Source organism: Arachis hypogaea, chromosome 5 (genome assembly GCF_003086295.3).
Source record: "Arachis hypogaea cultivar Tifrunner chromosome 5, arahy.Tifrunner.gnm2.J5K5, whole genome shotgun sequence".
NCBI lineage: Eukaryota > Viridiplantae > Streptophyta > Magnoliopsida > Fabales > Fabaceae > Arachis > Arachis hypogaea.
In genome coordinates, this window is record NC_092040.1 from 112221643 (window position 1) to 112359968 (window position 138326).

Consider the following 138326-nt stretch of genomic DNA (forward strand, 5'->3'; position numbering starts at 1 on the left):
GAACTATAACACAAGCTCTTAAGTCTTCAGATTGAAAGGCAGTTATGGATGCAGAATATGTTGCCTTGGTCAAGAATAGAACATGGGAATTAATGAGTCTTCCACTAAATAGAGAAGCACTTGGTAGCAGGTGGGTATTCAAACTAAAGTACAATGTAGATGGAACTTTGCAAAAATATAAGGCGAGGTTGTTTGCTCAAGGGTATGCTCAGAAGCCTGGTTCTGATTTTATAGAAACTTATAGCCCTGTGGTGAATCCTATTTCTATTAGACTCATACTATCTATTGCTGTATCCAAGTCTTGGACAATTAGGCAACTAGATGTCAACAATGCTTTCCTTCATAGTGACTTAACAGAGGAAGTCTACATGAAGTAGCCTCCTGGTTAAGAGCAAAGAGATCCTTCATTGGTGTGTAAACTTCCCAAAGCTCTCTATGGGTTGAAGCAAACACCAAGAGAGTGGAACGATAAGCTGGCTGGTGGTTTAAGAGAGATTGAATTTGAGACTACAAAGTATGATATCTCAATCTTCATTAAAGAAATCAGTAGACTAAAGACCTATATGCTTATATATGTTGATGACATCATAGTAACTGGGGAGTCTCCAAAGCTTGTGAAGGATGTCATAGCAAAACTGAATGATAAGTTTGCCTTAAAAGACATGAGAGACCTTCACTATTATTTTAGAATTCAAGTAAATAAAATCTGTGATAGAGGGCTAGTGCTTACTCAACAAAAGTACATTAGTGAGGTCCTAAAAAGAGCTGGCATGGTGGATTGTGCACCCTATCACACTCTCTTGCCCTCCACAGTAAAGATCACAGCTCTTGGAGGATCAAGCTTCTGTGATCCACAGCTATATAGGTCAATCATTGGCAGCTTGCAATACTTAACAATAACCAGGCCTGAAATATGCTATAGTGTTAACAAATTGTCACAATATGTTCAAGCTCCCCTAGAGTCTCATTGGAAATTAGTCAAACGAGTGCTGAGGTATCTTAGTGGAACAGCCAGCTATGGTCTGCATAAAAATGGGAAACTTCCTTGGGAATAACTACTTCCAGTGATTCGGATTGGGCTGGAGATTCGGATGATAGAAAATCTACCAGTGGCTACTATATTTTTTTGGGACAAATCTAATCTCCTAGACATCAAAGAAGTATACAGTGGTGGCTAGATCCAGCACTGAAGCTGAGTACATGAGTATAGCAAAGGCAGTAGCAGAGCTAACTTGGATAAAGACTATGATGAAAGAGCTGCTGCATCCTCCACCAGAGGCACCATTGTTATATTGTGATAATTTGAGTGTTGTTCTACTTGCTGCTAATCCCATTCTTCACTCCAAATCTAAGCACTTTGAAATAGACTTGCATTTTGTTCGTGACTATGTTAATAGTAAGGCAATTTAGGTCAACCACATTCCAGACTCAGTTCAAATAGCAGACATCCTTACAAAGGTAGTGCCCTCTGAGAGCTTTTTTCACTTTCGGGCCAAGCTGGGTGTTCAAAATCAGCAACAAATCACTGGTCAAAATGAAAACAACTAAAGATGATGATATTAAGAATTATGGTGTCAACGAATGTTTAGCAACCAACAAAAGCAGATAACTAGAGATGATGATAGGAGTTATGGCATGTTTAGAATGTGTAAAACTCTTCCTCACACTTTTTGTACTTTCTGTTAATTCTATTAAGCTCCACTTTTCCCTTTTAGTTAGTTAGTCAGTTGGAAACTGTTAGAAAGTGTTGGAAGCTTCTCTGCTCATTCCAGCTCATTGCTCAGTTTCATTTCATATAAGTAAACCCTCCTAATCACTTGTAAAAGTAGCTTTGTAATTCAACTCTCCATTAAATCAATGTAAATCCTTTCTCTTCTTTATTTTCTTTGCCCTCTCTCTTAATCCACTTTTTTTCTGGTTCTTTTCCTTTAAGATCATCCTCTGTTGTCTGGTACCTTTCAATCTCCAGCCTCATTACTCAAAGTCCAATCATCTACAGCTTGTTTCAGGTATGCCTTGATATAATATGTATAATATGATGTGTTTGTAGTATCTATTGATAAATATTGACTATAAATTTTTTTTTGAGCACAAATTTTATAATAATATGATTCTTAATAGTTTATGTAAACTTAAGCACTATTTTTTGATACATTTTAAAAGTTTATAAATTTGCAAAGAGTTATATTATATTCCTAACTTTATACAAATAACTTAAATATTAAAAATCTTCATATTAGAAAAACCTAAAAATATTTTAAAAATGTAAGACTTCAAATTAAAGTGTAATTAATTAAAGTTTAATTAGGTTAAAGTGAAATAAGAAAAGTTACAATTTTTTTAAACTAATATCAATCAATTGATGAATAAAGTGAAATAAAAAAGGTTGGATATTATTTATATTTTAATTTAAATATTATATTTTTTAAATCTAAATAGATTTTTTTAATATATACATTTTAATATTTAAATTATTTATCTAATTTATGTATATATTTAATATATCTTAGTGTTTTGTCGATTTTTAATAAATCGATGGTGGTTCGATTTTAATGGTTTGGGAGCGAAACCTACTCCTCGTTTGTAGGTACCATTTTTCTATAAGTGCATCAAAGGCCCTCGAATTAGACGAGCATTAAAATAGGAAATGAGTTCAAAAAGTGCAAAAGACTAATAGAAGTGTAAAATAAAGGATTCGAAAAGTAAAATTGACTGAAATTGAAATGGTTTGCATGAATTTTAAAGAAAGCGATTAAAATGCCTTCGATTGAATCAAAAGACTTTAGACATGGAAATTAAAGGTGCTGAAATATAAATTCAACATGAAAATTAAACAATGCTTGAAAGATAAATTTGCTTGAAGAATAAAGTTTTGCAAGAACTATAAATGAAAGGTAAAGACAATGGAAGAAACCCTACAAAAATCGAACTCGAATGCAGACTCAGAAATTTGCTAGGGATGTGAGTGTGCTTGAGTGTATTTTTCCAACCTCTATTTCCTAAAACTTACTAATATTTATAACTCACTTTCAAAACTGACCATTAATTACACGATACTGCCTTGTATGCGAATTCCTAAATAACTGTTCCCGCTCTTTTGCTCTGAGAGTTACCAATAAATTCCTAACTCATCAGAGAAAGCCTGGGACTTCCCTATTTTTGTAACTGCTCGATTCTCCATTTAAAAAACTATTCGATTCTTCATTCGAGTAATTGTTCGATTTGTCAAGGTATTGAAATCGAGTTTGTGTCAAATAATTTCCACTTAACGCTTATACGTGCGTCTTTTCAGTCTTTTCTTCTTTCCTGATCCTTCACCAGCATTTCGAATCAGTTTAATCTTTCGAAAGTAATTATTTTGGCTAACACTTAGATATAAAATTTAAAATTTTTATAAATGACTGCACTTTATCGCGGTTTGCATGTTAAAGTTGTTTATTTATCTAATGCCTTGCTTTATATTCAAAAGAAATGGACTATATAAAGTTACAATCCCACAAAAAATATTTTAAAAGAAAATGTAGAACATCCATGGAATATATAGACCAATGATCAGAAGTAAAATAAGCCTAAAAGGACTCTATATATGCGGTGGTCAAATGAAATTTATGTGTGAAATATCTCACACGGACCTAATACATGATAGGTCTAATAATAGTGTTGATTAATTAATATAATCGATCCTTCTCAGTGAGATGATAATCAAGCTTTTGTTGTTTGTTGTAAAGACTAGGAAAACCAAGAATATTCACATCTACCTGCGTTTAAGAAATAAAGTTGGTTATACATAGATCTAGAGTTGTTAGATATATAATTATTTATATATTGTTATTTAATATAAATTTTTAGAATAAGTAATTTAAGATATATATATTATTAGAACTTTTATAATAAAAAATTTAGAACTACTCCATCTTTGTTGATCATTCAATAATTTTAATATATATCAAAACAAAACAAATAAAAAAAATCATATGCTAAATTACAAAAAAAAAAGTTTTTGTATGATAAAACATGAAAGATATATAACCATCTATATACTTCTATTTGATAGTTTAAATTTTTAGAATAAATAATTTTATAACTTAAATATCCTGTTCATCATGTATTTCTTTTTATTAATTTAAAATTTTTAGAACAAATTACTCATTATATAATATCAGAATTTCTATAACCAGTAAAATTTGATTCTTGCACTATTAAAAAAAAAAAGAAAGAAATTTATTATGAGACAAACTAAAAGAAAGAAAACACTACTATAGAAAACAAACATATTACAAATGGAATTTAGCAATCTGTTGAAACTATTAATGGAATTTACATCAAATTTTTCGTTGATAATGAGTGAATGAATTATTTGAAAAATTTTTTTACAGACGCAATAATTCGTCGTAAACTTGGTGCCTTTTTGTTGTGCAAATAATTACCACCAAATAATTGTCCTTGATTTGAAAACTTTATCAAATTTTGGATCCAAATTTTTGAGAGATTTTTTTGTCAAAAACAAGGTGAAATCTGTCAAAAAAAATTCATTGCTAAATTATTATCGATGGAGTTTTTACCAATGGACTAAAAGGTAAAAAGTTTGTCAGTAAATCTATCGTGATAAATTATCTTTTGTTAGTAAAATGATATATACACAATTATTATGTTTTAAGACCAAAATGAGACGTTTATATGTATAGAACGTATTAGGAAGGTAATAATTTACATATGAATCTTTCTATTCATTTAAACATTTAAAATAAATAGTTTTATGATATACTTTAATAAGAGAAGGTTTAAGAGAGTAACATTTTTACTAAAATTTAGTCAATACTTAACCATAAAAAAAAAGAGAAAAATCTTACACCATTTAATATCATCTTATACTATTAAAAATATTAATCATAACTAATTGATAGCTACACATAACAAATTTCGCTGCCTCTAGTACTCCTCCTTTAATAATATTAATGAACCCAGACGATATTCTACTTAACTAACCAGTTTTGCATTGATTGCATGGCAAATTATAAAGAACTAAGCAATCATATCTAGAAACATAAAAGAATTATATGGTTGGAGTAATTTATAGCTTAATTGGAAGTTGATGTTTCGTGACTCGTGCTACATCACATGTCTCTTACGTGTACGTAGGTGTACATGGTTGGCTATACGGATGTTAATATGTTATTCTTCTTAACATTGCCCGAAAGCTTTGAAATTAAGGCTTAAAAAACAAATCAACTTTTGATAGATTTTGCTTGATATGTATTATATTGCTATTATTAGCTCGGTTTTATCGTGATCTCAACTCTAATATTGAACTATTTTAAGGTAAGTTGCAGAATTAAAATGATTGGAAATATTTTTTTTATCAGGTTACAACATTTTAAAACGTCATATTTATATAAAACTTTTATAAAATTATATAAACCGCTACTGACAATCATAGATTGCAACTACTGGTAGTTACTGTTTACGTTTAGGGGTGTCAAAAATCCCCAGGAGACGGGGATCCCCGCGGGGAACGCCCTGAATGGGGCCCCGATGATGGGGAGTTTTTCCCGTGGGGATGGGGATGGGGAGCAAAATTCCCCCGAGACAGGCGCGGGGATCCGAGCGGGGATCCCCGCCCCCATCCCCGAAATTCCCCGAATTTTTAAAGTTACTTAAATACCCTTACTTTATTATTAATACAGGGGTATTTTAGTAATTTTACCCATTAAAAACCCTAAGTCCTGTAACCCTATTATCAGTCTCTCATATTCTCATTCTTCCCTTCTCACTTTGCGCCGTCTACTACACTACTACTATTCCATTCAGCCATTCTTCCCTTCTCACCTTGCTGCGCCATCTACTCTACTCTACTATATTTACCGTCATCGGTCGCCACTCCTGCGCCACTCACCACCACATCGTTCTCTCTCTTCAGGCGCGGTGTCTTTTTTCTCTCCATTCTTGCATCTGCGTGTTTGCTTCCGCCTCTTCACTGCTCGCCGCATTACATCCGACTGCTCCACCATCTCTTCGCTACTCGCATCTACTGGAGAGCATAGTTGCTGATGCTGAAACAGCCACCGGTTGTCCCTCTTCTAGTCCTCTTCCTTCTTCCCATCAACTTGACTTTAGGTTAGATTTTCTCTCCTTCTATGTATCTGAAGCAATTAGACATATAGGGTTTATAATTATGAAATAGTTAGGGTTTAATTTTGTTAATTATAATTTCTGTGATTCTGAGTTGTTGGATTTGGTTAGGGTTTTGTAAATTTCTGATTTTCTGCCTGTAGTTTCTGTGATGGATATGGGGATTTAAGAGTTTAGGTAATTATTTTTTATTATGTGAAATTCATATTAAATATATGATATTTTTGTTTATGATGTATGTTAACATATTCATATTTGTGTTGTATTTTAACAGAGAACATGGAGTTGCTTGTTGGAAGTTGAAGACTTTATTTTATGACTTTTTTAAGAATGAAAGTTGTATTTTAAAATTTCGTTTTATGAATTATAATTTTTTATTTTATATTTCTTGACTTGTAAGTTGTAATCTTGGATAAGATATGTATGTTTGTGTGTTGTAATAATGTTTTGTGGTTTATTTTTAAATTTTTTACTGTAATTTTCATATAAATGTTCAACATAAAGAGATGGGGAATGGGGACCCGCGGGGAACACGGGGAACGCGGGGAATGGGGATGGGGCCAATTATCTCCCCGTGGCGGGGATCGGGGCGGGGACGGGGACAAAATCTGAGGGCGGGGACGGGGAGCAGGGAGGCATCCCCCGCCCCCGCCCTGCCCCATTGACATCCCTATTTACGTTGACATAGAGCTGATTCAATTTTTGTAAAATTATATAAACTGCTACTGGTAGTCGCAGATTGTAAACTAAACGTAAATTATTACTAGTGGTAGTTACTATTTATGTTGACATGGAACTGGCCAGAAATCACTATAGGCTGTAGCAGTTTTTGAAGAACTTTCAACATACATAAATCGCTGTAAGTAGTAGCGGTTTATATACAAATAAGGGGTAGGTAAATCTGTGGCTACCAGTAGCGGTTTATGCATATATACCCGTCCAAGGCAATTAGGTAGTAGTAGAATATCATTTTCACATATGGATGGTGAAGAAAGTTTTCTAACTCTAGTACATTGCTCTGGTAAAATTTAGAAAAGCAAAAGACACGCTGTTAACTTTACGGATAGGGAACTACTGAGAGTTTTTATCTGGTCGTCGAATACGTTGTCAGAGCTAAAATCAGCATATTACACAAGTTGGGGGTATGTAGGACAAAGTGGGTAAAAAAATTATTTTACAAGATCCCTATTATGTGTCAACCAGTGTGAAGTATGATACATTTGTAGTAGAGTCCAATGAAGATATGCAGGTCTTGTTTTATTGTAGGCGAAATTTTTTGAAAGTTAAAATACACGAGTTGTTTGCCAAATTGAAAGATAGTGTCACAGCTATGGGGCATCAATGCTGAATCCTCAGTTGACTACGCTGGGGTGCCTCAACCTCGATGCTTGTGGTTGCACTTGCTTATCTGTTGGTTGATCTTCCATCTATTGCTGTTAGGATAACTAGTTCACCTCGTCTGAATCCTGATTTTGCAGTTGAGTCTGGACCGAATTGAGTTGAAAATGCGATGCGAGAGGATGATTCGGACGAAAAGCCCATTGACATTGTCAGGGACAATGATGAGGATATTCGGAGCAATCCACCTACATACCATGGCCCATCGAATTCCGATACAGTAACATCCTCCACATTTCTCAACCTTGAATTTGGAAGCCATTGGCCAACGCCAGACATCGATGCTACCTTTGGGAGTCAAGGACTGCATGATGCAACTACTCTTACGGAATTTCATATTGGCCAATCTTTCCAAAGTAAGGAGAAAATTCTGCTAAACGTAAATGATTACAATATCTGGTGTGGAGTTGAATACAGGGTGACAGAGTCAGACCACCTTAAATACCATGAGAGATGCAAGTAGTTCGGTAAAGGTTGCACATAGTTGATTCGTATCAAACTCCAGCATCGAAGGAGCACTTGGGAGATTTGAGATGATTCACAGTCATTTTATTTGACAGGCATCAGTCTGAACATACCGTGACCGAGATTATTCCTACCGATAACTTCTCGTTAAATACGTATCGAGTTTTTCTTAGAAATTGTACTTGCGATTGTGGCTACTTTCTGGTTCTGCACTACCCATGTTGTCATGCAATCGCCTGCTGTATTTAGTTGCGACTGAATTGGGCAATATATGTTGATGATATTAAATTCTACTTCGTACAAGTCTTAACCCTGAATAATTACTACAAATATCCTAATCCAATTCAATATATACATTAATTAAATATTTAATATATACGATTGTCTAAATAAAAAAATAGAACAAATACTAACGTACTTTAGAACAAATAACAAATGGATCATTTTTTTAAGTTTATATTTTGAATTTAAATCTTAAATTATATATTTTAATTTCTCTATCTTACATACTAGATTCTATATTCTAAAATCCAAACTCTAATACTGAAAAGAAAAAACAAACTAACCTCCTTAACAATGACTCCAACAATGTGGGCAAGGTCATTGAGTCGGTACAAGCTGTTTATACTCGAGAAAACCCAAATTCTCTCCCTGCCACCTCTTTTCTCCCTCAAAAATTTTCTCTCTCTAACCAAAATGCCTCTCCAAACCAAATGAAGGATCCACTACTGAATATTAGGTTGTTACGAGTTAAGTCGAATTGGTCCGCTCTTCCGTTTGAATATTTTAAAGAATTTGATGATGCGAAAACAATTCATTATGAAAACTTTTTAGATATCAGTAATTTTTTAGTATTTTTTGTTTATAAATATTAAATTATCTTTAAAGAGTAAATTTTATTAATTTATATGTGTAAATTCTAAAAAATATGAGTATAAATTCTATTAATTTATGTGTATAAATTATATATTTTTTGTACATAAAATTCTTGTAAATTTAAGTATAAACTATTGTTAGTCAAATACTAATAAAAAATAATAATATTATTGATTATATAGCCTTATTAATGTGTAGTAAATATGTAATTTATCGGTTCTGCTAGAAAACTAATTATGGACAAAGTCAATTTCAATCAGCTAATTAAAAAATAGATCTGTTATAAAATAAAACAAAAAAATTCCTCCATTACCTTAATTTTTCAAATTTTAAAATAAAAAAAAATTGACTTGATTGATTTATACTATAGTTGCCTCCTTAAATTTTTTCACTATTTATATATAAAATATAGGTAGACAGAGTATATAATGCAAATATAGATTATCCCCTGTAAGGAGACACAAGACACTTTACGGAACAAAATATTGTACGTATGCTGGCGCTTAAGACATAGAGAATGAAACTACGTAACTATAGACAAGGGCCTCGGGTATACCCTCCAAACTTCAAGTCAAAACGTAATCTTTTGACCACTTTTTGTGAACTTGAATAGCCGCATGCATGACGTGTAAGCTAAGCTTGGATTATTGGGTCTCTTGATGCTCATGAGAAGCCTAAAAAATAAAAAATAATAATGGTAGTAATAATAATTGCACGTTTCTTAATAATAATCCCTTCATATCTCATTTCATAATCTAAATCATCTTATCACATGGAAACTTATAGAATTCTATGGGCCAGTCTTGGATCCTTTATTGATTCTTGAGGTCGCTTACTTTAACAATTTATTAAACCATCCAAAAGCAGCCATGCTATATATATATTTTTTTACAACAGAAGATAATATATAGAGAAAAAGTCTAGCAAGTGAATAGCTAATTAATTTAAAAATCAGTCGATAATAAAAAAAATAAACATAAAAAAATATTTGAAATTAAAAACAATAAAAATATCTAAAGTTTATATATAAAAAATATTTTAAAATAAAACAAAATAAAATCAATTTAAAATACAAAATTTAAAATTTAAAAATCAAAATTTAATATTTAAAAATAAAAATTTAAAATTTAAAATTTAGTATATAAAATTTAGAATTTGGAATGATCGGGGAGAAGGCAGCAAGACTGCAGGATGCAGCCAATGGTGACTTGCCGGTGGTAGGTGTTCAATTGTAATGGTCGAAATCGGTGAAATAGTAATTTTTGTTAAAAAAAAATTGTGTAAATGAACGGATTTGTTTGTTTGTTGGCCGAAATTGGTTGATACCATGTCAATTCTTTAATTGGCTTTTATATATGAATTTAATTTTGATTTATTGTTAGCGTAAAATAGTTTTATATGTGTATTTAATAATGGAATATTATATTAGTAAAAATAACTATTTTTTATATCGATTGTGTGAATAATTATCCAAAAAATAGATATAATTAAAATTATTAATAATTTTTTTTAAAATTATAAGAAGTGAATCTTTTTTGTTGTTAATGACAATATCAAAGATAACAATGAAATAAATTTTTTTTTGTTATGTCATTTTTGTTCTTTTGTTCCTTTGGTTCTTGTATCTTTTGCTTCACTTATTGTGTTGAACTCTTTTGTTTAAAAAAAAAAAATTTGTATAATTGTATAAAATATTTTATACTCTCAATACATCAAAATTAAAATATATATATATATATATATAATTAGTTATTTAAACATTAATGCAGTGCATAGGATCTAAGGAATTCTATTCTAACTATAAATACAGGCAAGACTTCAACTCCTAATGCATTATTACAACTTAGAAAGTCAAAAGCAAAGGGTTATACAATCTTTGAAAAGTAAAAGGGGTATCAGATCTAATGAGAAAGAGTCTTTTTATAGGTGCAAATACTAATTAGATAATCGCAATGATTAAGGATGATCCGGGATTTCTTTCATTAGTTCTTGATCATTGATATTGATGATCATTTTTAATTAAGTTGGAATCTTTATATATACTCGCTAGTAAAAGATTTTGTTGAGGTCGTAGCTGAAATCAATTCTAAGTGGCGTCTCTTGAACGATTGGTAAAGTCACAAATAATAGCTAGATGCATCACAGGGTGTAGTACTTAATTTGTTTAACAAAACAAAACTTGAAAACCAAACTGTAAAACTATTAATCTCTTATTAACGAGGGAAAAAAAAAAAACAAAACTGTCACTTTGACTAGTTTATTTATTATTTTGTTTCATATAATATATGTCATTTTCTTTTTTTTATGTAAATTTATAATTGAATTGCTAGACTATTATTGTAAATATAAGAAGTAATAATGTAAAAGATATAATTATTTATATATCTCTTTTTATCAGCTTAAATTTTTAAGAGAAATAATTTTATGGTATAATATCAGCGAGTCAGAGACTTCATGACAAAAAAGATTTAGGGCCCGTTTGGGAAGCTTTAAAAGTAATTTTTTGAGCTTTTGACTTATGAAAAGTAATAGTATTAATGTCTGGTGCAATTTTCAAAACCAAATTGCAGCTTTTTAAGAAGATATTTAGGAGTTTATAAAGAAGTTAAAAAAATGACTTCTCTCATAATGCTACTACTTTTTATCACATTTCTATAAAATAAGTATTTTTAGAACTAAAAACCTAAATACAAAATAACTTATTTATAAGCTACTTTTAATATAATAATTTATTGTTTAAGTTATTTTTTCAAAAGTAGCTTAATTAAGTTCTTTATCCAAACTGGTCCTTAGAGTTTGATTCTTGTTATCTTTCAAATATATAAATATATATAAAAGATAAATAAAAATAGAAAAAAAGACCTATGCAAATATTCAAATAAATCTAAAAAAAATTTATTTGAAAAACATGTTAGATATATAATCATTTATATAATCTTTCATATGTTTTTTTTATTAACTTAAATTTTTTGAAAAATAGCTTCATGATAGTTGAAAAATGATTAATTTAATAGAAATTAAATATGATTTATACTTTTTCAAATAAGAATAGTATAATTTAATATTAAAAATTTATTTATATACTAAAATTAGTTACTAAAATAAACTATTATATATTTTTGTACATATATGTGCAATTTAATTTATTTTTAATATATATTTTATATTAATAATTAATTTTGATGGTTAATTTTAGTGTACACTGATTGATTATTTAGGATGGATGAAGTATATATATATATATATATATATATATATATATATATATATATATATTATATTAATAATTATTTTGATGGTTAATTTTAGTGTACACTGATTGATTATTTAGGATGGATGAAGTATATATATATTTAGGGCTTTGGCAAGTTTTTCAAAGTAGATTTAAAAAGAAAACTACAATTTTTTAAAAAATAAACAATTATTGCAATCTATCAAACACAAAATTTTTTAATGTTATTATATATGTATATATAATATTTTATATTAGATTATTATTTTTGTTAATATTGCTAAAATATAATTATTTATGTGTCTTTTTTTATCAATTTAAATCTTTAAAAGAAATAGTTTCGTAATATGATATTAAAATTTTTATAATAAAAAAGTTTAGAATTCAATCCTTGTTGATTCTAAAAAATTTAAACAATAATAAAAAAAGCTTATACAAATTTCATATAAATTTAAGACATCTTAAAAATTAATTATTCATATATTTTTTTTATCAACTTAAAGTTTTTAGTATATTATATGCAATCTTTTCATATATCTTAAGGTGATCGATGAAAATGACCGTAAATATATGTATTACCCTAAGTAAATGTGAGAATGACAAGCATATTAAATCAATAAAATTTCTTTGTGTTATAATTGAGAAATAATATTGACTATTAAAATTAAAGTACTGTGTGGAGCTATCAATAAAGTACTACAGTCAACCTTTTAATACACATTAATCTAAATCGTATTATCTTATTTGATATAATTATATATATAATAATAATAACTTTGTAATTACTCCATCCCCTACATATTTAATTATCGTAAGATTATATGTCTGCGAGTATCAACATCCGAAGTTTAATTACTAGTACTATATTATTATTAATGGTTAATTACAAGTTGGAGCGAGGTTCAAGTGTACAATCACATATTTAATTAGTCATGATAATAATAATAACAATAACTAGTACTAGGATATGAATGTTCCAGGGTTCAAAAACCACGTAAACAGTAGCAGTTCTGAAAGCATCCAAAGAATATTATGAGATACATATGTGCACGTGCAAATTAAAATGCACCATGAAACAGAGACGCACGCACGTTAGTGTGTGTGAATGCCAATGAGATTGGAGAAAAGAAAAGCATATCATATACATAGTAATTAGTAAGAGACTTGTGTGGTTATATTTGTTAGGTGCCGACGTTCCAACTCCCTCATCTCATCTTCATGCAAGCATGCATCTGTCCTCTTTCAATTCTTTTCATCTTACCAAAACCAAAGGGCGATGACGCAATATTATTAAATATATAATTATTTATATATCTATTTTTATTAATTGAGTTTTTTTTTTTAATAATAATATGATATAGTATCATTTTTTATAATCTAAAAATTTAGTTTATTCTTTGTTGAACAATAAAAAAAAGAATTTAAACACAAGACAAATAAAAAGAAAAAGAATACTTGTGTATGTTGCAACAAATTCGGTAGATAGTGGTAGTTGGTTGTTTAGATAGCGACAATTTTTTTACCACATATAGTAGCAATTGGTAGACCATTCGAAGATAGCGCACAGCTAAATCTTTAGTGATAATTTTCTACAACCACTGGAACAATTGTTGCTAAATGGCATTTTACCGCCAAAGAATTTTATAGCGGTTAACGACCACTGTTATCTTCAAAAACCATGATTCTCGTGTCACAAACCGTCGCTATATCAATAATACAACTAGTTATTTCTTTTTGCATCGGTTAATAAAAACTGCCGCTAAGTTTCTTATTTTCGTTTGTCATTTCTCTAATTTATTTGAACTTTTTATTTCAAATCACAATAACCATTTTACTATCTAGCTTTTAATTTGAGATATTAGATATTATTTTAATTGATTTACTTCCAATTATAATAAAATACCAATTCAATTTTAATTATCTTTCTGGAATCCTTCAATCAATATTAAATGTACCATTTTTACTGTTGTGCATTTATTCCTGATGATTTACGCTTAGCATTTTCTTCTAAATTCTTTCTCTCGTCGTACAACTTATGAAATAAGTTATTTTTTGTTTTCTTCTAGATTTTTCCTATCTTTTGAATAATTATCCACTTTATTTTTTCGTTGTCATATTTCTCATATTAAAATATCCACTACAAATTTGAGATATAATGCAATGAATATGAAAATAAGAAAAAACAAGGACATATAGATCATATTTTAAATAACATAAAAAGCTATCAAAACTAAAATCATATCTTAACTATGTCATATGTATCTTCCTTTTGAACAATTTTTATTTTCTTCCAACTATCTTCATTAATGGAAAAATGTTAAAAGTCAGCATCCAAAATTCTTAAAAATTTAGTTAATAAGCCAGCTGTTTGGTCGATCAATTGTAATTCTGTATTAAATTCCATTATGATCTCTCTACCAGGAGGAAGTGTTATAGCCTCTTTGATACTCAAATTCATCCTTTTAGTGACGCCATCCTCTAAGAAAGAAATAACAAGATTTTGTGTCATATTCGTTACCCAAAAATTAAATAGAATACTAAAGTGATCCAATTATAATAAAATATTCAAGATAGGAGGAAAAAATTTTACCAACAATATCAACATTCCAATAATTTATATCCTTTTGACCGTTTGGATTGTTATGGCCTACAACTTCTACTTCGGCAAATAAGTCATCAACGTGATCATTCTATGATTCAACCTCATCGGCCTCGGGATCATATAATCTTCATCCTCCAAAAATATTTGGAAAATCTCGACAATATGTTCAGTCTCTGTACGACGTGCGGGAGCTTCATCGACATCATTCGAAGTTAATGGAACTAGCTGTATTTCAATACGTAATAGATAGAATGATATATTTTTTTCAAACGACTGAGTATTGATATGCTGAGTTTTGGCATCAGTGTCGGTATCGAAAATACATATATACTGAGATTTCTTAGACATATTTTCAAACCTTTAACCAAACTAAAGTGGTTATATACTTATTAGAGAAATGAATTTACAGAAATATTAAAAATGAAAAATATCTTACATTTAAAGCTTCAATATAACTAAAAGAATGATTAAACTAAACTAAAATCACATCCAATACGAAAAGAATGCATTCAAATTATTAATTTAAAATAGTAAAGACAATGAATACAAACAAGTAAATAGACAGAACCAATTAATATTTCAATGCAGCTTTTTTTCATAACAAAGTAGAGAATGTCTTTTAAATTGGGTTATAACTAATATTTGTAACATATTAAAAAAAAAAAAAAGATTAAAACAACTTGGTGCTATAAATAATAGGTTTTGTGAATGTTACTCCCAATTATAACAATTAACAAGTTTTCTAATTACTCAATACAATATAATTAAATTCTATCAAATTTGATTAAAGTTTTAATAAAATATTAAGGATAAAAAACCTTAATAAAAAAGGTTAAACTACTGCTAAATAAAAACCTTAAACTACTACTAAATAAAATAAAAACCTACTGTTAAATCAATGTGGTTTTGTACTCCTGCCACATCAACGGTGGTTACACTTCTATGTAGTGGCGGTTGATACAAAATCGCTACTAAATAAAGTGGACTTGGTAGTATATGTTATTTTTCATCTCAGTAAATAAAGCTTAAACAGGATTTAATAGCCGTTATAAAAAATCATCGCTCTCTAGCAAAATTGATAGCATCAAAAGATTAAGCTGTTAGGTAGATGTTGAATTTAAAGCCAGGATTTTGTATGGCTATCCAGCAATTTGTGAAAACTGCTGCTAATAATTCTGCGCCACGCTTTATTGAAGTGGTTGATATTCTGTCACCAAATATTTTGTGACGGATGAAAACTGCCACTATCTATCGGTAATCTTGTAGTATATTTACATTTGTTTTATGCTAAAATTCTTAGGCCGTGTAAATTATAATACCATAACATGATATTATTTATTTCAAAAATTTAAATTAAGTTGAGTTACATAACTAAAATCAAAATAATAAAAGTAAAAGCATCAACACTTTCACTAAATATATGGCGCACTAGCTAAAATCCTCAAAGAAAAAAAAATTGACTCAAAATGTCAAATAAAGCAGCCATAATGCTTGAATAAGTTATAATTAAAATTATGACTTGACGACCTCCGTTCAACCAAAACCTAATCAACCATAAAATCTAGTTTATTATTTCATCGATATAGTTCAATACGTAGTTCTTTTAGCCTTTTATATATATAGGAAGTGTTTTGTAGTTTTGTTCCATGAAGGTGCAAAGTATATAAAACAAAAATACGACAATCACGCAATGCAATGCAAGCTAATAGACTTACCGACGAAATTATATTATCTAAGCATATCATAAATTCATCGTAGAAAAAACAATCTTGCTCCGTGGAATTAAGAGTTTGAATTTCTTAAGAACTATGGCACATGCATGCTAGTGCTATAGGCACCTAAAACTAAAAGCCTAAGAGAGATATGGGGATATTATTATTATTGAGGTTGAAATTTCTCATCATGCATTATTGTAAAAGGTTATAGTGACAAATCAAAGGTTAAAAGATGCATGGAACCGCGCCACCCTAAACCCTAATAAGTTACTTAATTAGTTCACTCTTAACAAAACAAGCATGAACATAATCTAAATTATCTTTAAACACCAATCCCTATTTGTGCCACAAAGCATATTCCTACAAACCTGTAATATGGTCGCTCTCAGTGGGGGTTGGACCACTAATAATACCCCCAATGCATTCTGCCTCAAAAAGTATCTAATCCTTCATCATGTATGGTTAAATTTATCAACCCTCTCATCATTTCATAGGAGAAATGTTTCTTTATACTTTAAGCACATAATTTAATTTGCACTATTTAAAAAATAGAACTTTGTGCAAGACTGACTTATATGTAGATGTCTATGTCTCGTTTGTACATATATATATATATATATATATATATATATATATATATATATACACACATTAGAATTATCAACATGGGTTGGGAAATATTTTTTTACGTTATCTTCTTAGATACTCTACAAATTTGAGTACAAAAAAATATATCAAATACAATAAAAATTTTGCGAAAAGAAGGGTGCATTTATTTTAACATATCTATTAATATATAATAGACATATTAAACAAGGGAAAGCTAACCTAAACAAATATAATAAATTATGTAGTTTTTTATTAATATATAATTAAATAAAAATTTCACATGTAAAATTGATAGTTGAGAATTACTCTAATAATTTTAACTATTAACTTTACATAAAAATAACACATTTGATATTTGAGTTTTCATTGTATAATTAATAAGAGATATGCCAATTTTTATTAATAAAATATTTATTTATTAAAATTAATATTATTTTAATTACTTTAAATTTGATATTATTAAAAATATAACCATTCATCGTATTTTTTTATCAACTTAAATTTTAAAAAAAAAATTTTATGACCTAAAATTCTAAAATTTAATCTTTATTAAACTAAAAAAAATAAATACAAGACAAATTAAATAAAAAAAATTAATCACGAATATACAACTAAAAGAATGGCAGAAGATACATACAACAAAGGAAAATTGAAATGAATATAAGCCTTTGAAATAGAATAATATATCTGTATGAATAAGGATCACTATTATCTTCGTTGGCGTCTCACTATATATATATCTAGTAGATAAAGTTATGATGCATGAACTATATATACATCATTGTCATGATTTTCGTAATCATGTAACTATTAATCTTGAGGAAAAGTGACCCCATTACGGGGTTAGTGGCAACAACATAGGTAGTGGCTCCCCCCTTGCAGACAAATTTTGCCTACGCAAATTTATACACTTTGAATTAACCAAACTTATTATTATTTGGTCAACAATCAATGGCTCCTCGAGAACGAAAAAGGTTCAAGATCTAGTTTGCTTTTTTCTTTCATTACTTCTTCGTTCGTACATTTATACCTACTTTAATATAGTATAAAAAACAATAGTAAAATGAATCATGATATAATACAAAAATAAAAATTGAACATCCAAAGAAAATTCTTTGTTTTTCTTTATTTTTGGTAATAATCCATGATTCCGTGTCAACTTGGTTATGTGTTACTACTGAAAGTGACACACACAAATGGAGTTCGTGAATGGCTTACATGTGAAACCTTTGCTGCTAGTGCAGTGCACCTTTGAAATTTGTGACCAGCTATTTTATTTTATTTTATTTTATTTACATAATTAGCTATCTATAACACACGGCTTTATACTTTCTTTACGACATGATTGAAACTTTTAATTTGGTGTTTCGGCTAGGAGTTTTTATATAGGTGAAAATTCAGGTGAAGTCGACTTCACGTAAGTTGATATCTGAGAATCGTTAGATGAAAATTTAGTCAAATTAGTTAAATCAGTTAAATTATCTAACAGTTTTCAGGTATCAACTTCACGTGAAATCGACTGCACCTGAGTTTTCACCTTTTATATATATTATAAATTTCATTTTGATGCACGGATAATATAAATTAATTTTTACATATATTGAAATACATAATATTATATTAAAACAAAAATAATTATATTTTAGAATTACTGCTTAAGTGATAATTCAAAAAAATAAATATGATTCCACAATTGTATTAATATATCAAAATTAAACTCGTACGTTGTTGTTGTTGTTGTTGTTGTTGTTGTTGTTGTTGTTGTTGTTGTTATTATGGGATACAAATTTGAATCCACTAGTTAGTCATGATCAGCCCAGTTAGTACCATGATTGGGGGGTGGCATAATAATAAGATTTAATATTAAGAATTCTGTTTTTATGTGCAATTTGTTTATAGCATTGGATAGGAATTGATATCAATAGTGGAATCTTATGCACTAATAATAATAATATCTTATCCTATCTGTGGATATAAACTTAAATTTCATTCTAATTTGCTCTACACATGGGATGGTTATCTTTTTGTTGTTGTTATTTATTTAAAAGAATTTAACATTGTTTCATAAATACTATGAAAAACCATTGAACCATGCATTGAAAAACTTCATCTGTAAAGTGAGACCTAGTAATAAGTTTATTTTGACCTCTCCATTCATTTGGTTCAAAACCACCATTAAATAAAGAAAACATCATTACCAGTTACTTCATATCCAAGAAAAAAAATAGCTATAATGATTCAATTAGGACTTAGGAGTATTCTAATATTGAAGAAGTTTCAAATTCAAAATGTTGGGAAGCAAGCTCTTTTAAATAAATTAATGTATTAATAATAAGTACCGGTTGTGAAGTTAGTTATCAAGATAATAAACTTTGTTTTTTTAATATATATGATAAAGAGTATTTTAGGAATAATTATTTGTGCAATAAAACCTTTTTAATCCTCGTTATATTAATAGATAATATATAGCTGAAAAAAAAAAACTAATTATCTCAAATTTTTTATAATTTCTCATTCACTAAATATTTAAAATCCAAAATTTTTGGACTTATTTAATTTGACATAAAACTAACAGATATATACACTAAAAATTAAAATGCATTTGTATATGTCTGAATTAAAATAATGAAAAGGGTCCATGCCACTTGCACAACTATAGCAGCCGCAGATATAGTATGGCAGTCTCCATCAATATATCACTAGTTAGGATCAAATAATTCTATTATATCAAAGTGACCAGCACCAAATATATCTCTAATCCTACTATAGTGTAGGGTTAGTATTATTCCAAATCCCAAATAGTGTTTACCTAAACTATGATCTGCTGGAACTTTAATTTGTAACGGCTAAACTAAACACACTACTATCACTACAAGATTTTTGATAGATTGCGGCGGTTCGGAATCAAATAGCGATAGTTCAAATAGCGACGGTTGGGTAATTATTCTAAAATAAAATACGATTAAATTTTTAGCGACGATTTTTTACACCGCTGAAATGATATGATATTTGTATTTATTAAAATGTTAACGCTTAACATCTTTTTAAATAAATAAGAGTAAATTAAATTAACCTGAGATTTTCTGAGATTAATTAGATTGTATATAATATATAATTTATTTTAATTACAATACAAGAGTTTTGAAAATGATGATGGATTTGGTAGTGATATTGGTTTTGGATAAGGACTTTGCACAGTAGATTGTGATATTTCATTTTCGGAGAATTGCAAATCAGTAGTATATATGATGTTGTAGTAGAATAGTTGTGCAAATTATTGTGAAGCCTAAGTATTCATTAGAAAATAGGGCATCACACAGATTGTGACGAGTGATGAAAAGAAAATAGGAATATTATTGCTGACTCTTCCCACAAATGGAAAGTTAACTTCACCAATTTTACTGCCTCGTAGACACCAAGCAATGCATGCACCCTTTCCACTACACATATATATCTTATCATTTTCTTTCATCATCTACCTAAATCAATAGATAGTGAAGTTATTGTTTTGAACATAGAAGAATATTCGTAGAAATATAATTATTTATATATTTTTTTTTTAGGAATGTTAGAGTCAGCAATTTTTGTTCGGGGTTCGAATCTCGCCTTGTGCATGCAGCAACTCATTGGCTAGCGACAGATCCTTAAATGGAGCTCAAATTCACGACGGATTACTCTTTGACCTATCAAGTTGGGGGATACCGTGGGCAACAAAAAAAACTTTTGTATTTTGTAACCATCAATAGTATTTTTAATGGTGTGAGATTAAATCCAATGGTGTAAAATCATTCAATTTTCTTTTGATGGTTAAATGTTGGCCAACTTTTTAAAAAATTGCTGTCCCAACACTTTCCCATTTTTTTTATCAGTTTGAATTCTAGAAATAATTACTTTTATGACGTGGTATTAAAATTTTTATAATCATAAAATGTAAAATTTTATATTTGTTAATTCTAAAAAAAATTAGTGTAACATAAAAAGAGAGAAAAAGAGAATTCATCATCATACCAAAAAAGAGATTCTTGCTTAGACATTTAGAAATATAATAATTCATACTTTTTTTCAGTTCGAGTTTTTGGACAAATTATTTTATGAGTTCATGACAATATATTTACTTCTTTTCTAATTTTAGATTATATATAATAAATATGTGGTGAATTTATTTATTTATTTATTTTTGTCATTTGTTGCAAGTATCTAACCTTTATTACCGGGTTTTTCTACTTATGTATCACTTAACTGAAATTTTTTTAGTATAAATAAATAAATAAAATTACAATATGATAATTGGAAATGAAAACAACATTGGTAAGCAGTTTGTTTAGCCACCAGATTGAGCATAATAATATAATTGGGGACTTTAGAATAATCAAATAAATGCAAGTGGATATATGTATGTCAGAAATAGCAGCGGCAAAATGCATATGTAGACTTTTTAAGAGGGAATGCACATGTTTGATCCTTTCACTTTCGGAAATGCCAAGTGCTATTTGTTGGCAATTAATGATCAAGCAAGCAATATCCTACTACTTCTCTTTTTCTAATAAACTTAAATTCCTTATACATTTTACACAAATATATCACCATTATAATTATTAATTTGGTACCCAAAAGATTCATGTGTTGACAAAAAAATTCTTAAAAAATATTATCAATAAAAAAGGCTTTAAATAATTTTAAAATATGATAAAAATAATCAACGGATATAATATTTTTTATAAGTGATAAAAAATTTTGTATTTAGCAATTCTAAATTTTTGTGACAATATTTGAATAAATATTTATAATGTGCACACAAAAATTCAAAATAAAGTTTGATCTCTAAATTTTTTTTATTTTTAAAAATATATAATCATTCACAATAATTTTTTTAATAATAATTATAAAAATTTATATCAAAATCTTGTCTCTAAAATTTGTTTCTAATATATATATATATATATATATATATATTTAATATTTAATATTTATTTTTTTTTGCATTTTTTAATCAAAGTTAACGTTTTTAGAGTTTTTTTTGTCAACTATGTGAATTTTTAAATATCATTTTCATATTTTATTCTCTCTCTCTCTCTCTCTATATATATATATACTACTCAAATAGCTTTGTTTATATATAATATACGGTTTCAGGAAATTTGAACTTAGACATTAAAACATGAAACCTCTTGGTAGAAGCTTAAGTAATCCAAGTAATTAATGGTTTTTTTTTTTTTTTGGGGCATAGATTGGTTTATAGTTTATTCATTTATTTTATTTTTGGGGGGTGGGTTAATTCACAATCATTTGTTGTGTGATATTTTTTATGGGCTAAAATGGGAATGAGAATCAGAATAAACTGAAGTCATCCTTTCATAATGCTTTTTGGGCCTAATCAGATTTTGGTCATGCTCCTTCTATTCAGAGTTTCAGACTCAATTGGGTTTAATCTCATCATTATTCGTTGTTCATTTTCTAAACATATTTATTTTGCAAACAAAAGCCTCTTTTCAGGTGAGGTTAATTTTTTGGACAGATCTTTTAAGGTGAGATTAATGGGTATTATCCAAAACTAAAAGTTGGGTGGGTAATATTTAGGGTTAAATCTATGGACCATTTGCATAAAACAATACATATTGTTCTTGATAATATTAACGGGCTTTTATTTGGGCCGAGATAGTCCATTTCTCTCATGATTGATTACCCAAAACAAGGCTTGGGTCTCAGGCCCAAATAAAATGCTACAGACATCTATGCTTGGTTCCATCTCTTTTTGTTAAATTATGATTTTTATGTGACAAAAAATGAAAAATAGATTTAAAAAATAAAAATCAATAATGAATATATACAAAATTATAAATCAGTAAGTATTATTGTCTCTTGAATTATGAATCTCATGATGATAGCAACATAAAAATATTTAATATAGTTGAAATTATTCTCCCATTGAATAAAGAATAAAATGTAGAGAAGTGAGTGGATACATGTATCTATGCCCCTAATAAGAATTGTCTTTAGCTACTTGGTTCAGATTCATCCAACTCAACAATTAATAACATTTTCAGAAATTAACGGAACTTGCTCCTAATTTTTTTGTGGATTTTTCATAACTTTGAAAATAACATAACATTACCGCAACTTGTAGCTGAAACGAATTGAAATGGCTTCAATATATTTGGTTGATTCTGTTCATTTTGCACGCTTTCCATTATTGATGGTTTCACACTCATCACTGCTCTTCTGTCATATGATCAAACAAATTAAATTATATGTCAGGTTTTTTTTTTTTCATTTCAAGAATTTTGCTAGAAACTAGTTAAGAAGAATAAATTGAGAAGTTATGATTCTTTAAATATATATAATATTAAGAACAAAGAAAGTAAATAGGACAAGTATGTTATCATGTAATATAAAAACAAATTTCAATACATTCATTTCTTTTGGTATTTTTCATAATCAAAACTTTTTGAGTATTTAGATGAGATACCGATATTAATCTGAAAGCGACATGTTAGCGACAATTGTTTACAAAACCATGCACTTCATCATCATTATTCATTAGTATTTAGTAGAAGTTCATGAAAGAAATAATTGAACCTCCTTTAGAAATAATCATAATTATTATTATGCTTCCTCTTTTTTATTTCTAAAATATACCCTATATTATTCTATTATAAATTTGGAATAAAAAGTTCCACTTTAAATTAATTTTTAATCAAAATAACATTTATGAAAAGTACATTTTTTTGCATATATTTGAATTACAAATTATGTGTTTGTGTATTACTATATATAAGGTTAACCTCATTAATCCTATTTATGTATCACGAAAACAAATTTGCATTCAGAAAATAAAAATTTAACACTTTAATATATTGAATATGTATTTAAATTTTTAATAGTGCACTAATTAGTGAAAATTTTATTAATATAGCAATATGATATTATTTCATTCAATTAAACGAATTGAAACCATAAAAAGTCTCAAAAAAGCTACCAGAATAAGTAATAGTTAAAACCTTCCTACCATTGATGGAAAAGAAAATAAACAAATAAATAAAAAGAACTAAAGACTTTCACTACAATGAAGGGTGAAAACAGGTCAGGTCAGGCCAATTTTTGCTCTTAACAGGCCTGACTTATTATGTAATTAATTAACTTGAGTTTGGTCTACAGTCTGCTATAGACTTTTTTTAAAGTACTAAGTCTGGTCTAGCTTAAAACTTATTAAAAGCCTGCTAATTTTTTTTTATAAAATAAAAATATTATTAAAAAATATATATTTATATGTAAAATGTCATATTTAATATTTATAAAAAATTTTAAATTTTAAAATATTTAAAATATATAAAACTATTTATAATTAAATATAATAAATTTAAAATATCTCATAATTTTGTTAATAATAAAAAAATTATTTATATATACAATTATGTATTAAAAGTCTCAAGTAGATCTGACAGGTCAATAAGACTAATTAGTGAACCTGGACCTAACCTATTAACATAACAAGACTTTTATAAGAGTTTGAGTATCTATTTTATAACAGGCCAGACACAGACCAAACTGTAGACCCTTAATAGGTCGTCCGATCTTTTTCCACCCCTAACTACAATGTTAACAAAACTAGTAGTAATGACTCAACCCTCCTCCGTGGGAAACTTTGTTGCATAAATTATTGTGCAAGTTTCACTGATTCAATCACCAAACTCAACTTTACATACCAAAATAAACAAACATACCCAACCTCAATGGCAAGGCACATTGATGCCCTCAAAAAGTTATGAGCCCTATGAATGAATGAATGTACTTTATTACAAAAAATATATGATCATATGTAACAGATGGCATACCCTTGGTGGATTGCTTTCTCCAACATTATGTATGTTACCATCATTGCTCTCTGATTTATAGTATACATGTTTTCTAGTACCAATCTTACTATATCTTCTACTACCTTATGCTTATCATTATAGGCATTATATAATCATAACCACATAGCATTCCATAACAGAAAACTTAGCAGAATATGACAATCTTATTGTTCACTCATACCCTTTGCTTGAGGCCAAAGAAGGAAGGTTTCTAAATCAGGAATGTCTTGTGCTAATATAGCATGATTTAAAAATTTAATTGGATTACTAATTTATTATTATATGCAGTATGGTTTTAATTTTCTACTACAAAGTTATGATTTCATCTTCCATGCTTTTTGTACTTGGCTTCTTATCATTGGAGGGGTTAGTTATTTTATTATAGATGAAATAATGCTAACAATTTCTTATTATTATTATTTGGCATAACTTTTTGTAGCCCCCACAAGAAGCAAGGTACTGAAAATTTTGTTATTATTTCATTTGCTAATAAATGCTGCTTGCTTCAGCAAGAAATAGAGCATAGCCCCAGAAGAATGATGGACATGCTTCAACCAATTGAGATGGAGATGAATGGAAAGAAAGCAAAAGCACAACTTAGGATGTTGATGGTTGAATAATCCTAAATTTGTCCAATGCCATAAAGTTACAAATACACATATTGATAATATTTATATATATCCATCAAAAATAGACCAATACATTTGGTGAATGAATTAGGTGATGAACACCAAAATCACAGAGTGGGAACAATTTTTTTTCCTTATGGTAATTAATTAATCACTATCAATAGCAACCCCATTTTATTTTCTGAAGTAAATGACATGATTATAGAGAGGGGTTGCTAAACAAATCTAAATACAGAAAAGAATGTAAGTAGGTAACAATATAACAATACTCCAATAGTGGAAGAGGCAAACCCAAATCACATGCACACAATTTTGCAAACTAGTGGTGCTATGGTAACTTTTCTTTTTTGAATTTTTACTTTTTTAGTTGAAGATATCCCAATTGAACTTTTGGTGACCTGAATTATTGTTATTGGTCACTGAGGTTGATGATGGCACAGGGATCAATGGAGGGGCAGAATCAAATGTCTCCCATTGAGTGGTGACTACTACTCCTGAGGTAGAAGAATGCCTTGTTGATTGGTTTTCATGTTGTTGCTTCTGAAAGTGGCCATTTGTGTTCCTTGGTGTTGCTTCTTGTTCCTCCTCATCAATTGGTATTAACATATGATTCCCATTTGAATGTGTTTGTTGCTGTGGTTGCTCTTGAATTGGTGCAAGTCTTTGACCATTTGAATGCTTAGGAGGAGGACCATAATCTCCATTGCTGTTTGGCACTGAATTCTTAACTTTGAGCATGTCCAAAGTCTCAACATACTTTTGAACTCTTTTCACCTACAAAATGAAAAATGTTTAAGGCACTTGATAACTGATTTTGGTGTCCACGTAGCATAGCATCGTTGATATATATATGATATCAAAGGCGTACCTGCATTTTTCTTTGCAATTTGACATCCCCATCAGCTGTAATACCATCCAATTTGAGCAATTGATTCATCAATAACTCAATAAGACCACTAACATCTGTTTCAGCAACTTTCCCACCTTTGTTGATTATTGTTTCAAAAGCAGACACCTAATCAATTCCAAAACACTAATAATAATCAGTTTCACAACTACTCAAAGCATTTAATACATTTCCAATCCAACACATCACAATAAGAATAAGAATAACGAAAGAAAAGCACATACCCTTCCTGCAAGCCTATCTACATCCAAGCTGATTTCAGAGATAGATTTTGCAGCTTTCTCCATCTTAGCATTCTTCCTCAGCTCCAAGAACCTCTTCTCTTGGCTAATAGGGTCCTCCTTCAACACCATTTTTGACTTGTCCTTCACCCCAACCATGTCAAGGAAAGCCTTTGAATCCCTCTCCTTGTCCTTATAAAACAGCTTCTGATCTTGGTGATGTAAACCAGTTGACCCTGAAAGCATTTTCTTCAATTCCCCTGCCACCACCACCAACAAAAAACACACAATGAATTTTCAAAACTAGTTTATAGATCAATGTATTTGGTAACAATTGTACTATCAAAATTCAAAATAACAGATACTTATTGAAGGAAATAGAGAATGATAAAGAGAGTTACCAAATGTAGCTTGAGAATTAATGTTGACTTCATGGTAAATTGAATTGTACTTGACTCTAACTCTAATTGTCGGTGGAGGAACTGAGTTCCGATCCGAGTCAGCAGTTCGCATCTGAACAAGCATTCCACCTGGCCTCATCTCCCACTCCTTAGAACCAGCCTCACCACCATTGCTCACCATTAATCCATTTGTCTTGTTGCTGTTACTCTCACCATTCCTCATCCTCATCATCTTTCTCACTATTCTCTCTTTTTTTGTGTCTGCTTAATCAGTGAATCCAAACAAAACAAGAAACAAAGCAAGATAAGGTTATTGCTGCTGTTCTTTTTAGATCTCAGAGAAGAAGAAGTGAGATTCTTCTTCAGTTCACAGTTCAGAACCCGTGACACAAATTATATAACTCAGCGACACAATTCACAGCAAAGAGATGATAGAACATGTCTCAGAACCCAACTTTGACCCCAGCATTCCACCAAAGTCCAACTCCGACAAACACGCCTACAGCGAAAGAGAGAGATAAAGACACAAAAAAACAACAAAAAGTTTCAACTTCAATATATAGAGAGAGAACAAAGATAAAGTTGCAGATTTTTTATTCTTTTTTCAGTTATGAATGGCTTATAAGGAAGAACAGCACCAACCCATTAATCACTGAAGCTCAAAGCAAAGATCTTTACACACAAAAATGTGGTTCATCAAACTTCAGAGTCATAGGAATTTTCCACCATAATATGAACTAAGAACATAAGAGAGAGAGAGAGGGAGAGAGAGAACAAGCTGTGATTTTTTTTTTCCCTCCTCCTTATGAAGGAGCAAAATCAATGGCAAGTTGAAAACAATTGCAATGAGAAGGAATTGATTCTTTCTGGAGAAATTGAAGGGAGAGAGAGAGAGAGGAAAGAAAAAAATTGAAGAAAAAAAAAGAAAGAAAAATGTTGTTGAATAAAAAAACGAGTGGCCAGCTAAGTATGCTGGCACCTTGTGACCTTCTTATATATACTAACATTCAATTATTTAATTCATATAATTTTACTTTTTTTTTTAAATGATTGCACTTGGAATATCGTGTAATTTAACGGGATCAATTATTCTTTTTGTTTTTGTTATTCTTATGGAACATCTAATGAAAGTAATGGTTGGTTCGGTCAATTTTTTTTCAAAGCTGTTTGTAATTCTAAAAAATACAAATTATTTTGTATTTGATATATTAAAAAAGATTATCTATTTGTGTTTAATATGAGTATTTTTAGAATTATTTGTAAAGATATTTTAAAATTAGTTTATTGATTAATAAATGTATCTATTTACTTGTACTCTTTTACAGATTCTATAACTTATTGTAAGTCATTTTTATTTTAATTTACTAAATATAACTATCATAATTTTAAAAAGTAAAAAATTTATAAGACCAAACCTAAACAGTAAACATGTCAACTGGCCAAATTGAAATTAAAAGTAAGTTTTCTTCCAAGTTTTTAACTTTTTTTATCCGAGACTTAAATTTATTATCTTATTACATTATTAACATACAAATTTTTTTTTTAATTTAGAAAAATATCTATATATAGTTCATGTTTTTCCCTTTTCTAAGCTTAAATTTTATAATATTTTTTATGAAAATAAAAAATAAGCTTATTATTAGTTCCTTTTCTATTTTAACACTACTGCCTAATAAATTGATGATAGACACAGTAAAATTCTACATCTCTGATCTCTTTACTATTTATAATTTTCTCCTAATCCTCATAATTAAAAGTTAACTAGCATGTACTTCAATTGACATGGAGTTGGATTAACTTAATTATAGGTGTTATTCAAATATTATATATAATATATTATTTTTGTCGTCCAAATAAAATTCGAAAAAATAATCGAAATAGTCTATCATAAATTCCTTCTTGATTTGAATAGAATTACATCTAAAAAAAAGATAAAAAAAAGAAAGCAGTAATTCTTGCACAAAATAATGAATAGAAAATAAGAGTTTGATAATAATGAAAAAGATCATTAAAAAAAAAACAAAAAATTACGTAAAGAAATATGAATATTTAATAATTAATTAAGATATTAAAATATTTTATTTTGAGAATTTAGTTCATAATTTCATAATCAACGTGAACGCTTTGAAGAGAAAAAAAATAAATGAAAGAAAAAATGTTGGGTCGCCAAGAGTAAAGAGAATCAAAGGAGAAAGCCGCCAATTCCAAAGCTTCAGAAAATTGTTAAAAATCCGACAGAGTAAACTGAAGCATGTTTGAGAGTTTTTGAGCTTTTGATTCATCATAACAATGGGCACGTGCCACTGTAGGGGCAGTTAGGGTATTTAGAGTAGGCTAATCATATCTAATTATAGGTACCATGGACACGTGTCGTCTTATAATAGGGTTGTCTTTGGTGGTTATTTTGATGAGGGAGTAGTTGAACAGTGAAGTGTTAAACCGCCAAAGTTTCTTATTGGTCACACGTGTGCTTCTAAAATCACCAACTGAGGTTAATTTTTCAAAACCTTTTTTTTTTACCCCTTTTATTGCTTGCTTATGACTTATGAGTAAAGTTGAACATTCAATTGAACATTGAACCCTTGCAGGATTTTTATTATTAATTTATTACATTTCTTTTGGTATTTCTTTTTTATTAATTAGAACATATACACGTGCTGGTTTCTTTCTTTTCTATTTTTTGATGTATGCAATATAAAATGTATAAATTAAGAATAAAAACTTTGCTTTTTCATCCATTTATGTGCAACCAGTGCATGCACTATATCCCATCTGAAACTAAACAATTTACTGTAAGATTATAGTCAACCTATATATTATCAATTAAAGAAATCCTAAGTTAAAACTCAAATATAATTTATATATGTTCGTTTATGTTTTTTCTATATATGAATCATATTAAAATGAATAAATTAGTTAGGTTAAAACGTGCATGGTTGAGTCTAAGTAATATTATAACACTTTAAATTATTTTTATTAATTTATATATTTATATCTAATATTTCAATTAGTTTGTAATTTTTTTAGTATTTTTAAAATTTATTAGATATAAGACTATTTATTATATTTAAAAACAAAGTATTTACTATCTTGATTAACTTCACATATATATATGATATATATTACTATAATACTATTAGACACATGAATAAATTAATTTAATAATGATGTTAACTAGACAACAAATAGATCAGATATATAGAAATAGATGTCAGATATTTTATTTGGTTTCTATCATTTGGGTAAAATTTTAATTTTTTTATTTTTTATTTGTTTTATATTATTTTTTATTTTTTAAATTTGTCAATGATCGAATTTTAAATTTTTTAAACATAAAATTTTAATATTATATTATAATATTATTTTTTTTAAATTAAGATAACAAAAAAAATAATATAAATAATTATATCTCTAATAATTTATTTTCACGAATTATGACAATTCATGGCAATAGTCCCATTTGGTTGGCTAGTTTATTATTATTTAATTCCACTAAGAGACAGATAATTAAGATATCCATTTATCCTTCACAAAAATTTTGGTTGTTTTTAGTACTTTCATTATCTCAACTACTAATAGAATTTGTCTTCATTTTCATCCATCTTATTATGATATAATTGATGTATGGACTAATAATAATAACTAGCTAGCTTCGTCATGAAGTGCAATAGTAGTACTCCACTTTAATTTCTTTTAATGCAAATAAAATTGGTGTAAAGAATAGGAACAAGAAGCATATAATCTTGCGTGTGACCAATTGACATTACATCGAAGAGATTCTATATGCTTTTCCCTTTCTACTCTCTTTCTCTTCAAAAATTATATTAGGGTTTCACATGTTGTTGTATACTGTATAGTTTGATATAAAAATGTTAATCCAAAGCTTTTGGACAACTTAATTGATTCCTTAATATTAATTATTAAATAATAAACTGGCTAGATTAATAACTTTGGGTTGTGAAAAAAGTTCAAAATAGACTCAAACTTGCAAGTAATTAAGCCATTAATTAAGTACGTACATAGCTTTATATATATAATACACATTATACAAGTTCAAAATCTACTTAAATTAGTTGGTTAGAGAGTTATGATCATAGGAACTCCTCTTTCGTTTTCTAATTAATTAACTTAGGAGTTTATTTGACTTACGCACGTTGTTTAGTCCTGTATGCTAATAACTAACCAGCATTGGTCATTAGGGTATGTATCTCTCTCTAATTTCGTGTATTGACGTAGAAACGAGGGTTTTATATAATAATAAAAGTTTGATTTTGATGGATTTATAATATAAATTATTTTACATAGTTATTTAATTATATTTTTTAAAAATTATTTACATATTAATTGTAAAAAATAATTAATTTTATTAATACGACAATATATAATTAAATATATATAAAATTATTTTATATTATCTGTATATTAAAATTAAAATATTATAATAATAAATAAAAAATTAAATTCTTATATACAAACAACACAAAATATTTATATATTTAATTGTGTGTATCGTCATATTATTAAAAATAATTATTTTTTAAATTTATTATTTAAAAAATTATTTAAAAATAAATTTAAACTGAAAAGTCACCAAAATTAAATTAAAATAAAATGTAATTTTATCTAATCATCAATTTAAAATTAGTTGAATTATGATTGAATTACACCAACGCATATAATTGGTATCACAGTGAAGTAGAAGAAGAAAAGGAAGATCAAAATATACGAAGGCATCCATGAATTAGAGAACACGTGGCATGCATCGGAAGCATGTGTACGATGAGAATAAGATCCAGATCAAAGGATATATATAGCACCGACAGTTTTGGGACGCACGTGCCATGGCGCACGTGAGAAACTTCGTTAGGGTTGTGTTTTCGAGTGCCTACGTACTCTGAAGGAGACTCTTCTACCTACGGTGGTTGCCGCATTTTTTGTTTGATACTCTATCAATATTAATTTTAATTTGGAGATTAGATATAATAATTAATGATATTTGCCTTTTATTAAGAGTTCATTGGATGTGTGTTGGGGATTGAGCGGTTGGAAGTGTGGATATTGATCGCAGACAATGTACCGACCAATTCGAATTAAATAAAGATTCTTATATAAGAAAATATATAGAGTAAAAATTATTGTTTTTCTTCAAAGTTAAACGAACTACGACTAACCAATACCTAATAATTAACAATAAGGTCTTAATGAACTTCTCTGGACCATTCTGTAATAAAATTTATTTACACTTATTTTTATGTAAAATTAATTATTAAAAATTATTAAATAATAATTTAATTAAATTATTAAATTATATATAATAATTTTTAATTATTAATTTTATATAAAAATAATTATATATGAATTTTTATTAAAATTAAATAATAAATAATAGTGGTTTAATTTGTATGAGGTTTTAAATTTATTATTATTAATTTATCAAAGAAAAATAATAACGTTAGAACTTATATAATATTTACTAATTAATGTGCAACTATTTGAACATTATTTTTATAAAAAAAAAAGTCTTGATACTAATAAAATTAATTATTTATATCATTCTATCCATATTTGTAAGAAAAATTAATACCATAATGCCATACATATACATGTGAATATTATATTATTGTGAAATTAATTCATATTTGACCGTATTCCAACATTTTCAGTTATTTTATGTTTTTCCGGCCTCATGACCTTTCTTTTGCCATCGCTATTTTTTTTTAGATATTAAGAATTTTTTTGACAAGGAGTGAAGATGTTATATTTTTAAAAAATATATTATTTAAATATTAAAATTAGGTATTAAAATCAGTTATTATATATATTGTGTTTAATTTATTTTTAATATATATTTTATATTTTAATATATCTAATTTAGTGATTGATTTTGAATTTTTGATAATTAATTTTAATGTGTATCTATATCTAGCTAGCATGATTGTATATTTTTTGCCAACAGCTAAACCCGGTTTCAATTATTATTGATACAGTTATTTTGGTTATTGGGTTAAGTGTCTAAAAATTCTGTCTCAAATTTATTTATAATATGCTTCAAAGCAAAAAAAAATGGGAGACCAGACAGATCAATCTGACATCAATGCCATAGTTAATTAGTTAAAAACTTAAAATGAGTTATATATAGATATAAAATAAACGAACATAAATGCTATATTATTTTATTTTATTTTTTTATTTCTTAAAAAGGTTAAGCAGACTAGACGACAAAAAGGACGGTTCATTGAATTACGAGTTCCGACGGCAATAGTTTTATGTTAAACAAATTTTCAACATGCAAAATTATTATTTGTATAGTTCTCATAAATCTTAAGAAAAAGGTAGTAAAGGAAAAAAGTGAGGGAGCAAATGAGAACAGAAAAATAAAGAAAAAAAAATCACAAGTTTAAAAAGAAATAGGTATATAGATGGATGATAATAATAAAGTTAGGTGGAATATTTGTTTTTGGTTTTTGCTACAATGTGGAGTGTGGTGAAAGGGAAAAACATCCAATCTTATAACCTAAGGGAGTTATATATATATGAAGAAATTAAATAGATGTGAGTGTATGCATGTTGCAAGGTATAAGAATTAAACTCACTTAGCTTAATCTCAACTGTAATATAATATATAAGAATTTCATGTTACATAGTGATATGAACTGATGATGACCCTATAAAAAAATTATATTATTATCCAATCAAATAATATTTTTAATCATAAAATTTTTAAAATAGTGAGTAATCAAATCATTTTTTACTAATATGACTGTATATATAATTAAATATCAATATAAATTAAATTATTATGGTATATAAATATAATGTTGCATATACTTTAATTACTAATTAGTTTCCCAAGCCAAGAGAAAGAACGCTTTTTTTTTCTTTTCCTCTTTTTTCATGGCTGGTTATTTGCTCTAGATTTAATTAAATTAAATATAGAATTAAACTTAAAGAATAATAATAATAAAAAATTTTCAAGTGTACCGTCGTATTGGTGTATCAGTAATTTTTAATTGTTGATCTTAATTATATATATTATATATTTTTTTATAATTAAGATCAACAGTTAAAAATTACTGAAACACTTATTCGACGGTATACTTGAAATTTTTCTAATAATAATAATCATAATAAAATCAAAGCATTCTAATTTGTAAATCTAAAGGCCACGGAATGGTGGAGGGTCTTTGTACTTGCAGGCAGTACACTATCACGTTTGAAAGGAAGAATCCAACGACTTTTTTTTGACGAAGGTATTTATATATAAATATAAATAATAAATACATAAAGTAAAAAAAAAGCTTTATTAAAGAACTACCCTCAAATAACAACAACATAATATAATAATAGGGAAAAGAAATAGTGTATGTGTATTTTCCATGCCCAAGGAAACTTTGATAAATTAGGAACTGTCGGTAGAACAAAAAAAGAGGGGGGGGGGGGAGGGGGCTTCACTTTCCCAAAAAAAAGAGAGATGAAATGTGTACACATAATAATGTACAAATATTATTCAAGAAATTTAATAATTTAATTTTTCTATATAAATCTCAATAATTAACATGATAATAATGATATTGAAAGGACATTTTTTGAAAAAAAGAATAGAATTATTCAATAATTAATAGAATTAATTGGGTGGCTAATTGCTAATGGTATAACCAAAATCCCAGCTGCTATGAAAATGATAGAGCACCATGAAATTGCAAGGTTGAGATAGATGCTTCCTTCCTATAAAGCCAAATTAAAAGGGTCTATAAAGGAGGCCAATGCCATTGTGAGTACGCAATTATATATATATATATATATATATATATATATATATATATATATATATATATATATATATATATATAAGTCAAACATCAATGGGATTTGCTACACACTTAGCTTCATTATTTCATTATTTAGCATTAACATTGACATTTCTTCAGCTAAGATATTGACATTCAAGGAGCTCTTTCAGCTTCCATTGCCATAAAAAAAAAAAACAATTAATCCGGATGGACCACACTTTTGCATCCTTAGCTTCATGCTTCTTTAGCTTAAATATAGGTGCAATTTCTTTGTACAAGTTCCTACTACAATCTTAGGTGCTACAAATATGGATTCATATGTTGCTTATTATATGACTAAGCCAATAGGAAAGTTAATTTGCTTTCTCCTTCTTGGTAATATGAACAAATATCTCCTTTATTTTATTTTATCTTATTTGTTCAGTGAACAAATCTCTTATGATGTAGATTCTTTGATTTTTACCAATTTGGTTGTGTAGACCCAATTGACACTCTCATAAGAGACCAATGACTAAGTCAACTTCATAAGTTTGTTTGATATAGCTGGCTGTCAGATTTAAGTACACTCTGAAGTTTTTCATATTCTCATCAGCTTTGAGATGCTTTAAATCTATTATTCAATATTTTTGTCCTAAAAGAATTGAAAAAAGTTAGGAAATTAACTTGAGCCATTTTATTAACACACATACCAATAATATAGGTTCACGAGGGTAAGATATATATATAATAATTACATATAAATACTATTGTATTTATATTTTTAAGTAAGAGAAATTAAGTTTGTTTAATTTAGAAAGTGAAATTTGACAATAATTTGGATTTGTGTGTAGTGTAAGAGTGAATCAGCAATAATTTTTAACGTTGCACTTATATTATATTAAAAAGTAAATGGACCTAATTTATTCTCAAAAGTTAATTTGAGATATAAAAATTATCTCACATTTATAAAAACTATCATACTTTGATTTTTAGATAATATAAAATTTTATATTCAGTAATATAAAATTTTAATGTCTTTTTCATGTTAGAGAATACTATACTTAAATATTTAGAAGTGAAATTTATAGATCTAAATTTAAAAGTGACTCAACTAATGAAACTAAATAAATTTTTAAAATCAATTATAAAAGTCAGCTAGTGATAGCGTTATAGAGTGATGCTAATTAATATACAACTTCTTGGTTGTTTAATTTACTATAAATTCTAGTTGTATAATTAGTATTACTACTCTTGATTTATTTAAAATATTTTCCTTGGTTAGCTAAGAACATATTGATATATTAATTAGGTATAACTAATTAACAGAAGGCTTAATAGATGGAATTTAAATTTATTAGAAATTATATCACAAATTTATATTGCATGTTATATCATCACATCATAAACATTTCAGCATTATATATATATATATATATATATATGTGTGTGTTTTTTTTAATGGTGTAATGATACGTAGGTAGATACTATTCATATTAAATTATTTTTCTTCTTTAACCAAAATTAAAAATTTGGACTTGACTTTAAAGGGGAAAAAATTTTAAAATTTTGGATTAACTGTTTTATTTCTCGAGGTATCTACAAAGAATTATGAAGCTAAAATAAAAATATAATAAGATGGTGTAATCATGTGGGTATAATGTAATATGGAGGAAGCTAATAGGGACATTATGATTGGACAAGGATTGGTGTGTGTCACTTTTGGATTAGTTGCCCTTTTGTAATCTTCTTATTCTTTTATTTTATTTTATTTTTAAATTTTTTCCTTTATGTAATGTAAGATGACGATAACATTGCTGGTCTCCAAAGTATATAATTATGTATCACTAAGGACATTATGCACGTTGTCAACCAACTCATCATCTTCAACCGTGACAACTCCTATTCCCCCTTTAATAATTAATTAATATATACCATTTAGTAATTATTCTTTGTTAGTTATTATTCCCTCCTGTATCCTTTCATTTGTTGCCAATTAGGTTTTAATAATTCATAGTTTTACTTTTAATTTCTAATAATGACTCAGTTAATTGTAATAATTAATAAATATTAAATAAGATACATTATGACTATTTTATTAATTTTTTAGAAAAAATAACAAATCGATGTCTGATTTTTTAGTCTGCAGACATTTAAATTCTTGAGAATTTCAAAATACATTTAAGTCACTAACCTCTTCAAAATCTAGATATATCGATCTCTGAGTCTAATTTGTCAAATTTTAAAAACTCTCTCATGTATGCATCCGTATCAATTAGGTCACTACAATGGGAGTTACGTTTGATTTTTCCGTTAAATTTGAGAGACCCAAGTGAACATGAGGAATCGATATGTCCAGGTTTTGAAAAAGTCAGAGACTTAAATGTATTTTCAAATCTTCGAAAACTTAAATGTTTGCAAATCAAAAGGTTAAGGATCTATTTGTCTTTTTTTTATTATTATCAAATATTTCTGTTGTTTATATATATAGTCATATAGACCTGTTTAACTTTAAAGTCTAGGTTGGTTGCCTTAATTTTCCAGTTTAATTTATGCATGAAGTTTATAGAATATATATTTTAGGGTTGGTTGCTTTACTCTAATTTAAAATTTATAGAAAATATATTTTTCAGATGACAAAAAATAAATATCAAGTTTCCAAGTAATTTAGTGAAGTGTGAGTTGAGACAAAAATATAATAGTGTGTCATCAGAGGACGTTTTTTTTTTAGAACCGGAATCTCTACTTAACCAAAAAAAAAAAGTAGTTAAAGGGCATTGATGAGCCCACCAATGTGCTTTGTTTGGTATTGATTACCGAATTGGGAAATGGTGTTTCTCTCAACACCCAACATATATTTATACATGATAAGTAACTTGTAAGAACCTTCCCTCAAGAGAAGAACACCACAGGGACAAAAGGGGAAAATGTTGTGTCCAATCTTGTAATATCTCTAAAAAAACTAAACCAAGTAAATTAATAGTATATCATTAGTCATTTAATAATGAATTATGTTTTCACGTTACATAAATTTTTCACTTATCTTTGAGTCAAGAATCAAGACATGCAGCTCAACCCTAACTCTTTGAATAAAAATAAAATACTTTGGAGTTTGGAGGTTGGATAACACTTGTATAAATATATTCTAGTGTGAGATAAATCTAGTCTTAATTTCAGCAAAAATATTGAGTTTTTGTTTTCCTTAAATGCCCCTGCTTATTGTATGACACTATTCTTTTGTCCCCTGGGTATATATAGTAAGATATATGGAGATTTGATTAGTCATAAGGTGTCACATGTTATTCCATAAGAGGAGGAGGGGCACATGTTTGATGCCTCATTGGTTTGTTGGACATTTGGTCACACATGGACCACTTGGCATCTGCTTCAAGGTAACTCTGCCAAACATGTTGTCTGAATCACCATCACAGAATCCCCACTCAGTTAATTAAAGCTTAATGAAATCCTGAACTAGCCCTGATTAGATATGTGAATTTAGTTTAAACTCAATGTTTTGCTTCAATTCTCTGTACTAATTATTTGCATTGGATTCATCTCATGCATGAAGAGGATATTTGTATGATTATTGCTTGTAGAATTGACAATTCATCAGATTATCTTGTTACATATGTAGCATATTAAACTTGGTGAGTTTGAATCATTCCTAAAGGCAATATGGGAAAGTATTGTTACTCATTTTATTTATTTATTTAAATTTTGTACAAACTCAAAATATTTTTTATTGTTTTTCCATTTTTAGGCCCATACATGATCCATTGGGCTACGTTAAATTGTGCACACAAATATACCTACACAACACACGAGTTCGGAAAGAAAAAAAACACACACACACACCCCAATGGAAATTTGCAATAAATCATATTTTTTCCAAGTTCGTAAATATGTTTTTACAAAAAAAAGAACAAGTTTGTAAAGACGTAAACCAATATTGTAAATGTAGATTGTAGAGATTATTAATACTGTTTGAAGGTGTATCTAAAACGAATTATGAGTAATTGGACTTTGTAAAACAAGATTAGAAATGGTGGTGAAGGTGTTTGAGATGGCTTCCCGTCAACTTTGATGTGTAAGGAACTCTAATACCTATGTCAACAAGAGTTTAAGCAGATTATGTGTAAAATAAATTAAGAAATTTATGAAATACTTATAGACAAAGGTGATGACTTGGTCATCATTGAGAGTGTTGAGATGTAACTTGATATGTAAGTTGGATCGAACATGAGTGGCCATACCCGTGTCCTAAGTAAATTGGGCATTTTGACTCATGTAGCTTTTGGACATGTGTCTTCTATTGGGCTCACAAAATTCTCCTTGGGTAATGACTCTAATTATTTTATCTTTTCTTATTTTTATCTTCTTATTTGACTATGATATTCCCTATACTTATGAGTTATTTAAAAAAAAAATGAATTTCGTAATGAATTTGGACCCTCTAAAGTTTGAATTTCACTTTAAAGAGTAAAATGTAATCTTCTACCCTTGAATAGTTTCTCTTTCATATTTATTCTTGATCCCACCTATGAAATCAATGGTGAGAAATCACACTTTACTCTATAAAAGGAAAATTCAAATTTTAGAAGATCCAAATCCTTGGTAATTAATTTTGGTGGTCCCAAAATTATAATAAAACTTTATTTGAACAAATTGGCACATACAAATAGCTGGTGGCATATCATGCAACATATGAGGCCAACTAGAAGAGATTAGCAGATGGCAGAAAGATACAAATACCTATTAACATGTTTTACTATTAATGATGCTTCCTAGGACAACCACATGCATACATTTGTTCAAGGCATGTGATCAAATCCAAAACATGCTACTCCCTTCCTTTCCCTTTATCTATCACTCTGAAAATTTAGTTGTTCTCAGATCAATCTATCGACATACTAAATTATATTCAAATACATTAATCAAAGAACATTCTTAAATTCTCACAAGAAAATATAAAAGGGAATATAAGGAGTGTTTATTTGCAGAGCTTGGTCCTTCCAGCACTTCCCTCATAGCAAAAAGTTTGATTCTGCATAGGAAGGTTTGTAACTGTATATTCTGAATTAGATCAACTGGCTGCAAATTTACTCATGCATATGATATTGTGGATAATGGAAATTTAGTGCTAAAGCAATGCTCACCCCTAGCAAATTGAAAAACTTCGCACCTAAGATAAGCAACTGTGTTAAGTGGCAGCTTTTAGTTTCTTGCATCCTCCTGCTTCAAAATTTCGCTGCAACTTCATCATCTTTAAAGAAAATATTGTACCTCTTTCAGTTCACATGTTGAGAACTTTACTGTGGTTTAAACTCATCGGATGCTCTACACCAGCCTGTAAATAAATACATGAAAGGGACGGGAAATGGAGCCTTGAATTACGTTCCATAGTGGCCAACATTGTCAAAGTATATCATTGAAATATCAACAAAAGAAAACCCAAATTAACCAAATACCAATTCCAACAATAAATCCTCTGGTTAGACTCATAAAAATGATGTGGAAATTCACTAGAACACCATACACATGACACTTACCACCGAGTTTGTTGGCCACAGCTGCAATCCAGGCTCTGTCCTTAGTACTAAATGCATACCTTGCAGCTGAGGCCAGCAGAATAAACCCCACTGGTTTTCGCAAGTTAGCTGCACTCTGATTATTAACTAGCACTGGTTGCACCAGGAGGGAGCTAGTCCCTTTAGACACTAGTTCCGGAAATTCAGAATCTGAGACATCAGTCAAACGTTCAGGTTATATGAGCAAAAGTCCAAAACTATAAAATGTTCAAAGTGAAGTGCAAGTCATGCTTAGGAGTGGATTATTTTTTATAAAGTTAATTAGTAAGTAGACGAAAAATGGAAGGTCAAGAAAAAAGCACTAGTAGGGAAAGGAGATTCGTTACCTGCATCTTGAGGAAAATATAGGGTATCCTTCAAATCAACTAGATCAGCCTTTTCAATTTTTTTCGCAAACCAATCAAGAAGAATTTCTTTAGATGAACCATCAGGTATGTTCCAATAGCCCCTTGCACATATATCTCTTTGAATAAAAATTAGCTGAACAAATTGAAATAGTTCAAGAATAAGGTAGAAGAAAAACTAAAGATCATAGAGAAAGAAAGTGAGATTGAGACTGAATTGTAATACTGAATTGAACTGATGAATGTAAATAGATTTTGCTGGTTAGATTTTACATGCTAAATAATAGCATAGTATCCTTTAAGAGCAAATTCATTATATTTGTATTGATAACTAGCTACTAGCATCACTAACTACTCTAACCAACGCTGACAAACCTGTCTCATCACAGCGGAGCTATGTAATATTACAGATACTCCAAGAGAAACCTATTACATTTTTTACATCAATGACTTGACAACTCTGAAATACTAATTTAAAAATTTAATCATAAACAAACATAATGCCTATCAACAAAGGATCGTTTTTCTCTGTTCTTTCTTCCCTTGCTGCCTGGGCCAACCCACCTTTTTTTTTTTTTCGTATAATTTGATACTTAACAGTAAGCTACCAATGAAGGACCCTAGCATGCACGAATCAATCTATCATAGTATCATGTGTTCATTTAAACTATTGTCTTACCGCAGCTATGGCATTTGAATTACGCAGCAGAACGTATGATGCCCAAGCTAGATCCTCCTTCAGACCATCAGCTATATCTTGTGACATGACAAATATTTGCTGTGTACCATCAGGTAGAGTTGCTTGATCCACTGGTTGAGCACCCTACGAATTTCCAAGACTTGGCTGAGAATCAATATATTGCATAGATGAAACTTTACAAATACATGTATTATGCATATAAAATAGGAGGTGTGAGGTATCAGAAACTGAGATGATGAAGAAATGATGAACAAGAAAAGAGAGAAAGAGAGAGAGAGAAGTCAGGAAGAGAGAGAGCTATTGCATTGAGTGGTTTTGGATCTGTATTTTCTGAACTGAATTTTAGTTTACAAGTTTGTACTATATATCCAGGTAGGGGTGGAAGTGGGCGGGGCTACTCGACTGGGGCTCGTGACTCGGCTCATTTTATTAAATAGGTCAGGTTTGGGCTTTTTGAAAAGCCTATTAGTTAAAAAGGTCAGGCCATAGGCTTTAAAAAAAGCCTACGAAGCTCGTTGGGCCGGCTAGTCAAAATATTTTTTTAAAAATAAATTATTCTTAGTTTCACTTATGTTAAACACAACAAGACAAAAACAAATCAATAATCAATACTAGTTAATATTGTAGCTTTTTTGTTAACAGAAAAAATTTATGGATTATAAATATGGTTATGATATGACTAATGATTAATATATAAATGAATTATTCTTTACAAACTATGAATTATAAATTTTAAAATGCATTTGACGTCAATTTAGATTTTTTTTTAAAGTGTATTATTTTGAGTTTTAATTCATGAAATAGGCTTTTCAAATAGGCTCGTGGGCTTGTCGGGCTTTAAACAGGCCAGGCTCGAGCCTGAAAAAAGCCTATGAAAAGTAATAGGGCTAGGTTTGGGCTATCTATTTATAAGATGGACCAAGCTCGTTAAAGCCAAAGCTCAGCTCGGCCTATTTCCACCCCCTATATACAGAGTTGCTTAACAGATTCTAAATAATTGTGCTGAATTGGACACAATAACAAACTCACTAACTAACTTTCTAGTTGCTGCACATATCTAACTGCAGATGCTTCTCACTCTCACTGCTTCTATCACCAACAGGAGGAATAACCTAAAATGGATATACTAATGTAAACAATGATAGATTTGACTATAACAATGAGTGTATCTTTCTTTTGAAACATAACAATCTCATGCCAGTGAAAAACATGATAGGATCACGATGCTGCGTTCAATTGTTTAAAACTTGATTCTTTTTTGAAAAACCAACAAATAAATAAATACCTTGAGGAATTTACCAAGGTAAGGTAGAGCGACAGAGAAGGAAGCCAAAGACAGACCCAAAACCTCTGTAGTCTAGATAGCAAAAATAAACACAGCAAATGAAACTCATTTCAGACAAAAAATAACCAATGAACTGAATTGAAAATGGAAAAAATAAATAAAAAGAAAAAGGAAATTTTGATAAGTTTTTACAAGCTGGGCAGGTGTCATAGTAGCTGAATCTGTGCCAAGGAAGTGATTCAAGAAGAGAAGGGAACCAAAGCCATAACCAATCCATCTGGGCAAATAGGATTCATCCAAGCCAGGTATCCCTGAAACACCCCAAAAACAAGAACAATGTCATACAAGCATAAACACAAACACATGATAGGCACAGATAGGAGACTCAACCTAAGGTGAAGCGAAGAACGGAGAGGTTGAGCTGTTGTTGTTGGGTTGTGTTGGGTGGCTTAGAATCTTGAAAGGTGGCACGAACTCTGAGTGTTGTTGTTGGTGAAGATGATAATGTTGATGTTGTGAAGGTGGGTTTGTGGGAAGGAAGACATGGTCTTAAGTTAGAGATTATGGTACTCATTGGAAATGAGATACTGTTGGGGAGATAGCCTTTCTGGTTAGTTAGTTTTTAGTTTTGCCACTTATTATTTTGTTTTGGTTTTTGGTGTTTCCATTGTGAAAAAAGGATTTTTATCACAATATTATTAGGGTAATAATAAAATCATTTTTAATCATTTGGTTTTTGAAATATGACCTCTTTTCATCTAATATGACTAATAATAAGTAATTAAAAACTTTTTATCAATTAATTTTTTAATAAATAGGTAAAGGTACATAAAAAAATATAGAAAGAACAAAAATATAACTAAATGATTATTAAATAGTATAATATATTTCAAAAATTAACTTTACAAATCAAAACTGATTCTTCATTATCTAACATTTTCCTAATCTAATCTAATTCTAACATAACATTATAGGCAGAAAAATTTTAATACGAAAGAATTATATATATATATAAGTAAATTGTTAAATTTATCGATAAAAGATTATTCATTCTTTAAACTAGTTTTTAAAATATTTTTTAATCAAATTTATTTTTAAAAAATTTAAAATCATATTAGTCATTTTGCAGTTTTGTTACTAATAATGTTAAATTTGTTGATATTGCATGTTAAGTAGTTAGGATTAGACTACAAAAAATAAAAAATAATATATATATATATATATATATATAATTAATGTGGTTGAAATCAGAGAGAAAGAATAATTAATATTCTTAAAATTAAAAGAAAAGATAATAATCAATTTTAAAGTATATTTATAATTTTAAATATTTTTAATGATATTATTTAAAATATAATTCAAAAACTAATTTCATTAGTAAGAGTGTCTTAGACATACTCCAATTCCTTATTAACGCATATTCTATACTTTTTTATATAAATACCATTTTCAATTTCGTATTTCTTTTTTCCTTTCCATATTTCGTCTTTATTATTGTTTTTTATTGTTATTGTCGTTGCTATTTTTTTTCTATTCTTCTTTCGAGCATTTTTGCAGCATTTATGTATTTTTTTGTTTGATTTTTTATTTTTTTTATTTTTATTCTTATTAAGAGAATAAAACAAAAAAATTTTGTGAGAAATGAAACAAGAGAAGATGAAAAAGTAAAGAAGAAGAAGAAGAGGAGGACGACGATGATGAAAAAGAAGAGGAGGATGAATTTTGAGTTATGTAAAATTTATTAAAAAATAACACCAAAATTTTTTAACCGTGACCCAAGAAGTTTTTCAATTTTTTTTTTGCCTACGATATTTCCCAACCCGACAGGTCAAGAACTAATCTGTCGCGGATTTGGGCTCCATTTAAGGGTCTGCTGCTGGCCAATGGGTTGCTGCATGCACAAGAAGTTTTTCAATTTTGACACAAAATTTTTTAAACCGTGACACAGATTCTTATTAAGAGGGTGAAACAAGAATTATGAGAATGTCAAACAAAAAATCAAAGAAAAAAATAATATATAAAAATTTATCAAAAAAATAATATCAAAATTTTTTAATTGTGACACAAGTTTCTAAATTTTGATAAAAAAAAAATTTTAGTCGTGAAATTAAATTTCTTAACTATGTTATTTTTAATTAAACGATATACTTTTTTTATGATTGAACTAGTTGAATGACATTAAATTTATATATAAAAAATTTATCTATTTTTATATCATTTATAATAAAAAATATATTTTTTTGTTCTAAAATATATTTAAATATATTTTATTGATCAAATAAAATAAAATTTTGGGCTTGTAATTTTTTAAAAGAACTATTATGTTATTCATTTATAAAAAATTTGTGCGTCATTTATAATTAAATAATATATTCTATTATCATTGAATTAATTACGTGGTATTAAGCCAAAAAGAAAAAAAAAAGGGGAAGAAGTAATAGTAGTACTATTAACGATGATGATAACAAAAAAAAATATTAGAAAAAAAAAAGAGACGGTACGAGTACAAGTGGAAAAAGAAAGAAAATAAAAGCCATACGAATAAAAAAAAAAACGCGTGCGCAACAAATAGCGCATAAATGTAAAATATATTATAACAACCTAATTAAACTTATTTAACAATTTTATTTGGTTGAAAAAGGTTTTTCATACATCATAATATAGTTCTGACTGTGTTTTGAGATATATAAAAGCAACAAAAAACCAGGAGCCAACAATAATAGAATTAACAAATTTTTATTTTTCAGAAAAATTACTTTTTGTTATTAACAAAAAATATTTTCTATTACACAATTTTGATCACCTTTATATAAAATGCTATTTTTGCATTCATTTTAAAAATAAAAAGTGAACATCATATCAATATATTTTGTTTTTTTTTTTTAAATCTCCATATAAACTATTTTCTACACTTTTAAAATGTTTTTTATTTTCTCTGTACTCTAATTTTGATTGGTGGTCCTTGGTAAGAATAGATAGATATTTTCACATCTTAATCTTCACACGTGTCTCCTATGTTACAGGGCATCGCCGGTAATCTAGAGTCCGAAACCGGATACTCCGAGGTCCCCATTCCCGCTGCATATATAAGCCAATCCTCCAACCTTTCTCTCTCTTTCTCTCTCACTGTTGTTGAGTATTCTCTCTGCAATTTCATCACTTCTTTAATTTTTAATTTTTATTTTTCGCTCCGAATTTCGCTTCCAAAAGCAACGCTATACTTTTTCTCAGCTCGTGATTTCGATGTGAGTAGCTCCTTAACTTATTTAATCGAATGTTTGTTTCTTCCTTGCACTGATACAGTGGTATGTTTCATTATGACTTCTGTTTTTCTCCCCTTCACCTATCAATGATCGATCTTAGAAGCTATATATAGTGAAGACTGTTACTTTCTTTCTTGCTTCGATTTTTTGTTTTCCTTTTCAAATTTAAAAATTGGGACAATGAGTTGAATTTTATTTATATTTTTAATTTTTTTGGTGTGCTGAGCTGAGTTTAAGTTTAAGGTTTGCGTTTTACTTATTATAGGGGGTTGTGATTGGGAGTTTATGGGGTTTGGTTTACACTGCAGGCTTTGGGGATTCTTAGTTTGTGTGTGTAGCTGATGATTGGTGTTCTGGTTTCTGTACTTTTTCAATTGGTAAGTTTTACTTTTTGGTGCTGCTTTTGCAATTTTGGTTGCATTTATTTATCATTTTTGAAAATTTGAATCTTTGAATTGAAAGCTTCGGGTTCTGCTCTGTGTGTGTGTGTTTTTTGGGTGGGGGCTCAACCCTGCTAATGTTTGTAATCTCCCCTGACGCGCTTTTTCTGTGCAAAAGCATGTCTAGTCCAAATGTTAGTAAGAATTAGGGCTTTTTGTGTGTAGTTATTAGATTGTGATTCCCCTTGCTTCAAAGGACATTTTTGTACCGTCCAAATTTTAGGCTTGTTCCATAACTTGAAAGTGTATGTTTACTTTCTTCACCATGGGGTTGCTGTTTATTTGGTTGTTTAACTTGTATTAGTTTCATTGTTTCAGCGTATACTTTCCTTATGCTAATATATATGTCTGGTTGTAACCTCTTTTTTAATTTTGGATCCATATCAGCAATTGTTCAGAGCTGAGTAGAAAGTATCATTTTTTGGTGCATTGGATTTAAAGGCTGTATTATTGGATAGAAGTTTGGAAACTCAAGTGGAGTTTGAAAGTTTAAAAGATCAGGGGAATATCTATGCTCAATCTACCTGTTACATAGAGCTTGTGAACTGCTTTGAGAATATTTGGAATATCAGTCAGGCCTGGCTCTGAGGAGCTATAGATTCCAGTCACCAAGAAGGAGGTGCCCCCTATGGCACCTTCTCGGGTGGCTGGAGGATTGACCCAATCATCATCGAGTTCTGGAATTTTTTTTCAAGGAGATGCACAATCACATAGTGTAGTTAACTCTCCGTTAAACTCGCCATTCATTAACTCATCTAATGCGGTTCCTGGAACTGGTCTTCCAAACCTGGGTCCAGTGTCAGGGGATATGAACAATACAATTTTGAACAGTGCAGCAAACTCAGCTCCAAGTATTGGACCTAGCTCTTTACTCACAGATGCAAATTCAGCATTCGCTGGTGGGCTCCATTTGCCGAGAAGTGCAAGCATTAACACAGACTCATACTTACGGTTACCTGCTTCACCCATGTCATTTACATCAAATAATGTTAGTATTTCAGGGTCATCAGTTATGGATGGTTCGAATGTAGTACAACAGAGCTCTCACCAAGATCAGAATGCTCAACCATTGCAGCAGAATCAGCAGCAAGGAGCTTCTAGTGTTATGTCTACACCTGTGTCTCAAATTGGTCCTTCCCCACTTCAAATGGGTGCACAAATACCTGGATCTTTCATGCAAGATCCAAATAATTTATCTCAGCTGTCCAAAAAACCTAGGCTGGATATCAAGCAGGAGGATTTAATGCAACAGCAGGTGATACAGCAGCTTCTTCAGAGACAGGACCCCATGCAATTCCAGGGTCGTAATCCACAGATACAGGCCTTGATGCAACAGCAGCAAAGACTGAGGCAACAGCACATCCTTCAGTCAATGCCACAGTTACAGCGAGCACACTTACAACAACAGCAGCAGCAACAGCAACAAATGCACTTGAGGCAGCAGCAATTACAGCAACAATCAATGCAACCCATATCTGCGGTGAAGCGTCCGTATGACAGTAGCGTTAATGGTGTATGTGCTCGAAGATTAATGCAATACCTCTATCATCAAAGGCAACGACCAATTGTGAGTTTTGTTCATGCGTTAATTTATGGCTTTCTTCTTTCAAGCATCATATTTTTCTGCACATTTAAATGTATGTTTTAAACACATTTGATTGATGTTTTTGTTCCCACTGGAATCCTGATTAGTTACAACTGAATTCAATTTTCTGTTTGTCTCAGGAAAACACTATTGCTTATTGGAGAAAATTTGTGGCCGAGTATTACTCTCCTCGAGCAAGGGAACGGTGGTGCTTGTCTTTGTATAATAATGTTGGGCATCATGCACTAGGTGTTTTCCCTCAGGCATCTATGGTTAGTTTCTATACTTGTACTCAATACTCTGCAATTGTATACCATAATCTTTGTTTAAAAAAAATTCAGGCATTCAGCCATAGCAGAATGGTATGGCCCTTGTTATTGGAACCACCATGAAAAGATCTTAGTTTAGTGGAATTGTGTTGTGGAAAATGAGGGGCACCAGTGGCATTTACGGCTGAAATGGCGGACGTGTTGAGCTTTTTTTTTTTTTATATTTTAAGTAAATTTTGAGGGTCATTTTGGTAATCTGTGGTTTCAGTAAGAAAACGGTAACCCATCACCAGAGAACTCTGTTCTCTCAATCTTGTTCTCTCTGTCTCTCGTTCTTGTGCTGCCCTTTTAATTTGCTTCTTGTTACTGTTGACATGTACATAAATCTGACATGGATTTTTCCCCCCAAAGGATGCGTGGCAGTGTGACATATGTGGTTCTAAATCTGGAAGGGGATTTGGTAAGGAGCTGAGAACATTATTTTTTTTTATTATGTAATACTGTCATTGTATTTTTGTATTCTACAGAATCTGTATGTTTGACTTTCTTGCTTACAAAAATGACCCTAGTGCAATCAATATTAACCAATATATTATGAATAGTTGTATAAATAATAATCTTTGGTCTAAACTTGAAAATTATAGAAAGTCAGATATCTGACGGCATTGTATTCGGACAATGATAAGCAAGTATAATAAAAGAATGACTGGTTTAGATTATCTGAATGCAGAATGTACCTGTATGCAATGGGTGTGGGTATTTGAATTTTCTAGTCACATTAATGCACTAATACTTACATTCTGGATCTGTGTAACAGAGGCAACTTTTGAAGTGCTCCCTAGACTTAGTGACATCAAATTTGGCAGTGGAGTTATCGATGAACTTTTATTTTTGGATTTGCCACGCGAACAAAGATTTCCTTCTGGTTTAATGATGTTAGAATATGCAAAAGCGGTTCAAGAGAGTGTATACGAGCAGCTTCGTGTTGTTCGTGAAGGTCACCTCCGTATTATATTTACACAAGACCTGAAGGTTATAAAACCATCAATGTATTTTAAAAATATTTTCCATTTGAATCTATTATGCATAATTATCTGCTGATTATCATGTAAATTATTACAGATATTATCTTGGGAGTTCTGTGCAAAGCGCCATGAAGAACTTCTTCCTAGAAGGTTGGTTGCACCACAGGTTGGTTCCAAGGCTTTGTTCCATTTTGGTGGGCTACTCATTATGTACTTGGGAGTTGGTTATAGAGATGCTTTGTATGAAGTAGCCTGAAGAGGCATTATAGTGGAAACTAATTCATGCAATTCCAATATTCCAGGTAAATCAGTTGGTTCAAGTAGCTCAAAAATGCCAGAGTACAGTTGCTGAAAGTGGTCCAGATGGGGTTTCTCAGCAAGATCTTCAAACAAACAGTAATATGTGAGTTAATGCATTCTTATTCTTATTCCTCGCTGATAGACATGTGTTGTGAATCCTTGTTCTTGGAATTTATGTCTCGCTTGATGTGAAGATGTGGTGTTATATGGAATGATGACTTCTTGTTTTGGTTGGACTAACAATTGGATAAACAACTGTAGAAAGGATAAACTGTCCTGCTTCTCCATTTTTCGAATAATTTATTTGTGATGTGTATTTGTGTAGTTCTTCTTTCAGTGCTACATGCTATCAACCGATGTGAGTGCACTAAGCCATGCTATAATGTATTTTTTGCATTAGGGTATTGGCTGCTGGGCGTCAACTTGCAAAGAGTCTCGAGTTGCAATCAGTAAATGACTTGGGTTTTTCCAAAAGATATGTAAGATGTTTGCAGGTACACTGTTAAAATCAAGATTCAGTGTCTTCTGATTTTTTTCTTTTATCATTTACTCCAGATTTCTTATAATTGCCTGCTGTAATGGGTGACAGATTTCCGAGGTTGTTAATTCCATGAAAGATCTAATGGATATCTGTCGGGAGCACAAAATTGGGCCAATGGGTAAAATTTTATTGTTCTTGTTACTATTATACAGTGGTTGGTTGTATGTCATTGTTTTCACATGTTGCACACAGGGCAATTGACCATCTAAAATTGTGTTTCCTTCTGGACATTAGATTAGATATGTGGTACACTATGTTCAAATTATGAGTATCTTTTCTTCCCGTTAATGATTCAACTCCTACCTGCAGAGAGCTTGAAAAGTTATCCTCGTTTTGCAACCCCGGCCAAGCTTGAGAAGCAAAAAATTCATGAGATGGAACAGCTAGCAAATGCTCAAGGTCTGCCAACCGATCGAAACACACTCAACAAACTGATGGCACTGAATCCTGGTCTGAACAACCCAATAAACAATAATCTTAATATGGGGAATCGTGGTGCTTTGAGTGGGTCAGCACAAGCTGCTCTCACAATGTCTAACTACCAGAATCTTCTCATTAGGCAAAACTCAATGAATTCAAGCCCTGGCTCAATTCAGCGAGAAGGATCGTCATCTTTCAACAATGCGAACCAGAGTCCCTCTTCAGCTATGCAAGTTGCCGCTGCCTCTGCTTTTATTCCAGGCTCAATGCAGAATTCAGCCGGTTTCCCAAGTCCCCATCTACCCCCACAGCAGCGGCAGCAACACCTTCTACAGCGTTCAGCAAGTGCGAATGGTTTACTGCAACAAAACCATTCACAGGGATCCCAAGGAAATCAAGCTCTACAGCAGCAGATGATCCAGCAACTGCTGATGTCAAATAACAATGGGGGAGTACAATCACAATCTCTTAGTGGACCCAATGCAAATGGGAACATAGCAAAGAATGGGTTGAGTTTTGGAGGCCACTCTCCTACTCCTTCCATAACCGGAGGATCTATCAATGTTTCAGGAAACAACGGCCCTGTTTCAAGGAGTAATAGCTTCAAAGTGGCCTCCAACAGTGATTCTTCTGCAGCGGGCGGCAACAATGGTATCAACCAGAGAACGCCAGATATGCCGCAAAATATCCTTTTGCAAGATGTGGTTCCGGATATTGTCAGTGATTTCACTGATAGTCCCTTCTTCAATAGTGATCTAGATGATAACATGGGTTTTGGCTGGAAGGCATAACCAACACAAAATGGCTTATCAAGTACTCTTGTTATAATTATTGTACAGAAAACTTTTTTAAATAGCTGATGCTCCCTTTTCTTGGTGGAATTTGTTGTGACTTGACTAGGTCTTTAGAGATTCTATCTGAGGGTTTTTGTCTTGCCTGCAAGTGTAATCTATTAGACAATTTAATCAACAGTTTTAGCTCTTTTTTCTTGTTTCCTTTTTTCAATACAACACTTATACAATTCAGGTGCTTTGTGCTCCTTTCTTGCCATATTGTCCTTAGCGTTGACATATGACGTAGGATGTTTGTCCTGAAATGTGGCTAAGTGGGTTGTGACCCAAACTGGTCGTCATATCCCTTAAAAGTCAGAACCCCAAAAAAAGAAATGTGTAACTGAGTTGGGACAACTTTTCTGTTTAAATCTAGTATCAAATCAGAATATTGATTAGAATTCAACCTGGCTTTGGCTTCTACCTTTGACCTAAATGCTTCTTAGTGGTAGACTGGTAGGTGTATGCTTTTTGAGAATTAGATTGGATTCTCTTTTAGTTGACTTTGTCAAGTACTTCCACGTCCAAAATGTTACTTATTCCCTCATTCATTTAGTTTTTGGTTTCCATTCTATGCCTTTTCCATGTTTACAGGTTGGAACACAACTGTGAGTAGAATACGTAGTAAAAGAGTTCATGATACTTGGTGTGCAGAGAACATACGATACATATATTTTGAATGTGTTTGTGATGTTCTAAAGCAAGCTTCGTAGGAAGGAAGACATGGTCTCAAGTTGGTGATGATAGTGTTCATTTTGAATGGCTTTGTATTTGTCTACCAACCCCACTTCAGTTTCCAGTTGCTACTTGCTACACAGCTTGGTCCCAGCTACGTACTCAGCTTGGGAAATAACATGCCAATTGCCAAATAATGCACTTATTATAATAATTTATTTGATGAGACACGTGCTATAATCATTGGATATACTTTTACAAGTATATGTTATCATAACAAGTGATCTTTTATGCAACCAAAACATCAATTACTATATAGGAATATATATTGTGTTAATGAAAAAGTTCATTATGTTTTTCTGATTACCCTGTTATTAAAGATTTAGTACTCCTAATTTTATGAGAAGGGTAGATTTTCGACACGGATTCTATTTATAGTTCTTCGGAGAAAAAGTGGATATCTGTGAATATTAATAATAAAAAAAAAAGAATCACAAAATAATGAATATAATACAATATTATTTAATTTAAAAAAATATCTATTTATTATAAAACACAATTTGAAGTAAAATACCAATATAAAAATTAACTTATGTCTTTCCAAAATCAAATAATTTCTTACACAAAAAAGACTTTCTAATATTATCTAGATCTCATGTTAACAAAACTAACAATAACTAAACTTTTAATTTTAGGCTATTGCATAAATAGAATCAAATGGTGATAATATAATTTCTGTCATAAAAATTTAGTGAATCCTCATGGTCCAAGATCTTTCTTCCTTTTCGTCTTCATTTATTCATCAAGGCAAATCCCATTTTTATAGAGATTTAATGGATTTTTGTATTCATCTCATAGTAGATAATCTTCACAAATTACAATTTTTCAACAAATATTTTTGCTATTTCCTAAATAAAAATGATAAAAAAATTTAATTTCAATTCTTCTGTAGAAAATAGTTGACTCTAATAATATTTTTTCTTTCATATAAAATATCTTTGTTCACCTAAAAAAATAGTCCCATCTCGAATATCTAAAATATTCATTATTAATGTAAAAACATTAAAAATTGCTGACTGAAAAAAGTTAATCCTTATTTAGAATGCCATAGATCCATAAAATAATTTCTAAAAACTTATTATCAATTTGTTGCGTAATCAAATTGCTAATTACACTAGTCACCAAGAAAAAATTGCTAATTACACTAACTTAAACCTTGATGGAATGCAAAACGCAATCATATAATTTTTAAATAACGTGATAAAAGTATATAAAACTCATTTAATTAAGCTGTACGTGGAAATTAAATGAAATCCAGACTAGTTTATCTGAAAATATAAATACGTGAAGAGACGTAACGAAGATGTTTACAAATAGGAAGCGTTACACTTGGGCAGAATAATAATGTCGCGATACAACCTGTAAGTTAGCCAATCAGAAAGCGCCACGTCCTCAAATAGGTCTTCATGCGGCTGCGGATCTATCACCGACTTAGATGCACTATCATTTTCTTGACGCGTGTCCACTCCATTACCGGACATAGCCGGTAATCTAGAGCCCGAAACTGGACACACCGAGGTCCACATTTCTTCTGAGTATATAAACCTCCACTCTCAACTCTTTCATTTTCTCTTTCTCTCTCTTCTTTCTCTCTCACTGTTATTGAGTATTCTCTCTGCAATTTCGCCATTTTTTAATTAATGAGATTTTTATTTTTCTCTCCTAATTACGCTTTCAAAACCAAAGCTATCGCTTTTTCTCAGCTTGCGATTTCGATGTGAGTAGCTCCTTAATCAAATGTTTCATTTTTCTTTGCACTGAATGTTACTCAATTTGGCTTCAATTTTTTCCCCCTCTTCACTTACCAGTGATCGATCTTGGAAGCTCTGAAAAGTGAAGACTGTTACTTTCTTTGTTGTTTCGATTTTTTTTATTCTCTTTGCAAATTAAGAAATGGATAGAGTTTCAGTTATTTAGTTTTTCATTGCTTTAGCGATTTTTGCGGTGCTGAGCTGAGTTTGAGGTTTGGTTTACTTATCATAGAGGATTGTACTTCTATGCGGTTTGGTTTACGCTGTAGACTTTGGGGATTCTTAATTTATGTGTCTCGGTGTGTATGCGTGCTGATAATTGGTGTTATAATTTCTGTACTTTCAATTGGAGAGTTTTTCGTCTTTGGTGATGTTTTTTGCAATCTTCATTAGGTGAATTTTTGGATGAATTGAAAGTGTTGGGCTTTGGGGGTTTTGTCTCTAGTCTGCTAATGCTTGCTTTCTGAACTTCCCCTAATACCTCTTTCTGTGTAGAAGCATGTCTATTCTTAATGTTTAGTAAGAATTAGGGTTTCTCGTATGTAGTTGTTGGATTGTGATTCTCCTTACATGGAAAGGGTACTTTGTACTGTTCAATTTATGTGTTTGTTCTATAACTTGAAAGCTTATGGTTACTTCTTAATGACGGTGTTTCTGTTTATTTGGTTGTTTGACTTGTATTAGTTTCAGATTAGTTTTCCTTTGGCTGATATATATGTCTGCCACTAACCTCTCTTTTTAATTTAGATCTACAACTGCAGTTGTCCTGAGGTGAGCAGAAAGTATCAGTTTTCGGCATATTCAGAAAGGTTTTGTATTGGAGGAACTCAAGTGAAGTTTGGAAGTTTAGAAGATCAGGGGTATAATTGTGCTCAATCTACCTGTTACACAGAGCTCGTGAACTGTGTGAAGAATATTTTCATTTCTAGTCAGGCCTGGCTCTAGATAGCTACTTAGATTCCAGTCACCAAGGGGGGGTGCCCCCTATGGCACCTTCTCGGGTGGCTGGAGGGTTAACCCAATCATCATCAGGTTCTGGAATTTTCTTTCAAGGAGATGGGCAGTCACAGAGTGTAGTCAACTCTCACATAAGCTCATCATTCGGTAACTCATCTAATGCGGTCCCTGGAGCTGGTCGTTCTCACCTGGGTCCAGTGTCTGGGGATATGAATAATGCAGTTTTGAACAGTGTGGCAAACTCAGCACCAAGTGTTGGAGCTAGCTCTTTAGTCACAGATGCAAATTCAGCATTCTCTGGTGGGCCCCATTTGCAGAGAAGTGCAAGCATTAACACAGACTCATACTTACGTTTACCTGCTTCGCCCATGTCATTTACATCAAATAATGTTAGTATTTCAGGGTCATCAGTTATGGATGGTTCCAGTGTAGTACAGCAGAGCTCTCACCAAGATCAGAATGTTCAACCATTGCAACAGAATCAGCAGCATGGTGCCTCTAGTGCTATGTCTATGCCTGGATCTCAAAGTGCCCCTTCCCCGCTTCCAATGGGTGCACAAATACCAGGATCTTTCATGCAAAATACGGATAATTTATCCCAGCTGTCCAAAAAACCTAGGCTGGATATTAAGCAGGAGGATTTAATGCAACAGCAGGTTATACAACAGCTTCTTCAAAGACAGGACACCATGCAATATCAGGGGCGTAATCCACAAATACAGGCTTTGATTCAGCAGCAGCAAAGACTGAGGCAACAACATATCCTTCAGTCAATGCCACAGTTACAGCGAGCACACTTGCAGCAGCAACAACAACAGCAGCAGCAGCAACAACAACAACAAATGCATTTGAGGCAGCAGCAATTACAGCAACAATCAATGCAATCTGCAGTAAAGCGCCCGTATGACAGCAGCGTTAATGGAGTTTGTGCTCGCAGATTGATGCAATACCTCTATCATCAAAGGCAACGCCCAAGTGTGAGTTCTGTTCATTTACTGACTGTTGCATGCAATAGTTCGGCTTCCTTATTTTTCAGGTTCTTACAGCAGCAACTGTTTTCAGATGCATTTTACATTCATTATGTTCAGGAGTCATTTTTCCCCTCGCATTTAAAACAAATAGATGTATTTGGTTGATGTTTTCTGTTCAATTGAAATCCTATATTAGTTGCAACTGTTATTCAAATATTCAATTCATCTGTTTTGTCTCAGGAAAACACTATTGCCTATTGGAGAAAATTTGTGGCCGAGTATTACTCTCCTCGAGCAAAGGAACGGTGGTGCTTGTCTTTGTATAATAATGTTGGGCATCATGCACTCGGTGTTTTCCCTCAGGCATCTATGGCAAGTCACTCCGCTTGTTATTTAAATTTTCTATTAATTATTTCATGGACGGTAGAATGCTTAATACATTATACAACAGATGGTATTGTTGGCAATTTCTAAGAATGCCTTGCACAAAATTATGTCTGAAAATTGAATTTACTTGGATTACTATTTTTCTTCTGCACCATGCTCTGCCCTTTTAATTTATTTTTACTTTTGACATATACATAATCTGACATGGATTTTTTAATTTCCCCCAAAAGGATGCATGGCAGTGCGACATATGTGGTTCTAAATCTGGAAGGGGATTTGGTAAGGAACTGAGAACGTTATTTTGTTATTTTTCAATACTGCAAGTGAGTACATATGTGATATTGTGATTGTAGAAATTTATCTGATAATTCTGTTTATTGTCTAGTCTGTAAGTTTGACTTTCTGGCTGAAAAGTATTACTCCAGTGCAATCACTACTAACCAGTAATTGGATTATGAATTGTAGTAAATAATAATCTTCAGTCTAAACTTGAAAAATTAAAGAACGAGAACTGACCACATTGAATGCAAACAGTGATAAGCAAATATAATAATCAGTGAGTGGTTAGATGATCTGAACTCAGAATGTACTTGTATGTGATGTTATGAGCATGTTTTTTTGAATTCTTTAATCTTATATTCTTATTGATGTAATAATATTTACATTCTGGATCTGTGTAACAGAGGCAACTTTTGAAGTGCTCCCTAGACTTAATGACATCAAATTTGGTAGTGGAGTAATTGACGAACTTCTCTTTTTGGAGTTGCCACGCGAACAAAGATTTCCTTCTGGTGTAATGATGTTAGAATATGCAAAAGCAGTTCAAGAGAGTGTATACGAGCAACTTCGTGTTGTTCGTGAGGGTCACCTGCGTATTATATTTACACAAGACCTTAAGGTCACAACACTGTCAATGTATTTTAAAATTATTTTCCATTTGAGCCATTTGTACATAATAATCTTCTGATATTCATGTTAATGTTTACAGATATTATCTTGGGAGTTCTGTGCAAGGCGCCATGAAGAACTTCTTCCTAGAAGGTTGGTTGCACCACAGGTATGATATCTCTGCAGTTTAATTGTGTGTTAAAAGAGGCTACCTCAGGAGTTGCTTTTTCCCTCTTTTATACAACCATCACTTTAACTACACTGGTGGAGATAGTAGAATTTGTTATGGTAAATTAATCAGTAAGGAGAGTAAGTGGCATTATTGTGAAACTAATTCATAAATCCACATTATTACAGGTAAACCAGTTGGTCCAAGTAGCTCAAAAATGTCAGAGTACAATTGCTGAAAGTGGTTCAGATGGGGTTTCTCAGCAAGATCTGCAAACAAACAGCAATATGTGAGTTAGTTCATTTATATTCCTCACTGAATCTCATGTTTTCGTGAATCGTCCTCCTCAAAAATTATGTCTCTTGATGGCGTGCTATCTGAGGATTTGGAGATAGATGCAATGATGCATTTCTTTCTTGGCTAGAGACTAGAGTAGACTGACCGTCAGATAGGCAACTATGGAAAGGATAGCATATAGAAAACTGTCCTTGTCCTCCATTTTAATTGAATAGTTTGTGATATATGTGTGTCAAATTCTCCTTCATGAAGTGTGGCAATAGATAGGAGTGCACTAACGCTTCTTACAATTTATGTTTTGCATTAGGGTTTTGGCTGCTGGCCGTCAACTTGCAAAGAGTCTGGAGTTGCAATCTCTAAATGATTTAGGTTTTTCCAAAAGATATGTAAGATGTTTGCAGGTACACTACTTAAATCTACTTAGAGTTTTTTTATAAGTTTATTATTATTATTTTCTAATCAAGCTTTCTCATCATTTGCCTCCTGTAATGGGTGACAGATATCTGAGGTTGTCAATTCCATGAAAGATCTGATAGATATCTGTCGGGAGCACAAAATTGGGGCAATTGGTAAATTTTAAATTGCTTTTGTTACTATATTATCCTATTTGGTTGCATGTCATTGTTTTCATGTGTTTTATGTAGATATTAGATGTGCTTCTCTTGTAGGTTTAACTCTAATGTTATGTTTTGTGAAGCTTTTTTAGTTTCAATATTTGGAGATCTATTTCCCCATCATCAGGTAGCTTTTTCTTGCCTTGTAATGATTCAACTCTTAACCTGCAGAGAGCTTGAAAAATTATCCTCGTTTTGCAACCGCGGCTAAGCTCCAGATGCAAAAAATGCATGAGATGGAACAGCTAGCAAATGTTCAAGGTCTGCCAACTGATCGAAACACGATTAACAAACTAATGGCAATGAATCCTAGTTTGAACAACCCAATAAATAATAATCCTAATATGATAAATCGTGGTGGTTTGAGTGGATCAGCACAAGCTGCTCTGGCACTTAACTACCAGAGTCTTCTTATGAGGCAAAACTCGATGAATTCAAGCCCCGGCTCAATTCAGAGAGAAGGATCATCATCTTTCAACAATGCGAACCAGAGTCCGTCGTCAGCTATGCAAGGTGCTACCTCTCCCTTTATTCCAGGCTCAATGCAGAATTCACCAATTGGTGGTTTCCCAAGTCCCCATCTACCCCCGCAGCAGCAACAGCAGCAGCCGCAACAACACCTTCAACAGAGATCCTTAAGTGCAAATAGCTTCATGCAACAAAACCATTCACAGGGATCCCAAGGAAATCAAGCTCTACAGCAGCAGATGATCCAGCAACTGCTGATGTCAAATAACAATGGGGGAGTACAATCACAATCTCTTAGTGGACCCAATGCAAATGGGAGCATAGCAAAGAATGGGTTGGGTTTCGGAGGACACTCTCCGTCTCCTTCCATAACTGGAGGATCTGTCAATGTTTCAGGAAATAAAGGTCCGGTTTCAAGGAGCAATAGCTTCAAATCGGCCTCAAACAGTGATTCTTCTCCGGCTGGTGGCAACAATGGATTCAACCCAAGAACTTCGGATATGCCGCAGAATCTGCATTTGCAAGATGTGGTTCCAGATATTGCCAGTGATTTTACAGATAGCCCCTTCTTCAGTAGTGATCTGGATGATAACATGGGTTTTGGCTGGAAGGCATGACTAACAAAATCTGGCTTATCAAAGGCTCTTGTTGTTATCATATTGTACAGGACACTTCAAAGTTTAAATAGTTGCTGCTCCCTTTTCTTGGTGTATTTTGCTCATTTTTCTTGGTGGAATTTGTTGTGACTTGACTAGGTCTTTAGAGATTCTATCTGAGGGTTTTTGTCTCGCCTGCAAGTGTAATCAATTGGACAATTTAATTAACGGTTTCAGCTTTCTTTTTACTTCTTTTTCACCCCACTTGCGCAAACTCGTTGCTTTTTATTTATACTATTTTTCTTTATTTCCCTTTTTTAACCAATCTACAACGTACACGGAAGTCAGAATTCCTAAAAAAGAAATGTCCAACTTAGTTGGGACAATTTCTCTGTTTTACTAAATGAAGTGTCGAATCGAATCTCAAAACTAATTAAATATTTAACCCCACTTGTTCCAAATTAAGACAAGATGCGACTTAAGGGTTTTCACCCCATACCTCTAAATGAGAATTCCTTTCTACCTGATTTCTAGTTGACTTTATTAGCCCTTACACCTCCAAAATTACTACCAACCAAAGCGTTTACTTTTCAAGATATAGACATCAATTCAAGCCATTAGAATGTATATGGCAGTAACGTGCTCTCAGTAGTAACTTTCAAGAAGCCATCATCTCATCCCACAGAAAAGAAGAGATTAAGATGAAATTATGCTGCTACATCGTAGTCGTACTGCTTATTGTGCAGAGAACATACTATACAGATATCTGGAGATTGCCTAATGCCTATATCTTTGCAGCTAAAAGCAGCTAATTCCTGATGCTCCCATTTACACAAGTTTCTCAGTTTATTGAGAATCAACAAGACTTGATTCACTATTTTTCATCATTCATCAACTACAACAGCACCAGGACCAAGCAGTGCAGCAATAAGAATTTGCTCCCAACGTCTCACGCCCCTCTGCATTATACTTGTGGTAAAATTCCGCAGTCGTGAAGGACTGCTAGAGTCGCCTCTTCTTGTTGGAGACATACAACAATCTGTTTGAGGGCAGTACTTCAATGTACACTTTCCTGATGGATGGTGTATTTTGACATCAAATGCTGGCAAAAGTGGCCATCCGACGACTTGAACATGAGAGATGCTGCATCAAAGATATCCAGAGTTAGAAACATATAGGCAAAATCGCAATTCTTTATTTAAAAAAAAATTCATAATCCTTGACAAGTTGTTAGACTCAGAAGATTAGTTCAAAATGTAAATAATTAACCGAGCCATAAACTCTACCGTGATTGTTTCTGAGAAAAGGAAACAACAGGATGAAGCATTCAGCATTTAGATGTTACAAAATAATGTTTGGTTACTATGTTCTATGACATTGTTTGCCACCTTTGGAAGGCAAATGGCAAGAGTATTTGCTGACTTTCCATCAAAAGCCTCATCATGAGTTGCCTTCAACAATTTTAAGCAGAATAACATTGAATTACTGCTTATGACGGGGTGTGCCTGTGTGCATGTGTATGTGTGAGAGGAAGGATTTGCAAATTAACCATATGTAAAATAATTGATCTATTTCTTGTTTTTGAACTCTGCCCAGCAGCTCAACTTGAAGCACACCTCCAATGCACAGAACAGGTTCAGGTAGCTTGAATTTCTGCAAGCAGTTTTCCTGCAGTTTCATTATGGAAAGAATTCATTAACACTGGCATAGAGTAATCTACGCTACAAAAAAATTACAATTTTAAATAGATCAAGTCCACAAAAATATCTAGAGGAGAAAAAAAGATCCGTTGATGCTCAAAAGATATATGTAGCTGAATCCCAATCCTCCTCTTTGTTGAGAGTGTTTATGGATAGAAAATAGGAAATGCAAAATAACAAGCATGTTAATAGTGCAACTCACTTGCAACATTGGAAATTCAGGTGATGTATATGTCCATAGATTACCCCCAAACATGTGATTAGCAATAATATCATCAACTTCAACACTCTCTAACTCTGTCGGGTATTTTGGACGGCCCATTCGGAATCGGACAGCTTTTGCTGAATATATAGGGAGGCCTGGCTGAAAATATGCTGCATGGTAAAAAGATACATTAATCAGCTAATTAAGTTGAAGTTAATATCCTCAACATTAGCCATTTTCAGTTCAACTTAATACCAAACTTGTCAATTAGCTACTGGACTAACCTTTGAATGGCTGCACATTAATCTCAGTGATTAGACATATTTTGGAAGCTAGCTTATAAACTAAAGTCTCTGGTACAGAAGGATCACTTTCCCCTTTACTAGACCAGTACGATGCTCTAAAATCAGTTCTATCTCGAGGGTCCAACGTATTCAGAACACTTTCTTCAGGGTAGTTATCGGTGCTGGATGCACTTATGGCATCCGAGATGCAATTTTTGCTGATAGAAGGAGTGAGACCACATGCTAGGAACGCATAGACTTTATGATTTCTCTTAAGACATTCCCAATTCGAAGAACTTCCAAGCATGTTACTCACTGGTTCAATCATGTTCTCTACCTCAATGACATGTCCAACACCAGATAGTTCAGGAAACATTTTCAAGCAAAGATGCTTGCAAAGGCCATTTTCAATAACTGCATAATATTTGGAGTGCAAATCAATACAATTTAAACAGCACCATAATATTTCAACATTGGAAAATTTAATACCAATAATGTATCACAAAAGAAATAGACTTTGCAAGAACGTTAGAGAAGCTACAAATTTCACAAACCATGAACTCAAATGGCTTACCAAATTGGTGCCAAGAACGGGAAAGAGTCGAAACGCGGACAAGGTCACAAGGGTCATCCAAATGAGTGAGAACCTTTATTGACATGTCTGGTCCAAGCCATTGCAATAAATCCAGTTTGTTTTTCACTTCAGACATGATGATGTTCCCAAATTAGAACCAGCTAAAGTTCAAGTCTTTAACCTCACCAGAGACTAATATATTCAAAACATTTAGTGATCAGAATCAAATATCTTCAAGAAACTGCTTTTCCACCTACAATCAATTAAATTGGCAGGGAAAAAAAGAACATAAATTTATTAAGCTTCACATGATTGAGCCCTTAGAAAATTGACCAAAACCAGAACCAAAAAAGCAAAATTAGTTAGGAAGATTTATTCCCTACTTACTATATCTGTTCCAATAACCTAACTGAAAAAATCTGTTTCCAGAAGATTATTTAATGAGGGTACTATGGTGTGAACTAATTACAATTAGTGAAGAGATAAAGATAAACCCAAATAAGGAAAAATAGGAAAGAGGCTTTAGAAGGATTAGGATTAAGTGTAGCAAACCGAAACCGTAAACACATGCATTCATGTGCATACACAGAGAGAAAACAAAATCTCAACTTTGAAAATTGAAAGATAAAAGAAAAAGAAAAAAGTGGTACCTTTCTGAAGTACGGATCTAAAGAGAGAAGAAAAAGGGGTACCCTTGATTCTGAGAAACCGAGGAAGAAGAAAGGTGTGGATTACAGAGTGAGAGTGTGTGCGCGCGCAATGAATCTAATCTAAAACAGGAACAAGGTCCAACAGGTGTTTTTGGAAGTAGTTGAAATATCGCTATGTTACCAAGAACCCTGTTTTTGACATAAACATATTGAGTTAAATATAGATAATAACAATAATAATAATTTGAAATTAGTTAAACAAATAATTATACACTAAAATTAAGAAGTCATGAATTTAACTCTTAAAATTAGAAAATTAATATTTTTATAAATTATATATAATGAAAGATATTTTTGAAAATAATATATACTACTACTCTCTCATATGATTATAATATTATTATATACCGAGCCCTAAAATGAGGATTTTAAAAAAACTTGATTTTAGGCTAAATTGAGGATAAACTTTAGAAGGTAGAACTATCATGTTTAAAACAATTTATTTATGTTTCAGTTTCAATGTGCTGTGTCTGTGTTCTTCTTCTTCTCTTTGTAAAATAATATCATAACATGGTTATAAGAAAAAATACTTTACTCTGTTTTATTACACATTTAATAAAAAAAAATATTAGAATTTACTATTTTATTTTCTTAAAAAAATAATTCTAAAGTAGGCACTTTATTTAAACCATTTATTAGCAAGTTACAATTGTTCTTAGTTATGTATGCTACAATGATTAAGGTGGTTTTACTTGGCTAACTTAAATGAAAGACTTAAACATGAAGCTAAGAATTATACCATGCGTTTGGATGTGATTAAATATAAACTTAATATGTGTCAACTTCATAAAGATTCTAATTAGATTTGTTGTGACAATACAAAAATAAAATATTACTTATTGGTTAAAAAATTTAATCATGTGTGTGACATAAAAATACTTGTAAGATTTGGCATACTATTTTTTGTCCGTAGTAAATCATCCGTTCACTCTTCTGTTTAATTTTTTTTTTTAATCTCGTGTTGAGTTAAGTTTGATTTTAAATTTTATATTTGATGATAAATATTATTTGAATTAAAAGTCTAATATTATTTGATGTGTCTTTTAGTGATGTAGGTCTATTATTCAATTCTCAACTTAACATGTGGCTTGAGTATTTTTTCAATGTTTCCAATCAAAGCAGAAGCTCAAGGCACTTAACAAAATAACAAGTACTGTTCAGCAAAAATAGAAGACTATGTATTTGTTAACTGAAAATTGGACATTTGTCTTTATCATAGAAAAAAGAGGACAGCTGAAACAAAAAAAATTAACAACACAACAAAAAAAATTAACAACACAACAAGAATAGCTGTGGCACTAACAAAGCAACTAAACATAATGACAATTCTATTACTCTAAAAATATCAGTAGTAAAACAAATTTCAGAATATAAGAGAGTAAAATACAAACTTACAAGAGTGCAGAAGTAGTAGAGGCTGTAGAGCAACTTCTCGGATAACAATAGTAATGGAACAAAGGGAAAAAGAAATGCATGTTAAAAAAGAATAATAGAGGTGGTAAAATGACTCCTCAACTAGCAAAATTAGTGGAGTAGAATGAAAAAGAATTGCATGCACTCAGAGACAACTCAAACGAATTGATGGTACGAGGAATTGGAAGAGACAATAGAGAATAAATTGGAAGAGCAAGCTGATTTTATAAGAAGTCTCACCTCAACATTTGAAAGTAAGAAAAAAAAAGCACGTTCAAGAGTATCATCTTAACACTTGAGCTGAATTCTTTTTTTTTCTACTAGAATTTTATTTATGATTTTATTTGTTATGACTATCTTATATCATCTTTTGTATTGAGAAAATGTTGACTATGTGAGTGAAAAAGTCATGAGAGAAAAGGCAAGAAAAATGCATGAAAGAACCATTGAAAATTTGTGTAATTGAATTGTTGAACTTGGACTAATTTTCCTTGTCAAATTGGGATAGCACTCGGTGAGTTTAAATATGTTAAGTTCTCTTTCCAAGTTGGGACAACACTTAGGAAGTTGAGCTTTAGTGAAGAAAGCTTAGTAGTAGATATTAGTTGAATTAGGTTGTAATTCAATAGTATTGATAATTGTAATCAGTGGATTATAGTAAAAATTCCACCATGATTGTGGTGGAAATTTATGACCGTTAAAATCCAAATCACGATTAATGCTAGTCTTTTTCTCTTTTCTTTTTTCTGTTTTATTTCTGCATATGAGACAAAACAAAAAAATTTTCTGTATATTTAACTTCCGCAAAAAACAAAACTAAAAAAATTCAATTTTAAATTAATTTAATTCAACTCCTCCCTTCTCAAATTCAAGCAATTCCATCACCTTAAAAACTCATTTATTGAATAAACTAGTCAAGTATATAAGTATAACCCATTTTCATGCCTATAAAAAATTTTGACCAACAACAAATATAGTAACTAGTAGTGAATTGCTTCTACATTTTATTTCTAATTAATTTAAAAATTTCAGCAAGTATAACCAAGTAACCAATAAGGATCCGGTATAATGGATTTCCATTCTTTAACAAAGACAACTACTAATGAATTCTTTAGTTGTAGTGTCAAGATTAAAATACTTTTTAAAGATAAATCATAATTTTGTTTTTTTCTCTAAATAAAGAGAACAAGCTGTGAATATATTATGTCATCTACTTTAGAAGTTCTATAGGTGAAGAAATATTTTGATCAAATGCTTACAAAAAACGCTGTGAGCTTTACAACAAAAGATGTAGCCACATTCAGAAAATTTATATAAATAAAAATACAGCCATTGTTATTAAAAAAAGCTAACCTAAGAAAAATAAATTACAACAAATTGTCTATATAAACAATTAATTAATTAAACATCAACTGTTCCAAAAAACGTTTCCATCAAAATTGTTTTGTATTCTGGGTTGGGCAAATCACTGCCCCATCTATGCAAAGCCCGCCTTTTGTGTGAGTGCAATCAATTTGGGCCAGTGAAAACTTGATGGTTGTGGGCCCATTGGGCTTATCAATGACAAAATCTCCAACATGATAATGGGTCCACTCTCCTGGCCCACTCAAATAACACTGGGAAAGTGAATTCTGGCCATCAGATGTGGATAGTTGAAATCTAACGGGCTTGATGTCCCAACCATGGACTTGGCCCAGGTTGCACACTCTGCGGCCCAATCTATTTGAGGTCTTTCCCAAATGAAGCCTGAAAAAAATGCTATATTTCCCTCTTGGAAATTCAAAGTCTAGTTCCCCCAACACTTCAACCCACCACATTTGTTGAAGATATGCAACACTTTTAAACCTGCATCCCCCGAAAAACAATTCATGTTAATTTTCCATTTCTTTAAAGAATTTTAAAAAATCACTATTATTCACACAGTGAAAATTCAGATACAATTAATTTTATATAAAATTAATAGTTGAAAGTTATTAAATAATTTGACAAATTTAACTAAATTATCATTTAACGATTTCTGATCTATTAACTTAGCTTTCACCAATTGACACACATAAAAGTATGGTTAAATACTTAAACAACATGATTATTGTTGGATTAACCATTTTCATATTTCAGAAGTCAATGATTTTTGTACATATGTGACTTGTCTTTTATCTTAAATAAAAAAAGGGATGACAATACCACAAGCCCTTTAACATTATATATATCTAAAATCTCACCATTCATGGCAAGGTGTTGAATTGGAATCCTTGCTTAACAGTCAAAAGCCGAATAACTTAATTGGCTCTTTATTAGATTGAGGATCTTTATGAATTATAAGTATCATTATTATTTTAAAAAAGTGGTTCGTTAAAGTCACAAAAGCAGCATTTTTTGGCTTTTATTAATCGGAAATTAAACCACACACTTTCGATTTCAATGGGTGGTCGGTGGTCCTGAGAGTTCTTGCACCATGGAAAATGAGCATAACGATAAAGGCATGCAATGCATCTCAATTCATCCTTATAATAATAATGTGTTTAATTTTCTCCGGTACCTTTATTTGCATTAGAATATTAATTTATGTCTCTTATATAATTAATAATTGATACTAAATTACAATTTTCACAGCTTTCAAAAATTAATAATGCAAATAGTGAGACGCATAAAAATTCTTAATCATGATAAATAAAATAAAAGAAAAAACTACTAGTACCTTTATGATTTTATTTATACAGAAACTCGTATCCTATATTTTAAGTTTTTTTTTTTTCAAGTTGTATAATTATAATTTGTTCAGTATAGTCATAATAGGAAACACTTTAGTTAAGATCGATACAGTCACTTTCTTAGCTTAAATAATATTCCTTATTAAGTTAATAATATTGGGTTTCTTATTATGTATACACATATTTTAATAATATATATTTGTTGAGTTTTATATGAATAACTTAAATTTATAGGAGTAATTATTATTCCAATTAATAATATTTGTAATGAGAAAATTTAAATAATATTATATATTAAAACTTGAATATTTAATTTAACATATATATAAACAAATTAATTAATTAAAGAGAAAAAAAGTAAAAAAATGAGATGATTTATTTGCTAGTTGGATCGGATATACGAAATACAAGTACCATACCCAGAATAGACAAATATCAATTAACAAAAAGAATTCTTGTTCTTGAATGCAAGTCCTTTTCAGCCACTATTTCATATTGTATATTATTTTCAAAAGTGCAAATTGTTTCATATTTCTTCATTTTATAAGATATGATCGAATAGCTGACTAGGAAAGATGAGCTACCAGAATATGGGTACAACAAATGGCATTCCACTAGCCAATAAGAACATAAACTAACAAAAACACTTGTTCGAAAATCTAGGAATAAATAAATAAATAAACGGTTACGCTACGTTACCAACAGCATATCTGCCAACTTCTGCCAACTCTTATTTATAATTGTGTTTGTGTTCGTGGATGTGTCTAATAAAAATGTCTTTTTTATAACTGTGTTTAATAGAAGTGTCTTTATAGGATATATTTTCTGGATGTCTCTCTTTATATATGTATTTAAAATATATTAATTATTAGACACATCTACGAACACACTTTCATGAAACACAAATATAAATAAGAATTGGCAGAAATTGGCAGATAATATGTTGGTACCCTATACTTTTCCATAAATAAATAAATCTAGAGAATTCATTTACTCCTACAGAAAAGTTATATTATGTTCAATCTCATTGGGGGAATAATGAAAATTCCGAAAAACATGAATAATAAATTGTATTTTTAAGTCGAATATTTAGATATTAATTAATTAATAAAAAATCTAATTTTTATTTTTATTTTTATTTTTTTTTAATTTATTATTCACGTTAACTATATGTATTGTTCTTTTATACATTTTTTCTCTGTTATATTATGCTATTATTTATGATTTTTTAAAAATTTTATTCTTGTAAAATATATTATTAATCTCCAATAAAATTAAAAAAAAATACAATTAGTCCAACTATTATATAAAAATTTAAGTACAATTAATTTTATATAAAATTGATAATTAAATTGTTATTTAATCTAACGATTTTGAGGTACGCTAACTCACTTTTTCAACTAAAATATGAGCATAATATATTGGATATATAACTGTTCTATATACGTGTTCCCTAACCTTGTTCATATCATATGATAGATCCACACTGCCTAACATTATTGCAAAATTTTTATCTGTATGAATAAGGTTAAAAGTGAGAAATTTCCGATCCGTTATATATGTGCTATCCAAATGCAATATGCACAAAAAGGAAAGAAACTATTTACATACGACAAAGTGGGGGAAAGTGCTTTTTCTTTAATTTAAGATCATTGTCGTTTAACCTAAATTGATGATACATCTATAAAAATATAAATCAATCAATATAAATAAATTAAAACAAAAAGTTTGGTGTATATATATGAACTATTTATCCAGCATATATAAAGAAAAAATATAATTAGCTTCCCATTATTTTTTAAAATTTTTTTTCTGAAAAAAAAAAGAAAAGTTAATATGGTGTTCACCTGGATTCTTCAGTTGGAATATTATTCCAATATCTTCTGTCATCAATTCCTGTAATCTTGAAAGACTTTGATGAGATGAACAAACAAACTTGTCCACTGCTTCTATCCAACCAAACTTCCTTTAAACCATAAAATAAAAATATTAAGAATAAAAAAGAGAATTAAAGGAAAAGAATTCCAAAAGAAAAGAAAAGAATGAGTAATTAAATTAAAAGTACTGACTTTGGTGCCACCATCAAAGAAATTAGGTCGACATAGTTTGGCATAAACCTCTTTCTTGGACATGGTTCTAATTAGATCCTCTTTGTTATTATCACCAAGAATCTTATTGAGAAGGAACTTATATGATTGTGGCAACTTTGATTCCCACACAAAATCAGCTGAGGAAGCTCTATGAAAAGTTTTGTTCACTTTAGCCAATTGGCAAATCTCTTTTGGATCAAAACTCTTCATTATGAATGAGATGCAGCTCTCTGGAATATCACCAAGCCCTGTTGATTCTGAAACAACATCCTCAATTTCTGCTACACTAATTGAGGAACTAGCACCCCCCATCAAAATTTAGATTCGACTTTACACTTGATCAAATTCTTCTCGTTATCGTTCTTCTTTTGTTGTAACTTAATTATTCGTCTGTTATGGCTGACTTATAATGGATGGATTTGGATCTGAACGTGATGATTCTGCTCGATTCGAATATGAAGTTGAAGAATTTGGTTCAATGGTAGAGGAGAAGAGGGTAAAGGAGATGAGAGAAGAAGATTGAAGGAGAAGGTGGTATTAGTTTCATTTTATTCATAAATGAATGTGTGATAGTGTCACATGCCTCATTGAGAATTTTGGGTTTTAAGAACAAACAAGTGGTTGGGAATGTTATGAGGAGGGGGGGAAAAAGGTATAAAGGGGGAATTATTTAAGCTCTTTGGGGTCCAAGTTCCAAACCACAAATTAAATTAAAATTTTGAAAATAGTGGACGTGTATATGAGTGTGCATGGAATATAAAATTAAGACTTTTGTGGTTGCCTCCTTCATTCTTATTATTTACTTTAATTAATTACTTATTTATATGATGTGTGGAGATTAATTAATTAATTAAGGGCCTATTCTGTCCCTTCCAACTTCCAAGTTCTACATCTTTTTTTCATTTAATTCGTTTTAATTAATTCTGAATTCTGTCCTTGACTTGTGGGTATGAATATTAGAATTACGTATATTTATTATATTTATGTTGTGTTTGAGTTAGCAAAAATTAGAATGCGTGTTATTAATGTTGTATATTATGTATTGAAAGAAGTCTCATATTATTTAATAACAAATATTTAAAAGACAATAAAAATCAGTTAAAAATTATTTTATTTTATATTTATTAATTATTTTTAAAATAAATATATGATATTAGATGTAATAAATATATAATTTTATATTATTGTCTCTCTAACATTACTCTTATTTAATTCATAGAAATAAATTCATTATGTGCTGATGTGTTTCCTATGTTTTAATTGATATATTACTTCTTAATACATAAACTTTATGCTTATTTCTTTTAAATTTTCTTTAAAGAGTAAGAGATAAATTCTTGATTATATTGGAGAAGTTACAGAGCAAATATAGTTAACAAAGTAATAATTTTCTTTAAAGTCATCACATCTATCGTAAGATGAGATGTCACTTTTGGTTTGATGAATTCAACGAGGCAGGACCTTTCGTCCCATCTTAACTTTCAACTTGATATAGCATTTTACTTTTATTATGGTTGAATTGATGTGAGGCTATTAGATTTAGTAGGTAGGTTAATTAATGTGAAAGCGGAGTTACCATTATACTCCATTGTTAATATTCATCAGGACAGTGATCGTTTTATAACAACATCTATGTGTTGGAATTAATAATGCTTCAAAGAAAAGGTAACAGTGAGAAAGAGAGAGATAGAAGACTTTTCTTCCTTTTTTGTGAAAGAAAACATGACTATGTTGAATAAAAGAAATTAAAGAACAAAAGGTTCAAGAGAATGAAATTTCAAACTTCTATAAATAAGAAACTTGTCGTATATTTTTCTCCCTCCATTTTCTATCACATATAATATAATTCTTACAAAAGGAAATAATAAATTGAATGGTATATATATATATTATATTGTGGACCGCGTATAATCTTATCCACTTTTGCATATATTGTCGTCACAACAAACAGTGATATATAGCCCGTGTTGTATATTGCCATCACGGCAAAGCATAAACAAAATCTATACATAATTGGGTACCTTAATTATTGTAAGCTCTTTATTCATTTCCTACGTGTAAATTATATCCACCAATTGTGAAGAGATATATCATATAACATGGCAGTGAGTCAGATTAATAAAGTGCTGAGTATGCAACAATTTGGATAGGGTTTGCCCCACCAATGCAATGCAATGCAAAGCAAAAGCCAGATATTCTAAATTTGTCATCATTTCCTTTATTACGAGACACTAAACAAAAAGGAGAAAGAAAAAGAAAAGAAAGAAAGATAATGCCGCCTTTATATTAAATATTTAAGGCCCTGAGAATATAAAACCGGAAGATATATAATAAATCAACCAATGGTTCGGATAATACTTGGTATTTATATGTATTTGTTGCTGTTATGTCAAATTCATAGTGGACCCAAGATTATATATATTCCTATCTTTACTTATTTAATTTTATGTATGTATGTGTGTATGTCTTCCTTGCTTGCTATCTCTATACTCATTAAATATGTTCTTTCTTTCTCTATTATAAAATAGGATAAATTATGAAAAAATATATTCGAATAATTTTGTCATTAATAAAAATATATTTAAATTTTATTATTAGTAAAATTATTTTTAAATAATTTAAAAATACAATTAAAACATCGAATATTAAATATATATTTTTTAAAAAATATTTTAGAAATTGAATTTTGATAAAATTTTTAAGTATAATTAAAAAATAAAATATTTTTATTTTTAAAATTTGATGATTTTTTATTGAGTATATATTTTTTTGTGATATTTTAAATATTTTATTGGTTAATGACAAAAAAAATACTTAAAAATATATATATTTAATGAAAAATCACCAAATTTAAGGATAAAATTTTTTTCGTCATATTTTTTAGTTTGATAAGTCAATAATTAATATAGAGCAAATTTAAATACTATATTTAAATAAAATTAATAAATTATTATATATTCAAAATAAAATTCAAAACTCTTAATATAAAATGAATAAATTGATCACTTGACTAATTTAAATTGGTTTATTACGTAGTTATTATGTCATGCCCGTATATGCGTGTGAGCAGAGGTGATATTCATGCATTTTATGTGTCAGAAATCATCACAAAAACAGAGAGAAATGGACTTGGGAATTTAGATAGAATAAACCAGAGAGAATATGAGTTTGTATTAGATAGTGAAGTGTGATTGTATCATCATTGATTAATTATTGTAACACGTGACTCAATTCTTAACACACTAACTGATTCTAACTACTCTCACTAACAACCTCCAGCTGGCATAACTGAAACTTAACAACCTTCTGCTAAGTTAGCATCACACTCTACTTATAGCTCTCCTAAACGCTAACAATAATCAATTTCTATTTTTTTTCACTAAAAGTGTTGGTTCTCAGCATTTTTCAAAAATAACTATACTATATGTCAAATAACATTCTTTTTACGAAAACAAGAATCTAAATAATATATAGTGTTTGTTTTTGTGTTTGTCACAGCAATTTCAAAAATATATATAAAGCTGGCAAATCGAGAATCCCATGATTAATTAGTTTAACAATCTACAGTAGTACAGAATATTTAACTGTCCATCAGTACCATGTGTTATATATAAAATATTTCTTTGATGGAATACAGAGTACATGATATCTGTTGCAATGAGTTGTTCTGAAATAACCAATATTCACATGAAACATGCTTTTTGGTCGTAACTTCATGATTGAATTAACAACTACTACACAGTTGGATCTAACATAATCTTTAATTTTTTACTTATTCGCTATGCTAGACAAATTAAATCCTTGTTTCTTGTGATAAATTATTGAGAAAAAAATACTTTAAAAAGCCCATAGTGCGTGATAGTTTGTAGATTGGGAAACATCTTTAACACGTGCAATGAATTTTAAAATAATTTTAACCGGCCAACTACCCTTTAGTGATTTTGTTCTTTTTTTTTTTTAAATATAATACCTGGCAATGAATCAATGAATCATTAATGATTTTTTTTTTTTTTTGGGTGCGAAGCTAAATTTTCAATGACAGTGGATTAAATTGGATTTTACAAATAAAAATGATGAGACCTGTTTTAGTAGAGGATGGACCATTCTAATAGCTAGGTAGCCTAAGCTATAGTAATTAATATGATTGAAAGTGACAAAGACATGGGGCTAATACCATATTATTGAATCAATTAGTTGTAACATAATTGGGAATTAAATGGAATGTGAATGGAGGGTGTTGATCTATATTGTTCGTTCAACATTCAATAATCATCTTTTGGATCTTCTAAATTTTTTTTCAATTATTTAATAAACTATAATTTTTTATCTTATATATTTTAAGTGAGATTAAAAAAATATGAGAAAAAAATTTCATTTTAATATTTTAGATATAATGTGAGAAAAAGTTTCAAATAATAAAAAAAATATACTTCATCAAACAATTAAAAAAATTAAAAAGATTTACTCCCCACACACAATATAACAAATGAAGTATATAATAAGGATATGATTGAATTCAAGACTGTAGCCAATTTTATGGTAATGTTAAGGAGACAAAAAAAAATAGTCAAAACTTCTTTTATTTATTATTTATTAATTACTGCAATAATTGATGAATGTTAAATAAAATAAATTCTAACTTTTTTTATCAAATATTTTCAATACTTTTACATGGAGATGGCGCAAAGTTAGACGAGGGCCCTGATAGACAGGGAAAGCCCTTCATGGGATCAAAGAGAGAATTCATTATTATTGTCCACGTTTCATGTGTCTTGCATGGCATGTATCTAGGCTGAAAAAAATCACCCCAGAAAAAAAAGGCTTTGTTTGGACATACAGACGAAAGTTTAGGTGTGAGTATGTAGTGCCTTGATTGCCTTCGATGGGCTATGGGCTAAGATGATAAGGAGGAGGTCGGGATGGGCTAATTGGAAACGGGCCCTAATTTTGAACCAAAACTCATTTTGGGCTTTCTCCCATAATTAACGTGCACTTATAGATTTACCCAAAAAAAAAAGAGTGCACTGATAGTACCACAGAAAAAACAAGCGCGGAAATCAATTTAGGTTGATCTAGTGATCAGCTCATTAGTATACTTAAGTAAGTGTCAAGAAATTCGAATTCTATCTTGTACATGTAGTAATTCATGATCAGCAACAAACCCTTAAATAGAGTTCAAATTCGTGACGAATTAATCGTTAACCTATCAGATTAGAAGATACCGTTAAAAAAATCGTTTGCTCACAAAAATATATAAAAATGAACAATACTCGTTACGACTGCACACGAATCAAATCAGATCGGATATAAACGAAATCTCAATCTGATCTGCACTAATCTCAACGGATCAGATACAATATCTGAATTTTTAGGTTCGAATCAGATATCGAATAAACACACTCATAAAAATTTCTTAAAAATTGAAAATTCAAAATAGAAATAAAAATAATTTCACTACAACATAAACCCAAGACTAACCATTTCTAATTAAACTAGAATCAGACCACAATAAAATTTAAATCACAAAAAAATAACCAAAAGAGAGGCAAAAAATTATAGAACACAAAATAACCAAAAGTAGATCTAAAGCTACAGAAGTGGAGAAAAAGCAGAATTGTAAAAAGTGAAGTAGATTCGCACTGGAACGGTGACCAAGAGTAGATTAGCGACTGAACGGCGATAAAAGCATAACGATAGTGACGATTAAGTGATTAACAACGCTAACGAATAGAGACGACGAACAGATGAGGGGAGCGAGTGGTGACCGGACAAAGAGGCAAGGCGACAAAGAAGAAAAGATGAACGACAAGAACAAAAACGATGAACGTGCCAGCGAAGGAGATGAGGAATGAGGCGGGAGTGACGCAACATGATGGAAAAGACGACGACACGACGAAGGAGATGAGGAATCGAAGTAGACACATGGTCTGAGAAGAGAATGGAAGAGATGCGACGATAAAGGAGATGCTGGTGACGGAGGTGAACAACAGTGATAAATGAGGTCAGAAATGAGCTTTGAGAGAAGTAGAGAGTCGAGTTTGAGATGTAAGAGAGGAGAGAGCAGTACTACTTAAGGTGTGAGGATTTTGGGTAGGATTTTTTAAAATCTAAAACTATGCTATTTATATTTTCTAATTATATATATATTTATTTATTAAATATGCAAATCTACGGATATCAATGTAATATCTACTATTCAATTCTATTAAAATACGAATCGAATCATATATAGATAAATACTGCGAATATATAGATATTACTCAATCCAAATACTCTAATACTCTCCTCCATGAGTCCATGTTCCCGAAGGTAGCCGTCCAGAAAGCTAATGTCTTCCTCTTGTTTAACTTTCTTTCATGAGAACCAATCAACCAACCCCATCATATCCTTTCATTCCTTTGTGACAACTACGTACTCAAATAAAAAAAAAGTCAAATATAAGGGTAAAGGACAAATTAGTCCCTGACCTTTTAAATTTGGGACTTTTAACTCCCTCAAGATTGGAAAATACAAAACGACCCCTCACCAGTGGAAACGGCGTACAAACCGGTCCTTCCGTTCAATTTGGGTTCCAAGACGTAACGGATTCTGTTTACCTGGCGCCTATGTGGCGTGGATATGCACACGTGTTTTCAGGGTGGTAGTAACGGGGCTGACGTGGTGCTAGTAGAGAAAGTAATGGGACATTTTAGTCCTTGGTCACGCGCACGACGTCGTTTCGGGTTAATGTTTTGCAATGGTGAGTATGAGCTATGAAATATGCCAGAGCTGCCCATATCAGTGAGAAAGAATTACAAGAAGCCCTAGCACTACTAAGCTTTTCCCTCCAAAAAATACAACGCTTCGTCTCCGCTTTGTCGTCGTTGCAGTTCCGTGGAGGAGTTCCATATTGAAGCTCCGTGGTTATACCTGCGTCTGCCGTAGAGAGGGGTAAGTACATTGATGTTCAATCGTTCTGCTTATGGCCGTTATTTGCTATCAATGTTGTAGGATGAGACTAATAGGGATTGTAACTGATTGTCATAGGTAATTAGTTGTGGGGTTAGTCATTTGCCATGTGTTGTTTAGAGATATTTTGGACATTTAGATAATAAGGGGTGGTTTTGTGTTTTGTTGTGGATTGAAAAATTTTGCAGATGGTTGATGTCTTTGGTGTTCCCGTGTTCCATCATGGGGGTAACTTCTCACGGGGGGCTAGCGGTGAGTTAGTGTATCTTAATGGTCAAGTTGAGAAGTTTCCTCCGATGGACTTGGATTTTGTCAATTTCGGTGATCTGGTCACCATGTTCAAAGGACTGGGATATCAATCCTATAAGGAGGCTTACTGATATGATCCAAAAAGTAAAGATATGGAGTCAGGGTTGCATGTACTGAGGGGGGACGCAGGGATCAACCAAATGTGAGAGGTAAGTTGAGGAACAAAGATACTGAAGAGTTTTACATTTTTTTTGACCATCCTGTTGACGAACCTGAGATCGCAGATGATGATTTTGAGAAAAATGCTGAGGTTGAGGAAGAAGCCGATCCAAATGACATGGAGAAGTCGGATGGTAGCACTGACAGTGATGAAGATGAGCTATATAAGCCACCACCAGCTGGTTATGAAAGTGGGAGTGATACTGGTGAAGATGATGAGGGCAAAAGGGTTAGAGCTGCAAAAGGGAAGAGGAAACAATGTGTCTCCATCGTCGAGGAAAGGGGTTGATCCCAATGAGAAGCCAAAAAAACAAGCAACCCATGAGTTTAAAAGGCAGAAATTTAAAGCAAGAAGGGTGGGCTCAGGTGGTGAAAGTTCCTCAAGGTCTACTGGGCCTGCTAAACAGCCCAGCACTAGTAGGCCTGGAAGCCAGCCCAACAGATCTAGGCCTGCTAGGGAGCCCAACATGAGGCCAGCCGTTGCAAATTATGTCAGTGATGTAGACACTGATAATGAGGACATTGTGTTTGAGTATGAGTCTGAAGAGCTGCATACCCCTGTCTCATCAGAGGATGAAGGGAACAAACCACACTGGCCTGAGTTTGATGAACATTATGGGTTTGGAGAAGGCAGATTTGAGCTAGGCACAAGATTTGCTACAATAGAGAGGTTCAAGGAAGTTGTGAAGGATTCGTTTATTGCTGAGGGGAGGGAGTTGGTTTGGATTAAAAATGATAAGGAAAGGGTTAGAGTTGGGTGCAAGAATGAGAATTGTCCCTGGATTGCTCATCTATCATACAATAAACAGCTGCAGTGTTTCCAAGTGAAAACCTATAGGAGTGAACATACATGCACAAGAGATCTGGGAAGCAATGCGGCTGACCAACACTGGATCAGCAAAAAAGTGGAGAAAAGGATGACCACCCATCCCCATATGAACACACATGAGGCCATTGATTTTTTAAAAGAAGAGTTTGATCTAGTACTACACCCTAAAATGGTTTACAGAGCTGTGAGGGAAGCCAAAGACAAGATCATGGAAAACGAGGTAGAACAGTATGGGAAGCTTAGAGATTATCTAATGGTGATACATAGAAGCAATCCAAGGTCTACTGCATTGTTGGACGTTATTCCCCAGCCACAAGCACCCCCAACATTCGACAAAATGTATATATGCTTCGATGCCTGCAAGAGGGGATTTAAGAATGGATGCAGGCCGTTGATTCACTTGGATGGAGCATTCCTGAAGACCTATCATGGGGGCCAATTGCTGTCTGCTGTGGCACAGGACGCAAATAACCAGTTTTATGTGGTTGTATTTGCTGTGGCAAGGTCCGAATCGAAAGAGTCATGGAAGTGGTTTCTGACCCTATTACAAAAGGACATTGGAGATGTGCAACAACATGGTTGGAATTTTATGTCCGACATGCAAAAGGTTAGTAAGCCAGTTTCTCTACTTAATTTAAGTACATATGGTGTAAAATGATGAAAGTCCTTCTTGTTGCATTCTGTTTCAGGGACTGATGCCTGCATTGAAGGAGATAATGCCGAATGCACATGTGCGCAATTGTGTCATGCACATGTGGAAGAATTTCATCAACCGTTTCAAGGACTTATATATCAGGAAAACTGTGTGGGAATGTGCAAAATGCATAACTGTGGCTGAGTTCAAGACAAGAATGGAGAGGCTGAAGGAAGTTAATCAGGATGCCTGGTCATACCTGATGAAATTTGAACCTGCAACATGGGTAAGGACCTATTTCAGTCATGGTCCAAAAGTGGACAACCTGACTAACAATATGTGCGAGTCTTTCAACTCCAAGATCACCAAGTACAGGTGCAAGCCTATACTGACAATGTGCGAAGAAGTGCGCCGCTACCTCATGAGGCGTATGGTTCAGCACAAGAGACTGATAGATTGCCATCATGGAAAGCTTGCACCGGTTCAGGAGAAAAGGTTGAAGAGACTTGTTAAGCCAAGTAACAAATGGATTGCGGAGTGGATAGGTGATAACGAGCGCAAGCGATTTGAGGTCACATACAAGGGATCTAAGTTGGATGTGGACCTGATTAAACATACATGTACATGTAACAGATGGCAATTAACTGGTAAGTGTGTAATTTTATTTCTCTAAATGTTTCTTGTTGGATTTGCCTGCAACATGTTGCTGTAATTTTACTTACTTATGACATTGTTTCTTGTTGGAATTGCCTGCCTGCTACTACTGTAATTATGTTTATGTGATTGTTTGTTGTTGGATTTGCTTGTCTGCTGCTGCTGTTTTCTTACTTGCATATGTCCAGTTGTATATGTTTAAGTTGTATATGTCTAATTGTTATCATTAACTTGTTGGATTTGTTGGAAAAGGGATGCCATGCACTCATGCAGTTGCAGCAATCAGAAAAAGACATGACAACATGGAAGATTATGTGCATCAATGGTTATGCATGGAATCACTGAAGAAGACTTACGAGCACTTCATTCAACCCGTTACAAGTGAAGAGTTCTGGATACGGTCTGATAAGACTAGGCCGGCTGCACCTGTCATTAAGCGGCCAATTGGTCGTCCAAAGGTACATAACAGGCAGAAGGACCCAGCAGAAACTGTTATCGAAGGTGAAAAACTGAGGAGAAGTTTCTATGTGACCTGCAACAAGTGTGGTCAAACAGGGCACAACTATAAGACTTGTAAGGGTGCGCCATCCAATCCAAATTAGAAACCTAAGACCAGGAAACCAAAGAAGAAGACCCAAGACAACCTTTCTCTTGTGGTTATACCACTGTCACAATCAGCACCTGAGGCAGAGGTACTTGACTGGACTAAGGATCTTTATGTCCCCCCGATAATATGTTTAAGGATTTAGTTGTCCATTTTAAAAATGTTAAAGGACCCATTTGTATTTTTTAAATTTGTCTCATGGCTTTATTGTCTTTCTTTGTCTCAGGGTGAGGAGCATGACTTAGCTACTCCAACCAACCAGAACCATTCTACCACTTTCACAACTCCAGATGTGGCCCAGCAACAACCTGCTTCACAAGTTGCATCTGTGACCACTACTGCAACCCCTGTAACACAAGGTCAAGTTCCTTTCAAACCTCCAACCAGAGTTCCAGCAAGGCCATCCAACAAAACATTCAGACCGAAACAACCAATTAGAAGGAAGGGTGATGGTAAACAACAAGTTCAGAAGTCACAGCAGCCAAGTGTGGAAGCAGTTGAAGGACCATCTGATGAGACTCTGGCTGCAGCAAGCAGTGGAACTAAAAGGGTGTTTCAGTTCATCCCCACCCCAGGAATCAACAATTCCAAAAAATGATGTTCATATTTTATGAGTCTGATGTAAAAGTTGGATCAAACTTATTTTTGTTTGTTATACACTATGGAATCTTTTTGCCAAAACTATGATGCTAAGGTTGTGAGCCTTTATCAAACTGTATACCATGTTTTGTTAGGATTGTAATCTCTCAAACTTAAACTTTGGTTCAATGTTAAATGATCCAAACTATTTAATGTCTATTTCATTCTAATCCCATCAACATCATATTACATATACCCACCCAACTCCAACATGTTACAGCAACAGCATATCATCATTCATGAAAGGATAACTTAATACAACACTTGTGTTCCAAAGGCATAACTTAAACTGCTTTTTCACTTTTCAGCCAAGTTTGGCAACAACAGAACCCAAAATTACACTAACCACAACAACAATAACATAATACAAATTAACATTCTTCTTCCTCTCTAGATGCACCAGCTTCTTCTCCAAATCAGTGAGTCTCTGTTCCACCACCTTCTTTCCAAGATACAGTTTCAGATCATCAACCTCGTTCTCAGTCATAAACTTGTCCAGAACTCTTACTGTTGAAACATGGTCATCCAGCCATAAGAAGAACTTGCAGTGACTGGGATTTTTCAGCTGCATGTTCATCATGGCAAAACAAAAAATCACCAACTTATAATCAAAATAACTACTTACGCCCGTATAATCAAAATCAATCAAATAAAACCACCAACTTACCTTAAAGAATGGACATCCAAAGAACAATCTATTGGGGTTCGTCGTCGTCCTCGATTTGTACAATATGGCGTACACTCCACATCTACACCTCGGAGCAATGTCGTCTTTCTCCTCTGCAGCTTCCACACATTTTATGGTCGACGGTAGTGGTACGCGTCTTGCGCTGGATGAAGCTCCATCGCTGGCCATTTACCACTCCATAGTATCACCACCCCCAACCTCTCGCACAAATCACAATGGCTATGACGACAGGTTCCATTTGAAGAAATAGGGCACACACCGGAAACGACGTCGTGCGCGTGACCAAGGACTAAAATGTCCCATTACTTTCTCTACTGGCACCACGTCAGCCCCGTTACTACCACCCTGAAGATACGTGCGCATATCCACGCCAGATAGGCGCCAGGTAAACAGAATCCGTTACGTCTTGGAACCCAAATTGAACGGAAGGATCGGTTTGTACGCCGTTTCCACTGGTGAGGGGTCATTTTGTATTTTCCAATCTTGAGGGAGTTAAAAGTCCCAAATTTAAAAGGTCAGGGACGAATTTGTCCTTTACCCCAAATATAATGCACTTTGTTATCAACTCTATGTATAGGTCATTATTAAATATTAACCAAGCTTAAACCGTTACTACATTATTGCATTATAAGCTTTGTTTAAGTCATTTCATCTCATCAGTTGATATAGAAAATTTTATGTACTGAATATTAGATTTTCTTTTTCTAGACATTTAAAACAGTAAATAGCTAATATTTGCTTACGTTGGAAGAAATACATGCGTTGAATGAAAGACAGAGACAGTGTTGACTGTTGACATTGTGGTATATATTTGTGGTGGGGGGAGCGAAGAAGTGAGTGCGTGTAGGCCCGTGCCCCGTTGTTATGCCTATGTGATAATGATAATGAGATTAGAAGAGAAACTAAATAAAATAATTACTAAATTAAAACTTAAAAGAAGGCAATTGGTCACCTTAAAAGAAGAAAATTTCCCCTTCCCCTCTTTCTCGCTTTTTTAATAAAGAATAAGTAATCAATATTTTCCGTTTTTTTATTTATGTTGCATTTAAATTAATATTAATTAATCTTTTATATTTTACTAAAATTTTATTAGTCTCTAAAGTTTTTTTTTTCTAATTTTAGCTATTTATTTATTTGAATATTTCCAACAATACTTTTATACTTGTTTCACTTAATTTTTTATAAAACTTGACAATGTGTCAGATCAAATTTATATTAAAATCGTAATTTGAAAAATAAATACGATTTTTCTTAAAAAAAAAGGTTCTATTTGAAAATTATTTAATATTAATGTTTAAAGTGTATTGTGCAGTAAAATACAAAAAGTAAAATTAAATTGAAATAAGAAAAAGAAACAAAAAACATAATTGAAAATGCTAAAAGTGTAAAAAAATAACAAAATAAAAATAAAAAAACTGAAATTAAAAATTCAAAAAATAAATAAATAAGTAAAACAAAGTAAAGACATAGAAAAATAAATAAGTGAATCAAAGCACTAGAATAAAAATAAATAGAATTAAATTGAAATCAGAAGAAATTAAATAACTGAAGTAAAAAAAAAAAAGAACAATAAATGTTAAAAAAAAAAATAATATAATGAACAAAAAAAAAATTAACTCTAAACATTTACTTGTATTTACGCTGCATGATCTTTTATTGTGTTACTAGGACTAAAATTTTTTATAGAATTTTATGTGACTGTGAAATATTTTAGATTAAAGCCCCTCAATTCTTTTATTTTTTTTTTTATTTTAGATTAAAGTCCCTCAATTTTTCTAAATTTCTCTTAGGGTAAAAAACGTAAACAAGCCAAGGAGAGAACAATTTGACACAAATAAGCTAAAGCAAAATCTGATTCATCAATCAACCAAAGCACATTTCTATGTAGTTCGAATCAATTTGGTTCGAATTCAGTTTCCATGTAATTCGAACCAATTTGGATCAATGCATGAGCAAGTTAGCTCACGGCTTGAGATCATTGAGAAGGTGAAAGATGCTTGTGAGAAGTGGGGGTTCTTTCAAGCAGTCAAACATGACATTCCACAATGTGTTTTGGATGAAATGCTTGATGGGGTGCGCAGATTTCATGAGCAGGATCCTGAGGTGAAGAGAGAATTCTATTCACGTGATATTTCGAGGATGGTGTATTACAACACCAACATGGATTTGTACACAAGTCGTGCGGTTAATTGGAGGGATACACTCTCTTGTGGGAACGTGTTTGCATGAAAAGCAAAGGCTAATGCATGTGGGACCCGAACTTCTAACCGCCTCTTCCGGTATTAAGATTGTTGCGCCTCTGATATCAAATTAAATAAATATTTTGTTGCCATATTAATAATTAGGTGGAAATTCGACTTCACGTAAAATTGATAGTTATTTGATAAAAATTTAGTCAAATCAGTCAAATTATCTAATAGTTTTTCATTTATAAATTGTTTATTTGTTTTGAACTGATCTTATTCTTTTTCTTTTTTAAAATAACACAATATACAAATATTTAATTATCTGTTAAAATTAGAAAATAAATATCATCACTTTTATTTTGATATTAACATTCCTTCTTTTATAAATTCATACCACCATACAATGTAAATTATGTATGAAGTGACATCCTCAAAAATATGAATAGCAATATCATTTTTTTAAAAATTTATACTTAATAGTTTAATTTAACATTACATATTATGCATATGCATGACCTTCCGAACAAAGTGAATAGATTATAATAAAAATCTATATTAAAATATCAATTTTAAATTTAAATAATATAACTTTAATTCACAATTATGTTAAAATCAATATTTTTAAGTTTTAGTAGGTTAATAAAAAAGAACATCGCGTATTATATTCAAAAAATTATATATATGTTATATATCGCGTTATTTTCTATTGATTAAATCATTATATATTTTTTTTCTCTTGCATTTGGGAAGTTATAATGCATGTTATAAAATTTATTCTTATCTTATGCATAGAATGAATTATTAATTAAACTTATAATGGCTTAAAATCTAGCATTACAAACACGACAACATTATGTTACTATAATTCACTTTTACAACTACTCAAATAAAATTTTCCATTTGATTTGTGTGTTTTTTATTTTTTTTCTTTCATAAAAAAAATTAAAATAACATGAGATGATTATTTGTAATTTTGATTTTTTTTTCAACTAAATACTATTTCACCTAATTTTTCTTTAGAAATACATTTTTTTATTCTGCAGTGTTATAAGTTCATTTCAAAAAATAAAATAACTAAATGTTATAAAGTATAAATTTTTTATTTAACAATGACTTTGATGAAAAATGATAAGAATGAAAAGTTATTATTGGTTGTTTGTAGAGTGTTAGTTGATGATGTGTGTATATATGTAAAATCTTCCATTCAAATCTTAAGAGAGTAAAAAAATCTTTTATATTATTTTTAGAAAAGTACGACCAACAAATTACGAGTAGTCAAAGAGGCTAATCCTAATATTCTAAACATAACAGGCACAGGGAGAAGGACAGGAGAGGAGAGGGACAGGGGGTGCAATTCCATACTCTTTGAAATTTTGGAGTATCTTTTTAAGAAATTAGAAAAAATGTTAGTATTTATGATTATTTTGTGTTTTTTTATTTAAAATTTGTTTGAGTTAGTATTAAATTTTATATTGGATCCATTTGGATTTATAGTCAGGTTGGATTTATTATACTTTTTTATTATTTTTTTTTGTGACTATTATACTTTTTTATTAATATTACTCATATTAAATTATTATAATATTTAATAAAATATTATAATATTATAATTAAAAAAATAAAAAATTTAAAAAATTTAAAAATCAAAACATATTTTTAGTATTAATTTTAAAAGACTAAAAAAATATCCTTTAAAATTAAAATGATTTAATTTTAATTTAAAATTTATTTAATTAAAAAGACAAAATATTCTTTTAGTATTAATATTATTTAAATATATTAAAAAAAAGACCAAAATAATATTTATTTTGTGTAAGCATATTAAAAGGGAAAAAAAACTCTATGCTATTAATTACTTAAAAATATTTATGAATTTAACTTTGATTTTAAAAATTTAAATTTATATGTATACTATATAACATAAAATAAATATTTCGTATAAGAGAATAAATTTAATTATTGTTCTTCTTTCTGATTTTAAAAATTAATTATCTTAAGCATTTTGTATTTTAATTTTAATTATTTATATTTAGTTCATTCCATTACACTCAAAAAATATTCTTAAACTTATTATTGAAATTTAAAAAAAATTAATATAATTTAAATAATTTATATGCATAATTTAATTAAATAGACTTAACTCTCTAATATTTTTTAAAGAGGACAAAATACAAGATTGAGACAAAAATATCTTTTTAAAAAGAAATCTAGGAATTATTATTAACTTTATTGAAAAAATAAAAAACTTTAAATTTCACAAAATATCTTTTTTAGAGTTTGGGATTCGACCTAAACTAATTATCCTATATATTAAAAATAAAAATATAAATTTATATAATTTTTACTTAACCTTGATCGAACTTTAACCATCATTCACATTTTTTTATTCTTATTTTTTTCTTTTGCAAATTTTTTTTCTTTTTTTTAAAAAAATCTAATTCTAATTTGATATTCAAATCAATGCAAACTGATATGATCGGTCCAGGTTTAATTATAAAAACATATTTACACCCTAACTTCATGAGTTAAATATCAGAAGCAACAACTCTAGTTATAAATCTGACGATAATTTAATACTATTCTGCTCTTTGATTTGTGACTACTTATTTAAAATTATTTTTAAATTTAGTTTTAACTATAAAAATATAAAATTAAATTTAAATAATAACCTAAAATTGATTTAAAATAACACTTTAAAAAAATATTAATTCTGTTCCTAATATATATTTATATATATCCTAATTAAATGGTATGTTATAATATAGTTAATTTTTAAAATCATGATGTTATAGATAAAAAAAAGTAATATACATGATAAGTTTTATGAAATGAATTATAATATTAAATAAATAATTAAAATAAATAAAATTTAAAATTATTAATTAATTAAAACATAAAAGTAAATCTTAAAAAATAAAAATATACCACTACAATTTAGATTGTATTGTAATGAGTTTATGAAATTCTAAAACAAAATAAATCTTAAAGATAAAAAAAAATTGTTATGGAAAACAATAATTTTTTTTTATTTTATTTCAATAAAAAAATTAAGACTAATAAAACACTAATTAAAAAAAAACGTTGCTTAATAGGTAAAGATATATTTTATGATTATTTTATGGTTTTTATTTAAAAGTATAATTTTATGTTAGTGTTAATTTTTTAAATATTAATTTTTAAAAAAAATATAATTTATTGGCATTAATTATTTGATGATATTATTAATATATAATAAAGATTCTATTAATAGAATACTTATTAAAAAATTGTGCCAACACACATTACAATATTGATAAGTAGGGTTCACACTCCAATAAGTAATAAGTATTCTATATAATAAAGGTTCTATTTTTAGAATACTTATTCAAAACTCCAAAAATAAGGATAGTAATAGTAATCCTAATTACAATATCACCGCCGGGTTCACACTCCAATAAGTAGGGTCCTCCAATCTCAATTAACAACTTGGGCACATAGCAACTTCTCCCACACTCGCTCATTTCTTCTCTTGTCATATGGATCGTGGCGATAAGAAGAGTTCTTCTATTTCTAACAATGATTTTGCATACTCCGTCTCTCACCCTCCTTCTACCACCACCACCACCACCCCCACCAGAAATTCCCCAACCAGTCCTGTTAACCTGGGTAATCTGGGATATAACTTACCTTCATCATCATCATCTTCATCTTCTTCTTCCAACGTCGCCACTTCCTCCCAATCCACATCCACCGGTGATCTCTCCTATTCCAGAGCACCACAGCACCCATGACTTGTTCTCTTCCCTTGCGCCACACCTGCACTCTCCATTAACTTTCTCACCCTTTTTCCTTCCACTTACTATCTCGCTCCTCATCAAAACCATGGTAGTCGTTTTTGCACCCAAACCTTCTCTTTTGGTGCTAACCTCCTTTGGCCCGGAGAGGAACCACCTGTGCCTTTTACTGCGACTGCTTGTCATCCCCAACACCACATTAGTCATCCCCTCGCTTGCTTATCGCTACTGTCAACAACAATAACAACAAGAAACAAAGCTTCTAACAAAGGTCCTTATTCCTCTCTCTCTCTCTCTCTCTCTCTCTCTCTCTCTTCTATTTAGTTATATTGATAAACTGATGATGATGGCGTTTTATGCTTTGCGGGTATCACTACTGAAAATACTCCCACGGGATGCAAATGGTAAAGATCTTATTATTTCTGTTTTCATTTTTATCTAAATCAGTAAATACTAATATGAACAGAAGGAGTAGAAGGAGGCTATGGCCATCAAATACTAATAACAACCCTGCAGCCAAGGCTTAGCATAGATGCCATATTCAATGTTGCACCTGCATGTTATATCTTTCACTTTTACACTTTGTTTGGAACAGCTGATTTTGGAAGGAAGGAAAATGAATAGAGAGAAAATGGATGAAAAAGCTAATTTTTCTTTGTTTAAATTAGAGTGAAAAATGGGTGGAAAACAAAAACATAAGTGTGGGATCATATAAATTTTTTCTTCTCCTTATTGGGATGAAAACTGAAAAAGGAGAGTAAACAATGTTAAATTTCATATTTACCCTTTCAATAACAAAAAATAAAATCTCTAACTCAAAATCTCTAACTCACTTTCATTTTTTCTTCTAGTTGGTGTTTTATTATATGTATTTGTCTGAAAAATAAATATTTAACTTTTTGTTTATGACATTTAAAATTTTAAAAAATCATTTAAAAGATTTTTTTATTGAAAAAATAATTCAAATATATTAATAAGTTATAATTTATATATAATATATGTAAAAATAATAATGTAATTTTACTCTATTATAATTTTTTTTTTCATTTATTTTTTTTACATCCAAATAATATACAAAAAAATCTATTTTTTCTTTTATTTTTTTTATTTTTTTTCTTCTTATTTTCCATCAAACATCCAAACAAGTGTTAATATAATATAGTTAAAATATAGAGTGCTTGAATATAACCAAGGTTCAACGTTTGGTTATTAATAAGGATGTATACACATGAAAATTGAAATTGGTGAGTTGGCATCTTTGGGGAGATCCATTGATGTATACATACGCCATGTGGAATAAATATCAATATGAAAGCATCTTCAATTTGATTGACTTTATTCGAATTGAAAGTCGATTTACTTTTTGGGGATTTCCTTTCATAATATCTATAGAAACGCTACCTTATTTTTAGTATAACTCGTATATTAACTGTTGCGTGTAACTTTGTTTATCTTCTCCAATAACATATTTATTAGCTCGTAAATAACGTATATAACGGCCAAATTAAAATATTCACGCCGTCAAAGTATTATTATTATTTTAAAAAATATAGGTATCAACATATTATTGCCAATTTATTGTCAATAATGATTAATTATTATATTTTAACTATATATATAAAGAGACACATCTAAAAAATATATTTATAAAAATACTTCTATTAATAAAAAAAATATTTTTATTAGACACATCTACAACGACACTTCTATTAAATATAGTTATAAATAAGAGTTGACAGATGTTGATAACATAGCAAAATTATTATTTAAAAAAATATAAATACCAACATATTATCTACCAACTTATTGCCAACAATGATATGCTGGTTGAATGCATGTAAGTACTTTCACAGTTTTACTTTATTATTTATTTGTCCATAACCTGAAAAATCCCTGCCAATTAACATCTCATTTACTTAATGAATTATTTGAACTGTTTTCAGCTAGATCATCATAATAATGCTGGGGATCTCATCACCTGCGTGCCTGCTGAATAATTTACTGGAGTTGAACTTGCTGTTATCTCAGCTTTTATTTTTTTTTTCTTTTTTCCAATAATAATAAAGTGCTACATGAAGTAATCTGGTCTGAAACTATATCTCCTATTTACTCCATGTTATTATTGTGATTATGATGAGTATTAGTGCATATCTATATATTTTTAGTATTAAATGTAATTAATTAAAATAAAAAAAGATAAAATCTTTTATACATAAAAATTATAAAAATTACATTTTTTTATTATTATCATTATATTTATGTTTTTCTTCAAATTTAAAATTGACCTATGATACGCGATATATTGACGACTTTGTCCTTATTTTTTTTAAATACTTTTAAATATATTAATATATTAATTTTTTAATAATTTTAAACCGTTAATTTTAATTATAAAAAATATATAATATATATAATTAAGATTATAGTCTATCAATACATTTAAAAGTTTTTTATAATTTGCACCATCTAAGGAAACAAAACCTATCACGTTGATTTGATTGGTGGGCCACGATGTACGTGTTCGGTGATTGTTTTTTGTTTCTATTATGTATTTATTTTATGATTATATATTTATATTCCGATGTCGGACGTAATTTAAAAAAAAATATGCTTTTTACAAACAATAAAGCTTTATTTAGTTGAAAAAATAAAAAAAAAGAAAAAAATAAATTAAATAAAATTTTAATTTTCTTAAATATATTTAAATAAAAAATAATATATAATATTATAAAAAAAACAGTTTTAGTCTTACATATTTTAAAATATATTAAAAACAAAGAATAATATTATTAGAATATTAATACTAAGTACATTTTTTTTATCCATTTTTTATCTATTATTAAAAAAAAATTTTAGTAGGTCTCACTTATTTTTTTACATTATTCATTTTTTTTCTTTTTTTTTTGCCATTCAACCAAACAAACAAAGAAAAAAAAATTCAATTTTTTTCTCTTTTATTTTCTTCCTCCTATTTTCACTTCAAACAGGCTCTTAAAAAATTTTCATGTTATTTGATATGTTATACCAAAAGCCCATGTGTTAGATAAATGCCTTTTGAATTTTTCTTCTAGATATTTTTAAACATAATTAATAAAGACCACTTGGGCTATTGATCATTAATGAAATCAAAATTGTCACAAAAAAAAAATAATGAAATCAAAATGTGTACGATATATCATCAAATATAACTACAATGTAACTTTTGTAAGAAATTTTTACTTATCCGCAGTAAAATATCAATACCAATTCCTTCAAGACAAATATAAAACATCTGAAATAAGAAACAGTCACTTAAAATTGAATCGACAAAGCAAAAACATTTGGCATTGGATAAAATTTCGTAATGTTTTCATAATCACCTTTTTTTTTGTTTACCTAATGTTATTGGCCAAGTTATGTGCGATTCCTCATTGTTAGAACAATATATATATATATCAAAATTAATTACTAAAATTAATTATTAGTATAAAATATATATTAAAATATAAATATATATTATAAATAAATTAAATTATACATATATTTATATACTTGAGAATTAATTTTAGTATATAAATAATATCTTTGTTGTTCGAATACACTACTTCCATTGATTTACGTATTGGCAATCGGCCTTCGGCCTGCTAATACCATTTTTTTTGGGTTTGGCCAGCTAACACCATTAGATTTATAAACGCTGTTTTATTTAATATTGAAGGCCCAAAACCCAAAACATAACTTTAGTGTCCCAAATATGCTGGTTTCGTCTGGAAGTTGGAAAAAAAAATTTTTATTTGGGTTTTTTTGGTTGCCTCCTGGAAGTATTTGATTATTAATTTCAACATTTTTGGAGTTATTATAATTTTGTTTTCAAAAATCAATATTAATTGATGTAATAAAAGCCGAACTTATGTTTGCAGCTTTAGAAAGTCATACTCAAGCCTATGCTCTTTTAATCTCACTCAAAAGCATCATGGTAATAATGAGAAAAATTTTAAAATATTTTTGAAACACTCGTATTTCACTATGGTTGATTTTAATTAATATATTATATATATTTTTTATAATAAAAATTAATAATTAAAATAATTAAAATATTAATATTTTAAAAATATTTAAAATTTTTTAATATTATACGATATTTTTTTTCCAAAAAAGTATAATATAATGAAAACAAAAAGAACATATGAGTTGCAAGACATGTTTTTACACTACTGCTAGAAAATTAATTATTATAGACGAATATTTCTGATGAATTTTATCCCATAAAAATACAGACGAAATTTTAGAGAGATTTTTTGTCGAAAAACAAAAAAAAAATGAATTAGCATAAATTACAGACAGAAAAGAGAATCTATCTATAATTCTATCGAAAAAATTAATTTTTTTATGGAAAATGGTTACAGACGGAAAATTCATCTGTAATTAAATAGACAAAACACTGCATTTTATTAAACCTAATTCTACCCCCACTCTTTCGAGCTCCATTCACACTCCACTCAACTAAAACGAGCTTCTTCCTCTCTCCTTCCACGAGCTTCTTCTTTCGCCGCTGCCACCGCCGCTTGCGTCGCGTCTCCTCATCGCACGAGTTTCAATCACATCCAATTAGAATCAATTCAACAATGGTCGTCGTGGCTTCCCCTTCCTCCAGAAAGCAGACACCGTCCTCCTCTTGCTCCTTTTCCTACCCCTTCGCTTCATACACCGCTGCCAATTTTGCTCCCAGAGCCTCCCCCTCGTCCTCACGCGCTTCTTCTCCTCCTTTGGCCACCATCGGCGTTTTTCTTCCACCTCTTCGCCACCGTGTCCAACATCGTCATCCGTGAGATTCTCCTTGGAGTAACCACCAGGCTCCCCCGGACAACACTCCATGGCTATAAAGAGGTATACTCTGATTTTATGATTCTGTTGTTTAGGGCTCACTTTTTCTATGCCAATTTTAGGTTTATCAATCTTTCTTTTCAGTTTCTATCTTCTCAAAACAATTTAGGGTTTTATTACAGAGACAGAGATGGCAAGCTTTCTATGAAGGAACTCCAATCCTCTGATTTCATTAGATGAATATATGAATATTCGCTTGCTGTTATTGATTTTATTTATAAGTCTAAGTTATAATTAATTTCCATTAGATGGACGGTTTTTAAGTTTCTTATTGGTTTTCTTAGCCAACCATATATCTATCTTGGTTTGGTGCTATTGATAGTGATTGAGTGTGATCTAAGTGTTAAAATTATGGATCTGATTCAATTGTTATTCACCTCGTTCTTCTTGTGCTAATAAGATTTTTGTGCTTTTCATTTAGTTAGGTCGGAATTTTGCAGAGCATACTCTTTTGGTGCGGTCGACTTCAGCTGGAAGACTGGCAGTTTTGGTTCGCTCTACGGCAGCAGTAATACCTCTGCATTCCATAATGAAGTATATATTTGAATGCATCAAATGAACTGTCTCCAAAAAAATTGAATCTTATAATCTTTATACTGGTGCTGATTTCGTAATTCATAAAGTATGTGCTTTGAAGCCGATTCATCTTTTATTTTGCAGTTGGATATGCTACAAGAGGAGAATGAGGTTATATTAGAAAGGTGGCGCTCTTCTGGCCTAACAAAGTTGGTTTTAAACTCAAATTATGTGATATTTAACATATCTGCTTGATTATATTGACATTTAAGAGTTGTAGAGGAAAAATGCCAATAAGTGGAGGCCAGAGTTAGGGAGCTTGATAAATAGGTGAGGGTTTTCCCTCCTCTTCTCCTTTTTCCAAACAAAAAAAAAAAAGATATTAACTGAGCTTTGAAACCTAACAATATTAATGTATAATACCATTATTTATATTAATGTATATCTGAGTTTAATTTTTCATTTGCTTAATACTTACCAATAGAAACTGCTTTACTCCTTGTGCTGCCTTGGGTGATTTTTCGTGTCCTTCTTCATTTTAATTTTGGCAGGTTGCTTCTCTTAAAAAAGGTGTATCCCTAGAAACCAAACTTCTGAGCAGGTAAGTTCTGGTGTCAGTTTATCTTTGAAATTTGTCAGGTTATATGATGACAAACACAATTCAATTAAGTTCACAAGGTCAAAAACCGACTTTGGAATATCTCCATGAATTTTGTTGCCGCATAAATTTAAGTGCATCAAGGAATAAGATGAGATTGCACTTAGATTTCATGTGAATTGGTTACGTGAAAGGTCTAAATGTTTTAAAAGCGGCAAAGATAAACACCAAGAAGAAATTATCACATTTAAATAGCAGTTGATTGTTACATGCTTGATGTAGCTTTGTGTAATGTATTGCTTTTTAATAAGATCCATGCACATTTCATTGGTTATTTTGATTTATGTTATTCACAAGACTGGGATATTTATAGAAATTCCTTCTGGAAAGCCATTGTTTACAATCTGGTTCTTATTTTTCTGTCATTTACAAATTTGTTGATTATTTCATGAACTTAGTTTCTTAACTGGAATGCTTGGTGGTAAAAAGTATTTTATAGCAGGAATTTGACATGTTCACTTTCTCTGCAGATTGAACCTATTCGCAATCTTTTTGCTGCTCTTTTCCTAGCCAACATTGGAACGTTGATTCATGTTCATTTTCTCTGGAACCATGTTGACATTCTGGTAGCATCTGGAACTCGTGTTCATTTTCTCTGGAACCATGTTGATTCATGTTCATTTTCACTTCTCAATCGTGCTTCTAATCTTTATCTAGTTGAGATTTGTGCTAAAATGGTTGTGACTATACTGATGAATCCAGTCTTTGATAGTTTAACGATTTCTAATAAAAAACCATCCCTGATGTTCTTATTATATAGTGATTTTGCTTTATCCATTGAACCCAAAAAGGTAGAAATGGTGATATAGATTGATACTTAATTATTACCAGCCAATAGAAATTCTGATATTTTATTAATTTCAGGATAAATTATATTTGCTGCTTCTTGGGACCACTGCTCTTAGTCTGGTACGAAACATTTTTATATATTTGAATTAACAGCTACAGGAATCCGTAACTAATCCATAATTGGGGGTTATAGTCTTGCAGATTTTGAAATGCTGTGAACATGGCAATATGCACATATAGCTGATAAACTTGGTGCAAAGAAATGGATAGGACACTAAAAACTTCTCTGTCTTTCAAAGAGATTGTTCTTTCATTAAAAAAAAAGTTTGAATTGAATGTCAATGTTAGACAAGTTTTGATGTGGAAAAAAATAATCTATTCTTCAATATTGAAGTTTACCAAGACCAAGTATTTAAGTTTGAAAAACATAAAGTATATCATAAGCTGCCATCAGTTTCAATGCTTTGAATTCAATGATACTGCTATTAATTTATTATAAATGCATAATTCCATCAATAATTTTTCAGCTAATTTCTGCAGGTAACAACTCCTTTACTTTGCTAATATGTAGAAACTATAATCAGATATTCAGTCATGTTTTGCTATATTTGTAAAAGTAGTTGTGTTCATGCTTGCTACTTGAATGGTTTGGGTAAAAGATTGGATTTGATAGAATAAGAGAATACTAATGTGGGTGTAAAATAATTTTTTAAACTGACATCTAATTAGGTGTTTTATATAGTTAAAAACAACTTCTTTTTTAGATATTTGGTGTGAAAATGAAATGTTTTTTTTTTCTTTTTTAATTTATCTGTAAGATCTGATTGGATGTAATACATGTGAAAATTAAATTATTATTCCCTAATGTCATCCATTTTCATATCTTTTTGTTTTGTATTAAATTTTTGGATTAATTCTTCCCCCGACCCTGTATTAGTCAAGGGACATGTATTTCTTACAAAAGCTTCTGGATTTGAAAGGAGATGATGGTTTCAGAATGAATGAAGTGCTTGTGTCATTGTGGCACATAATGGGTTTGTGGCCCTTAGCCTATAGCATGCTGCTACTTCTTATAGGAAGGAGGTATTTCACTCTAAATCTGATATTCCCTAAAAAATTAACATGGTTTGTTAATGTTATTGCACTCTAATTGCAATGTTAATTCTGTTATTACTTTGCATACTCTTGCAATGTTGACTATGATGTTTTACAGCTCAAAAAGTAAAGTTCCTGTTTGGCCTTTCCTTTTACTTTCATGTTTTGGCGGTGCATATGCACTTCTTCCTTATTTCATACTTTAGAATCCACCAGCACCTCCGATTGAAGAAATTGAGCTTAAATCATGGCCATTGATCTTTCTTGAATCAAAAGTAACTGCAGTGGTAAGCACTCATCTTAGTTTCATCTTGAAAATTGTTGCAGACAGATACTTGAAATTTAATCAAAAGTAACTGCAGTGGTAACAATTCCTTTTTTGTTCTTTTTTCTAGTAATTGTCTTATTTGTTGTCTTAGTGTAGATCAGATATAGTAAGGTGGACATCCTTTGCTCAGAAAGTGGGAAGCAGCAAATAATTTTGATAGACCAAGAATCTCAAGAAGAAAGTATATTGTCACCATTACTAAGAAACTCAAGAAAGAATGAAGCTAACCATAAATTATGATATTGAATCTTGATGAGTCCACTAGTAGTTACTTGTCATCTAATGTATTTAGATTGTATTATTGCATGGAAACAATTGCTTCTTATTATAAAGAAAGCACTTTGTAACCACTCATGTGTTTTTCTATTTGTACCATCAATAAAAATTTGTATTTATTAAATTTATATTTATTTTGTATGAAAACAAGTTTATTTTGCAATTGAAAAAATCTAAAAAAAAAAATCTATTTTACCTTACTCACGGATTTACAAACGGATTTTCTGTCTATAATTAGAGTGTGGGATGATTTTCTAAGGTTCAAATTACAGACAAAAAATTTGTCGAAAAATCCGTCTGTAATTATAGACGAAAAATTCATCTGTAATTACAGACGAAAAATCTGCCAAAAATTCGTCGGAAAGTTCGGCGTCTCAGGAAAATGGATGGAGAATTTGCAGAGGAAAATCCGTCGGTAACAAAAAATCCGTCTGTAATAAAGACTAAATCTGTCTGTATTAATCCATTTTCTAGTTGTGTTATGGATGTCAATTGGATAGGACGGAGCGAGAGATACCTTTCTACTTTCCATTCTCGTCCTCAGATTTGCTTCATATCCCCATTTTCATTGTCTGTTGTGGGAGAATATTGTTCTCCATCTTCATTTTTTATAGGGTCCTATTTCCTGCTGGGACTTCATTCTTCATCTCTCTAATAATTCTGACTAATTATTAATTTTCATAGGAATAGAGCTGAAAGTATCTATCCTATATAAAATCAGTAAGATTTTATATAAAAGTCTAAACGATAAGATGATGACTTGTGGGAGACGTGGTAGTAGAAAGGAGAATGAACACGACGATAGAGTTGTGGAAAGGAACGCAACGAATATAGAGAACGACGCGGAGAAGGTGATAAAACGGTGAGGGGTGACAAAGCGGTGAGATGGGAGAGTGGCGAGGCTGTAGAGAGGTTGGATAGAGTATGAACGATGCTAGGGATCTATGAATTGAAAAAGGGCTATGCAAATGAGGATTAGAAAAATTTGGTCTCTCTTTCTCTCTCTAACATATATGAGATATAAACTATTAAAGACAATTAAGTAAATTTATAAATTTAAAAATTAGCGGGACGAGATGAAATTCCTGCTAGTTCGAGTGCCTGCTTCAAGGAAATTTTGCCCCATCTCTATTTCCGCAAAAAAAATTTACAATTAAATCCCTATTCGAAGTACTGTTTGCAAAAATTTCTGTCTCATCCAATCTTTTCATGTCATATACAGTAGTCTCGTGCACAAGCATGTAGGGCATCCCATATTAACGTAAAGTTAATCAAGTTAGTTGGGAGAATATAGTTTGTTGTTAAATTAATTAAAAGTTACTAATTTGGAGCTATTTGCTGTGATAATATAGCTTAGTGAAGTATATATATAATTCATTAAACACTGAATTCCATAACCAATTTTTATTTTTTTTCTCAATCAAAAATCACTCCTATGTTATACAACTGCCATATGAATGTTCGCATTAGACTTTTATGGAGAAAAAATAGTTGCAACAACACTCGAGAAAAGAATATAAAATCTACAAATTCTTCGAACGATGTGGCAATAGATTTGAAATTGAACTCTCGTTTGAACTAACATATAATTCAATTTACCAACACCTTACATCACGTGAGAGGTGAGGCTAATTACAACCTTGGCCAGCATTAGCACGTGCGATATGCCAATATAAAAAAAAAATTGTTACTTGATGCAGAGACCAGAGAGAGATAAATCTCAATCTTGTAACACTCATTATTGTCACAGTGTCACAACCACAATGATTGTCGCCGGGGCCGGAAATCCCGCAATCAACGACCGCTTGAGACGATTGAAGGCTTTTGATGAATCTAAAGCCGGAGTCAAAGGCCTCGTTGACTCCGGCATCACCAAACTCCCACAAATCTTCATTCGCTCCCCGGAAGAGCTTACCGCCGGCGACCCATCTCCGGGAGAACGGACACCGACCCAGTTCAGGATCCCAGTCATCGACCTCAAGGATATCTCCGGAGACCGCGCCGGAGTAGTGGCGGGCGTAAGACATGCGGCGGAGACGGTGGGGTTTTTCCAGGTGGTGAATCACGGGATCCCCGTGAAGCTTCTGGAAGAGACGCTGACAGCGGCGCGTGAGTTTCACGAGCTGGCACAGGAGGTGAAAGGAGAGTACTACACAAGGGAGATGACGAAGAAAGTGAAGTATGTTAGCAACTTTGATTTGTATCAATCAAAATATGCTAATTGGAGAGACACACTGTTCTGTGTTATGGGCCCTGAACCCCTTGATCCTCAAGAACTGCCTCCCCCATGCAGGTAGGTAATTACTGATTAATCTTGTATCCTATGGATTTAATTAGTAATTAATTCACTCAAAAGTTGGTAAACTAACTTTTTTTTTTGTTTCCATGGTATGAGGTTAAGTAGTAATTTGTTGTGAATTTGGAGTCTATTTAAAGGTTTTTATTGGCATAGTTTGTTGTATGCACAAGATGAGATTTAGTGCATGTTTGGGCGCCATTATTTTGTTAAAAAAAAATCTTTTTTCAATGAAAAAAGATTTTTTTTATTTTTTAACGTGTTTGACAAATTTCTAGTAGTAAAAGTAAAAACACTAGTAAAATAAAAAAAAAAAGATCCTTTTTGAGAAGCTGCAATTTACATCTTTTTTTAAAAAAAATTTTTCCTTAAAAAAAGATGTTTTTCATGTAATAAATAAACAAAAAAGTACTTTTATATTGTTATACCCAAACATAATTGATAGATAAAAAGACCTTTTTATATGAGATATCCAAACATAAAATTATTTTTACTTCTTTATAAGATCTTTTAAAAAAAGATAATTCGAAAAAAGATCTTTTCTTAGAAGCTCACCCAAACAAGCCCTTAATTCAAATTCTCAACATTTGTTTCAGCGGATAAGTAACCTGACTACTCGACCAATTCAAATTGGTTATAAACTAACTTTTAGTTAGTTAATCTTAAGAAATTTAATATTTAAATTTATAATTTATAATTTATAAATAAAATGATTTAAAAGGTGGAAACTCAAGTGAAGTCGATTTCACGTAAAGTTGATAGTCAAGAGTCGTTAGATAAAAATTTAGTCAAATCAATCAAACTATCTAACAACTCTTAGCTACTACACCTGAATTTCCACCGATTTAAAAACGTTAGCTGATGTTGGTTAAAAAAATTAGTTACGTAACATCAATCTTAATTCAGAGTACATAACTACGTAGTTTAATTTGCAGGGAAGTGACAATGGAATATTCAAGGCAAGTGAAGGGTTTGGGGAAGGTGTTATTTGAATTGCTATCAGAAGCACTTGGACTTAAGCCTGAGCATCTTGCAAGCTTGGATTGTGCAAAAGGACACTCAATTTTATACCATTATTACCCACCATGTCCTGAGCCAGAACTCACCATGGGAACTACCAGACACTCTGATCCCGATTTCCTAACTCTTCTGCTTCAAGATCACATTGGTGGCCTCCAAGTTTTGACCCCAAATGGTTGGATTGATGTGCCTCCTCTTCATGGAGCTATAGTAGTCAACATTGGAGATTTGCTACAAGTAAGTCCAATTCTTTTAAATTGAGTTGAAAATGCATGATTAGACTAGTGCTATAATATGATACATACTACAGCTAATGTCCAACGACAAATTCAAGAGTGTGGAGCACCGTGTACTTGCAAATCATGTAGGGCCAAGAGTATCAGTGGCATGCTTTTTCACTCTTCATCTTCACCAAACAAGAAGAATGTATGGCCCCATCAAGGAACTCTTGTCCGAGGATAACCCTCCAGTGTATAGGGATACATCACTCAAAGACTTCATTGCTTACTATGATAGCAAGGGCCTGCTCGACCATGGCAATTCAGCTCTTTCCCATTTTAAGTTAATGGGTTAATTATGGCATGGAATTCCACTTAGATCAATACTTCATACTCATAAATAGCTCCTAACTTGGGACATAAATAAAATTATGCATGTTAAATTTTGACATACAAAGGAGAATTTGGGTCATATTTTGTAGTTGAAAGAAGAGTTGTCGTGACTAAAATTATGAAATTTTACTACCACTAGAATAATGACTGTTCACTATTTTGAGTAATTTTTTTTATTTTGATGTTTGAGAAAATGATGAATTTAACAAGGATATCAATAATAAAAAACGCTCATTTTAAGAAGGATATGAAAGTAATTGAAGAAAAGTACGTACTATATCACTAAGAAATAGAGTGGGCATAACTTTATTGAATTTTGGCCAGCATGTAATCAGCGGAGAAATGTGAGCCATTGGATGAAATCTCACATCAATTTCACACCATTAAATCATCATTGATGGCTATTTGATTGCTACCAATCGCAAAAGTTACTGGCTCCCTAGCATTGCTCTTAAATCATATTTTCATTGAACTCAATTTAATTTTGACAAAATTAATTTTAAAATAAAAATATATTTTGGTCTTCAAACACCTAAATTTGGTTAATTTTATGACATTGAAATTTGTTAGAGAATAGCATTGTCTATATTTATATAGTATATCTGTACATTAATTGTATGATTCTATGTCTTTATTATTTTGATTCATTTAGGACTTATAAATACCCCTTGTATATTGTACCTTTTATCACACTCAATAATACACTTTTCAGATCACTCTCTAAATCTCTTATTTCTAACATGGTATCAATAGCCTAAGTTTTTTTTTTTCAATGAGTTTTTGTTCATAGCTTTTTCTCATCTGACCGTGCCTGTTTCCTCTCGTTTTTCGATATGTTTTCGACGCTTTGGTTCGTCACCTCCGGCATCATCGTGTTCCTCTCTTCGTCAGCTTTCCAACGCTGCCAAGATCGCCGCCATCAGCCACCAGACGCGCCGTCACGCGCCGCCGGAATTTTGCTGTCCGCCTCCATTGTTTCTCCTTCAGAAGGTTCAGCAGCCGTTGGATCTCGGCTCCGATCGGACGATTCTCGCACTCCCACATGTCGCGATGCGAGCCCTCCTCGCCCTCTAGCCTTTCAGCAGCCATTGATCTCGGTGCAGATCCAACGCTCCTGGTGCTGCCACATGTCGCAATGAAGCTATCCTTGGGCGACCCGCGAATGCCTGATCCGACTCGCGTTTGACCCGTGCTTCCACCTTTTTGCCAGCGTGTCTCTCTCCCTCCTCTCAGGTGTTGCCACGTGTCATTGTTCGCTAACGTGGCACTGACGTGCTTGCTGACGTGGCGGACAAGTGAGACCCTCTCTAATATTTTTTGGTGAGTTCTTTCCGATTTCGCGCTCTGTTTGCTCGTTTTCTGCTCTGAATTTGCAGTTTTCTTCTTTCTTTTGCTATTTTTTCTATTACTATGGAAAAAATAGATGTTTTTCAGCTTATCCGTGTTATTTTTAATGGCTCCAACTATGCACATTGGGTTAAAACTATGCAAAAATTTCTTAAAGACGCAGATTATGGCGATATATGATGACTGGTGATATTATCTATCCTGTTAAGCCAATTGTGACCGACAACTCTAAAGATGGTACCTCCAAATTCAAGGAGGATGCTGAGAAGGAGAAGGAGTATGTAGAGAAATTAGAATTTATGACATTGAAATTATTTTAGAAGTCCAAAATATCATCTCTTCTCAAAAGCTATTTTGTCAGAAAATAAAATCTTTTAAGATTAGAAGCATTTTGCACTTTCCAACAATGCCTGTTGCCGGCACCGGCGGTGTTTCAACATCTTACAATCGTCTCCAGCAACTGAAGTCCTTCGATGAATCCAAAGCTGGCGTCAAGGGCCTCGTTGACTCTGGCATCACCAAACTCCCACAAATCTTCATCCGCCCTCCGGAAGAACTCGCCGCCGACAACCAGACTCCGTCCCACTTCACGATTCCGGTCATCGACCTCAAGGGTGTCTCCGGAGACCGATCCAAAGTGGTTGCCGCAGTTCGAGAGGCGGCGGAGACGGTGGGGCTGTTCCAAGTGGTGAATCATGGGGTGCCATTGAAGGTGCTGGAAGAAACGCTGACTGCGGCGCGTGAGTTCCACGAGTTGCCACAGGAGGTGAAGGGAGAGTATTACACGAGGGATAAGATGAAGAAGGTGAAGTATGGTAGCAACTTTGATTTGTATCGAACGAGATATGCTAATTGGAGAGACACACTGTTCTGTGTTCTGGGTCCTGATCCTCTTCATCCTCAGGAATTGCCTTTGGTTTGTAGGTTCGTAATATAACTTTGATATTCAGAATAACATTTTGCAATTAATTTATCAAGATTATGTATTTACTTATGGAAACTATTTTTATTCTCGATACTCGAGTTGCATATACTTGATTAGAAGATTATAATATCTAGCGACACTTTGGTCGGAGGGGATCTTATATGCAGCTACTCACAATGGATTAGTTTTTGGTCTGCCGAGCCGAGAGATATTGTGAGGAACCAAGGGAGGATATAAGTAGAAAGTTGTGGGATGTGAACTAATATGATTTAGGAAAATGTGGTTTGATTTAGAGGGAACCAAAATTTTGGGTACTTATGCTGTATAGTTTAGCTATGAAATAAAACTGATTTGCAGGGATGCAATAATGGAGTACTCAAGGCAGATAAAGGTATTGGGGAGCCTTTTATTTGGATTGTTATCAGAAGCACTTGGACTGAACCCTGAATATCTTGAAAGCATAGATTATGCAAAAGGGCATTCAATTCTGTGTCACTATTATCCACCATGTCCTCAGCCTGAACTCACTCTTGGCACTACCAAACACTCAGATCCTGGCTTTCTCACAATTCTGCTCCAAGATCACATTGGTGGCCTACAAGTTTTGTGGCAAAATCAGTGGATCAATGTTCCCCCTGTTCATGCTGCTTTGGTAGTTAACATTGGAGATATGCTACAAGTGAGTCCAATATTTTTCTAGTCTATTAAAATCTCAGTTTTTATAGAGACATGATATTTCATTTCAACCCTATATTTGATCATTTTAAATCTCAATCGTTTGTTCTCTATATGACGTCTGAATCTTCCGTGGAATCAGCCATCGATACAATTATTAAGTTAAGGCACCTACATTACACCTTTTTGACAGGATGTTTAAGCGCTGGACTAACGTTTATGACATGTGAATCCTTTCCAATAGATGCATAATTTATAATGTAACTAGAGCAGAATCATATATCGTGTAATAATCTTAATTTATGTTACCATTTGCAGCTGATATCTAATGACAAATTGAAAAGCGTGGAGCACCGTGTTGTGGCAAACCATAGAGGGCCAAGGGTATCAGTTGCATGCTTCTTCACTCTTGATAACTACCCATCACAAAGAATATATGGCCCCATCAAGGAGTTACTTTCACAAGATAACCCCCCTCTCTATAGGGATACATCATTACAAGATTTTAATGCTTATTACTATAACAAGGGACTTGGTGGCAATTCTGCTCTTTATCATTTTCTGTTGCAAAGGTAAAAAAAAGATATCACTAAATATGGTTTTAAAGAACATAATATAGGGCTCAAACACTTGCTATATCAACACATCATATTCACATTTCTAAAGCTACTTAGAGATTAATGTATGTTGTCCAGAGTAGTATACTTGTTAGAAATAGCAATGTTCATCACTCATGATCATTCTATCTCCAGTCTCCATCAACAAGAATCTATGCCCCCATAAGGGAGCTATTGTCTCAAGATAATCCTTCTCTCTTGATGGGGAAACGTTATTGCAGGATTACAGAGCATACTTTTATGACAAAGCACTTGATGGAAATTCAGCTCTTTACCATTTTAAGTTACACAGATAGATATTAAGCATCATGCACCTGCATCTGAATGATATTAAGCACTGGTCTTATTTTCATTATATTATAGTTATACTATTTTTTTTTTAAATGTCTCCTGAATAAGCATATATATTATTACCATGATGCTATTGAATGATATTAATAGATCATAAGTTTGAGTGTGGCTTTCTAAAGCTGCAAACATCTGCACTGAAGAATTTTTGGCAATTGCTATCAAACAAAATCAAGAACTTGTAAATTTACCCACTGAAGTTCCAACTTAATTCTTGTTTTGCTTTCTTCTTAGTTTCATTTTTTTTATTGTGTCTTGCTAATGTTTAAGCCAAGGATGGGAGAATCCCACTTTCTTTTGTATAGTCCTTAATTTGAACAAAATATTTTCTTTCATTTGAAATAAAATAATTTACTGTCTTTGGAAAAAAAAAAACATACGCTCGCTTTTACGACATCAATTAATATTGATTTTAGAAAATAAAACTATAATAGCTCCAAAAATGTTGAAATGAAAAATCAAATACTTCTAGACAATACCAAAATAATAATAATAATAATAATAAATAAATAAATAAATAATCAAAAACAGAAGAAACAAACGAAAAAATTCCAGACAAATCCATATTTGGGCCACTGTGAAGTTTTGTTTTTGGAGATTGGCCTTTCAATCTTAAATAAAACTGCATTAGACTTGGATCATGTCAGATGACAGCCTGGTTTTGGTGTTAAGAAACAAAAATCTGTTTTATAAATCTAATTGTATTATCCGGGTTTATTTTTGGGTAAAGGCCAATACGTAAATGGAAGTAGTATATTTTTAAGTTTCTAACACTGATAAAGTCCAAAAAGAAAAAGTTTTTAACAGTCAGTAACAGGGGGAACATTGAATTTGTCCAAAAATACAATTATTTTATGAAAAGAAGATTCACTTTTAAATATCGAAAATAATAAGAATATGTTTGGTTGGTTCATTTTCAAAATATATTTTTGATATTATTATTTTGTTTAATAAATCGTATATAATTTTAATTAATTAAGAACTTTCAAAAAGATATACAACAGATTCTTAATCCAATAATTTAAATTTGATAATATTCTCGTTTTATTTCATAGACACGAGACAATAATGTATTTTAATTTTGTTTAATCTAAGAAAATAAACACTGTATATAATTTTATCTAGTATAATACATTCGATAGACACAAATATCTATTCCTAGAGTTTTTAATATTTTATAAATCAATATTATGAATCAAAGTAATTAGCATTATCATTGTAGTTAATATGTTCACTATCTACTCTTTTTAATTGATCATATAGTTAGTATGTTTACCTTTTACCTACTACTCATTAAAATTACATGTTTTTTTTTTATTATATTTTGTATGAATTTACATTATAATAACATCATTCTTATTTTAATAATCTCCCTCGTTCAAAAAAATCTTAATCAGCATAAAAGCCTTAAAAGCTTCATCTATAGCCATTGTACCAAATGCTTCCTTACTTATTATATGCTAATAATTATATATAGCATCAAAGCATTGTCACTAGCTACTATCTTATCCATATGTACTTTTATATTGATGCACATACATTATTATTATTATTATTATTATTATTATTATTATTATTATTATTATTATATAAAAGCAAATAAATTAAAAGATATAATTTTAAAATTTTGTTAATTTTTTGTCATAAAAGCAATAAAAAGAAATATTTGACTAAAAATTATTGAAAAATAATTTTTTATATTTTTATTGTATTAAATATATTTAAAAAAATTATTATTATATTCTTAATTTATATTCTTAAAGTACAAGTTCATTAAATTTATAATTTAATTATTTTTAAATAATGTAAAATTTTATTTTTATTACTCACTAGTAATATATTTTTAATTTTATTAAAACTTTTACATATTTATTTTATTATTATCGTTGTCAAATTAAATTCTTTTTTCTTCTGAGGTGAAAAAGACTTTTAAAAATTTACCAAAACATTTTTGTAAAGTAATATAAAAAATAAAACTAATCTAAAAGAAAAAAAATATAAAATAAAATATATTAATCGGTGGCTAAGACTCCGCTAGGATATGCAAAGAAAGTTAATTGAAAAGTCAAAGGTATTGAATTCTAAAAAAATTTAAAAAAAGGGAAAAGAAAAACTAGAAGAGTGAATTATTAGAAAAAAGTGAAATACTCAGGTGGTTAGAGGGTATACTTCCTCGTACAGAAATAATCATGGGTCTCGAGGCACTCCATATAGTGGAGGTGTTTTCAAAGTCACTTTCCCTTCCCTCTAAGCTGCCAAAGGTTTGTAATATAATATCATAAATCAAATTGTCATTTAAAAATCATTAGTGTTTAAATCTTTTAGTTTGCTTTGTAGGTCAATACTTACAATACTTTTAGCTAGTGCTCATGGCTTGTGAATATTGTGTTATTTAATTTTTTAATTTATTTGTGAGTAATACATATATCAATTATAATCACAAATAATACTGTTTCAAATTAAATGACTTATATAATGATGATCTCATTTATTGTTATAAATACTAATTGAGTAAGTCATTATTACTTTTAATTTGGAATTAAATGAGAATGAAACCGGATATTATATTTTGTTTCTTAGATAATTATCTTTTTGGATTTTAGATATATTATCTTTTGAGCTTTAGATACTATTTTATTTGGGCTTTAAGGTTTAATGGTACCATGCTCAAATATAAATAGACCTTCAGGGTTTCGGTCCCAATAGATCAAAGCCGCCTTTGTTGCTATTTTCCCATCAAAAAAGTTGCAGTTCAGACACTTAAGAATACAGAAAACTTTGGTTGAGGAAGATCGAAAGAACCATAAGATCCAAATTCTTCCATTAGTTTCTGACTTTTATGAGTAAATGTACGCTTTCCCATTATATTATATTTTTTGGTGATTTAATATGGATGATCTGGATTATTGAAATTAATTTATTCCAACATATTGTACAGATTTCATTCAAAGACAAAGATCTTTCATCCAAATATTGTTAACAACGGAAGCATGCGTCTCAATGTATTGGAGTGGTGGAACCCTAATCTGACCATTTTCCAGGCATTCAAAGAGTCGATGCATGAGCTGGCCATTCACCATGTATGTCTCATAATAATTTCACATGATCAAAACAACCCTCTTAATTCTATCACTTATCATAGTATTTCCTTATCTTTCTGCTACAAATATAGTGGCTAATTTGCATGAAGATTGGAATTACGAAGTAGATAACAGTATGGCTGATACAATTGTCTCATGTATATTGTATTTAAGCAGCTCCATTCTATAGCCAGGATGTTGATTCGCCCAAACCTTTATTGTCCTTTGGTCCCTGAAATCGACAACCTGTATGAGGCAGAAAGGGAGTGCTACAACGCAAGAGCCAGAAGCTGGACCCTGACATGTACTTAAGAATGAGGGAAAACATTAAAAAAATTTTCGGACATGGATAGGGCCATTGACCCGACCCGACCAGAAACAGAGAATACATTCAAACGAGGGGAAAACTTTTTTTGGTCACAGTGTGGGCTGAAAAACCAACCCACACAAAACCAACAACAAACACATACATTCTTTAGTCTTTACTGGGGAAAACGTTTATTCTGTTTATTCTGCTGTTTTGCATCGCAAATGTTAATTTTAGAACAGTGAAACATTCTGGCCCAATTCAATGTGTGTTCTCATTTTTATTTTTGTTTTGACATTGACATCACAAATGTTTAATGGATCACACTAGATTCTCCCTGGTACTTTTTTTTGTGGACACAATAAATTATTTATCAATATAAATTATTATTAAATGACTATTAAAAGATATTTTCATACAAAAACAATAGTATGATTTAATATATTTAATTAAATTTTCTAAAACAATATTTATTTAAATTAAATTTTAATTATTATATTTACATAAAACTTTATGTGACTAGTTATTTTTTTTATTTAATTAATTGATTTCTTAACTTTTATACTTTAACTATAAGGAGATATGTGAGAGCGATGTAATTAAAGACGACTCCAATGATGAATAACTTACGTTATATTTTACAACAAAAAGAAATACAATGAAATATGGACTAACTTGCATTAAAAAATACAAACAACAACAACAATAAAGTTTTATCCCACTAAGTAGGATTGACTACATGAATTAAACGATACTATTGTGCTCTATTATGTATCATGTCTATAGAGAGACCATTTATATGTAGATCTCGTTTGACCACCTCATGAATGGTCTTCTTAGATTTTTCTCTGTCTTTCGCCTCTTGTCCATCTTCCATCTCATCTATCCTCCTGACTGGATGTTCTATCGGTCTTCTTCCCACATGTCCAAACCACCTGAGACGCGATTCGACCATCTTTTCCACAATAGGTGCTACTCCAACTCTCTCCCTTATATCTTCGTTCCTTATTTTATCCAATCGTGTATGACCACTCATCCATCTCAACATCTTCATATTTGCCACACTCAGCTTCTGTTCGTGCTCCCTTTTAGCCGCCTAACACTCCGTACCATAAAGCATAGCCGGTCTTATAGCGGTGCGATAAAATTTACCTTTAAGTTTTAAAGGCACTTTTTTGTCGCATATAAACCCAGATGCACTCCACCATTTTGACCAACCTGCTTGGATCTTATGATTTACATCCTGTTCAATCTCTCCATTATCATGTATGATGCACCTAAGATACTTAAAACTTTTAACTTTTTGTAGGATGTTTTCTCCAATCTTTACCTCCATATTAGAGTTTTTCCTTCTCAGACTGAACGTACATTTCATATATTCCGTCTTGCTACGTGAAAGATCCATAATTTTCAAAAAAAAAAAAATATTATGAGTTAATTACAATTTATTTATTCATTAAAGGTTTTATTTTTAGAAATTATTTTATTAAAAATAATTAGATCAAGTTTTGACAATTAAATTAAAAATTTTACTTAATTTTATAATTATTAAATAATTTTCTATATTTAAATTATAGAGTTTAACAGTTATAAAAGAATAAGAATTTAATACTTTAATTTTATAAACAAAGAAAATTAATTATATTATCTTCAATTTTAAATTAAAATATTTGATTAAAAGTCAATTAGTAAACTAATAATCAAATAACATTTTCAAAATAATTTTTAAAAGATTAAACTAGGTTTTTTATTATTATTATTGTTATTATTATTATAATTGTTATTGTTATAATTATTGTTGGGTGAATTTTAGTATACAGAGCAAAATTGGTACAGATTTAAAGATTTGTTACACCACACTTTTTAAAGCCACACTTTAAACCGTAACTCTTCACAAAGAAAAGCGTCACCTAATGGAAAAAAGTAAATTAGAAGATTTAAGAGAAGAAATAATCAAGTTATCAAAATTAATAGATCAAAAATTAATGATTTTAACTAATGTTAATTGTAATGACACCGAATTCTTAAAATCAATACAAAATGATTTTTCTCAAAATCTTTATTTTACTATAAGTTTTATTGAAGGACTTCAAAAACCTAAAAAAACTTATTTTTCACACGGAATTTCTAAGAAATGTTACCATGGAAATGATTCCCCACATCTTTATCATACTTTTAACCCACAATTAAATTCTATAGTAGATATGCTTGAAGAAATATTAGTATCCATAAAATTTCAAAGAAATAAAGAAAAAGAGAATCGCAAAGAAGAAAAATTTCAAAATATAATTAACATAACAGATCTAAAAGTAAAACCACCACTAAAATTATGAATATTGAAGAAAAATTAGAAGAAGTTACAATGCTTTTTAAACAATTAAAAATGGCTCAAGAAAATAATATGATGGAACAATGATTTCAAATAGAAGAAGAATTATTAAATTCTGAAAATATAGAAAATGAAGAACACATCCTAGATTATTCAAGTGACGAAGAACCAGCAATTCCAATACAAGTAAAAAATGAAGTGGAACATCTAAAGATAACCAATCTCAATATAAATGGGAAACAGGTTTTGATAATTATGCTTTTAAAAAAGGGTTTATAAATAAAGATTCAAAATATACAAAAATACCATCAAAATACGTTCCTAAAATCCAGGAAATGGAAGGAGAAAAAATGCTTGATTTAGACTGTAAAAAGAATGAAAAAGAAATTTTCGAAAATTGGTTGAATTCATTTTTATTAGAAGCTTTTACTAATCCAAAACTTAGTGAATTGTCTGAAAGAGATATTTGGAATTACATAGGATTTCATACTAAAGAAACTATAAGAGATTATATGACATCAATAGAAAACCAAATAATAGAAGATTTAGCAACAAAAACAACAGCTTATGATAAGATATTATATATAATGATGATTCTATATAAAGAATTTTTTGGAAAAAATATTATAGATCATAGACAAGAAGTCTATGATAAGGAATATCAAGAAGCAAAAAATCATTTAGCTAATATCCAGATATATGATCTATGTAATGTGAAATCTTATATATGTGAATATAGAATACATTATTACAAATTAAAAGAAGAAGATAAAAATCATTATCTTAGTATGTATATAACAAAACTTCCATATCCTGCTAATGAATTTATAATGGGAAGATTTATAAGAGAAATAAATAGAGGACAATTGAAAATAATTTTGGTGGAGCAACCGCTGCAATAAGAGAGGAAATAAAAGAACGTTGTATGCAAGAAGCCACTCAAAAAAGATTTGTAAATATAATTAGAATTTGCTGTCAGAATAATGAAGAGATACCCCAAAAATATGGGCTTAATAAAAATTTTCAGAGAAAAAGAAAATATCAATTTAGAAAAAAAAATACTATCCAAACTGGAGAAAAAAGAGGTATTTTAGAACAAGAAATAATAATAAAAACAAAAGGCAAAAAAGTGACTATTGCCCAAATAAAAAAGAAAACTGTAAGTGTTGGTATTGCCAAGAAGAAGGACACTATGCAAATGAATGTCTGAAAAAGAAGGATAAAAAAGATCTTACTAAACAAATAGAAATTGCTAAGTCTTGTTTTGTGGAACCTTTAGAGGAATCTGATGATAATCTATACTATATTTTTGAATATGTCTCAGAAACAAACTCAGAGACTGAGTAATAATGCCACATTTATTACTATAAAAATAACAGAAAAATTTATAAATGCTTTTATAGATTCTGGAGCAACACAATGCTTTGCTAGTTCAAATATAAAACTTGATTGAAAAAAATTAAAGAAACCATTAAGAGTTAGAATAGCTGACAAATCAATACATAAAATTGACCAAAAAACAGAGATGACTGAAATTTTTATTCAAAATTATAGGTTCATTGTTCCATCTATATATATGTTAGATTCTGGAATGGATTTTATCATAGGAAATAACTTTTTAAAATTATATCATCCATTCATTCAAGAATTAACATATATAGTTTTAAAAGCTCCACACGATTCTTCAATAAATCAAAAATCAAAACGTATAAAAATACTAACTACTACTATAGACAAGATCTTAAAATTTAAAATATTTTCTATATTAGAAACATGTTATTTAAATTTATACTTTCAGATAAACATTCCAAAAAATAATCTTGAAATAAAGATAGAGGAACTTTTGGATGAAATTTGTGCTGAAAATCCTTTAGATATTAAAAATACAAATAACGAATTAGTAAGCATTAAATTAAAAGATCCTACAAAAGAGATAAATGTTCCAAATAAAATTCCTTATTCTGCAAGAGATAGAGAAGAGTTCTCTTTAGAATGTAGAGATCTTTTGGAAAAAGGAATTATAAGATTAAGTAAAAGTCCTCATGCGGCTCCAGCCTTTTATGTCGAAAACAATAATGAAATTAAAAGGGGAAAACGAAGAATGGTTATTAACTATAAGAAGATGAATGAAGCAACTATTGGTGATGCTCATAAACTTCCAAGAAATGATTCTATATTAGAAAAGATAAAAGGAGCAACTTGGTTTTCATCTCTTGATGCAAAATCAGGATATTGGCAACTTCGTTTAGACGAAGAAACAAAGAAATTAACTGCTTTTACTTGCCCAATGTAATACCCGGTCTAACCGAAATTGATTAAATAATAAGTTAAGTAGGAGCGAATAGGGTTGGAAGATTTTGCAATTGGAATTTGATGATTTAAATATGATATTTGGATTCAGTGAGTTTTTCTGAGTCGGAAGACATAGTTTCCTGTGTAAAAGCGCGCAGTGGAATTTTGACCGGCAGTACCGGCTGAGACCTGTCTGGTACTGCAGCTGAGAAATTTGATTATGAGTAAATAATATTAAGAAATGAGGAATTATGATTAGGGAAGGTAGAAATATTTAAAGTGCGGTTTGAAGCGCTAATCTTAAAGGTTTTGGCCCAAAATTGGGCCAACGGACAAAAATAAGTGAACTGGGCCTAAGTGGGCCCAAGACCCAACATATATAAACATTAGTTATGAGCATTTCAGCTCATTTTTACCCTAAAAGAGTAGTGTGGGGCGCTGATTTGAGAAGAGAGAAGAGAAGAGAGAAAACCTAACTCTCTTTGATCTTCAAATCACCATAACTTGAGCTACGGAGCTCCGATTGACGAGCCGTTTGCGGCCACGCGTCGCTCTTCTCATCCTCTACATTTCTATCTAAGTTTTGTGGTGAGTATTCCATTCATCTCTGCCCAGTTTTCGAATTTTCCCACTGTTACACATTTTTGGGAAGTTAGTGTTGAAATCTTGTGATTTTTGGTGTTTAGGGATACTCCAACATGGATTCTAAGTGGGTTCTATCCCTACTTCATATGGGCTGAGGTAAGAAGTGCTCAAACCCTTGTGATTTATCATCCTTATGAGCCCTAGGTTGATGTATGTATGTGATATTGGTTATGTTAGTGTATTTGGTGATTTTGATGCACAATTGGGAGGTTGGTATTGCTTGTGGAGCTTTGATGAGGCTTGGAGCTAAGGGTTGGTGGAGACTTCCATAGAAGAGGCTCAATTGATTTGGCTACAAGAGGTACGGTTTAAGTTTCATTTAAGTACCGTGTGGTGTGATGAGAATTCCTAGGCTAGATGCCCCTAGGATTAAGTTTGGATTGTGTAAATGGTTGATGCTAATATGCATAGTTGGTATGTAATGTGAATTGATGATTGGGTTGAGAATTGTGTGGCCTTGTATGCTTGGTGTATTGAAAATTTGATGTATTGGGTAATGAGTATTAATTTGTGGTTTATGCATTTAAATTGTGAAATTGGGCCGGATGCCGTAAATTTTGGGCCGGAGGCCGAAAAGAGGTAAGGGAGGTAAGTTGATGTGTGCATTGTATGATGACACAAGTGATTGGATGAATTTCATGTAATGAATATATGAATGATTGGGTTGGTTATTGGATAATGAGGTTTGAGGAGTTGAAGTGTGGAAATTGGTAATTTTGGGTGAAATTGTATAGATGAGGTATGTTTGATTTTGGTTGAGATATATTATGTGGTCATATATGTGAGTATGATTATTGATGCCTTGATGGTATGATAATGCATGAGAGATATGTATGTTGTGATATATGCTTGAGAAATGATTAAGGTTGATTTGGGGGTGAAACCACGTGATAGTGAGTATGATATTGGTTATGTATAGTGATGGTTGATTGGAAATAATATTGTTGGAAAATTTGGATGAGGAAGGATGTATGGCATGTTGATATGTTTGTAATTTAGCCATTCGTTTGAAATAGGTAAAGATGGTTATATGGCGGTTTGTGAATTGTGGCAAGGTATTAATGTATGAGTTGAGGAGGCTTGATGTTGATTTTGGTATATTTTGATTGGTTTCAAAAAGGGTTGAAATTGGCATGTTTTGGTTGATTTTGAAAAGAGTTGAAAATGGCTTGTTTTGAAAATGGCACTTTGTGGTTTTATATGAAAACATGGTTTTTGGGCATACTTTGACGGGACATAGCTTGGACTACGGATCTTTGTTTTGTGCCAAATCTGTTTAGAAATGAAATTGGATCCGGGATGTCCATGCCGTTCGAAGAACGGGTGAAAAATGATTTAAAATGAGGAAGTTATGTCCGTCGGAAGATTGGGGGTTGAATCTGTGAATTCTGCAGTTTTTAACTTAGAAAATTTTTAGCAGAATAACCCCTTGCGCGTGGGCGCACTTGGCGCGTATGCGCCGATCTTCCAGAAAACGCCATCCACGCGTGCGCGTGATGTGCGCGGGCGCGCCGATAGTGCTGCACCCAATGCCCAGCCATTTTCCAGAGAGTTGTGCCAGAACTGTGCCAGCTTTGTGCCTGGGGCACGAGAGTATCTACGCGTACGCGTGGTTGACGCGTGCGCGTCGATTTGGCAGATTTTTAATACACGCGTTAGCGTGCATGACGCTTGCGCGTCGATGAGTTTTTAAGGACATCCACGCGTGCGCGTGGAGTACGCGTACGCGTGGCATTGTCTTCATGCCAAAGTTGATATTTGAGTTTTAAAAGCCAAATCTCATACTTCTAAGCCTCCGATCTCACCACTTATATCTTAAATCTTTATGATATGCCTAGCTATTAGAAAAGGGCTAGTGAATGAGATAACTTGCGAGTGAAGCAAGGGGAAAATGAATAATCAATGAGGATCATTGAGGATTATGTGAGATGGGGAGGATGATGGTGGAAGTGCTTGTTATGCCATTGGCCGAAGGGCCGTAATTGTTTATGAATTGGCTGGTTCTAGATTGAACCGTGAGCCGGAATAGCTGTGTATGCTATGAATATTGGCTGGTTATGGATTTAACCGTGAGCCGGATGGCTGATATGGATGTTGATCCATGGATGAGAATTCATGCATGTTTATGCTGAATTATTGATAATTGTGATTTACACTTCCACTATCTGAGTTACGAGTTTCCCTGGGTAGTAGCAGTGGCTAGTCCACTTGCTCCGGGTATGAGGCGAAAAATGATGTTTATAATAAATGAATTAATTATGGAGTTTTGAATGAATGTAACTCAGATACCTGGGTAGTAGCAAGGGTTGTGGTTCGTCCCGCTTGCTCCGGGTCAATGCTTGTGTTTTCTCTCTGGTTGTAAGGGTGACAGGGCACCGATACCCTCTAATGGCGACAGGGCGCAGATACCCTCTAATGGCGACAGGGCGCAGATACCCTCTAATGGCGACAGGGCGCAGATACCCTCTAATGGCGACAGGGCGCAGATACCCTCTAATGGCGACAGGGCGCAGATACCCTCTAATGGTGACAGGGCACATATTCCCTCTAATGATATTAATACGCAACAGAGAGACTGTGCCCGGGTTAGCTACCGGACACGTCGGGTTGGCTTGATAACCGACAGATGATATCATCAGCCATAGGGCAGGCATACATCATTTGCATATGTTTGAATTGTTTGGGTTTGCCTATTTGTTTTGGATTTCTATATCATATATGCTATATTACCTGATTACATGCTACTTGTTCTACTTGTACCTTAGTTGTGTATTACTTGTCTGCATTGATTGTGTTTGTACAACTGAGAGATCCCTCATGATGGTGTTGGTGGATGTTGGGGGCTGTTCTTGATGAGATGAATTGATAATGCGATTGCATAATGATGATGATTTTTGAATGAGATCATTTGAGCCCCCTGGGTAGACGCAGTGATGTGATTTCACTAGCTCCAGGCGAGGGTATGATGTATTGATATAAAGTTGCTGAGGCAGAACAACTGGTAATGGTTTTGCTTATGATTCTAAGTCTGATTTGTGAAAGAATCAGCGAGTTGGGAAACATGTGTAACATGAACTAGATTTAGTATCCCCTTACAACAGATGCCTATTTATGGATTAGTGAGAATCTAGGCTGGATACTTGGTGAAAAGGAGTTTAGGATGCTTAGTGAGTTTTTGTTGCAGTGCATTGTATTTATTTGGCACTTTTACCGTACTGGGAACCCATGGGCCCGGGGTTCTCATTCCGTATATATCTCTTGTTTTTCAGATACAGGTCCAAGTGCTCAGAAGTGAGCTGCGGTTCGTCTGAGAGCCGGCGAAGATCTTTATTTTCTCTACTTTGTGTTTTGCTTAGAATCTCTCCACCTTTGTTTGAAGATATTATGTTATGTGTTGAACTCTTTTGGAACTTGCCTATAGAGGCTCTTATGTTTCCTTTGGGAGAGATTAGGATGCACTGTTGTCAACTACTTTCATATTGTACCCTAGCCGGCCTAAACTTCGCGGGTCGCGACTAGTGGCTATTTACTTATGTTATATATATCTATCTGTTATCTATCTCTTAATCTCCTTTATGCCTTGTCCGTATATCGCTTTCGGCTTCGCGGTTTAACTTTTCGTTGTCGAAACGTGAGTGATACGTCTTCGCGATTTTATTTCTACTCCTTTCAGGCTTCTCGATTAATACTCCTTTCGAAATTACCTATATTTATATATTAAAAATCCACCTGAGAGTCGTACCACCGTAATATCATTGACTTATGACTCGAGCATAAGGATCTGAATATTAGGGTGTTACACCCAACAAAAGAATCAACAAGTGTGTTACTCTATGAATGGAATGTATTACCATTCGGATTAAAACAAGCTCCAGGTATTTATCAAAGATTTATGGAAGAAAATCTAAAAGAGTTAAATGAATTTGTTTTAGTGTACATTGATGATATACTAATTTTTACAAAACAGGATAAAGAAGATCATCTTCAAAAATTATTAATAGTTTTAGAAAGATGTAAAGAAAAAGGACTAGTTCTTAGCAAAAAGAAAGCAAGAATAGCAAAACAAGAAATAGAGTTTCTTGGATTAATTCTATCCACTCAAGGAAAGCTAAAACTTCAGCCAAATGTCCTAGAAAAGGTTAATTTATTTCCTAATAAAATAGAAGATAGAAAATAATTACAAAAATTTTTAGGATGTATAAATTATATTTCTGATCAAGGATTTTTAAAGAATATAACAGAATACACTAAAAGCTTATTTCCAAAAATAAGTACTAAAAAAGAATGGAAATGGGATGAAAAAGACAGTATGCAAATTCAAAGGATTAAAGAATTATGTGAAAAACTTCCAGAACTTTATATTCCAGAAGAAAATGACTACTTAATAGTAGAAACAGATGCTTCAGACATAACCTGGTCAGGATGTCTAAAAGCTAAGAAAGCTATAAAAAGTTTGGAACAAGAAAAAGAATCACTAGATTCTAAATATTCCCCAAAGGAATTACTTTGCAGGTATATTTCAGGGACTTTTACTCCAACAGAACAGAGATATACCACTCATGAAAAGGAAACTCTAGCAGCCATTAAATATCTTAAGAAATAGAAAATTGATTTACTACCCAGAGAATTCACATTAAGGACAGATTCAAGTTACTTAACAGGTTTCATACGATATAATTTAAAAGTTGATTATAATCATGGACGATTGGTAAGATGGCAATTATTTTTGTTACAATATCCAATAAAAATTGAATATATTAAGGGTGACAAAAATGTTATTGCAGATACATTAACAAGAGAATGGAGTTCGTCTACAACGCATTAGATCAAGAAATTCAGAAATACAAACAAGAACTTGAAAAATGCAAGCATTGTCAGCAAATAAGGACACAGATCCAATCCCTCAAGAAGGCCATCGAAGCAATGAAATCAACACAACAACCAAAACCATCAGAGTTCAGCCAGCTAAGCGTGGTGGACAAATCAGGTGAAGAAAAAATTCCAGAAAATAAAACAATTGCTGAAATTATCAAAAAATCCACCCAAGATAAAAAATATTATGTAATTTATAATGGCCCCATGAAAGGAGTATATGATGCCTGGGAAAAAGCAGCACCATTTACACATCAATCAAGGATAATTCATAAAGGAGGGTTTTTAACAGTGGAAGAAGCAAAGAAATCTTTTAGGGAATATGAAGCTCTTCATCCAGAGGAAACCCTAAAAAGAGCAGATAAAACTCCAATTCAGAGAACAGGAATAATAAGAAACATTCCTACAAGGGCTGAAATCAAGGAAAAGAAAAGGGTCTGTAGATCAAATCTCAGAGAAACTCTTAACATAGTCCTAAATTGGACTGAAGAAAAAAGGACAATCTTGGGATATTATCCTATTGCCAAAGAACAGCTAACAAAGCTAGTTATATTTTCAGATGCTTCCCCATCTGACACCTATCAGTTTTTCCAGTATGGATTAATTGATACAATTTTAATTTTTAATGATTTGAAAATTATTAGTGAGTTCCCTGCAGGATTCATTGATGCAGTAAAGAGATTTAAAAATATGATTGACAACGTAAATCCAAGGTATATATCCCTAAAATTTACGAATAGTCAACCTATTTTTAATGAAGAAGAAGATTGCTTGGTTCCAGCACATCAAGTAATCTTCATGTCCGTCTTCCCAAGAAATTTTCAACCAATTGATCAAGTTCAAGATTTAACAATCTACAGTCATGAAGGAAGACTAGCCAGCACACTAGCAAGGGTCTTCGAAAGAACTCAAAAGATAACAAGGGAATCTCACACAAGAATCAATTATAAAAGCAGAAATACTTTGCTTGTGTCCAGTAAAAGGAATGAAATTGAAGAAAGAGAGATGAGACTCTTAGTGGAATTTGAATCAGCATTGTACAACTTATCTAGACTCTTAGAAAAGCTCCGCGAAGGGATAAAGAGGAATCTCTGCTATTTGATAAAAGACAGAGAAGACCACAAGTGCCAGCTATGTGTCTCAGAATTATTTGAAGAAAGCAATAATGAAACGGAATCAACCCACATGATAAAGGAAGGAGACAACGCATCTGAAGGCCACATAATGAAAGAGGAGGACAGCACATCTGAAGCATCTCTCAACATTATTGCATAATGACGTAAGCGCTTAGGTCATAGAGCACCAACAATGTAGCTGGTGCAAGATAATAAACAATGACGTAAGCAATGACGTCATAAGAAGAGTAAGGATGGGAATTGTCCATCAGACCCAACCATTATAAATAGGTTGCTTAGGCAATTGTAGAAATCATCAAACAATAGAAAGCAGGAGGCTAAGAGTACTCATATGCTAGGAGAGCAAAGAGGAAGCTGCCGAGGCAATTCTATAGTTTGAAGAAGAATTCCCTTAGGAAAACCCAATTCTAAACTCCCCTCTGGAGTTAGTATCTACAATCTCCCCTCTGGAGATAAAAACATCTTATGTAAAATATACTAAATAAAGAAAGTTTTTCTCCAGAAAGGTACGCCTTTATCCTAATCTCTTAGTTATGAATTATTTAGAAAGCTTAGAATTAATAGAAGAATCTGATTATTATAGATTAACTGCTTTATTAGATAATGAAAAACAGGCTGTTCTAAAAACAGAATTAAATCTCAAATCAAATGAAAATTTTAATAAACAAAATATTTTAAAAGAAGTTTTTAATAGGAAAAATATAATATACTATGGAAAAATTCAACTTGAAGCCCCTATAAAGATAAAATCCGCCAATGGAGAACTTGAAATAGCTTTGATAAATGATGAAGAATTGGGTAAACAGATTGAAAAAATTAAGGATCAACAAAAAAGATCTAAAATTGGATGGATTCATATTAGTACTATACAAGTCTTAATCAAATCTACATATATGAAAGGAATTAATTCACCAATAAGCTTAGCAATATGTGATAAAAGAATTACTGATGACCCAATAGATCAAATAATTGAAATTGTTCATGGAAACTTGGCAAACGTAAATGTTAAATTCAATGCCCATCTTGGATATGCTATACCTTTATCAACTGAAAATCTTGGAAGATCTATAAGTTTGGCTTATAAATTTCACAGAAAGAATCTAATGGAACAAGACGATGAACCATTTTCAATTACATATGCAATAAATTATGCTTTAACAAATAGCCATCATAGTATAATATTTAAAAACAGAGAAAGAATTTATGTCGATGAATTATTCCAGAAAATTGTAAAGACAGAAATACCAAAGTATAAAGCTATTGAAAACCCAGTTCTTTTACTAAAAGAACCATCAGGAAAATTAGTTTCATCGAATTTTCAAATAAGAGAATCCAAAATTAATAGCCCTTTAAGTTTATCTAAGTTAAAGATTAAAGAAGAAAATTCTGAAATAAAAGAATTAACAAAAAAGGTCGAAAAATTAAATGAAACCCTAAACACTAAGTTATGACAATAAATAAAGAGAAAATATATGTAACCTATCAAGACAAGAAACAAGAGCTCTTTGAAAGAGAAAATCGGTTGAATTATTTACAGTTTTCTGAAATAAATCAAAGAGCATTTGAAGCTCTAAAAATAATCTATGACAAATTGAAAGGGGAAGTTGAAGAGTTAGAAAAATTAATAGAATCTCTAGAAAATAGTGATGAATCGATGATAGAATTTGCAGAAATTATAAGATAAATAATGAAGTATACAAAGATTGAAAGACCAGAAAACAAAATAAAAAGAAAAAGGGCGAAAAAATTAAAAAATAAAATAAAGGAGTATAAAAGGGAATTAAATAATCTTCAGTCCGAAATTAATGACCTTATAATAAAAATGATAGAAATAAGAACAAATATAAATAAGTTGGAGCTAAACTTAAAAAAATTTATAAATGTCTGGAACACCATATTATGATCTAAAAGAATTAAAACTGTTGAAAGAAAAAATGGAAAATGAAGTTGAAAAATTAAAAAGATATTTAGAAACAACAGAAAGTGTAGAAATAAAAGAAGTTGTTGAGGATTTGAAAAATTATATTAAAGAAAAAGACAAACAGATAAAAGATTTTATATACAAAAAAGAATATTATAAACTAAAACAAGATTGAAAAACTATATCAGAATTAGTAATAGTAGAAATGGTCAATACATTTGATTATGAAATTGCAAATTATAAAGTATCACCAACCAAATCTATACAAATTATAAACTTATTCGAAACAAAATATGAAGAGTTAATAGAAATTTTGAAAAAGAAATTACATTGTAAAAATTGGTATCAGAGCCAAGTTAACGATTAAGGGTAACACTTTTTCTTTAAGCAACACTTTTAATGATACGCTTTTAAATCATAAAAAGACAAAAATCTGTATACATCCATCTGTACACTAGATGGACCCTTATTGTTGTTGTAGTAGTAGATCATTATTATTATTATTAGTAGATCAACATTATTATTATTATTATTAGTAATATTAGTATTAGTAGCAGGGGAATTCCATTCAGTCACCCACACGCGCTAAATTGGGTTGGGTGTTGCTGTTGGTGCTTGCGATGAAGATGAAGAAAGCTTTTATTGTGGAAGGGCTTAGTAGTTGCCTTTGATTATATACCATGAGATCTGAGAGAGAGAGAGCAGAAGAGGGAAGAGAGGGCTTGAGAAAGAGAAAGGGAGAAGAGGAAGGAACAGCGGCGCCGGAGGAAAGGGAGACCACCGTTGCAGCTGCACGCCGCCACCGCGTCCTGCTGCTCGAGCCACCACCGTCCAGCTCGAGCCACCACCGCGCCGTTCGTCACCATCGCGAGGAAGCTCAGAACCGAGGAAGAGAGCCGCGCGAGGAGAAGGAGGCGTTGCCGTCTGTGGAGCCCGCGTCGTTGCCGTCGCCGTCGAGGTCTTCTCGTCGCCGTTCCTCGCTACTGTCGAGCCGCCGTCGACGCAGATCTGACCAGAGGAGAAGAGGAAAGTGTGACCAGAACGGGATGAAAGGGAAGGAAGCCACCTTCGTCGCCGTCGAGCCATCTCTGCCGCTGTTGCCGTCGGAAACCGCCACTAAAGCTTCTGTTTTCTTGGTAAGCTCTAGCCCTGTTCTGGTTTATCTTCCTTATCCGTCAAAATCTGTTACCGTAAGGGTCTTCGCTTGAGTCGTATATGTTTGATAATGTTGTAGTGAGTTTTTCCGCTGCGGGCTGAAGCCGCTGTCGTCGGAGCTTGCCGGAGTTAACCGCTGAAGCTGCGGCTGCGCTGTACTTTAGTTCCTTGCTGGTACAGTAAGTCGTTCTTGCTTCGAAACTCTTTTAGTCGCTGTTCTGTTATGTGGCTGGGGTTTTGCAATGCTATTTGCTATTTGATTGAGTTTCGGTTATTTCTTGTTGCGATTAGAGTAACTATGGTTGCTGCAAAAGTGGTTTGGAACCGCGGTTATGGCTGCCGCCGTGATGAGCCGGGGGAAAAAGGGATTCAACACGTTTAATTATGCGGATTGTGAATAATTGAGGTAGGGGTTTTTCTTAAAATCTATTTTACATTACAGAGTTGTGATAAATAGATATTGATGCAAAAAGATATACTTCTGTGATTATATTTGTCTTGTGGATGTGATGGTTTGTTGGACTGGATTATTAGGTGCTTGATTGCGTGAGTGGTGTATGGGTGTTGATAAAAATCGGTTGAAATGTTATTTCCTTGATTATTAAGAAAGGGGGATTTTCTTAGTTTTAGCGTTTACTTAGTAATATAAATGAAACGATTTTGGAAATAATTTGAGATATGAAAATAAATTTATTCTGGGAGCAGTTTGATTGTGAGTTAGTCTGATTTTATGAATGATTTAATATTTGAGCTGATTCGATTTTAAAGAGTTTTATTGTTAGAATTGGTTGATTTGAAAATAAGTTGACATTGGAACTGGTTCAATTCTGGAAAATGTTTGAGATTTGGAAATGGTTGAGAAATGTTTGGATGGGACCTGAAAAGGGTGGCAGTGTCCGAGTTTTAGAGGAGATGTTGTCGAAATTTTATAAAATTGGAAGTTTTATTTAAAGTAATTAATTAAAAAGATTTATTTTTAAGCATTATACGTTTTAAGATTGATTTGTCTATCAAAGAAAGAATTATGTTTTAGAATTGAGATTGTTAATAAACAGAATGAAAAAGAGGATGATGAAGATTTTATTTGAAATGTGGCTTTGAAATGAACTTGGAAATGAGATTTGGATTGATGAATGATTATGATGTTGAGAATGTTGAGATGTGAACTTTGAATTATTCACATGGCTTATGAATTTGAAATATCTGAGATACGAGGTTCCCTGGATTAAATGTCGTGGCTTGCCACCACGTGTACCAGGTTGAAAACTCGATACTCTGTTGACCTTACGACGTAAGTATGACCGGGCACTATATAAATTCCCGGGAATGTTACCCCCCATTGAGCAATATTGATTATTTGAGAAAAAGCTATGCATAGACTCTTGGGGATGCACGTCAGGGGACAGTCTAAGGACAATTCAGACTTGTCGGGTTGGCTGGATAACCGACAGATGAGCCTCATCAGCCATAGGACAGACATGCATCATATGTATTTGTATGCTTTGCTTGAGTTTGAACTTGTTTTGGTTTGCCTAATTGCTAAACTGTTCTTAACTGCTACTTGAACTATTTGCTGTAATTGCTGCCTACTTGTGCTTTCCTTGTCTGCCTTGTCTGTGTTTGTTCTGGCGTGCTACATTTGAGAATGAACTTTGGTGCTGAATTAATGATTGTGTTGTTTGATTGTGTGGTTGGTTTATGATTGAGATTTTCTTATAAGAAATGAAAGGTTTCGGATTTTTGAAAGATTAAACAGTGTTTCTTTGAAAAGGTTTTGAACGATTACCTATCGGTTTTTAAAAGATTCATAAGGCAATGATAATCACTGAGCTTGAAAACAGTTTTCCTATTAAATATCTTCTTATGACAACTTTGAAACTCCGTGGTGAGACCGTGTGGTTAGGTTCTCACCCCCTACAGTTTTACCTTTTCAGGAACCGGATGAAGAAGCACTAAGAAGAGTTATACTGCGTTTGGTTTATATGTTATTATATCAATTAGATTATTTTCTTCCCTCGTCTTTGTTATTACAATTTTGTAAGAGGGATAGGAGTTGTATGTTATATATATATATATATATATATATATATATATATATATATATATATATATTATGTAAAAAGTCTTATATATGAATCTATGCCTGCTTGTTTATTTTAGATGAAATATTTATTTCCGGTTTATAAAGTGATTAGCGATACGGTGTTGAGTCACAGGCTCCTATTTTAATATTTAGTATGTAAAGTAGTCGTAATACTTCTTGCTATCAGAGTACCGCAGCCGGAAGCGTGACTTCTGATAGTGAGGGTGTTACATTATGGTATCAGAGCAGTCTTTCCTATAGAGCCTGAGGAATAGACCGGTTATGCTTCAGTTGCATACTCTGAGCATTTGTCATGTAATAGGTCTCGTTCAAATAATGAGAATTAGAGCTTTATGCACATGACGGTCTATTGATTAACGCCATTAGTCTTGCATTGCATAATTCTTGGTATTAAGTTTGGCCGGCTTAATATCAGTGAATTATGTGTATGGAAGCACTAATGGGTTATCATAGACGATATGCGAGTCATAGATAACGTGAGTCGCGAGTTTTGAGAACGTTAGAAACTATTTCTCGAAGTTACTCGGTTAGGTATCTTGAACTCTGAATATCATGTGACTTGTTCTTTCACAAGTTTACCTTGGAATCCTCAATTGCTATTTCTTTTGGAAAAGTAAATTGATGTTTTCCCAACCCTATTCTTATGTTCATGTGCTTCCTCGTTTGATTCTAACTGCATAAGTCTGCTTAACGTTCTTGGTGTGCTTGTCTTTCTTTGTTTAAATTCTTTTCTTGATCCATGTATTCTTTAGTACAATTTTGAACCTGTTTTGATGCAGTGTATTCCTTTAAACTCCTATTTCGAGTTCTTTTTAAAGAAGTTGTGATATAATTTTCTCTTTATATTTACAACTATTATTCTTGAAGCCCTTATAAAATTGTTTTTGATTCGATATAACTTTCTTTATATGAAGTTTTGAAAATTCTTAATGCAGTTTAAAAAAAATAAATAAATAAAATAAATAAATAAATAAATAAATATTTACTCTCAATACCTCGCATGTTCTTTTATTGGTTTACAAAATTATACCTACTCTAAATACAACTTGATTTTTGTAATAGCTTTACTATAGTTTTTATGCATATCTTTATTTGATTATGTACTTAGGTATTTTACAATTAAAAAAAAAAAGATTTTTGCCCTTATTTTAGTTGACTTTCATTTGATAAACTTCACCTAAACTATTTAATTTGAATTTAGTTTAGCATAATACATTATTTATGTAACTGTTGTTCTTTTGGAGAGTATTGGACTTCTCTTTCCTTTTAGGAAAGGACCAATTACCTCTAAAGCTTTTCATTTCATGGATGTCATACTTGATTCTATTTTTAATTATTCTTTTATTTTTATAAACGTCACCATTAGTCTTAGTTTTCTGTTTCTTGTGAATCTCATGCTCATTCGAGTCAACTTGAATTCGTTTCCATCTAATACACTATTTGTCCTTTTATTTGTCTTTCTTTAATTAAAGGTTCTTTTTGAGAATTTTCTATTGATTAAGTTGTCTTCCTGGTGCGTTTTGTATTCCTTTGAACCAATTGGAAACTCCTTTGATAATCCATGCCTAGTGAGTTTTTGTTTGAATTCTCTTGATTTAAAGATCCTTTCTTCCATGGGCTGATTTTTTTTAAGCGCCTCGTAATTTTCTTAAATGATTCTTGCGAGGTGGTTATTCCAAGTATACTTTCAGAATTTTGTACCATTTTGGAAAAAAAAAGTTGAGTTCTTCTGAAGAAATTTAAGTTTTGAATCAATTTTATTTTAAATTGTTGAGTTCCTTCTTAAGCTCTTCGTTTCTATGAGTGACATGCTTTATGAATCCTAATTGAAATCCTTTAAGTTTCTTTCTTGAAATGAATTAGTTTCCTTTTTAGGCATCTTAATACTATTGAACATCTTTATAAAGTTGTGACTTCAAGTATATTATTGAAGTTTTGTTTTAAATATTTTTAAACAAGTTTTGATTTATTATTATGTAAAATTGTCCTTGACTTTGTACTTCTTTACTTGAGCAGTGCCTCTCTTTGATATAATTTGAACTTGTTTTGGTGCGATATGAATGTCCATTGAAGTTTTAATAAAATCGCGTTTAATTCAGCCTATACTCTTTTACCTGATATTTAAAATAAAATAAAATAAAATAAAATAAAATTTCTGTATGTGATTTAAACCTGTTCAATTGCAATGCATTCTTTTTTTTTCTTTTATGAGCAAAACTTTATCTCAGGTTTTTCTTCCAACAAAATCGTAGTATTCATGCATGCTTGAAAAAGAAGAGAAAATACAATTTCCCTCTTAGCCAAATTAATCTTTCCATTTACAAACTTTATGTAATCTATTTTCGCTTGAACTTATATTGAAATAATGCCATATTTACGTTTTTATTAATCTTTTGAAGGATGTTTGTTACTCATTTTCTCTTTCAGAACATGAAATTATTTTTCTTTAAGTTTTTCATTCTTTATGAATAATGTATTCGAGACTATCTTTAAATCATACACTTGGGTTCTATGAATTTTGTCTTTGGTTTTAGATATTCTTCTTTTGTAAACTTCATATTTATTTGACTCAGCTTGAATTCGTTTCCAAAACACTGCATTGTTTTTCAATTTATTGGTCCTATCGAATTCCTTCCATTCAAAGAATTACCCTTAAAGCTGTCAGTTGATTCTCTTTCCAGCATTCTTTATTACTTGTTCATCATTGTCTACTCGTGATTTCAACAACTCTTTCAAATTCCTGCGAACACGGTCCTTATTACTTTTCTTTCTTTTCTATGGTCTATTATCCCTTGAGTATACTCGAGATTAGTTTTGGTATCTTGTGCGACCGTTAAACTTAGTAAACGACACATTAGTCCTTTAGGACACGTTTGGTGAACGCAAAGGGTGAAAATTTGTAAATGTATGACATTGCAGAGAGTTGTGAAACTTTGTTTCATATGAAAGAATTTTGTTGATGTTGGGTTTGTGACCATTAAAATTTGCAAAGTGTTTGACGAGGTTAAAATTGTTTGAGAAAACCGAGAGTTCTTAATTATTGACTGGATTCTGGAATTTATAGTTTCCTTAGATTGAGTATGGTTGTTGTGAAAATAGTTTTCTTATTAAATACCTTTATACCATATAAAAATCTTGGTATTTGAAACTATATGTATATATATATACACTAAGAACTTTTTGCTTTTTCTTTAAATGCATTCAAGAGTGAAGTAATATGAAATCTTTTTTTATTTCATTTTGTATCAATTCTCGAGGACGAAAATTTTTATAAGGTGGTTAGGATGTAAGATCCATAATTTTCAAAAAAAAATTATTATGAGTTAATTACAATTTATTTATTCATTAAAGATTTTATTTTTAGAAATTATTTTATTAAAAGTAATTAGATCAAGTTTTGACAATTAAATTAAAAATTTTATTTAATTTTATAATTATTGAATACTTTTCTATATTTAAATTATAGAGTTTAACAGTTATAAAAGAATAAGAATTTAATACTTTAATTTTATAAACAAAGAAAATTAATTATATTATCTTCAATTTTAAATTAAAATATTTGATTAAAAGTCAATTAGTAAACTAATAATCAAATAACATTTTCAAAATAATTTTTTAAAGATTAAATTAGGTTTTTTATTATTATTATTGTTATTATTATTATAATTGTTATTATTATAATTATTGTTGTTGTAGTAGTAGATCATTAGTATTATTATTAGTAGATCAATATGTTGTACTTCAACTTAGAATAATCAAACTTAAATCTTGTGCTATTATTTTTTTGGTTATTCAATAGAACTTTTATTGATAATATTTTAGGAGTAAATAGGCTTAAACAGGTGAAAAATGAATTTTATGGATTTTTTTTTGTAAAAATAGCTAAATAGAATCTTAAAATAGTTTTTTTAATTATGCGGTTATACCGATATCCGATCCGATCCGATCCGCAAGTATGCGGATCAGATCGGATCTGGCCTGAAAAAATGCGGATATCGTATCTGATTCGATCCGATGAGTGCAGTGCAGATCGGATAGAATTTTAAGCCATATCCGATCTGATCCGTGTGCAGCCTTAATGCGAGAGTTGTTAGGATTAGGATTTAGAATTACTATTAAAAATATTTTTTGTTTTCTTTATATATTTTTTATTCTATATGAACTCTTTAGTTACTTTTAGTATTAAACTTAGATTTTTGAATTTAGCATTTCTTCTTATGTTTTTCTTTTCTTTAAAAAATCAAAATAAATCAAACCTATCAATTTAGCTTGTCAACTCAAACTAATGGAATTTGGCTGATGTAAGAAAGTGAGAATGAAGTTTGAATTCACCTATAAATTTTTTTATTAACAATCGTTCGATAAAAAAATCGATTTATTTTTAAGAAAATTAGATCATCTCACATTTTATTAGGCTGATTATTAGATATAAGTGGATCTAATTGTCTTTTATTAAAATAGAATTTATTATCTTTTATTAAACTCTTACATCCATAAAATTAAAATTTAAATTAGTGAATATAATTTACGACAAAAGACAATCACACTGTAAAATTAAAAAAAAAAATTTAAGTAAAGACAATTACCAAATAATCAAATAAATAAGAGTACTACTACATTCATAAAAAATATAAAAAATTATATAACTTGTACTTTAAAAAATTAATTTCGATAAAAATAAAAATATATTATTATTATTATTATTATTATTATTATTATTATTATTATTATACGAAATAATTAAGAAATAATAATAAATTAAAAAATTAAATAAAATAATTTTTTTCTAAATCTGACGCTCATAAACAATAAAATTCAATATTATACATAGCATTCAGTCGTACAAAAATTAATAATAAGAATTGGACAAAGAATTTGGTACACAGACACTTTCCTGAAACATTGTTCACGTAAATCTTATTACTTATGTAAGTATGTCCATTAACATTAAATGGACAAATTCTAGTTCACAGAAATATTAATTATCTATTTCTACTAAAATTGACTCACCAAAATTTGAGCAATATTTAAAAAGTTATGTTAGATTTTTGGTACCAGAATACTATCTATTATTATAACATAATATAATAATGAGTTAAAAGTTAAATTTGTCTTTGAAAATTTATTGATTTTTTAAATTAGTAATATTAGTTTTTGAAAGACAAAATATAGGTTAAATTCGTTTTTTTGTTAGTTAGATAATGACGTATCACGTTAAGTGTTATGTGACATAATAAATTAATTGTTTCTAGAAGAAAATATCAAATCGGTACCAAAAGATTCAAACGCAGGTAAAATGGTACCTGAAAGATGTTATCAACAAAAAAATTTCTAAACAAAAAAATAATTTTGACAAAAGTGATCAACCGTCAATTGAGTTCTAGAGTTAAGGTTAAATGTTAAGGTGTCAATTAGCAATTATCATCATTACAAAAGCTATCTATACTTTTAATTTTTATAATTTTAAAAACATCAATTTTTCTAAAAATCCTAAATTCCTAATCCCTTTTTTTAGACTCTCGTCTTTTCCTTCTCCGCCTCTACCTTTCTCCTCCTCCTTCCTCCAACCAACTCCATAGCCTTCCAGTAATATTCAATCGCGACCTCAAACTACTTCTTCTGGTAAGCAGTATTACCAACTTCCTCTTTTGTCAAATCTGCCACCTCTAGCTCCAACGACTTTGAAATCTCTTCAACAGCAGTAGCAGCTCACCTCTTTTCCTGCGCATGGGCCTGTGGTGACTGAGACGAAAATAAAGGAGCCGGTTCGCCATATTTTCGTCATTATCCTGTGTCTGGATCTTCACATAGAGCAAAACACCAATGGCTTGCATTACCCATAGATCTTTCAGATAAAGATATTGTTCAGACTCTTTTTGAATATCCTGCATCATCTTCACGAAATTCGGTTGCTAAAGATAAACTTAGGTTTATGGATCTGCGGTAAGCCAACCTACATTCCCAGGCCAGAGAATGCCTCGCCGAACTAATTGGTTGTCACAGGACGGGACCTTGCTGTCGAGGAGGAAGGTAGAGGCAGTAGTGAACGGAAATAAGGAGGAGTTTATTTGGGAAGAAGAAGAAAACATGGGTGAATGATGATGAGGAAAAGGAAGGAATGAGAGTCAGAAAAAAGGGATTAGGTTTTTAGAAAAATTAAAATTGAGGTGTTTTTTAAATTATAAAAATTAAAAGTATGGGTAACTTTTGTAATTATGATAATTGTTAACTGACACCTTAACATTTAACTTTAATTCCAAGTAACTCAATTGATGCCTAGTCACTTTTGTCGAAAATGAATATTCTTTTAGGGATCTTTTTGTCAATAACATCTTTCAGGTAACATTTTGTCAGTGTCTGAATCTTTCGCGTATCAATTTAGTATTTACTTCTTGTTTCTATTATTTTATACAAAGAGAATTTTATTTATTAAAATTAATGTTTAATTATTTTGTTGATCCCTATAATTTTATTAAATTTTTAATTAAGTCTCTATATTTTTTTACTTTCAATTGGGTTCCTATAGTACTTTTAATTTTATAATTAGGTCATTTTTAGTGTAAAAAATGTTAGAATTATCTGAATATTTCTTTGCAATCTGAAGGTATTCATAATTAAAAACCGAGTTAAATCTCAAAGTAATTTCTGAACTTGCACTCGAGTCTCAAAGTGATCTCTAAAATTAATAATTAGTTAATTACTTAAATTTATCCCCAAAATTGTCCTCCGAAACTCATAGTAATTCCTAAATTAATTTCCTTCCATTCTTGCCATTGGAAATGACTTAAACAATGTCGTTTTATATTTATTAAAAAAAAAACCACACTCCCCTTCCCCAGTTCCCCTTTCCTTTCCTTTCTCCGCTCTCCTTCCCCTTCCACAACCCATATAAAATATTTTTAGCCTCTTATACTTGCTAGGTTGAAAAGATTAAGAATAGTTGCATGTGTTTTTTATGGCATCAAGTTATTTACAATCCATCCTGTCACCATTTTAGTAGGAAAAGTGTTAGTTTCCCCTCTCCAAATTTTAATTCCAATTGGTTGGTTCATATGCTTTACCGGTAACAAAATCGTGTTGTTTTATATTTGTTATGGAATTGACTCTATCTCTATTTCTCAAGCCCTCGTGCCAATTTAGTAGTTTAAATTTACAACAAATTTTGGTTTCACAGTCACTGTTAGTGAGGTTGAAGCACTTTTTGAGCTATTTAAGAGCATAATCAGTTTGGTTGTTTATGATGGACTAATAAGCAAGGTACCATATAGCAAATGTGTTTTTCTCAGTCTCAAACATAGTTGTATTTATAACATCTATTTTGTGATGTTCATTTTATTATGAGATATTTGGTGTGCTTTTTTATTTCTTGATATGAATGATCAACAATATACTATATTGTTTTTTGTCTTTTTCATTTTCCTAAATAGAATCTCACACAGTATCATGATGAATTGCTTATACAATTACCAATATTTTTTATTTCTATTTGTTCTTCACATTCATTTCACAGTCTGTTCTTTGATTACAGTGTTCATTCTTTGCAGGAAGAATTTCAATTGACAATCTTCAAAAATAGGAAAAAGGAGAATATCTTTGCCAATCAGGTACTATACAAACACAACATGACCACATGGGTCTGGTTTATGAATAAGGGCTTCATTTTTAAGGTTTCTTGCATGCATGAGTGAATGCCTATCTAGCATCACAAATGTACTTTGTTAAATCGATGATTTGCAATGCAAATAGGTTAATGAAGACATTGTTCATGTAGGCTCTATGATTTGGACAGCTGATAAACTCCGTTTTTAGGATTTATCTTGTATTGAATTTAGAGCATTTTATCAATCTTTTGTCATATTTAGCCAAGGAATTAGCACGATTTTGTAATTTCTCCCGTATTTGTGCTTAAGTGTAAAAACATGCTTTTTAAGCTTCATTTTGATGAATTCTAATTTCTCCTTAATTCCATAAGATGCCTTGATGCGTTTGCTAGTAATTCCAGGATTGAAATAGGCTAGGCATAGATCAAAGGAGTAAGGAAGGAAGCATACAAGTGGAGAGAAGCATAAAAAGTCAAAGAAGTGAATCCGGCCATGCACGCGCACGCGCACAAGGCGTTCGCGCGCACATTGCGAAATCAGCTAAGGACGCGCACGCGCACCGTGCGCGCACGTGTCGCAGTCCGCACGTGATTTCATTAAAGCAACTCATGCCTGGCGATTTTGGAGAATTTCTGGACCCATTTTGGCGCCAGAATTCTGATAGAAAGGATTAAAAGGATCAAGGATTGAAGGGGAAGACACAATGGGTATTATTTATCACTAGGAGTTAGTTTTAGTTTTGGAGATTAGTTTCTATAGAGGGAAGCTCTCTTTTCTCTCTAGAATTAGGATTAGGTTAATCTCTCCTCTTAGATCTAGGTTTAATTCATGTTTTAATTTACTTTCCCTTTATCAATTCTTACTCTTCTCCTCTTTCTCTTTCTAGTTATATGCTTTAATAATTGTAATTCTCCACTTTGTTGTGGATAGATTGTTGTTCCTTTGTTTTCCTTCAATAATGCAATTTGAGGTAATTCATGATAATTGTGATTTCCTTGATTGTTGTTGTTAATTCTTTGCATTCAATTGTAGTTAGAATTCATGCTTGTTGTGATTTGTCATACTTCTCTTTTGTACCTTCCAAGTGTTCGATAAAATGCTTGGGAGGATGTTAGAATAGAATTTTATGCTCTTGGCTTGAGAAGGTAACTTAGGATTTCTTGAGTTACTAGTGTCCAATTGATTGATAGTTGATAGCCATTGACTCTAGCCTTCATTAATCCAATTAGTGAAAAGCTAGGATTTGTGGACTAGGATTGATATAACTCACTTGACTTTCCTTTATTAATTGATTTAAGGATGACTAAGTGGGATTAATCCTTGCAACTACCATACTTGTGGCTAGTGATAATGATGAAAAACCTTGACAACCAAACCTTGCCAAGACCATTTTGTTAATAAAATTTCATTACCGTCTACTATTCATATTTCTCATCTAAAACCCCAAAATAAACAAGTCCATATCCAGTAACAAGAACACTACTCTGCAAGTCTTTTGAGAGACGACCCGAAGTTTAAATACTTCGATTTATAGATTTTAGGGATTTGTGCTTATGACAAACAAAATTTTTGTATGAAAAAATTATTGTTGATTTAGAGACTATACTTTACAACGAGATTTTATTAGTGAAATTTTAAACCATCAAAAATTCAATCATCAACAGCACATGCTTTATAGAACGCCAAGAGGTAGCATATAGTGCAATCCTATTATGTGACAATTTACTTAGATTTTCACTCTTTTTTTATGATATCAAAAAACAACTAGCCCTACAGAAGTGTGCTCTACGAACACTTAATAAGTGATATTCGCCACTAAAATATGATTTTGTTGTAGTGTCCATCAACGTCTCCACTTACGCCCGATTAATTTTAGTGATCCTAGCTTCATTGTTTTTTTTTTTTTTTTGCGTTATTTCTAACAGGTCAAGCAAATGTTGATTGCGCTTCTCAGTGAATCTGAAATGAAGCTAGCAGATGAGGTGATTGGGTTTTTTTTTAATAACTACAAAACGACGTCGTTTCAGTCCTTTCCAATGATAAGAATGGACGGAAATTAATTTAGCGATTACTATGAGTCCCAAGTAGGGATGGCAAAACTCCCCGAGACGCGGGGATTCCTGCGGCCTGCGGGGACTGTCCCGAATGGGGATCCGATTGTGGGAAATTTTTCCCGTGGGGATGGAGATGGGGGGCAAAATTTTCCCGAGGCAGACGCGGGGACCCGAGCGGGGATCCCCGCCCCATTCCCGCTAATCCCCGAAGTTCATAAATTTACTGAATTGTCCTTAATAGTTTATTTCTCATATATGTTTTTTAGTCATTTCACACACACACATATATATAGAAATCCAAAACTCCTAATCCTTATTTGCATAACTCTTATTCAATTCAGAAATCTCTAACGTTGTCCATACTCCATCCAACCTCTGCAGCCATCCTCTCGCCGCTCTCCCTTCTTACCGTATCGTCACACCTCACCGTGCCATGATTCTCACCGCATCGTGCTCTCTATTTGCGGCGTTCCTTTCCGTAACTTTGTCGTCGTGTCCATTCTCCTCTTTGTTGCCGTGTCTCCCACCTTGTCCACTTCTCTATCCTCTGGCTTTCTGTTGTGTCCCCCATTGCGTCATTTCGAAAGAAGTCACCATCTTGTTGTTTAGACTTTTTATATAAAATCTTGTTATTTTTGTATAGAATGGATATTTACACCTCTATTCATATGGAAATTAATAATTAGTTAGAACTATCAGATAGATGGGGAATGGGGTCCCTGTGGGGAATGGGGCCCTGTGGGGAATGGGGATGGGGAGCAATATTCCCCCACGGCGGGGAATGGGGTGGGGACGGGGAGTAAATCTAGGGGTGGGGATGGGGAGCAGGGAGGCGTCCCCCGCCCCCCGCCCTGCCCCATTGACATCCCTAGTCCCAAGAGGATAATTTCGAAGACGAATTTGAGTAATTATTAATTTCAAGGATCACTTTGAGGCTCGAGTACAAGTTCAATGACTATTTTGAGATTTCACTCTTAAAAATCTAATTAGATATTTGACCACATATATTTTGAAAAAAATATTCTGTTAATTTTAATATTTTGGATATGAAAATGGCCTAATTATAAAATTAAAAGTAGTGTAGGAACCTAATTGAAAATAAAAAAAAGTATATAGGCCTAATTAAAATTTTGATAAAATTATAGGGACCAATGAAGTAATTAAGCCTAAAATTAATAGTATTATAAATATTAAGAATTTAATATTATGAAGGAAAAATAATAGAGATTTATATAAAGACTAATTTGATTAATTTTAAAATTTTAAGGATGAAAATGACTTTTATATATATATATTTTCAGCAACTATTTTGACTAAATAAATTTATAACATGTCAGATAACACGTAGCACACGTGGTATGTCATGTGTTACTGACATGACACATTAACTAATTATCTTGTGACATGTGATATTAACCTATCATGTCATTATCTAATTTTTTGTCAGAATTTAATGTAAAATTTATTTATAATGATTTGTATGTCAAAAACATTTTTTACAGACTAATTTAGTGTATTAATCTAAATTTATTGTTTCGGGCATAATAAATTAATAAGGTAAATAATTAATTACATAACTGGATATTTTTATGGGCCACTGCTTTTTTTGGGCCATTGTAATTTGTGTATTAGAACAAAGACTACTGTTTTTGGACATGCATCACCTTTAAATATCTCACTTCATTATTTAATTCTTTTCTCATTTTTTAAACCAGCGGACCCATGTATATGTTGAATCGATTTTTTGTCATTTGAACCAGACCAACCAGTATATTAATAAAAAAAATCGATTTGACCACATGTTTATCTTAATGAATGATAGAGAGCTATTCTAATAAAGACACCTAAACATCTTTTTTTAAGATATTTTTTAATAATTAAAATTTTACATATGTAGTCGATTAAAGCATATTATTTCTGTCATAATTAGATCGGACAAACTAATTTGGCTAAAAATGAACCAAATTTTATATCGATCTAAATTAATATCTTTTTAAAAAAATGACTATAATACCCTGTTATCGAAAACGACTAAAATGCTCATATTATATATATGTATTATCATTTTCTATAATAAGGGTATTGTAGTAATTTTTTATAAAAAAATATTAATTTAGACTCTGTTCAAGATTTAATTCATCGATTTTTTGGTCAAATCAATTTGTCTGATTCAATTTTAACAAAAATAACATAGTTTAATCATTTATATGTATTGAATGTTAAGTACTAGAAAATATCTTTAAAAAAAGATGTTTCTTTATATGAGTGGCTCCTTTAATAATATACTAAGTACAACATAGGTGTGATTATTCTAAATTAATATAATGATCAAACATTATTAAAATAGTAATTAGAATTTATTAAATTGATTTTTGCTTCAAAATTGTTTAATTAATAATTTCTATGTTGCTTGCAGGTTTTGGTCATTGGGTATAAAGAAATTTGGAGCCCAAAATATTGACAAAACATTCAGCTCTTGGTACAAAAATGTTTTAAACAATGTGGCTGAATGGTTCTTATGTTAATTGGGCCAGGAATACCAATAAGAAGTCCAAAACCTTTTCTTGAAAGATCAACAAAGCCTTGGTCCGAAATTGAAGAAAAGAGAAAGAAATTAGTGCTGCTTTCCACGGTTACTCTCTTTCAATGAGTTATGGAATTCAAATTTTAATTAAATTGGATTTATTGCATGCCTTGGAAACAGGAAAGAGAAAGTTTCAAATTGATTTGATGGCTTTTAATGTTTTACACGTTACTAGGCAAAGACTATGGGAAGTTGGTTTTAATTGATTTTAATTGATTTTACTCATTACTTCCAAAGTTTTCTTTTCTCTTCTATCTCCTTTCTCTCTTCTTCGGTCATGTCATAGGAAAGAAGAAGAAATAAGTTATCAGAGAAACCATGAGAGGAGCTAGGAAGAAGCATAAGGCTAGGGTGATGGCCCTTGCAAAAGGAAGATCTACAGTATGGCGTGGCTGAGATCTTTACCACTAATGGTAAGAAGTGGTGAAGAAGCCTCAAGATCACCATGCCTAAAAATGGTAGCAATCTAATTCGGTCAGAGAAGAAGATCCCTGGGGTATGGCTCGTTTCTACTTTTTGTTCATCTATCACAGAAGGTAGCTACTGTAGCTACGTGGGGGAAGAAGCAAAAGTGGAGCAGATGGAGCTGTCAAGGATCAAGGGTTCATCAAGGGTCAGAAATCTTTCTTGGGGACCAAGTCAAGATGGAAGGCTCAAATTGATGAAACTTGATGAGAAGGGATGAGAGAGAGGTAATTGCATGTTGGCTTTTGCTTTCGGTTTCCTCTCTCCTCTCTCTATCCGAACCGGTTTTGTGTTGAAAAAGAAGAAGTTAGCTCGGTTGGACCGGTTTCAACTTTGGAAGCTTCCCCTTCTATATAATAAGGGTGAATAGCCAAGGCTTGAAACAAGGAGAGAAAGCACAGAATTCTCATAGCTACCCAAGCTAATAGAAGTTCTTCTCCTTCAATGTGTTTCGTTTTGTATTTTCTTTAGTTTGTCTGTCTTGAGTCTCATGGTGAAAAAGGCAAACAGAGTGAGGTTTGTAAGAAAAAGCCAGTGAGCAAAAAAAGGCAAAGGGTACAAAACTAAAGAAAAAGTCATAGATGTCTTAGAGGTCCTTTGTACATCTGTGTTGTGTATCATGATTCTGTGAGAATCCCCTTGCAAGTTGGGTTAGCACTTAGCAGTTGAAAACTTGGCAGGTGACCAAGTCAAGTTCAGGATTGGGGATAGATTATGGACTTGTCTCGGATAGAAAGGGTAGTTCCTAGAGAGAATTGGTGTTTGTAATCTGGATGATTATAGTAAAATTTCATCATTGTTGTGATGGAGACTGGATATAGGCTGCATTGCACTTAGCAGCTGAACCAGGATACTTCTTGGTATGATTCTCTCTCTCTTCTATTCCATTTCTGGTCATGTTGCGAAGGAGACAAAATTGAAAAATATCTCTTGACTGGTCATAAGACAAAAAGAAAATGTCTCTTGACTAGTTACGAGACAAAAAGAAGAAAAATCTCCTGAAGCACTCTTAAAAGGCAAAAAGCGTTCTCAGCGAAAAAATGGGCTAAGATTCAACCCCCCTTTTCTTAGTCACTGATTACCATCAAATGGTTTATTATTTTGGTACACAATTAATTTTAACATTATGTTAGCATTTTTAAGAAATCAATTGCCTTTATTTTAAATAATGTGGTCTGCTTTTGTTATTCTGAATACACTAAGGGACAGTACGAGGCAACAGAGCATAGGAGTGCATTCAATAAATGCAATATATGGGGCCTGTCTCGATGCTTGAATTGGTTGAATTTGTTATTGATTATAGTCACTAAACCTTGAATTTGTTGCTATTTTACTCAAATAATTACTTAGCTAAATATTTTTATTGCTGAAAGTCATTACTGAGTTGAATTTGTTAGTGATTGAATCTTGCTTTGTGGTTAAATAATCACTGAGTTAATTTTTTTTGTTGCTAAAAATCATCAGAGTTGAATTTTTTATTGATTCTCATGACTGAACCTTGAATTTATTGCTGTCTTTGCTCAAATAATCACCTAACTCCTTTAAACTTTTACAGCATGACTTTACAGTTAATGTATTTTGTACTGTGTTCCTTCATCATTGTAGCTTGTGCCTTTGACTCAAATGAAAAGATTTGTCAACAAAATCTCCCCGCAAAAGTGAAGGTGGCAGCAGCTCTAAATAGATTGAAGATCCCTCACGTCGATTGCAGCAACACAGGCAAGCAGCTTTGAATAGAGCGAAAAGCTCACTTGACTGCTCTCAATTGGAGATTAACCGGCATTTAGATCCGTCATGATTCCACCATTCTATGTATTTTAATAAATTAAAAACAAAAGATTGAAAAAATTGGCAAAACATAGGCCAAATATTTAATATCAACTGTACTATAGGCGTTGATTCATTGTTGGTTGTAGTAGAAGTTATATGTAATGTATGAGTTTAGATCCTCTAAAATTTGAATTTTTACTTTAGAGGGTAAATTGTGATTTTTCACTCTTGAATAGTTTCTTTCTCATATTTTCCCTAAACCCTATAAAATAAATGGTGAGAGATCACATTTTACTCTCTAAAGTGAAATTTAAAATTTAGAGAATCTAAATTCGTAATGTATTATCTTGAGGAAGCTTATCCTCTTATAGCAAATATTAAATTCATACATGTAATCAAAGTATGATATTTGTCAAATACATTTGAACTTTTCCCATCAATTTTCATTAGTTTTAATCAAAACTCTAGTATATTGATTGATTCATTTGTGAAATATAAAAACAGCTTCATATGAAGCATGTAACATTATTAATTCAATTCAAAATGATACATGATTCTCGTTTATGGTGTTAGCTTGTCATTTAGTTGGAGAAGAAGTGAAGAACTATAAAAACTCCATTTTGTTCTGAGGTTCCAACAATGCGCATCATCAAATAGAAACTCAGAATAAATTGTATTAAGAATTAGGATAATATATGTTCTCTTCTCTTTATCAATTATAACAACAACATTAGTACTAGTCTTTTTTAAAAGAGTAAAGTATCGTTTTTGTTCCCAACGTTTGGGGTAAATTCTATTTGTGTTCCTAACTTTTAAATCGTTCTATTTCTATCCCTAACGTTTGTAAAAGTGATTCAATGTTATTCTGCCGTCAATTACACATCACGAGCGCTTTAGTTTGAGTTTTGAAAATCTCTTTTTGGAGTTAGAATACAAATGTCTGGGATAGAATCGATGATCCACTCCGAAAAATAGCTCATCAAAAGTTGAAACTAATTCCTACAACATTTACATAATTCACTTTCATAGGGACATAATTGAATCTAGACACAAATAGTGAGTATAATATTAAAATCGAACACATCCAAGTGAGACCTAGTTGAGAATGAATACATCCAAGTAAGAATAATTGAAAAATATAATCCGATTTGTTACTATAATTGATAATAGGATAACATTGAATCACTTTTATAAACGTTAGGGATACAAATAGGACGATTTAAATGTTAGGAACACAAATAGAACTTAACCCAAACGTTGGAGACAAAAATGATACTTTACTCTTTTTAAAAGAACCAATTAAAAAATATA

The 138326-nt window shown here is 31.2% G+C and overlaps 10 protein-coding genes across 28 annotated transcripts; 6 read left to right on the forward strand and 4 right to left on the reverse strand.

Annotated features, from left to right (window-relative positions):
• Nucleotides 1-25538: 25538 nt before the first annotated feature.
• LOC112802790 (BAG family molecular chaperone regulator 2) lies at nt 25539-28140 on the reverse strand. The gene is made up of 5 exons (XM_025846137.3): nt 27680-28140; nt 27038-27536; nt 26640-26896; nt 26377-26523; nt 25539-26282 (listed from the first exon to the last, which is right to left on the reverse strand). Exons 2-5 carry the CDS (start codon nt 27267-27269, stop codon nt 25872-25874), a joined length of 1047 nt encoding a protein of 348 aa, XP_025701922.1. The 5' UTR covers nt 27270-27536; nt 27680-28140; the 3' UTR covers nt 25539-25871.
• Nucleotides 28141-39535: 11395 nt separating this feature from the next.
• On the reverse strand, nt 39536-43391 carry LOC112802791 (protein COFACTOR ASSEMBLY OF COMPLEX C SUBUNIT B CCB2, chloroplastic). Of its 4 annotated transcripts, none has more exons than XM_072236362.1 (8): nt 43111-43391; nt 42913-43031; nt 42721-42792; nt 41415-41558; nt 40718-40871; nt 40353-40541; nt 39986-40150; nt 39536-39847 (listed from the first exon to the last, which is right to left on the reverse strand). In XM_072236362.1, the coding sequence occupies exons 1-7, from the start codon at nt 43292-43294 to the stop codon at nt 40113-40115; spliced, it is 900 nt and encodes a 299-aa protein (XP_072092463.1). In that variant the 5' UTR covers nt 43295-43391; the 3' UTR covers nt 39536-39847; nt 39986-40112. The 4 variants fall into 4 exon arrangements, with proteins under 4 accessions (XP_072092463.1, XP_072092462.1, XP_072092461.1 ...); XM_072236361.1 differs by having other exon boundaries at nt 39536-39867; XM_072236360.1 differs by having other exon boundaries at nt 39960-40150.
• A 2433-nt stretch (nt 43392-45824) lies between these two features.
• Nucleotides 45825-51613, forward strand: LOC112802793 (probable transcriptional regulator SLK2). 4 transcript variants are annotated; one of them, XM_072236363.1, is made up of 11 exons: nt 45825-45965; nt 46292-46360; nt 46811-47990; nt 48149-48280; nt 48689-48737; nt 49095-49309; nt 49400-49468; nt 49605-49705; nt 50003-50096; nt 50192-50261; nt 50453-51613. In XM_072236363.1, the coding sequence occupies exons 3-11, from the start codon at nt 47052-47054 to the stop codon at nt 51352-51354; spliced, it is 2571 nt and encodes an 856-aa protein (XP_072092464.1). In that variant the 5' UTR covers nt 45825-45965; nt 46292-46360; nt 46811-47051; the 3' UTR covers nt 51355-51613. The 4 variants fall into 4 exon arrangements, with proteins under 4 accessions (XP_072092464.1, XP_025701928.1, XP_072092465.1 ...); XM_072236365.1 differs by having other exon boundaries at nt 45826-45965; nt 50003-50081; XM_025846143.2 differs by lacking the exon at nt 46292-46360.
• A 2048-nt stretch (nt 51614-53661) lies between these two features.
• LOC112802792 (probable transcriptional regulator SLK2) lies at nt 53662-59474 on the forward strand. 4 transcript variants are annotated; one of them, XM_025846141.3, is made up of 11 exons: nt 53690-53845; nt 54627-55136; nt 55239-55813; nt 56048-56179; nt 56425-56473; nt 56878-57092; nt 57183-57251; nt 57440-57540; nt 57856-57949; nt 58048-58117; nt 58334-59474. In XM_025846141.3, exons 2-11 carry the CDS (start codon nt 54866-54868, stop codon nt 59245-59247), a joined length of 2490 nt encoding a protein of 829 aa, XP_025701926.1. In that variant the 5' UTR covers nt 53690-53845; nt 54627-54865; the 3' UTR covers nt 59248-59474. The 4 variants fall into 4 exon arrangements, with proteins under 4 accessions (XP_025701924.1, XP_025701926.1, XP_025701925.1 ...); XM_072236366.1 differs by having other exon boundaries at nt 53703-53961; XM_025846139.3 differs by having other exon boundaries at nt 53662-53845; nt 54627-55813.
• Nucleotides 59475-59808: 334 nt separating this feature from the next.
• LOC112802794 (F-box protein At4g00755) lies at nt 59809-62909 on the reverse strand. Of its 5 annotated transcripts, none has more exons than XR_011881574.1 (6): nt 62640-62880; nt 61990-62242; nt 61416-61829; nt 61129-61301; nt 60615-60894; nt 59809-60369 (listed from the first exon to the last, which is right to left on the reverse strand). XR_011881574.1 is itself a non-coding variant. In XM_025846145.3 (6 exons), the coding sequence occupies exons 2-6, from the start codon at nt 62123-62125 to the stop codon at nt 60111-60113; spliced, it is 1101 nt and encodes a 366-aa protein (XP_025701930.1). In that variant the 5' UTR covers nt 62126-62242; nt 62640-62909; the 3' UTR covers nt 59809-60110. The 5 variants fall into 5 exon arrangements, 2 of the variants coding, with proteins under 2 accessions (XP_025701930.1, XP_025701932.1); XR_011881573.1 differs by having other exon boundaries at nt 60513-60894; XR_011881575.1 differs by having other exon boundaries at nt 61990-62181; nt 62640-62830.
• Nucleotides 62910-65339: 2430 nt separating this feature from the next.
• On the reverse strand, nt 65340-70676 carry LOC112802795 (F-box protein PP2-A13). The gene is made up of 3 exons (XM_025846148.3): nt 68893-70676; nt 68671-68789; nt 65340-65957 (listed from the first exon to the last, which is right to left on the reverse strand). Exons 1-3 carry the CDS (start codon nt 69223-69225, stop codon nt 65546-65548), a joined length of 864 nt encoding a protein of 287 aa, XP_025701933.1. The 5' UTR covers nt 69226-70676; the 3' UTR covers nt 65340-65545.
• A 19549-nt stretch (nt 70677-90225) lies between these two features.
• LOC140173281 (uncharacterized) lies at nt 90226-94985 on the forward strand. The gene is made up of 8 exons (XM_072196124.1): nt 90226-90291; nt 90798-91202; nt 91621-91707; nt 91860-91900; nt 93238-93282; nt 94143-94245; nt 94464-94544; nt 94682-94985. Exons 1-6 carry the CDS (start codon nt 90226-90228, stop codon nt 94147-94149), a joined length of 651 nt encoding a protein of 216 aa, XP_072052225.1. The 3' UTR covers nt 94150-94245; nt 94464-94544; nt 94682-94985.
• A 1326-nt stretch (nt 94986-96311) lies between these two features.
• LOC112802796 (1-aminocyclopropane-1-carboxylate oxidase homolog 1) lies at nt 96312-98942 on the forward strand. Its single transcript, XM_025846149.3, has 3 exons — nt 96312-97154; nt 98093-98414; nt 98488-98942. The coding sequence occupies exons 1-3, from the start codon at nt 96556-96558 to the stop codon at nt 98749-98751; spliced, it is 1185 nt and encodes a 394-aa protein (XP_025701934.1). The 5' UTR covers nt 96312-96555; the 3' UTR covers nt 98752-98942.
• A 1325-nt stretch (nt 98943-100267) lies between these two features.
• LOC112802797 (1-aminocyclopropane-1-carboxylate oxidase homolog 1) lies at nt 100268-102736 on the forward strand. The gene is made up of 3 exons (XM_025846150.2): nt 100268-101059; nt 101418-101739; nt 102054-102736. The coding sequence occupies exons 1-3, from the start codon at nt 100542-100544 to the stop codon at nt 102309-102311; spliced, it is 1098 nt and encodes a 365-aa protein (XP_025701935.1). The 5' UTR covers nt 100268-100541; the 3' UTR covers nt 102312-102736.
• A 17097-nt stretch (nt 102737-119833) lies between these two features.
• Nucleotides 119834-131126, forward strand: LOC140184540 (uncharacterized). Of its 6 annotated transcripts, none has more exons than XM_072236370.1 (4): nt 119834-120418; nt 120517-120616; nt 120729-120843; nt 130070-131126. In XM_072236370.1, the coding sequence occupies exons 1-2, from the start codon at nt 119963-119965 to the stop codon at nt 120517-120519; spliced, it is 459 nt and encodes a 152-aa protein (XP_072092471.1). In that variant the 5' UTR covers nt 119834-119962; the 3' UTR covers nt 120520-120616; nt 120729-120843; nt 130070-131126. The 6 variants fall into 6 exon arrangements, with proteins under 6 accessions (XP_072092471.1, XP_072092469.1, XP_072092474.1 ...); XM_072236368.1 differs by having other exon boundaries at nt 130086-131126; XM_072236373.1 differs by having other exon boundaries at nt 120517-120611; nt 130070-130461.
• Nucleotides 131127-138326: the final 7200 nt, after the last annotated feature.

What these genes read in the sequence shown, in the direction of transcription:
- LOC112802790 (XM_025846137.3), bottom strand. Translation starts at nt 27,269, where the DNA reads ATGATGAGGATGAGGAATGGTGAGAGTAACAGCAACAAGACAAATGGA. An exon ending in TAATTCTCAAGCTACATTTG is followed by an intron (nt 26,897 to 27,037) that starts GTAACTCTCTTT and finishes TGGTGGTGGCAG; the next exon opens with GGGAATTGAAGAAAATGCTT. An exon ending in TAGATAGGCTTGCAGGAAGG is followed by an intron (nt 26,524 to 26,639) that starts GTATGTGCTTTT and finishes GGAATTGATTAG; the next exon opens with GTGTCTGCTTTTGAAACAAT.
- LOC112802791 (XM_072236362.1), bottom strand. Translation starts at nt 43,294, where the DNA reads ATGAGTACCATAATCTCTAACTTAAGACCATGTCTTCCTTCCCACAAA. An exon ending in CTATGACACCTGCCCAGCTT is followed by an intron (nt 42,793 to 42,912) that starts GTAAAAACTTAT and finishes TTTGCTATCTAG; the next exon opens with ACTACAGAGGTTTTGGGTCT. An exon ending in TGTGGCCAACAAACTCGGTG is followed by an intron (nt 40,151 to 40,352) that starts GTAAGTGTCATG and finishes ATTTATTTACAG; the next exon opens with GCTGGTGTAGAGCATCCGAT.
- LOC112802793 (XM_072236363.1), top strand. Translation starts at nt 47,052, where the DNA reads ATGGCACCTTCTCGGGTGGCTGGAGGATTGACCCAATCATCATCGAGT. An exon ending in ATCAAAGGCAACGACCAATT is followed by an intron (nt 47,991 to 48,148) that starts GTGAGTTTTGTT and finishes TGTTTGTCTCAG; the next exon opens with GAAAACACTATTGCTTATTG. An exon ending in TAAATCTGGAAGGGGATTTG is followed by an intron (nt 48,738 to 49,094) that starts GTAAGGAGCTGA and finishes TCTGTGTAACAG; the next exon opens with AGGCAACTTTTGAAGTGCTC.
- LOC112802792 (XM_025846139.3), top strand. Translation starts at nt 54,866, where the DNA reads ATGGCACCTTCTCGGGTGGCTGGAGGGTTAACCCAATCATCATCAGGT. An exon ending in GATATGTAAGATGTTTGCAG is followed by an intron (nt 57,950 to 58,047) that starts GTACACTACTTA and finishes AATGGGTGACAG; the next exon opens with ATATCTGAGGTTGTCAATTC. An exon ending in GCACAAAATTGGGGCAATTG is followed by an intron (nt 58,118 to 58,333) that starts GTAAATTTTAAA and finishes CTTAACCTGCAG; the next exon opens with AGAGCTTGAAAAATTATCCT.
- LOC112802794 (XM_025846145.3), bottom strand. Translation starts at nt 62,125, where the DNA reads ATGTCTGAAGTGAAAAACAAACTGGATTTATTGCAATGGCTTGGACCA. An exon ending in TAATGTGCAGCCATTCAAAG is followed by an intron (nt 61,302 to 61,415) that starts GTTAGTCCAGTA and finishes TTTACCATGCAG; the next exon opens with CATATTTTCAGCCAGGCCTC. An exon ending in GATCAATTATTTTACATATG is followed by an intron (nt 60,370 to 60,775) that starts GTTAATTTGCAA and finishes TCTTTGATGCAG; the next exon opens with CATCTCTCATGTTCAAGTCG.
- LOC112802795 (XM_025846148.3), bottom strand. Translation starts at nt 69,225, where the DNA reads ATGGGGGGTGCTAGTTCCTCAATTAGTGTAGCAGAAATTGAGGATGTT. An exon ending in TCTTTGATGGTGGCACCAAA is followed by an intron (nt 68,790 to 68,892) that starts GTCAGTACTTTT and finishes TATGGTTTAAAG; the next exon opens with GAAGTTTGGTTGGATAGAAG. An exon ending in ATTCCAACTGAAGAATCCAG is followed by an intron (nt 65,958 to 68,670) that starts GTGAACACCATA and finishes CGGGGGATGCAG; the next exon opens with GTTTAAAAGTGTTGCATATC.
- LOC140173281 (XM_072196124.1), top strand. Translation starts at nt 90,226, where the DNA reads ATGTTTGCAGCTTTAGAAAGTCATACTCAAGCCTATGCTCTTTTAATC. An exon ending in TGGTTCGCTCTACGGCAGCA is followed by an intron (nt 91,708 to 91,859) that starts GTAATACCTCTG and finishes TTTATTTTGCAG; the next exon opens with TTGGATATGCTACAAGAGGA. An exon ending in AATGAGGTTATATTAGAAAG is followed by an intron (nt 91,901 to 93,237) that starts GTGGCGCTCTTC and finishes TATTAATTTCAG; the next exon opens with GATAAATTATATTTGCTGCT.
- LOC112802796 (XM_025846149.3), top strand. Translation starts at nt 96,556, where the DNA reads ATGCAGAGACCAGAGAGAGATAAATCTCAATCTTGTAACACTCATTAT. An exon ending in GAACTGCCTCCCCCATGCAG is followed by an intron (nt 97,155 to 98,092) that starts GTAGGTAATTAC and finishes TTTAATTTGCAG; the next exon opens with GGAAGTGACAATGGAATATT. An exon ending in ACATTGGAGATTTGCTACAA is followed by an intron (nt 98,415 to 98,487) that starts GTAAGTCCAATT and finishes TACATACTACAG; the next exon opens with CTAATGTCCAACGACAAATT.
- LOC112802797 (XM_025846150.2), top strand. Translation starts at nt 100,542, where the DNA reads ATGCCTGTTGCCGGCACCGGCGGTGTTTCAACATCTTACAATCGTCTC. An exon ending in GAATTGCCTTTGGTTTGTAG is followed by an intron (nt 101,060 to 101,417) that starts GTTCGTAATATA and finishes ACTGATTTGCAG; the next exon opens with GGATGCAATAATGGAGTACT. An exon ending in ACATTGGAGATATGCTACAA is followed by an intron (nt 101,740 to 102,053) that starts GTGAGTCCAATA and finishes TACCATTTGCAG; the next exon opens with CTGATATCTAATGACAAATT.
- LOC140184540 (XM_072236370.1), top strand. Translation starts at nt 119,963, where the DNA reads ATGAGATCTGAGAGAGAGAGAGCAGAAGAGGGAAGAGAGGGCTTGAGA.